Genomic DNA, 144179 nt, shown 5'->3' with positions numbered 1-144179 from the left:
CATGGGGAATCCTGTAGCTAATAAGGATAGTTTATCAACAGAATTACATTGTTTTTTAAATTGTTTTCAGCTATGTTAACTGAATAAAAGGAAGATTTCTAAATAGACCTTTAATATATTTGACTTTGAAAATCGGAGTGGGGAACACATCTTTCCCACTCAAGAGCCATTTTGAAAAACCACATACATTGTCTTCACAGGTCTATGTCATCAAGCATATACTATTGTCTAAGAAGCCCCACTTCAAATGCCTCATTACAATCAATTCTGTACAAGCCAGTATTTGGACTTAAAATGTAGTTATGACCTGAACGTGTGTTTTGAACTTCATTCTGATATCTCAATGTGCACCTGAGTTATTGCATTATAAGCAAACAAGTGTTGCAACCAAATGGAATGCCAAATGAATGAGTTAAACCAAATGCCTCATTCTGCTTGGCCAGTAATGGGAGTTGTTTTTGACAGATTGATGCAACCAAATTTTAAGACAACCCATTATTTGCAGCATAAAAGACAGAAGGAGTATGTCCTTTTTTGTCTTTTGTAATATTTTAGCACTGAGATTACCAGACTGCTTTCTGCTCCTTCCTTTCCTGGTTCCAATCCGCAATGGAGCAGCCCATTTCCCCTTCATGGTCTGTATCTTCCCCCCTTTCTCTTCCTTTATCCCCTCCTTTTTCCTTCTCCTTTGCTCCTGTCCCCTTTTCCTTCTGCTTTCTACTAGGATGGAGAGCAAACACTTCCTGGAAACCTAGTATGGTCCTATTTGCTCCTGATTCCACCAGTGTAGTTGCCTTGCCAGCAGCCCAGTGTAAAGCCCTTCAGCCGACATAGCTCCAGTATAGATTGTACCCTCAGCTGCAAATAACTGTAAATGTTAATAATTTATGGGGGCATCACCTGAATAGCAGCCAACACAGATGAGGCATATGTGTTGTAAAATTCAAGCTCAATGACCAGTTGTGTAATGTTGGTTCACTGTCATGCTATTTTGAGATTCCTTTGTCGCCATCCTATTCATTTATGGGATAGCCAACCTTTCAATTATTAAGAGTTGCCAGTTAGCTCCTGTCTCAGGTATGGAGCACCTGCTTGCTTCAGTTGGCAGGATTTGTTGTTGACTGGGAGGGAGCGGGTGTTTCAGGGGAATGAATTGCGGTAACATCTGACAGAATATGTTTCTGCAGTAGAGCTCTATTAAATCAGCAAGTTCAGCATCTGGGAACCAGAGCGGGGACCTCTTCTTATCATTTTTCATCTTATCTTATCCAAAATTACACAAGATGGATTCTGTTTAATTTTGTCAGGAACAGAGAGTCTGTTTAATTTTTACCCAGAATGACTGGGCATTTCCTAAGCATATGGGACAAATCTGTTGCTAGAAACTGAATCTGTGGAGATCTGTGGAATCTCCATTAAACTGGTACATCCTTCAATTACATCTTTCCTTTAAAATCACACTATTATGATGATGGTTATTGTTGCTATATTTATTATTCATTTTCTGTTAAGCTAATCAGAAAGTCTGTTTGTGTGATTCCAAGTGTTTATGCATTGTGGGGGTATCAAAATGCTACAGCCCACTCTGCTGTTTCTCTATCTCCACCAGTTTAAATGCAGATAAACTCATGAATGAAGACCGTTCAGTGAGTAAAACCATTTGCAAAGTACAAATGCTGTAAAAACAGCTATAGCTTGGACTAGTTCCTTCACCAGTTGGATGAAGAGACAGGCAAAGCCATAATTGCGATGTTCTACTAAACCCCAGCTGTCAGTTTAAAAAGCCGTCCCACTCATCTGACACATATTTACGCAACCTGACTTTGATGCTAGAACAAAGGTGATACAGTGATTCAATTAATAACAAGTGAGAAAATCTTTTTAGTCGTGTAATTTACATTCTATCTGGGTTTCTCTCTCTCCCCCCCCCCCACTATATGCCTTGAAGACCTTGCAACAGTTGGCTCGTGGAAAGCAAGAATGATCCAAATACTGTTTTATTACAAAGTCACGTGTGCGTGCGCATACACACACACACACACACACACATACACAGTCTGTGGCGGTGCCTGAGTCAACACATTCCGGCTGAATGTTCAGACAGAATCCCCCAGGAAAAGCTTCCTATTTAACTGGTTATCAGTAAGGATTTACATTCTCCTCTTGCAATAAAAAATACAGGTGGTGAGTACCACAAGGATTGCAACCAAATTTGAGAAGAGGGAAATATCAGCATTCGTTCTCCATAAACACAGTTATTTTTTAAATTGTGGCAACTGACCCATCCCCACCAAAAGCAGCCCAATAAGGACTGAACATGCTTGGTTAGCATGGAATGTAGAGTGGTAATAAGAAAGGGATAAAATGGCCTACATACTTGGAGAAAATGGCTGGTTTGAACCCTGAGCTAGAGGCCAGGAGAGAACATACACTGCAAAAAATCTGTTGCTGGAAAGCTTCGAGAACAGATTCTGAAAGTGAATGCCACTAGGAAATGCCGCTAGGGGAAATGGCTGTGTGCTAAAAAAAAAATTAAAAGGAAAAGAGCTTGTATGTCCCCTGTGTAACAAACCTTTAATAAAAAGGGTCTAATAATTAACTGGGAAATCGCTACAACTCAAATACTGATTAGGAAACAGTTCAAAGCTCGTGTGTTCCTTAACATCACTGACTTGTTTCTTTAATGGATTTGTAAGTTTCTCTTTCGCGGATGCATCTTGCTTGAAAAAAGGGATTCTAAGCTGGGGTAAATGGGCACCATATTACTTAAGTCAATAAGTACTATTTGCCATTGGCTGAGCATTTGGCTTTGTGAAGTATTTGCTGGGGGGGGGGGAGAGACACAGCGAGAGATAGATGCAGAAACTTAAAGTTACCAGAAGCATTTTCTCTCCAAGCTGGTAGCGCACACTTGATCCTTATGGTATGGGGAAGAGGCATAGTACAAGCATCTCCCCACTTATACAGGGGTTACATTCCCGGGGTTACCGCACATTTACGTGAAATTGCATATAGTGGGGAACACCATCTAAAAGGCCTGTAAACACCTTATAAACCTCATGGGGTTGCAGTTGCAAAGGCTCCTAGGATTGCTGGCTGTTTTCCTGTTGTTTTCCTGTCATTTTTGCAGTTTTCCTGCTGTTTCGAGGCCCTTTTTGCACTTTATAGTTTAAATCAGTTTATTTAATTACTACCCGGCGCTGTGTGTGAGTTAAATGCGTGTAAGTGGGGAGACGCCTGTACAGTAACAGAGCAATGTAAAAGTTTCTGGCATCTCCAGGTAGGGCTGAAATCCTGGAGATGGAGGGTAGCGCTTGGGTTTGCATTGTTTGTAAACAGTGCTGAGCTAGCATTAAGCCAATGGTTTGACTCAGTAGTGCAGTGGCAAATTCAAAAGTGCAGAGTCCCTTTTTGATACCCTGTGCTTGCTATCTAGGTTGGCAGGAGCTGGGACAGAGCAATGGGAGCTCACCCCGTTGCAGGGATTTGAACCACCAACCTTCTGATCGGCAAGCTCAATAGGTTCAGTGGTTTAGACCACCCATATCCCTGCTTCCTAAGGTAAAGGTAAAGGTAAAGTCGTGACCAACTCTGAGGTTGCGGCGCTCATCTCGCTTTATTAGCCGAGGGAGCTGGTGTACAGCTTCTGGGTCATGTGGCCAGCATGACTAAGCCGCTTCTGGCAAACCAGAGCAGTTCACAGAAACACTGTTTACCTTCCCACCAGAGCGGTACCTATTTATCTACTTGCACTTGGACATGCTTTCGAACTGCTAGGTTGGCTAGCTTCCTATATAGCTGCAATTAACACCTCTTTCAGGACTAAGGGGCATAGTTGTGCATGTGTGCATGTTTGTGTTCACATGTGCTGAAGTACACCTGCAGGGCTGAGGCCTCATAGTAGGCATGGGGAATCTGCCTCATCCAGCATGGCTAAGGATCATGGATTACTTGAGTTGTAGTCCAACACCAGGAGGGCAGCAAACTCCCCATACCTGACTTGCAGAAGGCCGTAGCTCAGTGATAGAGCATCAGTCTTGCATGCAGAAGGTCCCAGGTACAATCCCCAGCATCTCCAGGCAGGACTGGGAGAAAACGCTGCCTTGAAGAATCACTGCCCGTCAGTGTAGACAGTACTGAGCTAAAAAGAGCATTGGTCTGCCTCGGTGTAAGGCAGATTCCTATTTTCCTGTGCTTTATAACCTTTGAAGAAGGGGCTGTATGGCTCTTTTCCCAGCAGTGAAGAACATTACGGCACAACAAAAGGATCTGTAGTGAAGGATTTGGTATATCGTGCTAACTATGATTTCTGAAGTCAGAACTGCTCACCCATATTGAAGCACATCTGTGTGGCTTGTTCTAATTATAACACACTTGTGATAAATATCTCCCTAGCCCAGTACTCAAATCATTGCTGGATGCATAAGTCAGCTGATGTATAAGTCATCTTACTCTTTCCCCCTAAATTTCAGAGGGGAATAAGAGAGGAAATTGCCATACAGGATGGCATCATTCGTTATCTTTAAAAGAAATGCATTCAGGACTTGAGAGCCACAGTGTGAGTGCTGCAGAAAAAGGACATCATTGGCAGAAACAAACAGGAATAATAAACCAGATGATTCTAGACTTCATTTATGACTGCATCTTTGTCAGAGAGCCAAATGAAATGATAGACTCTTTCGCTTCAGTACAGTTGACTACTGCTTTAAATTCAGATACTGGCATACTAGCAAAGCTGAATTTCGATGCTTTGCCAGCAGAGCAGCTTCTGGCTGTGGACTACTTTTGTTTAATAGAATCACATTTAAATGTTGCATGTCTGCAAATGTGCCTCTCTCTTTTGGACAGAGAAAAAATCCATTTGCACAAAAAGAAGCATCTTCACCCAAAGTGGCGTCTTCCAGAGACAGGGTGCTTGGATTAATCCATACAAAAAAAAAGCCCGTTTCTAAGATGGAAGGAACTCATGCAATTGTTTTGTATGTGGAATAGAAATACAGTAAGCACTCTTGTCATTGGTGAAGGTTGCACACATATGCAAAACTGGGAAGGCCATGGCATCTGCTCTGCATGCAAAAGCGCCCAGGTTCAATCCCTGGTATCTCTGTGTAGAACTGGGAGAGATCCCTGCCCCAAACCCTGGAGAGCTGATGCCAGTCAAGGTAGATTATAGCAAGGCAGATGGATGTGTTCCAGGGTGGGGAATCTTTGGCTCTCCAGATGTTGCTGGACTACAACTCCCCTCAGTCTATTAGCCACGCTGGCTGGGGCCAAAGTTTCCTCATCCCTCAGCTAGTGGTCTGGCTCAGTGTGGGGCAGCTTCCTATGTTCCTATATAGGTCTCTGTGGTGGCAGGGTTAGCTGGGAGAAGCTCTACATGCGAGAGCTCCATACTTAATTTCTGCAAAGAAACAGCCTTTGTATCAGGGGTGGGAAGCCTGTTGCCCTCCAGATATTGTTGGACTGCAGTTCCCCTCATTTTGGACCATTGGCTGTGCTAGAAGGGGCAATGCAAAGTCCAACAAAACCTGGAGGGCTACAAACAGGCCTTGGCCTGATCCAGTAGAGCCCTGCTTATGTTCCCCATTTAGCTTGGTGATAGTGTCCTGCTCATGGCTGGCTTCACTCTATTGGCCTGCCCACTGATCAGAAGGTTGGCAGTTCGAATCCCCGCGACGTGGTGAGCTCCCGTTGCTTGGTCCCTGCTCTTGCCAACCTAGCTGTTTGAAAGCAAAGTGCAAGTAGATAAATAGGTACTGCTCTGGCGGGAAGGTAAACGGCGTTTCCGTGCGCTGCTCTGGTTCGCCAGAAGCGGCTTAGTCATGCTGGCCACACGACCCAGAAGCCGTACGCAGGCTCCCTCGGCCAGTAAAGCGAGATGAGCACTGCAACCCTGGAGTCGGCCACGACTGGACCTAATGGTCAGGGGTCCCTTTACCTTTACCTCATTGCTCAGGTGGTGGTGAGTATTCAAAATGGGGCCACGTAAAACAATATGGAACTATTCCCATGCTTTATAGAACTCCAAGATGTGCAGGACTCCAAGGTGTGAAGATGGAACTCTACCTTACCACCAAAAAAAGCCCAGACAATTGAAGATTTAGCATGCTCAGCAGCTACACAATGTGGAATGAGAGTTGGAAAAGAAAAATGGAACACTAGAAAGGGAAGAGGAGTGGAATGGAATGTTCCAACAGGAGGGAATGACCAAGTAGACCCTGAATAGGTAGAAGTGCAACATTTTATTGTAGGTTCCACATATAATAAGTGTCATCTGCCTTATGGGGTTGTTCTACAGGTTACTGAGGTGATGCATCTATTTATCTATCTATTTATTTATTTATCACATTTATATCCCACCTTTCTTCCAGGCAGACCAAGGGGGCACATATGGTTCCCTACCTACCTATTTAATCCTCATAACAACCCTGTGAGGTAGGTCACCCTGGATCTTTATATAAAGTACTTTGAATAATCTAAGATACTAAAAAATGGCAATTGGTGGCTCCCCACTTGTGGAATGCTCTCCCCAAGGAAGCTCGCCTGGCGCCTTCGTTGCATATCTTTAGGCGCCAAGCAAAAACATCCCTCTTCTCCTAGGCCTTTGGTTAATTCAACAATCTATGGCCGTTTAAACTGTGTGTGGGAAGGTATTGTTTGTTACTATGGTATGTAATTTGGTGTTTTTATTTTGTAAACCACCCTGTGATTCTTGGATGAAGGGCTGTTTAGAAATTAAATGTGGCTAACTGAGTTGCAGATAATGGGATTTCTTATCATATTTCTTCCCTTTTAAATACTCTGGACAAGTTAATCTTGGGATTTTTATTGACAGCCAAGACATTCTTCTCACATATCTATATCTATATCATCTATATCTATATCTATATCTATATCTATTTGTTGTTGTTTAGTTGTTTAGTCGTGTCCAATTCTTCGTGACCCCATGGACCAGAGCACGCCAGGTACTCCTGTCTTCCACTGCTTCCCACAGTTATATCTATATCTATATCTATATCTATATCTATATCTATATCTATATCTATATCTATATCTATATCTATATCTATATCTATATCTTTGTCTATCTAGCTGTCTATTGGTGTATATATCAACTGTGACAGCATGGGGGTGCCTAAGTTTTCTTCAGTGTAATCCTATGCATGTATAGGATTAGCAGGTAGCACAGTGTTCAGTGCAATTTACTCACAGGTAAATGTGCATAGGATCACAGCCTAAAATCCACAGTTCTTCAAAATGTCAGCCCTGCAAAAAAATGTATTAGGCTGCAATCCAACACAGAAGGGGTTGGGAACCCTTTTCACCCCAAGGGTCATATTCTAGAAACCAGATGCAGGGCCAGAAGCAAAATTGTGTAGAGCAACAAATGTTAATTTACTCACATATTCCTCTCTATTCTCCATCCAGACAATCAAGAAACGTTATCAGAGTTCAAGGGCCCTTTTTAGCCTGGTTATGGGTTGTAATCGTAATCCAGTGCTAGGCTACTCAAAGTAGACACACTGGAATTCATGGACATGACTAACTTCAGTCTGTAAATTTCAGCGGGTCTACTCTGAGTAGAATGTAGGTAGATAACAACCCTAACGTTTTGATACAGTTTGGCACATGATTTCTAAAAGTCACAATGGCTGCATATAATTTACAGCAAAGGGATACTGTTTTGTTATCAGTCTATAGATGGCGCCAAATATCCATTAGAGAAATTACATCCTTTTTTATAATGGTGCTGAAAATATCAAATGGAGTGTGTAGTACGCATTAAGTCCACTGCATTACCGTTCAGATCTAAGGTGCAGTTATATGTATCAGAAATACCACAGTTACCATAAATCTTCTGAAGCCGTATTCCCCTTTGCAGCATGTTGTTTGTTCTACATTATCTACTTAATGTCTCCTTATATACCATTACACTATATAATGTATTTGTGCTGGCATCTTCCCAAATACAAAGTGTTGCTTGCTGTTATTCCCCCACCCACCCACCCAGAACAACTGCTGAGAGGCCAACTAGACTACAAGGTATTTTCTCCCTCTAGTTTCCTCTATGTTCCTTTGAGCTCACCTCCCCCAACCTCGTGGCCTCCTGATGTTTTTGAACAACTACTTCCCTCTTCCCTGACCACCAGTGGCCATACTGGCTGGGACTGGTGGGAGCTGGGGGGGCCACCTTGAGGGCACCAGAGCAGAGAAGGCTGCTTCTGGGCTACTCACTTCCCCAGCCCCTTTTCCTAGGCTGTCCTCCACCCCACCCCGCCTTCGCTTTCTCTAACCATCTCAGTACCCTGCCTCTCTGCCTCCTAAACATTGCTGTCCCCTCTTGGGATCTGAGGCCCCCAGTTTGTGGCAGCCAGAGGCCTACCTGCCTCCTTTTCTCCACTGTGACATTGGTTTAACTCGGCCAATCTGCAATCTGTAGGGGAGAGCTTGCCAGCCTGTGGCCACATTTGCGTACAGGAGAAACTGTTGCAGGCACCACACATGCGCCTCAACCAAGCACATGCCACAACATATTCTATTGGGCATATCTAATTTCGTGAGGGGGAGAATGCATCCTGGAACTCTGATAATGACTCTTGCTTGCCTGGATGCAAGATAGAGAGGGGTGTATGAGTATCTGTAGCAACTAGCCTAAGATACATAGGTAAAAATTATATTTGTGGCTCTTCTACTTTTGACTCTGGCCCCATCCGCCATTGACATGTGGCCCTCAGAAGTTTGCCCAGAAGGAAATGCAGCCCTCAGGAATCAGGATGGTTTCCCAACCCCTTTGTAGAGCTTTCTGCAGTGGTTGTTCTCCCTAGTCCCCATCCCCCCCCCCAAAAAAAAGAACTGCTCATGCTCAAAATGATATCAGAAATAGCAATATTTTCTTTTTTAAAAACCCACTGGAGAATGAGATATCTTTTTGTTTCTCCAGTTAAGCACCCGTGTTCCCTACACGTATGTTTGGTAAAGGAGAGGGGGTTGTGGCTTTTTGTAACCCTCAGAAAATGCCAATGAGTCCCGCCATTAACCTACACACAGTTGGATGGCGCTGCCATGCATTTGCTGTGTCTCGTATTCAGTCTGTCTTCCAGTTTCCCCACAGAGCCATAGCTATTATTCATTACGGTTGTAATGCCAGTCAAACTGAGCCTATATATTCCTGCTCCTTCCTCTGGAGAGACATGGCAGCATTTATCTCATCATCAAGGCTATTGCTTTTGGAAACTCACTAGACAATAGTCATTAATTTGCAGCCCTTATCTAAAACAATTTAACTGGATTTATTGGGATGGATTATTTAAATATCAGAAAAGATCTAAATGGCTGAGTCAATGACAGTTGGGCAGTGCCACTGATATATTTTCCTGGAATAAATTGTCCATTGATGCTTAGGATGGCTGTGCGTATCAGATATCAGAAGCCATTTGATTCTTGTATCATTCAGCGCTCTGGTGGTTTTGTTTGACCTGCAGCTGCACCTTTTTTCAGTTAATCCTTTTCATGTCACATTGATACATTTGCCTCCTAATTGCCAAAAGAAGCAGAAAGGGTGAGGTGGGGTTGCAAACTGGTATTTGACAAACTTTCCATATAATTAATATTACATCCATTGTGCCCTCCTTTTATATATCATTTCTAATACTCAGATTATTTAGTCATAAAAAGCAGCAAGAAACATAGGCCACCATTTGGATCCCTTCCAATCAGGGTTCAGGCTTCACTATGGGACTGAAACTGCCTTGGTCGCACTGGTTGATGATCTCCGGCGAGCTAGGGACAAAGGTGAGAGTTGTTTCCTGGTTCTGCTGGATCTCTCAGTGTCTTTTGATACCATCGACCATAACATCCTTCTGGACCGTCTAGAGGGGTTGGGAGCTGGGGGCACTGTCATACAGTGGTTTCGCTCCTTCCTCCTGGGCCGTGTTCAGAAAGTGGTGGTGGGGGATGAGTGTTCAGACCCCTGGGCCCTCACTTGTGGGGTGCCTCAGGGTTCCGTCCTCTCCCCCATGCTTTTTAACATCTATATGAAGCCACTGGGAGAGATCATCAGGGGGCTTGGACTGGGTGTCCATCAATATGCAGATGATACCCAGCTCTACCTTTCTTTCAAATCAGAACCAGTGAAGGCGGTGAAGGTCCTGTGTGAGTGTCTGGAGGCGGTTGGAGGATGGATGGCAGCTAATGGATTGAAGTTGAATCCTGACAAGACAGTACTGTTTTTGGGGGACAGGGGGCGGGCTGGTGTGGAGGACTCCCTGGTCCTGAATGGGGTAACTGTGCCCGTGAAGGACCAGGTGCGCAGCCTGGGAGTCATTTTGGACTCACAGCTGTCCATGGAGGCGCAGGTCAATTCTGTATCCAGGGCAGCTGTCTACCAACTCCACCTGGTACGCAGGCTGAGACCCTACCTGCCTGCGGACTGTCTGGCCAGAGTGGTGCATGCTCTAGTTATCTCCCGCTTGGACTACTGTAATGCGCTCTACGTGGGGCTACCTTTGAAGGTGACTCGGAAACTACAGCTAATCCAGAATGCGGCAGCTAGACTGGTGACTGGGGGCGGCCGCCGAGACCACATAACACCGGTCTTGAAAGACCTACATTGGCTCCCAGTACGTTTCCGAGCACAATTCAAAGTGCTGGTGTTGACCTTTAAAGCCCTAAACGGCTTCGGCCCAGTATACCTGAAGGAGCGTCTCCACCCCCATCGTTCTGCCCGGACACTGAGGTCCAGCGCCGAGGGCCTTCTGGCGGTTCCCTCATTGCGAGAAGCGAAGCTACAGGGAACCAGGCAGAGGGCCTTTTCGGTGGTGGCGCCCGCCCTGTGGAATGCCCTCCCATCGGATGTCAAGGTGATGGACAACTACCTGACATTCAGAAGACATCTTAAGGCGGCCCTATTCAGGGAAGCTTTTAATGTATGATATTTTAGTGTTTTTTGGTTTTTGTGGAAGCCGCCCAGAGTGGCTGGGGAAACCCAGCCAGATGGGCGGGGTACAAATAATAAATTATTATTATTATTATTATTATTATTATTATTATTATTATTATTTATTATTATTATTATTCACACCATACAATGGACTACAATACCATTTTAAACAGTCGTTTTGTTGTTGTTGTTTAGTCGTGTCCGACTCTTCGGGACCCCATAGACCAGAGCACGCCAGGCACTCCTGTCTTCCACTGCCTCCCGCAGTTTGGTCAAACTCATGCTGGTAGCTTCGAGAACACTATCCAACCATCTCGTCCTTTGTCATCCCCTTCTCCTTGTGCCCTCCATCTTTCCCAACATCAGGGTCTTTTCCAGTGAGTCTTCTCTTCTCTTCTCATGAGGTGGCCAAAGTATTGGAGCTTCAGCTTCAGGATCTGTCCTTCCAGTGAGCACTCAGGGCTGATTTCCTTAAGAATGGAAAAGTTTGATCTTCTTGCTGTCCATGAGACTCTCATGGAGTCTCCTCCAGCACCATAAGTCAAAAGTATCAATTCTTCAGCGATCAGCCTTCTTTATGGTCCAGCTCTCATCTTTCCTTGCCTTTTCTTATTGTTTATTCTACATCAGTCTACATCAGCTGAGTTGTTCTCGTTACCTTGAGGACTTTTCTATTTTTACCTAAGGATTGTGTTATACAGGAACTTACAAGAAGAAAAAAATACAGTTTACAGTTATTATTACTCAGCCTGGTGCGCTTTGTGTATTGTGATTACTGTATTTGCATAGTAAGGTATTGAATTTGTTTTGACATACTACAGCTCCCATCAGCCTTGACCTCTGGTCATGCTGACTAAGGCTGATGGAGAATGGCGCCCAGCATCTGGGCAGCACTACATTGGCTCCCCCTGATGTAAGTCTCACTTAATTCCAAATTTTGCTGGAGTACAATCTACAATCTACAAATTCTTGGTTAATGTGCATCTAGCTAGCCTGCATCTACCCAGCTCTACACTGAGATGACCGTGGTCCTGCTTGGACTTCGATTGAGCTGCCTAGGCACTCGTTGTGCATCTCAATCTGAAACAGGATATTGTGCTTGCACCCAGCAGAATCTGGCAACGTCCCAGGAGGTTTCCTATGGTTTGCATTCTGAAAACATAAGCTCTGCACATGGAAGGTTGCCACTACACACAGAGCCAGATTCAGGTCAATGTACATACTATGTAGAGTCCATAAACTATAGTGACTCCCTCTTTGGCTGTATGAATAATTTTAGTTGCAGAATAGCATTTAAAGGGCTAAACTTTTCCTGCCTGGCAGCAGTCAAGTTGCATGGTTAAAGGCAGAGGCCACTTTGACACCTTCTCCCAATATTCTGGTTGTATATGGTTGTATTGTGTGGGCTTAGGCTTCTTTTCAACAACCCTGCTGACCCCTGTCTTGAGGAGCACTGCAGGCCAAAGGATTCCTTTTTTGTGTCCTATACTGAGCACACTGAAGTAATTCTCCCTGGAGGTTACCAGTGCAAGGATGACAGTGGCCAGGCCATTGTGGTCCAGAAATGGCTGTTGCTTGTTTTACCAGTATTATGATCGTACTGTAATGCATTCACGCCAATTCTTTGAGTGGTGAGAGATTTCAGGAGTTCAGTGTCTAGACTGGGTTGTATTCAGTGCAAGTCCTACTCAGAGCAGACCCATCACAGTGACTAATTTAGTTCCTTTCATTTCAGTGGGTCTACTGTGCTAAGATACTGGATACAACCCTCTAGTTTTGGTTTCCACTGAATGAGCTCACTGGAGGGTTGTTGGTATTTTGTAATATTGGCTTAAACACGCTAAGAAATATCCCCAAAGCTCAGTGCTTCCACAACTCCCTCTGCGTTCTACAGATCCCTAGTCTGTCTTGCTGTCAGTCTGAACTCTGTCTTCATTTTCTTCACACAGACACCTGGACCACAATATTCCTTAGAAGAGAGAAAGACATGCCCCCTTCCCTAACAGTCTCTGGCTATTGTTAAAGGCCCCCAATAACCCTAACAAAAGGAGGATGCTTGGCCATTTGCCAGAATGATAAAGATATTGTCTACTGGTCTTTCTGGTTCTATTAACCACCCCAGCCCCAATATTACAGTCAAGAATCACAAGGCTATTCGAGATCCCAAGAGGACATCTGGTCCAACCCTAACCCCATAACAATGCACACAGTCTCAGTTGCCCAGTTGTTAGAAGATGATGTAATCAGATTGATTAAATGATGGTGCTACATTAACAAAATCTGCACTTGGGTCCTAAAGTACCTGACACTGTCCTTTTAATTAAATTAACATAATTTAAATGTTGTAATCCTGCAGGACGTGGGGTTAGCCCATTTTCAGCGTAAGAAAGCAGTCATGTATAATCTCTCTCTCCCATTAAGGAACCCAGCAGTCTTGAAGACATTATATAATACTAGTGGGAAAAACTAAACATGAACCCAGTGTGTATAATTAATAGTACAATATCCCCAGTACTGAGGATTTATTTTTTTTAGAGGCCTTAATTAAATGGTGACCTACCCTGGATAGAAGTGTTGATTTAAGAGTTCAGGAGGCTTTATGTACAATCTGGTTGAAAACTAGATTGTTGATATGAAAGAACAGGAAGAGACTATGAGTCTGTAGTTAAAGCTTGAGAACCTACACACACAGTTCTAGATTAAGATTACCAGATTTTTTTCAGTGAATCCAGGGACACTTTTCAACTTCAATGGATTTTGTATGGGGACTGATTTGTAAATCCGGGGACTGTCCCCGGGAAACGGGGACATCTGGTAACCTTATTCTAGATAGTATGCTAGTAAATGAAGTGGAGGCTATTTGTGTAGCTTCACTCTTTTGGGGATCCAAACTACTTGGTGTTCCATTACTTTGCCAGAGAATCAAAGATGTGTGTCAGGGAACTGCCATCAGAGGCAAGAGGAGAGCGAAGACGCTCCAATGATGCAGGGGAGGGAACAAGCAAGGAGAGAGAGAGAGCGTCCACTGGGGAAGGAAATCCAGGGGACACCAGGAAGAAAGGGGAGGCTGAGAGTACTGAGGAAGGAAGGCTCCGAGACTCTTCCAGTGAGATCAGCGGAGAGAGCTCAGGACCTCCGCTTGGCACGCCTACGCTGCACAGAAAGCTTCCGCGCAGAGAATCTAGGAGGAGACTTGGAGTCAAGCAACTTTTATGTTGGAAGAAATTTAGGTCACGCCCACTGACGGATTCTGCCAGTGACTGAGACAGTCGCGTTGTAAGGGCTGACAAACCAGGGAAAGGTTTAGCTATACAACCAGCTTGGAGCAGTTTGCAGTTTACGCACAAGCAACCCCAATTCCCATTACAATGTGCCAACTCAGAAAACATAGGTCCATCTAATTCAGCATTGTCTACACTCTACACTGACTAGCAGCTGCTCTCCAGGGTTTTAGGATACACGTCTCTCCAAGCCCTACTTAGAGATGCCAAGGATTGAACCAGGGACTTTTAGCATGCAAATAGATGCCCTACAACTGAGCCACAGCCCTTAGTCCTTTATCTGTCACTGTATAGCTGCCATTGAAGGGCTCCTCTGTTCTTAAAGGGGTAAAGGGGACCCCTGACCATTAGGTCCAGTCGTGACCGACTCTGCGGTTGCGGCGCTCATCTCGCTTTACTGGCCAAGGAAGCCGGCGTACAGCTTCCGGGTCATGTGGCCAGCATGACTAAGCTGCTTCTGGCGAACCAGAGCAGTGCACGGAAACACCGTTTACCTTCCCACCGGAGCCATACCTATTTATCTACTTGCACTTTTATGTGCTTTCAAACTGCTAGGTTGGCAGGAGCAGGGACCGAACAATGGGAGCTCACCCCGTCACGGGGATTTGAACCACTGACCTTTTGATTGACAAGTCCTAGGCTCTGTGGTTTAACCCACAGCGCCACCCGCATCCCTCTGTTCTTAGTTGGACACTAACCAGAATCCCTCCCTTGACAGTAACAATTACAGATTTTCTAGGCATTCACTGATTAAATGGGAAAATATTACCACAAAGCTGTCATTTGGCTATCAGAATCAACTTGTTGCTAAGCATCAGGAAAATTATTCAACTAGGAAATATAGGTATTATTATTTGTTTATTTCTTCCTTATTAATGCATCATTGTTCTCTTGCACAATTAAATATGGATAGAAAAGATCCATTTTGGGAAATGATTTATAATGAGCTAAAAAAGGTGTTTAAGTACACCTTTCCTAAGAAACCAGAGGCCTTCCTTTTGGGCATAGTCGGCCAAAAGGTGTTAAAGAAGGATAGAACATTTTTTATGTATGCAACTACAGCAGCAAGAATCCTTATCGCAAAACATTGGAAGATTCAAGATTTGCCCACACTGGAAGAGTGGCAAACGCAGTTGATGGACTATATGGAATTGGCCGAGATGACTGCCAGGATCCGAGATTTGGGAGAAGAAGCAATGGAGGAGGACTGAAAAAAATTTAAGGACTATTTGCAAAAGTTTTACAAATTATATGAATTATAAGAATTCGCACGACTTGGAAAGATTAGCTCCAGCAATGAGAGTGGAGGACATTGAAACTAAATAACAAATTAATGAAAGGACCAATGTTTAAATGTTTTAAAATGTTATTATATTGGCTTTTCAGAGTAAATTGACAATAAGTAATTTAAACTAAAACGTAAGTTTTAAAGTAGAAAAGAAACGTATGAAACAAGGTTATAATTTGCTGATGTTTTTATTGTAAAGAATGCATTGTGGGGGAGATGTGGGGAAGTCTGATGATAGACTGAAATAAGTTTTGAAATGATCAATTCTTTTTTCTTTTTTCTTTCTTCATAGCTGATGTTTCTCTGTGTAAGTGACTGTATATCTTTATCTGTTAAAAAAAGCAATAGTTTTTTTTTAAAAAAAGGAAAGATCCATTGTGTTTTGTATGAGCTTAATGTATAAACCTAACAATCTGTAAGTGTTATTCCTTTCACCAGAGTACTGTGAGGGGAAATCTTGAATGGGATAATGTATAATGTAATTAAATTGTCATAGGCAAGTAGGGAAGACATTAAGACTATTGCGATTTCTGCTCAAGTTTCTAGAAAGCTGAGCATTTTAACAATGCCTGTGAAACATATATATACAGCATGTAGCTCAACTTGGGCTCGTTGCAATTGCTCTTGGTGAGCTCATGAGAACCAAAGAAGGCTACTTATTTTTGCTCAGCATTCAAAGTGAATATAAAGTAAATCATGCTAAATAATTATATTGGGATGGGAAATATAAATGAGTTGTTCTGCATTTTATATGCACACCAGGTAGCTGGAATCACCAAGTAGAGGTCCTATAACTCTAGACCAAAAGCAAGCGAGAGTCCTGGGGTATTTTAGGAGAAGTTAATGCTTAAAGGGGAGGGGCGCACACAGAAGAGAGACATTTTCATAAATACAAAGGGGGAAACCCAAAGTTGTCCATCCACCAGCGGAATCGATTGCTTCTTTCTCCCTCTGTAGGCCCTCAGCCTCCCAAAATCTGTTTCAGAGGGTTGGGAGACCCTCTGGAACAGATTTTAAGGGGGGGACTGCAAGGGAGAGGAGAGGAGAGGAGAGGAAAGTTTCATCACACAAATAGAAGATGTTGATGTTGCCCAAAGTATTTTGATTTTAAAACTAAATAAGAAAGTTAAGTCCAATCTATCAGTCCATTTATCTGATGAACTATACATATCAGCTTGTCCATGTCTGTTACTTCCAGAACTTTTAGTTCTGGAAGTAACACTTTTTCATTGTAGGAAGAAAATGCTTTTTTCCAATAGCAAGTCAGAGTTATTTTGGTTGCAACAATAAAGTTTACTAGTCACAATTTTGCTAATCTTCTGGGGATATGCTGCCCACAAAAGTTCGATACAATTGTCAAACAGATGACAGGATTGTAAAATATAAAGAGTAGGAAAGGGGTGAACAAAAGCTGGACCAAATGAAAATTCTGATCTTAGACATGTTTCTTCAAAAATAAGCTGTGTTGGCACATACTTCCAAGAAACTATGCTTATGACTGCAGTCAGTGCTGCCTGCCCAGGCAGGACTTAGAAGTGCTTCTGCTCACTCAGACAAAAATCAGAATCCCCAAATGCAGCAGGAATTAGTATCTGCACTTTGAAATAAGTGAAATACCACACAGCCCTCCATAAGACTATTAAGTCCAGAGCCTAAGATTACCCAACTGCACAATTATTTGTACAATAAGATTGCAACTGACTCTGCCTAAATTTAATCAGTTTCAGTGGCTGCAGAATTATAGGCCTAATCCATTGTTTAATGACAGCAAAAGCCACATTGTCTTGAAAATACCTAGTTGAGAAGGGTCGACAGTGGTATGGTGGTGATGATTCTGATGTGTGCTTCTAACCAGTTAGCATATTGATGAAGAACCCCATGATGCCTACCATACCTAATTAACGAAGTGACATATCTTTATCTATTCTCCACCCCCCACTCCCACCCCGCCAAGCAACCATGTTATTCTTGGTCATCAAAATGGCAGCAATATTGGAATGACATACTGATGGAAGTGAGACTCCCCCCCCTTTTTTTTTACAAAATAATAATAATAATTTATTATTTATTTCCTCAGCCACTCTGGGCAGCAACAAAAGATTAAAATACATTAAAACATCAGTCATTAAAAACTTCCCTAAACAGGGCTTCCTTCAGATGTTTTCTAAATGTCATATGGTTGTTTATTTCTTTGACATCTGATGGGAGGGCGTTCCACAGGGTGGGCGCCACTGCCGAGAAGGCCCTCTGCCTGCTTCGCTTCTCACAGTGAGGGGACCGCCAGAAGGCCCTCAGTGCTGGACCTCAGTGTCCAGGTTGAACAATGAGGGTGGAGATGTTCCTTCAGGTATGCTAGGCCGAGGACATTTAGGACTTTAAAGGTCAGCACCGACACTTTGAATTGTGCTTGGAAATGTACTGGGAGCCAGTGTAGGTCTTTCAAGACCAGTGTTATGTGGTCTCGGTGGCCACTCCCAGTCACCAGTCTAGCTGCCACATTCTGGATTAGTTGTAGTTTCTGGGTCACCTTCAAAGGTAGCTCCACGTAGAACGCATTGCAGTAGTCCAGGCAGGAGATAACCAGAGCATGCAGCACTCTGGCGAGACAGTCTGCTGGCAGGTAGGGTCTCAGCCTGCGTACCAGGTGGAGTTGGTAGACAGCTGCACTGGATACAGAATTGACCTGCGCCTCCATGGACAGCTGTGAGTCCAAAATGACTCCCAGGTTGCGCACCTGGTCCTTCAAGGGCACAGTTGCCCCATTCAGGACCAGGAAATCCTCCACACACACACACACCTGTCCCCCCAAAACAGTACTTCTGTCTTGTTAGGATTCAACTTCAATCCATTAGCTGCCATCCATCCTCCAACTGCCTCCAGACACTCACACAGGACCTTCACCGCCTTCACTGGTTCCAATTTGAAAGAGGTAGAAATGAATTATATAAGTTCTCTTGTGCCTTTGTGATAAGCTTCCACATAAACATTTCACTTAAGCATTTTTAATCTCTTCATGGCTTAGAGGGGTGGGGCAGAGGGATAACTCTTTCCAGCCCAAGAGCAGCATACTATTGTGGGCAATTTTCGAGAGCTGTAGTAGGTGGAGTTGGAGGCAAAAGTGAGCATGACAAGTCACAAAAGAGCATGGAGCAAGGGGTGTGACTCTTTGTGGTCCCAGTTGCAGTGTCACCCACACCCTGGCAGTGGTTAAATTAAGGGGTGATGAGATGAACTCAAACAGACAACGATCTGCATTAAAAATGGCCACAACTTTATTGATAACAAACATAGATAGTAATTTGGCTCAGGCATTGGATGTGTATATGTTCCAGCCTCCTGCCAGAGGGCTGAAACCATTTCAGAGTCATGCCAAGGATTATGGCCCCCGAAGATGCTGATCTACAGAGGTGGCTATCCTAAAGCTACCTCTAGAAGCTCTGTGGCTTCTGGACAAAGACTTCCACCAAGACTCTTCTATCAGGGTAGAATCTGCTGATGGTTTGGGACTAGAATTGATGACTAGGATTCTACCCAATACCTTAACAAGTCACAAAAGAGCATGGAGCAATGGATGTGACTCTTTGCACAGCATACTACATTCCAGTTAAGCAAAAAGTTTGTACTCACAACACACATGCGCACCTCCATCCTCCTTTGCCAACGCTGTGGAGTGTGTAGGTCACCTTGGCCCTTTAGTGACCTGCATGCGATGAAACGGGAAAAAGGGTAGGTGGTGCAAATCTGACCGAACATGCATTATTGCACCTATTATGTGGCAATGATAGCAGTGAAGAAAGTGTGCACAGAGCTTTTCCATGTGGTGAATGGACTTTTGTCATCTGGCCCAGACATCAATGCTCTGATTTTCCTGGCAACCTGCCATGACAATTTTGCTGGCTGCTTTAGGGTGTGTGTGTGTGTGTGTGTGTGTGTGTGTGTGTGTGTGTGTATGCTTTATAATTACTGGTCTCCTCTGTGTGTTTCATTTCTTGTCTTGTCTACCCTAGTTAGTTTGTTTTTAATGGTCTGTTATCTACAGTACAGTACTTGTTTTATTGGTTTTTAAATCTGTATATTTTTGATGCATGGAAACTGCCTTAAATTATGTGACCTATTTCCTTGTGAGCTGTGAATTGTGTTATATTACTTGCGGCTTGTACGAGACCGCTGTTTTATTTGATTTGTTTTGTGTGTTGTGCTTTATGATGGGCATAAAGCCGAATAAACATTTTGATTGATTTGATTGATTATGTGACCTATTAGTTCAATTACAAAGATATCATCATCATCATCATCATCATCATCATCATTTATAAGATTCCACCATAGGAAAATACAAAAAGTGCTTTTTTGAATAAAAAATAAGTGCACCAATGCGTTTGAACAGGATACATAGCTGCAATTATATTAACAATTGTAGTGATAAGAGGCAGAACACAGTTTACCAAAATAAGAAGTGCAATCAACACTGCCTGGTTAGAAATGTTTCATAGTCATTGAGTTGGAGGACAATGGAAAGAGAGTTCAGCTGCCATTTTCAGTTGTATTCTGAAAGGTTTGTCTGCAATGAAGGAAGATCCTTGTTTGTTCAGAGTTAAGAGAGAGGTGTTAATTTTTAGTGAGCTGAAGTGGTACTGCTTAAGAGGTGGGAACCTGTTTTGACTCACACTGCCTCTCAAATTGATGCTGCCATCTTAACTCACTTACAGCCAGAGTACATCCCACTGAACTCAGTAGGGCTTCATTTTCTTTTACAAGCATATTTATTCATTAAAAAGACATGCTGAAGGCAGTCTCCAATATTATTATCAACATGTTTGGGTTAGCTATATCTTTGTAATCTTGGAGCTGCCTACTTGGTTTTTTTTTTTTTTTTTTTGGTACTTGATATTATACCGTACTTATAGGCATTTTGTACTGATTTTCTGTGCTTTATTATTATGGGAGATATCCACATTGTACAAGCAGACGTCATTGGCACAGGGAAACTTTTCCTCCCTTTCTTCCCCCTGCAGCCTCCTGCAACCCCCCACCCCCATTTTCTTAAGAGAGTTCACCACCCCAGAGCAGATTTTGGGGGGTATACAGGAAGCTATAAGAGGATGGGGAGCTCCTTGTTGCACATAGCACAAGTATATTGTGCTAGCAGATAGGCATTCTAGATGTTACCCTATGTGTTGGTTTAACTCACATATTAATGTTTGCTGCCTCACGAGAAATTTTCTGGAAGGACAGAAGGTCATTAGACAAATAAAATGAAATAAATGTGAAAAACAATAAATAAATTGACCATAAAAGAGGAAGCCAATAAAACATTTCCAGTTAACAAATCAGGGAGATTAAAATTAACACCTTGACAGGCCAAATGCCTGCTGGAAAATAAATGTCTTTGCACAGGGGCAGAAGGGCCATCTGAGAAGTGACATGGGCCTCCATTGGCTGAGTGTTCCAAGGTGTGGGCATGACCACGGAAGATGTCTTTTCCTGCATCCCAGCCAAACCCATTTCAAATGTTAGTAGGATGTAAGCAAAGAAGATCAGAACTGGCAGGCAGGTTTCCTTACTTGTGACTGGACATTCATGGGCATACGCTGTGACATTCTTACTAAATTCTGCATGTATGGGATTGTAGCATTTCATAATTACATTTTCTAAAATGTAATAAATGTAACATACACATGAGATTTGTTTCAGAGCTAACAAGCCCTTTAAAAAATAGTTTTGCTAATGGAACTACAGTATATAGAACTCATTTTTTCAGTATGAACATTTTCCTTCTGCTTATATAGTAAAATTGGGACGCGGGTGGCGCTGTGGGTTAAACCACAGAGCCTAGGACTTGCCGATCAGAAGGTCAACAGTTCGAATCCCCGCGATGGGGTGAGCTCCTGTTGCTCGGTCCCTGCTCCTGCCAACCTAGCAGTTCAAAAGCACGTCCAAGTACAAGTAGATAAATAGGTACCGCTCCGGCGGGAAGGTAAACGGTGTTTCCGTGCGCTGCTCTGGTTCGCCAGAAGCGGCTTAGTCGTGCTGGCCACATGACCCAGAAGCTGTACACTGACTCCCTCGACCAATAAAGCGAGATGAGCGCCACAACCCCAGAGTCGGTCACAACTGGACCTAATGGTCAGGGGTCCCTTTACCTTTTTTATATAGTAAAATTAGCTTGCTGAGATTTTTTTTTTTAGTAGTAGTGTTTCTTCTAAAAGGATTCATTACTTTCAATTTATAATCCAAAACCCTTCCTCATATCAAAATAGAAAATCAGTATATTTTGATTAAAAAAAAATTTCCTTGTTTACAGTTGGAATAACCACATTGTTTTGTTCATCTGAATGATGTTCACAGTTCCTCAGTACTCAGAAATATGCAGCCCATCATAGGCATATACTCAAAAGTACCTTGTATTAAATTCCAAAAGGTTTTTTTTCTTAAAGAAGTGTTCATAGAACTGCAGTTTAAATACAAAGTCTTACCATTGGATTGAAACACCAAAAATGATAAAAACTACTATTGAGATGATTACTAAATTGGGCTGTTTGAATTGCTTTTCTTAACAGTGTTATTTCTCTTTTTCTTGGCTGGTGGTACTGCTGGTGCAATTAGTAGTGATTGCAGTATTAAACTTTTCAATGTGCAAAAGTATTTTGGAGGACACGTAGCAGTTGCACCCATCAGAGATTATTCCCAGAGAAATTATCTACCTGACCAGCATTCTATATGCAGAGTCACTAGTTGTGAAATGAATCTATGATAACAGTTACATCAGGCCCCATTCCCCATAATTTCAGTAACATTTTATTTCCCAGCGGTGAACTGCTTTATGCAATCACACTAATGTTCAGTTCATGCAGTAATGCTATTTCCTACACAGATGAGCTTTCTTTGTTGGGATTTTGCCATGTTTGTAGCAGCCCCGAGTGTGTCCATATTGCAGCTCATCCTATGCTAAATATTCAGAAGTCCAACTCAACACCTAGCTAATATGTATTGGATGAGTCAACTCAGACTGACTACATCACATTAAAAAAAATAATCCTGTGGACTGGTTCTGTCTTCAAGTTTTCAAGACCGTGGAATCTCCTGTAATAAGAGGTTCTCAACCTCAGAAAGTCATTAGTGATAAAGAGGTGACAAACTAATTACCTTGGGTGTTTTCCTGTCATCCGTAGTGAAGCAGAACAGAATCCTGGCTGTAAAAGTAAGATCTGTAACACACACTGAGCCCTTAACATTGCATATGCAAAATAGAGATATAATTCTGCTTATTGTTTACAAATAGAAGGTCCACAATGCAGCATTGTTCCAGTGATAGCAAGAGCTCTGTTCAAACTTTGTTAACTCAGAGGTAAAAATGAAGAGTGGAATGTTTTCCATCCAGATATTCCCATGTAAAAGTGTCATTAGCACCACCCTGCCAAATCTCACCCTGAGCCATCTGTGAACACCCTTCTTGTTTGGATTAACACACTCAGGTTTGCCCAGATCTCAGTGCTTACTCTTGTGTGTCCATGTTATACGGCATTGTCTCCCAGTGTTGCACTGTGGACAATGAAAACATTTCTCAAGACGGATTCAGTCCAAATGCCTGGTTACTTAAGTGATAAAGCTGCAATTAATATATTAAGCCAAATGTTCAAAAATAGCTCAATTCCAAATTAATCCCCTAAATGTCCAAATTGACAGTCTCCTAAATGTGTGCATATATCTAGTATCTATATCTATCTTTCTTTAGACATTTACGAAACGTGTCTAGAATTGTCAGCATCAATATTCATTTAACTTTAGACATTAACTGCAGCATATGTACACAAAGAGGCGGATAAGCAAAATTTATACTTTTTATATATTTGGCTGTGTGTGTGTGTGTGTGTGTGTGTGTGTGTGTGATCATCAGTATTGGATACGATAGCAAAACTGTTGTAAGTTGTAATACCACAAATAAATATTTTAACACTCATAAAGTACCGTAGATTCCGGCGTATTAGGCGACTGGGCGTATAAGACTTATACACCCAGTCTTATATGTGGCAGCTTTGCTGGGCAGCAGCAGTGGGCAGCGGGCTCCGCGCCGGGAGGCAGCTGCCCAGCGAAACCGGCTTAGCATCGCTGGGCAGCTTCCTCCCGGCGCGGAGCCCGCCGCCCACTGCCACTGCCCAGCGAGCCCATACCCAGTGTATAAGTCGACCCCTGACTTTTTAGAGGATTTTCCGGGGTTAAAAAGTTGTCTTATACGCCGGAATCTATGGTATATAATTCCCAACATTTTGTCAAACTGCAGAGTGGCCTTGGCTTCATCTGCACCAGGCGTTGAAAGCAGTAATATACCACTTTAAATAGTCAACCACAACCCTACATTCACCCCTTTTGTTTCTTCCATATAAGTTTATGGATGCCATTTACTCTTAAGGGAGAAAAGGAAAGTGTTACACCTGGGAATACAGTGGCAGTGAGGTCTTAAATAATCTGCCCTTCAGTTTGATATTGGATAGCCCCAACTCCATTGATTGTTGCAACAATTGCCTATATATATGAATTCATTCTTAGAGATAAAATTTGGGGTGGTCCAAAGTTTACCCCCAGTTCATTATTCATTTATAGAAATATTGTCTTAATATTGGCTGGGGCACACACACCTGTCAGCATCATGTGCACCTACCCTGCATTGGGTCAGACATGATTGTATGGCTTCTCATAGGCAATACTCTCCTCAACATTTGGGTGCATCATTTGAGGTACCACAAAGGTTACTGTGAGCTGCACATCCCCACTTATTTCTTCTACCTTTAAGCACATTTTGTCAGTGTCTTGCACCCAAAGTGTTGGACAGGTCACAATTCACTGTCACCTCGTGGACAACACTCCAAGATATGACTGTATGATCTGTAATGGTACGAAGCTTATTTTGGGATGTCCATCCCTAGTTACTCATCTTACTCATAGTAAATAGATTTAACTATTATTGCATTGGAGGCACATGACCTGCACCTAAACTAAGCACTGTGTTAGATGTGATTCAACATCAACTTCCAGAGGATACTGTCCTGCAGGAGTGGGTATGTCATTTGTAGTGACCCCAAGATTATTTTGGAGTGCACAACTCCACTATCTTATTCTGTTCTATAACTGTTGCCTATTAATGGCTTTAGGGCACAATCCTTGGCAGTGTTTGTGCGTAAACAAAGCACTGGGACAGATGTGATTCAGGGCCATTTCAGGGAGGACACTCTCTGGGAGGTGCATGTATGTCATTTGCGGTAACTCAAGGCTTCTATCCTTCCTTGTTCCACATATTTTGGTTCTTATTGGCAGTATAGCAATGGAATGGAATGGAGTAGAATGGAATGGGCTGGTATTAAAACACCCCCAAACTTGTAGTTTGATGTACTTTTTATGAATGGAGGAGTCATGTTTGATGGGATAAGTGCTGCAAGAGGATGGTTGCAGGCCATTTTGGAGAACGGCTGGAGCAGACGTATGCCAACTGCATCTGCTGTCTACTCAATATCTTTTCACACCAAACTATGCATCTTCTGTGTCATCAAAGTGGAAATTGCTGTCAGTAATGACTTTCCTGTTGGAAATTTGGGTGCAACTCAGCTTAATGAGTGAAGTTTGCATGGGGTTTGCACGGATAGCTTGCTGAACCTCAGGATTCCTAGACTATCCCTCTACCTTTATCTCTATGCTGACTTGTTGCTCAGTTTAGACTGATACATCTTAGGTTGCATCCTGTTTACAACTTGTTCCTCCTCACACTTTTACAGGACCTAAAAATGAAAGGCCATCTTGATCTACCTTCTAAGAACAAAAAGGCAAGTAGAACGTCTTTGTTTCTCCAACTAGCTAGTTAATCGTAAAGGGACCCCTGACTATTAGGTCCAGTTGTGACCGACTCTGGGGTTGCGGCGCTCATCTCGCTTTATTGACTGAGGGAGCCGGCATACAGCTTCCGGGTCATGTGGCCAGCAGCGCACGAAACCAGAGCAGCGCACGGAAACACTGTTTACCTTCCCGCCGGAGCGGTACCTATTTATCTACTTGCACTGTGTGCTTTCGAACTGCTAGGTTGGCAGGAGCAGGGACCGAGCAACGGGAGCTCACTCCGTCATGGGGATTCGAACCGCTGACCTTCTGATCGGCAAGCCCTAGGCTCTGTGGTTTAACCCACAGCGCCACCCGCATCCCTACTAGCTAGTTAGGTATATAAAAAATGTTCTTCCTTTAATAAATATAAACTTTTAATTTTATACCAAGTCTCAGTCTGAATACTTTAAAACCCAACGTGCGCTCCAAGCAATGATTCATTTAACTGAAGTTATGCTGCTGCATGTGCACTCTATGAGTTTGGGGTGTTAAGCTATGTATATGGCAGACCCCTCTAATCGCTGGATCCAGCAAGTGTTAGAATTTAATCAAGGCTTCTAATTCTTGGAATAGCCAGGCTAGCTTCCTGGTGAGGTGATAACCTGGGTGATGAGCCATTAGGGGATTAACGAGCTCAGTGTGAGAAAGCAGATGGGTGGAGCCTCTTCCTCAACAGACAAAGCCGGAATAGAGTTTTTTGCAGCGCTGTGGACCAGAACTAAAGCAGCAAACTGGAAAGAGAGAGTCAGAGCAACATTTGAGAGCAATGTATGATTTCTGTTTGAATCCAAGGCTCTGATGATGGGGGAAGCAAAACCCTCTTGGGGTGTTGATGAACCCTCCAGTGTAGTCTCACATTGTACATATGTATGTAAATAAACCATATATCATAAAGACACCACAGTCTCCACTGTGCTTCATTCCTGAAGGAAACACAAACCCTGGGTAAGCATGCCTGGAAACCCTGGAATTTTGCACCGCTCAGAGATTGGATTAACATGCAACAATGTGGACTACTTAATGGCTCATCACCCAGGTTATCACTTCACCAGGAGGCTAGACTTCCTATGGAAATCTATTACATGGACAAGCCTATCTTGGCAGATGTGTCTCTGTACATTCTGCACATGGAACAGTAACCACACATACAGTAAACTTGCAGAGGGGACACTGTAATATACAAGCCCTTCCTTCACATATGCCCTACCAGTCATAATAATGATCATTTTAAGACCATAAAAAACACTGTGCATTCAGGGACGCGGACTTATAAAAAATATTGGGGGGGCCCGGGAAAGCTCGTGAAATGTAAATAAGCTCATGAATATGCAAATAAGCTCATGAATATGCAAATAAAGTGGCGCCGCCCCCTCGTGAGCGAATAGGGGAGAGCGTGCTGCTGCCTATTAATCAGCTCCGGAACAGCTGATAGGCGGGAAACCTGGGGCTAGAGGCAGGAGCCCCCGCCCCCGGGGATTCCCTAATCTCGCGGGGGACGGCCGGGGCTCTCCGGCTAGGGCGCACGGCTGGCTGGCTGGCTGGCTGGCGAGGGAGCAGGTGGGGAGGAGGCGGGGGACGGCGGCGACGCCCCAGATTATTGGGGGGGCTGAGCCCCCCCCAAAATTTTTTTGAGGGGGCTCAAGCCCCCTCAAGCCCCATGGAGTCGGCGCCTATGTGTGCATTAACTATATGATATTGTTCTACCTTGGCAGGGGGAGAGTTGCTATTTGCTTGGCTTATGACCATACTAATATCTGGTACACAGCTTTTCACTGTGCATTCTTACTTCTTCCCATGACACCTATAGGCATTCTATAGGTGTGCACACATTGTGTGCACCGTTCAGCCTGCTTTAAATAATTGAAGTGACAACTACCACTTCAAATAGTATTACTTTTCTTATGAATAAAATATTCCTAAAGTTCCTCTGCATATTATCATGCAATACCAGTTTCCCAGTCCACTATTCAAACCTTTAACACTCTTTTCCCTCAGTATAGATCACCCCTGCTCTTGCCTTGAGTGGTATTTTGTTTTACTGTGTGCTTAGCTCATAAACCCTCCTGCAGCTAATCAACAGCTCCAATTCAAAGGTAACATAAGCCACCCCCGAACTGATGAAATATTCCTAGTGACCCAATAAATGTGGAAAATTGGAGCCAAATGCATCGTAAACAACACAAACTAGGTCTATGTAATTGGCACCCTGATGGAAAACACTTGACTCCCATGGAATGTGCTTTCAAATCTGTAAGCTTTTGACTCTAGCCTTCTATCGCAACACCACAGACCAGCTTTAGGAGCTAAAGCAACATCCATGATTTTGTAAGTGGCACAAAGCTTGTGGTGCTGGCACATGTACTTCCCATGCAATGTGGCCAGGATCCAAGTGCTCCTTCCTGCAACCATGCGGAGGCCATGTGGGGAGGCCTTCTTTGTGAAAAATAAACATGGAGTGGGCAATTTCTGGAAAACATGTATAAACTAGATAGTGTTCCATTGAAACTTTTGGTCATTTCTTCTATGGTGTTCTATGGATGCCTTTAGGTATTTCAGGTGTTTTGTTTCAGCTCATTGTTCTTGCTGTTGTATTTTAAATTGTTATACATATATTTGTATATAAAATTGTTATATACATACATGTGTCAGTGTGTAGCCAAGGGGGGCAGGAAGGGACAGCTGCCCCCCCCATAAAGTAAAAAAATAGAAATACTTAACTGACAAATTGGTTGGTTCTGCCCCCTAACAAAAGTCCTGCCCCCCCCCACAAAAATCCTGGCTACGCCCATGTGTGTGTGTGTGTGAGAGAGAGAGAGAGAGAGAGACAGAGAGAGAAAATGAAATTTATAATTTGTTTTTATTGTTCAATTCTATTGTTTTTTTCCCTGCGTTCGATCTGATTGTTTCATCATTACAAGTTGTTTTGGACACGATTTCTGGGAAAGGGAGAACTAAATATTCGAATGAACTAAAAATACAGTTGCAGGAATATTCCAACATGGGAAGCGGCATTTCTCCCAGCAAAACTGAGCACACTCGGACACAGATACACACACGCTGGCTTTCTCACGCTGGACACTTCGCAGCCCGAGCCCAAGCGTGGTCTCTCCCCTCTGAAGGACAACACAGCCATGTGTCTGCTCAAGTGCGATTCACACTCCCTCGCCAAACCTCTCCCTGGGCCATTTGGAGCTCGCACGCGTCCACGCTCCTTGTTTACCCTGACGCGCCTTTCACGCGCAGCCTTTTTGTTTACCTCTCCGGCAAATGAGAGAAAGCGGCTGGGACCCTGCGCGGCGAGAGCTATAAAACCCCTCGGGCGGCAGCCGCACCAGAACCCAGGCCAGGCTAAACCCCCGAAGGGGAGACACAACGACAAGGAGAGGAGGAAGAGGAAGCGGTGCGCCAGCGGCGTCTGCGCCACTTGGGCTGCCTCGACTGCTGCCAGCGACGCAGCATGGACAGCTCTCGGCTGCGCCTCTGTGCTTCTCCACCTGGCGCGCACAACGCCCGGATCTGCTGCAGAGGACAAGCGAGGTAACCCGCGCTTTCCTCCAGCTCCAGAAATCATAGGCTTCGAGTGTTTTCCTTTCCTTTCCTCCACCCTCCTTTCCAACAACCGACCGCTTTTTTGTGTCGCCCAGCTAACGCAAAGCTGTATTCCCTTCTATTGATTCTACAGGTCCGGAGGATTCTGGAGACCTTGGATTCCCACCCCCAAAGATGCGGAAAGGCAGCGCAGGCGAAACTACAGGGCGGTGAGTGTGTCCACTCTGATTAAAGCGGCAACAATCCCACGTGGGGTGGCTGGAGTGGGGAGTTGTGTTCTCCTGACTAAGCTGGTCCTTGGATCGTTAACTTTGTGGGTGTGCAGGAGCCAGAATGGGAAAGTCGTCCTTTCCTTTTCAGGCTGTCAGTTAAACACAATTCGGGAAAAGTCATAGATTTGTAGAGTCGGAAGGGATTCTGAGGGTCATCTAGTCCAAACCCCTGCAATGCAGGAATCTCAGCCAACGCAACCATTACAGAGGGCCAGCCAACTTCTGCTCAAAAACCTCCAAGGAAGTCATATTGGGATTTTACATTATTTTTATGTCTTTGTTGCTGCTGCTGCTGCTGCTGCTTCAATTTATATCTCACCCTTCTTCCCAAAGAGCCCAAGTTGGCAATAGTGAGGGCAACGTCATGCTTATTTTGATGGCATGCTTTAATTAATTAATTAGAAATGTTATATATGTTTTTGGCAAAAATAAAAATCCCTAAGCAGGTTACAGACAGGGACGTGGGTGGTGCTGTGGGTTAAACCACAGAGTCTAGGACTTGCCGATCAGAAGGTCGGCGGTTCTAATCCCCGCGACGGGGTGAGCTTCCGTTGCTCGGTCCCTGCTCCTGCCAACCTAGCAGTTCGAAAGCATGTCAAAGTGCAAGTAGATAAATAGGTTGGGAAGGTGGGAAGGTAAACAGTGTTTCCGTGCGCTGCCCTGGTTCGCCAGAAGCGGCTTAGTCATGCTGGCCAGATGACCCGGAAGCTGTACGCTGGCTCCCTTGGCCAATAAAGCGAGATGAGCACCGCAACCCCAGAGTCGGCCACGACTGGACCTAATGGTTAGGGGCTTCTTTACCTTTACTTTAAGCAGGTTACAGAAACTGTAAAATCGAAATACAGCAAATACAACCAAGTAATACAAATAAGAATCCATTATAAAGGCATTATAGAGCTTTGGTCATTTAAAAATGCCAAGTCAATAATTGAATAGGATGACACTCTTCTTTGGTATCTGGAATGTTGCTTTACGTTTCTTTCACAAGTGATACCTGAATATGCATGTCCTATCTGTCATGCAGGGCTGGGGAACCTGTGGTCCTTTCAGATGTTGTTGAATTCCCAACTCTCATCCACCCTCAGCTAGCCTAGCCAATGGTCAGAGATGATGGGAGTTGTAGTTCAGCAGCATCTGGTGGACCACAGATGGCTAAAATGAAATCAGCTTCCTTACATTCCACAAATTTTCCATGCTCAGGAATAGTTTTTATATTACTTTTGAAACTGCCCTTTCTGGATACTGTTAATCATTCTGTTTTTGATCTGTGTCTCCTGTTTATTACTCCTAGTTGTGCAGCTCTTCTGAGACAGACTCAGCAAAACTCACACAGTATATACATCCAGTCAGGTAAGGTGTAAGCATTAATATTATTATTTACAGTTTCTGTTAGGGCCATTTTCACTATTTTTTCCTAGCAGGGAATCATTAACAGCTGCCTAGTGGGAAGAATACCAACAGGTGGAAATGGTTATGGTGCAGAACAGTGGACACTTTTTGTTAATTTCAGGCAGCAGCTACATCATTGCACTGTCCCTCTGACCCACAAGGCTTTATGAGGTTGCTGCCTGTATTGCACACCTGCCTCTCCTGGTGGTCATAGAATAGCACATGGCCCACCTATTGAAGACCGTGATTCCTATTGTGTCTATTACATTTCCACATGAAAGATGTTCTTCTCTCTCCCGACCCTGCAGTCCTGGGTGAGTTCATTCGCTGCACCAGAGAACTGTGGACTACATAGTTTGTGTGGCAGGATGAGACGAGTTTGAAAAACTCTCTACCAGATTGTACATCTCCCCCCCCCCCCCAGTTGTATAACTGTTTCTGGCCTTTTCACCCAGGGGAAAGGGAACATTTACTGTGCAGAGATGTCAGTATCAAGCCATCATGGCAGTTTCCAGTGCAAAGCTAACCTTTCTTGTATGTGTGTATGTCCTACTCACTATATGTGCCCAGGTGCAATTCAGACCTGCATAGTTAAATTTCCCATCAGATGCTATCAAACCATATCTGGTGTTGGAGTTGTCAGAGGTATCTGACCTTGTACAACAATAATTGTATTTGAGGGCTTACATAGCTTCTGTTTTACTAATTATAGAGTTATGCAGAATGTATGTTTAAGTATTCTGGCCAAGGACAAGAAATTTTCACAAGGGTGGGGAACTAGGTTGCAGACTGAAGTGATGGGCCCACTAAGCAGCTGCTGTGGAACCAAAGTTTTGTGTCATCTCTAAGAATGTAGTACATTTAGACCTTTTGCAGTACAAGAGCAGAGCTATTAGCAGTACCAAACCATTCAGAAAGGTTTGCAGCATCATTTAATATTTAATTGTAGGGAAACTTTAGGTGTGAAATGCCCCTAATTTCATTTAGGCATAAGTAGGGCCTGTTTTCTCATTAAACTTCCATTTCCTGCTGGACTTTTGTAGCTCTAGTAAATGGATTATCATAGTGCAGCCACATATTATAGCTCCTAACTCTGGTTTGCATCCAGTGCTACCCACCATGTAAGCTGAAAGAAGTTCCACTTGCTTAAGGTAAAGTATCCAATTTCCACCAATTATCTCTTACGCATGTACTCTAAAACCTAAGGAAGTAATTTTCAGCAAAAGTTATTTCACATTAACCTTAGGTCAACTAAACTGAAGTGAATCCCTTAAATGTTAAATTAACAGAACAGGTTGCCTCTGTGTGTTTTTAGGTTATTCTGGCCCAAATCAAGGTGCTTTGACTACTTGTATCAAGAAGCTGAAGCACTTCTGAAGAACTTTCCTGTCCAAGCCACAATTTCCTTCTATGAAGATTCAGAGAATGAGGAAGATAGTGATGACTCGGAACATAATTCTGGAGCAGAATTGGATTCTTAATTATAATGAATGTTAATATCACTGTTCACATTCATTCCTTAATTTAATATTGATATCAACATGCTATCATAGTATTTTAAGCTAATTTATATGTAAGTTATTTTTCATTAAAATCAAGCATTTTACATTTTTATAGAAACAGTATTGAGTTTTGTTTCATTTTATGCCTGCTACACTCCTCTGTTCCTCTGAAAATAGCAATTCTTTTATGCTGGTAGCACCATAGGGCAGCAGAATCAACTAGAATTACAGCTGCAGAAGTGGTTGGATGCGTTGTGGCAGGGGACAGAAATAAGGAGGGGGTGAGCTTGCATATTGGAATCTGGATATATATCCAGATATATATCCCTTAAAAAGAAACATTTGTAAAAAAAATTATATGCCCTGTACCCTAATTCTGAACATATTCATTCGGAAGAAGCCCTATTGATTTCAATGGAACTGATGTTCATGTAAGAATTTCAGCCTTGCATTGTTTTTCAAGGTTTAAAAAGAGAAGCATACAAACTGGCATGAGGGAGAAATGTGAATTTGTGTTTCCCGTGTTGTCTGTCACACATCATCACATATGAAAATATTGTCATTCTGGAAGCTGCCCCTAGAAAATGAAAGAGGCAGCTCATTCTTAAATTATTACATTCTTAAGTCAACAAAGGATCTAAACCTGCAATCCTACACTAACCTGGAAGTCCTATTGAACTCAGTGAGGCCTACTTCTGAATAGACAAGTGTAGGATTGCACGGTAGGGCTGTAATGATATGTACATTTACTTGGATGGAGCTCCATCACCTTCAATAGTTGTGTAGAATAGAGAATTTCAGGTGTAGCTTGTCAGGCAAGGTACACCCTCTGCTGAAATTTCCTATTCTCCACAACTATTAAAGGTGGGGAAAACCCATCTTCTTTTGCATCTAGTTATCCTACCTGATGTCATGCCTCACTGAATACAATGAGGCTTGCTTTTGAGTAAACATTGCCTTTTTTGATTACTGAAATCTCTATAAAGAGTTAAAGCCAGACTCAACTGGAGTACAAAATGTATCTGACTTGATAAACTGGATTAACTCAATGCTGATTTACACTTCATAAACTCAAACAATGTTCCATGTGTGTGAAACTGGAACCACTCAGAATATACAGTAGTTCATATATAGAAATTGCTCCTACAGGGGAACTAAGTGAGATCCATGTGTAGGACCTTGTACTGTATATGAAAATCCCACAAGCACATATACTGCTTGTGTGTTTGTAGTAAGCTGCATAGAATTTCAGCTTTAGTAATGGAAATCTTTCTCCTTTAAGTGAACTCTGAAGACATTTTTACTCAGGAACACTTCTTATTAGTTTATTTGTGTATCCTGGTGTGTGAAAACAATTTTTTTAGTTAGGCTTTCTTTTTGTATTTTTTCATTTCGTTGTTATGATTGTTTTTATACATTATTGTGAGCTGCCTTGTAAGAAAGTTTCTCTGAAAAGTGGAATATAAATCTACAAAATAAATAGTGTGTTTACAGGCAGTAGTAACATGTTGTTGCATGGTATGATCTCCATACACAGAGACACTTTCCAGATAAGAAAAGTAGGTTTTATTAAAAAGTCCTAAATCACTGGTGCACATAGATTTTCTAAATATGTACTGAATTCTGAGGACTTTTCTACAGCATAGATTGCTTACTCGTCCACAACTACTTGACATTCAGAAGACATCTTAAGGCAGCCCTGTTCAGGGAAGTTTTTAATATGTAACGCTGTACTGTTTTTAACACTTGATTGGGAGCCGCTCAGAGTGGCTGGGGAAACTCAGCCAGATGGGCGGGGTATAAATAAATAAATAAACAAACAAACAAATAAATAATAATAATTACTGAAGTAACTCCATTGGCTTCGAAGGGACTGCCATGGGTTAAATGGTTCAGAACTGTACTCTATCAATAGTGAGATCAACATGGGCATAGCAAACTGAGGTTCTGCACACACACACACACCCAAATCCCGGCTACGGCTCATGGAGATCCACAATAACTGTATTCAGGCGTTATGCCTTTATAGGCAATGCAAACGTGAGTAGGGTTGCTATACACGTGTAGAAGCCCTCATAAGACCTTCCTGCTTAATGCAGGAATGGGGGTGGGACAGGTGAGGTGGTGTAAGTGGTTCTTTCCATTTCAACCTCACAACAACCCTGTGAGGGAGGTTAGGCTGGGAGATTAGGCAGGCAACCTTTACTGCGCTGAATACTTTTTTGTTGAGGCAGGAATACCCAGGCATGCAAAACTGACGTCTATTTTAATGCTTCGCATTACTATTATTAGTAATAATCATAGCTGTCAACTTTTCCCTTTTCTTGTGAGGAATCCTATTCGGAATAAGGGAATTTCCCTTTAAACAAGGGAAAAGTTGACAGCTATGGTAATAATAATAATACTTCGAATTATTGTTGTTATTATTATTGATGTTATGGTTGTACGATCCTCTGCCGCCACCTGGAGCAAGCGCCACTCGAAAAGCAGGATGCGAGCATTTTAAAGGAACAAATCCCTGCGCAGCGAGCGCGCGAAACAAAACACAGGCAAGCGGTTAAGCGGCCAGCTAGGAGCGTCTGTGGACCACGTGGGCGGAAGATCCCGCCCCCGCCGTGGGTTTTTGCTGTGCCGCCGTCAGTCAACTCAGGTGGGTGGGGCCTAGGCACGCGCCCTCGTCGGTGGAGAGAGCTACAACCACCGCCCCGCCCCGGTTCAACCTCACGCCTGCGCAGTACGGCCTTTTAAGTCTCCGCCTGCCTTTCAGCTGAGCTACTGGCTGCTTCGGCGCCGGGCCGGACCCGGAAGCGGCTCTTTCCGTCTGCTTGCAGTTTCTGAAGAAGAAGAGGCGGCGGCGGCAGCGGCTGTCCTGCGGCCGGCAGGATGCTCAACGTCCCCTCTCAAGCTTTCCCTGCCCCAGGCTCCCAGCAGCGGGTGGCCGCGGGAGGGCGCAGCAAGGTGCGGCGGGAACTGGGGCCGGGGGGGTGTCTTTGGTACTCCTTGCCACTGGGTCCCAGGGCAAGCTGGCGGTGTGAGAGGGGTCGCCTTGCGCATTGGCACCTGCAGAGGCGGAATGGGGGTTAACGCTTCATTTGCTCGTTGAGGGTAGAGATCTGGAAGCCAGATGGGTGTTACAGGCGGAAACTCGGCAGGTGAAGCCTTTCCTGGCCCGGAGATTTAGGAAGTGAGAAAAGCTGTTTGGTTTCTGTCTGTTACGCAGTTCTGCCCGGCGAGAGGATGGTGTCAGTTCTTGAGGGAATGGGGTTCAGGGGTGCTTTTAAGGTTAAGAACAGTCCGTGCTGCCTTTTCTTGGTATCTGAAGAAGTGTGCATGCACACGAAAGCTCATACCAAGAACTAACTTAGTTGGTCTTTAAGGTGCTGCTGGAAGGAATTTTTTTATTTTGCCTTTTCTTGTGTTGTTTTTTTTTGTGTGTGTGTGTTTTGCAGGCAACACAGATGCATCTGGCTGTTTCCTCTTTTCTGAGGACCGTTGTGTAATTATGGGGCACGTAGTTTCTAAAAGAGAAGGGAGCTCCAGGGTTCAAGCTTGCTTTCAGAATATGCTTATTATCCTGGAAGCCCTAATAGCTGACGGACAGTATCTGACTTTTTTGTTCTTTAGGGCTGTGGATAGATTATAGATGCTTCTGTGCATCCTATTCCTTTCATGTGTTTGGGACTCAACTTAAGTCCAGTGTGGTGGTTGGTTAAAACTATAATAGTGGCAGGGTATGAGGAACATTTGCATAAAGGAAGACTGGTTTCGAAGTGTCTTCAAGCTGATTGCTGTGATTATGAAACTAGTGGGCTATCATGTGGTAGTATAAGGCTGAAGCCATGTGGCAACAGTGTTGGTATGTCAGCTGATTCCTGTTGAGTAATGTGATGGGCTGTGGAAATTGTGGAGTCCTCAACAAGTAGAGTCAATGAATTTTTCATGGTACAGCTCTTTTGCAGACAGTGCTGTTTGAGCTTTAGAGAAGAATGTGCACTTTAAAAACCATGCAGCTGTTAAGTGTGTCACAAATAACAGTAGTAATTGGAGTGAAGTTCTGCCCATATTGAAGATCTAAGGAGAAGTTTAATAGAAATTTAGAGTGACTAAAGATGCAGGAAAAGCAGGAACTGATGCAATGTTGTGTTCCTCATGCATACACAAGTTGCATGTTTTCCAGCATAAGTATCTCCCTATTGTAGGGAGATAGAAATTCTGTTGGGGAAACAATAGCCTTCCTCAAAATCCCCCATGTTACATGTTCTCAATTGCATTTAAAGCATAGTCTCTTTGACCAAGAGATTTGCTGTATGCTTGTCTTTCTAGTTTGTATATCTTCTCTCTCTCCTCCCACAGCCGGGCCCAATGTTGTCTCTGATTTAATTTCATATAGAAGTAAAGACCAAGCCTAAATTGTGCACTTAGAGCACTTAAATGCACAATGACTGCATTTATGTTATAAAATATTGGCTTATTAAGTAGTTACCGTATTTTTCGCCCTATAGGATGCACTTTCCCCCCTCCAAAAATGAAGGGGAAATGTGTGTGCGTCCTATGGGGCGAATGCAGGCTTTCCCTGAAGCCTGGAGAGCGAGAGGGGTCGGTGCGCACCGACCCCTCTCCTCTCCAGGCTTCAGCAGATCCCCACCGCCAGCCCCACAAGCTCAGGGGACAGCGGGAGGCGCAGCGTGCCTTTCCCCCTGTCCTCTGACTTGGCTAGAAGGCTGGCGGGGGGGGGGGGAGAAGCCTGCTCCTCCCCGTCGCCAGCCCCGCAAACTCGGTTAGACTTGGTTAGAAGGCTGGCGGAGGGCTTCCCCCTCCTCCAGCCCTGCAAGCTCCCAGAGCGATGCTAAAGCTGCACGCAGCTTCGGCATCGCTCTGGGTCCCGTTCTGGGGGCTGGGGGAGGGGGAAGCTCAGGATTCCCCTGCCCCAGCCCCGCGCCTGGGGGAGAAAAATAAATTTCCCCCCTTTATTCCCCCCCCCAAATCTAGGTGCGTCCTATGGACCGGTGCGTCCTATAGGGCGAAAAATACGCTCTCATCCTTTCCCATGAGCAGTGAACTATGGCACAAAGCCACAGTTAACCATAACTTCCCACTACATCAGAACCAGGAAACTATAGTTACTGGCTTACAGACAAGCCAGGATATGAAATTGTGATAAAAAAATTAATTCAAGAGCCTAGACCATTAGCTATAATGATGTTCATAGGGTTTGGTTACATACATTTATTTTTATGCCACATTTCCATAGTTCAAATCATGTTCAAGGCAGCCAACAACATGAAAAAATCCCTAATTGTGAACATAACAAAAATAGCCAAAATAATAACAAAAATATCAAAAGTACACAATCAAGTTAAACAATTTCCACATAAATTATAAAATCTAAAATAAAGATACAGAAAGTGAATATTAATAACAGTAACACACACAGCCTGAAAAAACTTTAAACTATACCCCGTTCCAAGAATCTGTTCAGGGAAATGTGTTTGGATAGGAGAACTTGGCTGGAATAAATTGAACTTCCCTCCCCCAATTCTTCTGATTATTAGATTATATATTCGTATTTACCTCAGAAGTAGTCCTGCATGCTAACTTTCCTCACCATTGTCTGCTATGGCTCTGTTTGAAGGTTATTTTCTTCTGCTTTCTATAGCTTTGGCTTTGTGTGCCAGAATTAAATGAGGATTTTTGCTGCGCACCATAAAGGATGGCAAGAAACCAATCTACTTCTGCTTTTTGTTGCTAATTATTTAATAAACTTATCTTTCTCCACAAACTTATCTTTCTTTCTAGGTACCTTTGAAACCAGGCCGAAGTCTTATGGACTGGATTAGATTAACTAAAAGTGGGAAAGATCTAACTGGTCTAAAAGGAAGATTAATAGAGGTGACTGAAGAAGAACTTGCTAAGCATAATAAGAGGACTGACTGTTGGATATGCATAAGAGGTAGGCTGCTCTGTTGACATTTCTTATGAATGTGCTATTGCTACTTATTTCCCCCCAAAGCTTTTTTATAATAATAATAATTAATAATAATTTATTTATACCCTGCCCATCTGGCTGGGTTTCCCCAGCCACTCTTATATAGAGGAAAGAAATATAACAAAATAAATATGCATAAGTGGTTTAAAAGTTTTATTAGAGCTTAGGTAATGAGATTAGTTAATAACAATGCTATTTAGCATTTAGATAGCAGCAAGTGAACACCTGTAACTATATTGTCCAAAATTTTGCTTTGAGCATATTCTTTTTTCTCTCACTCACCTTCCAAAGAGTTATCCTTGCCTTTCATTTACTGGAAATATACTGCAAATGTTTAACCTCTGTCATAAGCAAAGTAGAAACAGATTTGTGGAGTTCTCAATGGGGGTGCGGAGAGTGCTTTTGAAACTTCATGCCCACTAGAGGATGTGGGGGGTGGATGCCCCTTTAGTAAAGACAAGAGACCAGAGGTTGTTGGACTGCAATTCCCTTTCTGCCAAAGCACCCGAGGTGGTTTACTATTTTAGAGCATTAAAACAAATACGTTATTTAAAATGAATAGTCACAAAGTCATTTCAGGCCAACTGTGAGCTGATGGTATGTGTTCTTCCTTTCCTGGGCTCCCTCAGGGATGTCCAAGGGAAGGTGGGGCAGGATCTGCCCCAGCAGTTTTCTCAGACCATTGATCAGTCAGGAGCAGATGGTATCCGTGCTCCAGGGCCTAGGACTAGTTCTCTTTCTCCTATAACAGCACACAACCCAAGGACTGCATGTGGCCCTCGGGGCCTCTTTTGGTGACCATGGCAACATTTGATTACACCTCCACAGCCCTCATACTGCCTTCTCAAAGCCAGGAGAGGAGGTGCTGGCCTTTGGGAAGGGGGCATGGGGGCTCTGACCGGATTCTAGAGTCCTCCTGCCTCCTTCCCAAAGCCCAGTGAGCATTTTCCCAGCTGTGTGAGGGGCTCTAGGACCCTTCCAGAGCCTTGTGCCTCTTTTCCAAAGTCCAGCACCTCACTTAGCTGGCTTCAGGAAGAGAGCATGAAGGCTGGGGTGTGTGAAATTTTGGGCTTGCTCCCCCACGCAACAAGACAGTGTGCAGCCCTTAGGCTCCGTCTCAAAGTATTCTTGTGACCCTTTTGGTATGAAAAGCTGGACTGTCTGCCTTGTCTTATAAGAATCCTGAGATCAGCAATCAAATTCTGTTCAGATTCAGGAAAAAAAGTTTTGGTTCAGGTTTGAGTCCTTGTTTTTTTTTATGCTAGAAATAGAGACAAACAGGATATGAACCACCAAACACCTGTTTTTCCTCAAATGGAAGAATAATATTTGGAGAGGGCCCATAGCTCAATGGAAGAGCATTTGCTTTGCCTGCAGAACGTCCCAAGTTCATTTCCCCAGCATCTCCAGGTAGATCTGGGAGAGAACCCTGTCTGAAAACCTTGAGAGTCATGGCCAATCAGTGTACAGTCTGTAGATGATGCTGATCTAGATGGACCCAGTGGACTGACTTGGTATGAGGCAGCTTCCTGTATTTCTCTGTAACATCATTTGACTCCCTGGATTCTTCTTTTCATTCCGGGTTGCTTCCTGACCAGTACACTAATAGGCTGAGAGCCAAATGACACACAGACTGTGCTTACAGAATGCTTTTGCAAGGTTTGTGGGACAAATTAATTGCCTTGCTGGAGACAACCAAGGGCCAGCATTCTGCTTCTAGTAGAGACAGGCTTGATGCTTCTGAAAGTAGAACTTTTGTACATGTTGACTCTACATATTTGTCGTCATAGTGAATTGCTGTTGATAGAGCTATGGTTCATGAATTCAAGGTAATACACTGTTAGATTTCCCTGGAAGACTTAATACCACATGCGTTCCCTTCTACTAACTTCTACTTTTCTTCCAGTGTATTTTTTCCCCTGTTGGCCTTGGACTTGACAAACAGAGTCTGGCAAACATTGTAAACATCTTTGTTCCATTTTCACTGTTTATTTTTGTGCTCTTGGATGCTGCTTTTCATTTTAAAAAATACCTCCAGGTGGAGTATATTGCTGGCAGCTTGGAACTCATTCCTCTCTCAGCTGTAGTTTTAATGCTCCGGAAAATATGAAACATTTATCTATAGTAGATAGTATTTTGCCAAGCTGCACAGATGCAATGCATGGTAATAGCTATAATTGCTTTGTGCTTTAGGAAAGCACTAAATGCAAAGGCAAAATTGCTTGTTGTAGGTCTTGGTTGGTAGATGAATAAGGAATCTAATATACCCAAATAATCACTGAGTTGCCTGACTATGAAGAGTACCATTAATTGAAGTAATATATGTATTTACACACACCCATTAAATGCCACTGTACAACTGACATGCCCCCCCAAGTCTTAAAATCTTGTCAAAGCAAAAAAAAAATTAAAAAAATTCCTTCCTGTAGCACCTTAGAGACCAACTAAGTTAGTTATTGTTATGAGCTTATACCAATAACTAACTTAGTTGGTCTCTAAGGTGCTACTGGAAGGAATTTTTATTATTTTGTTTTGTTTTGTTGCAACTACGGCAGACCAACACGGCTACCTACCTGTAATTAAAATCTTGTGCAAGTGATAGTGGGAAGCACACCTTATATAAATTTGTATGTATTGACTTTCTGGCATCACCTACATTTTCTGTGGGTCACATGATTTGAGAAAAAAAAGCATTTCCATACATTATGAACAAATTAGGATCCTTTCTATGACATCAGCTACACTGTGATAGCCTTAAAATGGCACTCACTCCATTCTGAGTGGTGAAATACCCGCTTCTGATTTTTTATCAGTGATGTTATAAATTCACCTGTCTGCCCAGGACACTCTGCAAAGATAGCTATGAACAAAAAGGTGTCTGAATCCGCTTTCAGAGTTAACATACCTTTTCTGATATGCAGTGCTCAGCACTTTACACTAGATGGCATTCTGAGTGCATATTGGATGAAAGGCTTTGTTATGTGACATCTGTGTTGAGCTAAGATATTTGGACAAGTGGTTCGTGAATCCCTAAAGCATTATTCTCTGTATCTTGTGCTACTGCTAAATAGACAGTGTTATACACAAACTTGGGACATTTTTGAAACCTAGTAGATTTGTTGTAGCTTTCTAGCTTTGCAAGTCTGTAATGAGAGAGAACCCCACAGTTCTGATTAACCCATTTATCAGCAAATACTTTTCTTAGAGTGGATCCCTTGTCTATGCTGTAAACAAAAACAGTTCCCTTTCCTTTATGGGGTCCACAAGAGCCCTTATAGAGTCCTTTGTAGGTTCTCCATCAGTAGGAGAAAATAACAGAGGCCAACCAGAGAATATTGAGAAACAAAGCAGCTAGTAAGCCTGATCTTTATTAAAGCTGTTGCAACAGGGTGCTCCCTCACACACAGGAGAGAGGAGGAGGACCTAGGACAAAGCTGTGCAAGCCCTGCTATAGACTTTTGAACTTTCCACCCTGTAGCTCAAGACCACCACTCCATACATCATGCATGCATCACAGAAAGGGTGTAGCCCAAGACCACTACCCCAAATACATCATACATACATCAGAGAAGGGGCGGACTACAACAGAAATCTGAGTGAGTTGTTTTTATCCTGTCTTCCAGGTTACCTGATTGGATTACCTGGGCATCCTGGCAACTCTTTTGTTATAATAACTACTCAATCCCTGAATCCAGGTCACAGGTCACAGGCTCACCCCCTTCATATATTAAATGTGCCCTTGAGACAGGATTTGTAAGCAAAGAGACAATGGGGAGGCTCCCCTTTTCCTTTCACCTTGCAGAGAAATATTTGAGGTCGTTTGGGAGAGACAAAATGGTTTCAGGGCTTTGTTCTGTGGGGTTTCTGTGGGGTTTTAGACATGTGGTTTATACATTATATATATATATATATATATGACCTTAAAATTCTTATAACATCTACAACCGTAGAACAGTTTACAGCACTGGATATAATATTTTACCTGTGATCATTCCGATTCAGTAGTTGGTTGCAAAAGTAAATATATGTATTTTCCTGGTTCCTTGCATGTTGCAGTGCATGCACAGAGCTCTTCCCAATGTGACTACATCTCCATTGATTAGGGGAAAGGGTAACCATGCACATAGGAAGGGATGTATGCTTGGATCTACCACTTCCACTGAAGCAAGGATTGATGTGACTCTGGATTCTGGACTCTCAGATGCCTAGTCATCAGAACATAAGCTATCATATGTGCTTTAATATTGTGCCTTAGGTTTACCTAGCATGGCATATTCCTATCTTTTTCTGAATATAACTGCTTTCATTGTACAATTTCCTGTTTCAGTGTTGCTAAAATAATAAAGGAGCAATGCAGATAGATAGATCGATAGATATATTTTTAATACTTTTTTTCATAGAGGGCATGCTGCATGTTTTAATTGGATTTTTAAAAATTCTTTTTACAAAAATTGTAGGTCTCGTGTATAATATCACACCGTATATGGAATATCATCCTGGTGGTGAAGATGAGTTGATGAAAGCAGCAGGAGCTGATGGCACAGAGCTATTTGATCAGGTAAAAAGAGTACAGGTCATATTCATTTCATCAAAACTTAATCTGAAAGCTGCACACTATAAAGTATTCTGCTGCTTGAAAAAGAAGACACTATTCTGTCATTTACAATATTTTAAAATTAATTGTGTATAATGTATGTATTGTGATAAACAACAACTTTTTGATGTTTTGAGTTGTAAGATGTGTTGTTTTGAAGTAAAAGCTTCCATTGTGTTCCTCCTGGCCAGGTGAGAGGAAAGGAAAGAGAGGAGTTCATGAGTCCACTCCAAAAAGAAACTGAAAATTCATTTATATCATGCACTTGTTGAGGAATTGGGTACAACCTCAGCAAGGTGCCCTCTTAAATAGCTAAATCAGAAGCTTAAGTGCTACTCCGTGTGTTAGTTGCATTGTTCCTATTTTGAGTTTACATTTCTTAAAAATTAAAAGCATATTACGTTACCTTAGTACCTCTGTCCCCATGGTGGATCAGGATCTACCTCTGCTTGTGTTTGTTTTCATTCAGAAGTTCTATGTAACAAGTTTTCATTATTATTTTTTTACTATACCTTTACAGTTGCTTAGAAGCAAGTGTTATTATAAGTGCCCGAATCCTCTAAAATAGTCCTGGTTTCTTCCACATGCAGGTTCATCGCTGGGTTAATTATGAATCGATGCTGAAAGAGTGTATGGTTGGAAGAATGGCACTCAAACCTTTTGCTGCTTTGAAAGGTATACTTACTCTCTCTCTCTCTCTCTCTCTCTCTGTGTGTGTGTGTGTGTGTAATAATAATTTGTTTAATTTTTTTTTTTAAACTAAGTGCAATCCTAATCCCATTTATGTTGGAGTAAGGTTCATTGACACATTCCATACCAAAATCAATTTCCCTTGCTAGTGTAACTTGACAGAGAGACGTAGCCAGTTCTGGCTTCCTCTGTGATACCTGAATTTTCAAACACATTGCTGCATTACATTTTATAGTGCATGTGCACACTAAGTTGTCTTTTGTTGAGGCCCTTAGCATTGTCCAGTTAAGCACCTGAGTTTGGATGCAATGATAATCCAAAGGCAAATTAGTCCGCTCTTGATCTGCCTGTTATTAAAGACCCATTCATTTAACTGAGGCTTACTTATGATAAACAGTGTTTGCTAGATTGAATTCTTCGATGTGCAAAACTAGTTCATTGTGTTACCTCTGCAGAGCCATGGTTCCCTTCCCTTAATACATACTCCTGAGTAGCACAGTTTTGTTAAAATTTATTTTTAATGCTTGCCAAGTGTTGGTTCAGCTTTAAAAGGCAATATTCTAGCTTCTTGTTTTAATTTGCTTGCCGTGTCGACACAACAGAGAGCTCAGGAGACTGGGTTTTATTGTTGCTATGTAGCTGACACTGTGAGTTATACTAGGATGCTGCTGTGTATAAACATAACCAAGAGTAGTTTTCTAGTTGAGCAGAATTTGTAGAATCCAGATTGGCTAAGGCATCTTTTAAGCATAAGAACAGGGTTTGAAAACAAATGGTCTTGGTGCAGGTTTATAACTTTTATGTGATTAAAATAGCATTAAAGAATTGGGCATCCTAAGCAATTTTTAGGTTGTGAATGATCGTTATCTCCCTCCTCCCCGTCTCCCATAAGCTCTGCAGCTTTTGCTCTACGTCTTCTGTTCGCTCCAGGGTAGTAGCTTCTTCATGACTTCTTGCTGACTTGTGTGATGCTGTAAGCTTGTTTTCTTCCTCTAATTTCTGTTGCACACTCTATAATGATATTGAACTCCTGGATTCAGTGAGGAAATGGAGGCTCTTTAGAATGTCTTATAAAGGAGAGCTACGAAAATTTCCTTTTCAGTGTAATAGACATAGATCAATATCCTTTCATTTTATTTGGCACTTTTAAATGATACTGAGTATCGCCTCCTTTCAAAAGCCAGCTTCATATACAAAGCTAAATTAATAGTTACAGTATTTCTTCTACTTAAGATAGTTCATTGTACCGTAATTCAGCTGTTTGTCTTTCCTAGCTCTGAGAACAAACACTAATGATGACAGACAGGGAGCAATAATCTTAAGGGGGAAATTTTGGATACAATCTCCAGAGGTCCTTCATTAGGCAATCTCTGGGGCTTACATATGCATCCCATGGGACTTGTGGTGCTTCTTGAAAAAATGAGCTCCTGCCACTCACCACTGCTTTTGAAACCCATTAAAAATATTAAAAAGCAGAGGTGGTCTTTATGTGGCAGAGATGATCGCAATTTGGAAAAAAAAAACCACACCAAAAAACCAACAAGTCTAAAGCACAGTTAGAGACTCGAGCAATCTGGTTTGTGGCCATAGTTTGCTGTTTGTTGGCATTTTTGGTACACTTACATTTAGAGTGAAGACTATCTGAATGATTTGAGGACAAAGTAGCAGTTAAACAGTTAATTTATCCCCAGTTGTTGGTACCTGATACTATATTTGAAAGGTATCTATTTTTTTTCTTTATAAAAAATAACATGTAAATGAATGTGCTGTAACCAAGGTTTAAAGAGTAGGACAAAGTATCCCAAGCTTTCAGTATTCCATATGGAGATCATTCCATTCCTAAAAATGTCTGCAGATAGGACATCAGCTCTATACAAAGTACTATACATTTTCAAAGGCCCGACTTAGGAATGACAACATTAAAATGCACTGTTAGTTACAGAAATGGTTGTAAACTTTAGTTTAGTGTTTCCTGCAGTTTGCTCGCAGGTGAAAGGGGCAAAGATGAATTGTCCAGAGTACTGCCACTGAGAGGGTTATAATGCATTCCATTTGAAGCAGCACTGGTGCAGCAAGTCCTAGGGCTGGTGCACATGAATGGGCGCTAAATGGAATGCGCTTTAAGCTGCTTCTTGCAGCAAGTGCTGCCATGTGGCAAACAGTGGCTTGCCATAGTAGCTGGGTGGCTTTTATTCACACTACCACAAACATTGCACAGTGGCATGCGGGGGGGGGGGGAATCATTCTAGTCTCTACACATAGATGATATAGCACAATGAGGCAGTTCCATGTGGTTTTCATAGTGATTGTTTCATTATCCAAAAATATAGCAGATAGTTGTGTCATTAGCAGTACATGTTGGGAGCATAATGCTGAACATGGTTTGCAGCATTTCTAAGAAATCCAGTTTTCGATTTGCCACTTTTATATGTTATGCAGTGAATGTATCCAGATTGGGGAAACCGTGGCTTTAAATATATAATTCCTAAGGTTGTACTAACTTTTTCATCATATATGCCAGTAGCCCATCAAATAATTACATTTATTTACAATTGGATATATTCTTCTCTTCAGTTTACTGCTTTTTATTCTTTTGCATGCTTTATTTTTCTTCTCTTCAGCTTTGATGAGCCTTCTTTATTTTTCCTCAGTTTTTTTGTTTTGTGTTGTTTTGCCCAGAATGATTGCATATTGTAGCGTAACTTGTGGGAGTTTTTTGCTCTCATGATCACAGCATTCTTCTTGCATACTTGCAGAATCTTGCCCCATTGTATCTGAAGAAAACAGAATCTTAAATGGTAAGTATTTGTGCAAACAGTATCGCATGCATTTTAAAAACAACAACACAGAGATATACAAATCAGAGACATGCAGATCACTAGTGGAACTTCATATAGATATCTTTTTCTGACTAAACAAAGGACCATCCACTCCAACAACTCTCTATCTAAGTTGCCTGTACTGTCATGTGCTACTGTCAGAAATAAGATGGCACAGCAGAAAATGAAGTAGAGAAGATAGAGCATTGGGCTACTTGAGAAAGACAGCTGTAGGGGAAGAAAAATGCTCCTCGGATCTGTTGCCAATAATAGTTCAGGAGTTTTTGTTGTTGGAAAACTTGCAGGAGCTTGATGAAATCTCTGTTCCTGTGTGCCCTTATTAACAGCACAGGTCTTGAGTTCCCTTCTTGCTTTCTGCTTTCATATTATTGTATTATATTGAAGCCTGCTCAAAGATGGTGGCAGGAGTTTCGGGAAGAACAAGTTGGAGCAAATTGCTATGCATATATGTGGTGCTTAGACATTGGGTCAAATTTTTCATAGTGGATTGTTGAAGAAATTGTGATTGCAGAAGTCTTTTGGCTGAGTTGAGATGTTATATGAAACCATAGTGCTCAAGCATTGGGCTAATGCATTTGCTCTTCCAGCGTCATGAGGTGTGTATTAGAAGCTTTAATTTTCAGTTTTCAACTAACTGCAGTGTGTTATGTCTGAATTCAAAATGTCGTTAGTCTTTCCTATGGCTTAGACAAGGCATCCCCAAACTCGGCCCCCCAGGTGTTTTGGGACTACAACTCCCATCACCCCTGACCACTGGTTCTGTTACCTAGGGATCATGGGAGTTGTAGTCCCAAAAAACATCTGGAGGGCCAAGTTTGGGGATACCTAGCTTAGACTAGCAAATTGGGATTACAAACCACAGTTTGAAGTTAGTTTAAACTAGGCATAGGCCAACTCAGCCCCCCAGATGTTTTGGGACTACAACTCCCATCATCCCTGACCACTGGTCCTGTTAGCTAGGGATGATGGGAGTTGTAGTCCTAAAACACCCGGAGGGCCAAGTTTGCCTATGCCTGGTTTAAACCATACTTAAGACTAATCACTGTTTCTCAGAGAATGGACATAGCAACAGACTGCTGTTAATTGGAAACAGAAACACAAGCTTCTAATCTCCTTGTGGCTGCACCAGAGGAAGAGCGGCGAGAGGAAACACACAACACCTACCCATTGCTTCTTGCTACAGTTGATTGATCTAGATTTGACACATGCCAAACAATTTAAAAGATGATTCTGAAGAGATCATGAAAAACTTTCTGTGTTTCTGTTGCTTATGTCCTAATCAGAAGTCAGCTACTTAACTGAGCAGTGAGTTTGTTAACTGAAACTAGAATTTAGATTTATTTATTCTTTAAGTCTGTTTTTAGGTTTGCTTCCTGCAGGGTTGACTGCTGCTAACAAAAGGATGTCTGCAGTTTTGATCAAAATACATTTCAGAAGCAAAATTAGAGATGAAGTTTTCCCACTCTCCCACCCCAGTGAGGCTCTACAGTGCTAGCCCTGCCACAATTCATGTCACTTCTTGTTGTTAAGAGTAAAATGCTTCTTCCAAAATACGGATTCTAGTTTTTAAGAGTATTGTGGAGAAGAATTAAAAAGGCAGTAAACTGGTTCTTCTCTCCCTCTCTTTTTCCCCACCCCTTCCTGTATCAGCATAACGCTGATCATATAAAGCGATCCACTGAGCTATAGTAAGGAATAACAGTTTATTGTATCTGCTGAGAATAAGGAGGAAAGGCTGTTAAATTGTTGCTTTGGAGAAATACCTGTAGAACATATGGACCGGCAATTATATTTGGCTAAAAAATAATACCATATTATCAGTAGCTGTCATGGAGTAACACATTTGTTTTTTGTTTGAAAGGGTTAATGGGTGACTGAGCTGAATAAGTCACCATCAAAGTCTGCTTCAATAATATGCTTCATTAGCCGATAAATATATCTGAACAATACCAGTCACTGTACTGGGCATGTAAAAATGGACTGAATCAGAAATTCATTGCAAATAAGCGTGGGCAGATATGAAGAGCAGCAAAACAACACTGAGTCATCTACCTTGTGTAAATAACCCTCTGACTCAACTCCCCCTCATCTGTCTTTCTTTATAAAGATAATCTACCATGCCTTCACCTAAAAAGCAAGTATATTCTCTGCTTGTAATTTATGAATAGAACAGGAACAAAACTATAATTAAAAAGCCTGCCATGAAACCAATTTTCTGTTGCCACCGTTCGTTGAGTTCATTAACATAGTGGCAGAACCAGAGAAGAATTGGTATGCAGAGAAATCCACAAGGGCCAAATCTTTCCCTGTATATTGCATTAGACTTAGAACCGTTTTTTATTATGGGACTTTGGGAAAATCAGTTTTCCCAAGGCTGTGCTCTCCATCTGTGAAAGCGAAATGCTGAGAATTTGCCTTGTGAGGGTGGATGTAAGAAATAATCTAATATTGCAACACTAAAGGGCAGTGTAAGTTTATGATGAAACTGGGGGGAAAGCTTTATTGTAATAGGAAGCTTATCGAGCATAATATTCTGTTTTGTATATACTGTACAGTGGTACCTCTGGTTATGAACTTAATTCGTTCCGGAGGTCCGTTCTTAACCTGAAACCGTTCTTAACCTGAGGTACCACTTTAGCTAATGGCGTGATTTCTGTTCTCATCCTGAGGTAGAGTTCTTAACCAAAGGTACTCCTTCCAGGTTAGCAGAGTCTGTAACCCGAAGTGTTTGTAACCCAAAGTGTTCGAGGTACCACTGTACTGAGATGTAAATGTAGAGAGCCAAGGCAGTTGTGCCAATGGGGTCTGAATATGTGAAAATGTCATGGACTGGCTGGAGGCAGAGGCATGGTGGGAGGCACTAGCTGGGGAACCCTCCAGGGAACCCCCAGGGGAAGAAGGCTGAGAGCCAGGGGGTTGGTGGTGGGGTGACGATTAGTGGTCAGAGGAAGAAGGAGGAGCAGTCGGAGGCAAAAGAGGTAACAGGGTTTAGTGAGCAGGAAGAGGCTGTGTCAGAGAGCAGTTCAAACTCTGTGGGAGAAGTGGAGGCTGGAAAAGACGGGGACCATAAAGCAGTGATGAGGCAGGCTGGTGAAAATCCAAGGAGTAGTATCCCCCTCCTTCTGCGACCAGCTGCCCTCTCTCTTGGTCTCTTAGAGCCCATTTCTCCTAGAGAAATGGAAAAGGAAGAGCAGAAAGTGGTTGTATGCAGATGCAGATGCAGTCTGCGACTGCTTCGGAAAGACGATGGAGAGGAGCAACAGAACTTTCTCCCTTGTCCCCCTGCACATGCCCTATGCCCTCCCCAAATCTGCTCTGGTGGGTGGGATGTTCTGCTGCACTATAGAAAATCCTTGCGCCGACAGGACATGTTAGTTGGATGCCACCTATTCTCTTCTTTTTCCAGATAAGAGGGAAAAGGCTGGGGCAAAATGCTTGATCGTACCTTAAGCGGAAATATTATCTTTCAAATGCAATTAGAATGTGGTCACACAGTACTTTCCCCCCTGTGCTATAGCAGACAGTTGATATTTTCACTGAGTTTTCTATTGTGTCCCATGTTTCCTGTGTTGAATCTAGTTTAGACTCTAATATAAAGGTCACTTGCAGCATTTAGGAAGCTGGGAAATAAATTATCAAGACTTGAAAATTCAGTCTTGCTGCATTAAACTGGATTGTTGTTGTTGTTGTTGTTAACTTTAAAATAGTCTGTGAATTTCCAGTAGTGACAGTTTCAGTATATGTGGTTCCCGTAAGCAATATGATATTCCTGAACTCTTAGAACACTGTAACATGTAAATATAGGAGAAAAAATGAATGAAGGAATTACAGTGGTGCCCCGCAAGACGAATGCCTCGCAAGACGGAAAACCCGCTAGACGAAAGGGTTTTCCGTTTTTGAGCTGCTTCGCAAGATGATTTTCCCTATGGGCTTGCTTTGCAAGACGAAAACGTCTTGCAAGTGTTCTGATTTTTCCCCCTTCCCCCCTTTTTCTAAGCCGCTAATAGCCTTTTAGCCGCTCAGCCGCTAATCCGCTAAGCCTTTAATAGCCGCTCAGCCTTTAATAGCGCTAATCCGCTAAGCCGCTAATAGGGTTGCTTCGCAAGACGAAAAAAACCGCTAGACGAAGAGACTCGCAGAATGGATTAATTTTGTCTTGTGAGGCACCACTATACTAAAAATCTACAGCAACCCTGTAACATAGTTATAGTATAATAGTATAATTCTAAATATATTTTCTGTAGACAAGCAGGAAGAGATCAATTTTAATCAATAAAAGAAATGATAAGCATTGTTTACAGAGAGTATCTAAAGGGCATTCTAAAAATCCCTTCCCCTGGGAAGTCTTCATAGTGTATTATTGACAATTCATTAAGAGGGCAGATTTTGTTCTTCTGTTGTGTTTCTATAGGTATAGCAAACTTTGATTCTACTTATTTTGGGTCATAGGTCTTGAATAATACCGAGTTTCCTCATCCTGAAGAGATAGTTAATGGAAAATATTCCAGTTTTAACCATTTAATATTTTATTATAGTTATTGGTAAGGTTTAGAAACTGCTACCACATAGTGGAACTTTCACTGTTCGAAATCAGCAGTGTTCCAGTCCTTCCTTCCTTCCTTCCTTCCTTCCTTCCTTCCTTCCTTTCTTTCTTTCTTTCTTTCTTTCTTTCTTTCTTTCTTTCTTTCTTTCTGGTATTGGCTTTGCTTGACTCATTTTCTCTTCAGACTTGTATTAGACACCTGGGAACCTTAAGGTCTGCATTCTTGAATGACATTTCCATTACCAAGTGAAGGACATCTTTTCAAATAACAAGAGCTATATTTAGATGGTAGAATTTAGACAGAATGCCTAGTGGTATTGGGGTGTGCGGATTTTCATCTGGCTACCTGGATCCTTTATCCTCACCTTTTAACGGTATTTGACTTAAATCCTACATGTCCATTCTGTTCACAGAAGCGTATTCCATCTAGTGGCAGCTTCCACTAGCAGATTCTCATCAATTTCCCCTCCTCCCTGAAATACCCCATGTCTCCCCAACTCTCACACACTTTTTGAGAGTTTCCCAACCTTTTGGAAAACATTTCCTTGGGAAATCTGAGAAAACCCATGAAAAGCAACAGGACATTGACATAAATTTATGTCTATGGACTTTGTGTGACTTTCTTTGGATTTGAGTTACTAGTTGTCTCTGTTCTTTTGTTGGTTCTCATAACATTACAAAACTCTTATGGCTGGAAATATTACTGTCTCTTGCACCATATACTATGTGCAGTGGATCCAGAATTCATTTTGATCCTTTACACTGGGAGTGGTGAACCCTACAGCCTATGAGTTGGATCTGACTTGCCTAGCCTTTAAATGTGGCCCACTTCCCCTCATGTTGCTGGCTTCCACCAAGAGTAGAAGACTGCTGTGCTTTGGATGGAAATAGTCCTTTCTCTGAGCTGGAAATCTCTCTCATCATTCTGGGCTAAGAGGAGAGGTTATCCTAGTGCTGGGATGGGGAAGTTGCAGTTTGTGGATGATGCATGTCTGGATTAACAATTTATATGTGTGTGTTTTGAAACAAGAGTTTGTGGTGAGTAAAGTGCATGCATGCAACAGTAGTTGCACATTCAGATACCACTTTGGCCATAGTCAGGCATGTGTCCCTCATGGTTTTCCATTTTTGAATTGCAGTCATTGGACTGGGGTGGGGGGGCGGGGAAGTTATCCACCCCCTACTTCCAAATAAAGTTTAATTAAAGTACGGATTACTCCAGTTTTATGCATAGTCTTCCGCTGCAGTGTCTTGTGTGGATGAAGGGGAAAGTAGTGCTCTCCTAACTGGCGACTGGGGCAGGCCCAAAGGCAGCAGGTATTCTGGAAGTGAGGTGAGATGCTTGTAACAACAAGCTGCTGGCTATGGGGTGAAGCTGAGTGCTTTGCATGACACTCCCCCCCCCCCACCACCAAAAAACAGACTTAAAGGTTGTTTTCACAGTATTCTGAATTGTACTTAGTTGAGAGCTGTCTAGATTCGTTTTGCTTTCACATGCAGCAGACTCAAGGCAGGGCCCTTGTGTGATCAGATGGATAATGGCTCTAATTATGTGGTATAATCAGCGCTGCATACCTCTTTAGATACTTTAAAATATGAAGCAGTATATAAATATTCTTAAACAAATGAATTTGAAGCAAACAGCAGAAACACATCCAAATGCTGTTCTGCAGAATTTGACGTTGCGAAAGTTGCTCTTGAGCAATGTCATGTTCAGGCTATGTTCAATGGTGTGTGCAGCTGCTAGCAGCTGTGGAACTCTTCCACAGTCTTATATGGTAGCTGGTTTCTTTGTGTTTTTGATATGAGTAGTGTGTGTGTGTGTGTGCGTGTGCGCTGTATTTACTAAATTTTAAAATTTCACCACTCTAGCATGTTAGGCATCCTGACAGAAACCTTATTTGAGCTCAAAACAAATGAATTAAAACCAGGGGACCATCTGTTACGCTTTGCTCTTTGACAAGTGATACGTGGTTGCCTTTCCCCCCTCCCTTCTCTTGGATTGGGGTGTTTCTGTGCCTCAGACAATTTAAACTTGTGGAGGCATGAACCATGTATCCTGAACTTGAGTGCTTCCAGGTACCTAAGGACAATCAACTCTGAACTGAACGTTCTGAACTAATTTCAGCAAGTGCCTGATATGTCGCAGGTAGACAGTGTTCTTTATTTGAAAAAGTTATTATTACTATGTTTTTCTATTGCCCTTTGTCCAAGAAGCTCAGATCAAAATGCATGTTCTCCTCATATATTATTGTAACCTACTGAGAGGTAGGTTGGGCTGATACATGACTCATGCTAATAAAATGGAATGAAACTAAGGTTATATCTGCATACTTGGGGGTGGATGCAGGTTATGCCTTCTATAAACTCCTTCCACTTTCTAAAGGGACCGACCAGTGAAGGCTGCCACTGTAGAAGGAGGAAGGGAAGCAGTTATTGTCTGCTCTCCCCAAGCCACCCCCCCATCACTTCCTCCGGCTTTGCAGGAGTCAGTGAAAATATCCTTTGCCATTCCTCCACAGGAGCAGACCATAAGTGGAGTTCTGCCCATGGTAACCATGGATCTAAGTCGATTGGTTTACCTAATGAATAACATTTGCTTTTTAGGTCCCTATATGTATGTCATTTCTCTCTCTCTCTCTTTTTCTTTTTTGCAGGTCTGTTTTCTAAAAAGAAAGTCCCGGATAATTATTCCAAAGAAGCAGTTCCCAGGTACTATTCCAAGGCACCATTATCATTTTTATAAAATCTTTGTAAAGCTCTATTTTACATAAGCTTCAGTAACAACTAGCAGCTCTTAGGTGACTCCCCTAGACAGTTCCATGAAATAGCTGCAGTACGGTGACCATTGTTACACTATTTAATGGCATGAATAACAATTCAGTAATTTCTAGGGGGCTGGGATTCTTGGTACATTTCCCACTCCACCACTTGGTGGAGTGGGAAATGGGCAGCTAAATTCTACTAATTTCAAATTATAAACAAAACAAAGTAACTCAACATTTGTTCTATGTGATGGTGCCTTTCAGATTAAAGTAAACAAAGGTAATATCAATCTTTTGGTGCGACTGCCAGAATTTTGCTCACAAGCTTTGTTAGATAGTGGAATGTTTTCAAGTGCTTTTAGGCATATTTCTTCAGCAAACAAATGAAGACAGGTTTGTACGGAGGCAGATATATACATGCATTGTTTCAAAAAGATTAATAGGTTTTTTTCCTAATATTTCAGTTATGATTGGTTCCAGACAGATGGTTCCATCACCGTGGTCATATACACTAAACAAAAGGTAGAGAATTGCTTTTTATATTAAATAATTTTGAAAACTGTATGCTTGTTTTTCCAATATATCATTTAGTAGCTCCATTTGTATCCAAGCTTTGTCCCAAAGAGCTCAAAGCAACATACTTGTTCTCCCCCCACATTTCATCCTCATAACAACCCTGTGAGGGAGGATAGACTGAGAAATAGTGACTAGATCAAGGCCACCCTGTAAGTTTCATGGCTAGCTGGTAATTTGAACTCAGGTCACCTTGGCCTTTGCTCCTCCAGCTCCCTCACTAACAGCTGTCCAGAGTGGTTTCTTGCTTCTCCATATGCTTGAAACTGTGCCTCCAAGGACACCTGTGTGGTGTCACTTGCCAGTGCGGTGTAGTGGTTAAGAGCGGTAGTCCCATAATCTGGGGAACCGGGTTCGTGTCTCCGCTCCTCCACATGCAGCTGCTGGGTGACCTTGGGCCAGTCACACTTCTTTGAAGTCTCTCAGCCCCACTCACCTCACAGAGTGTTTGTTGTGGGGGAGGAAGGGAAAGAAGAATGTAAGCCGCTTTGAGACTACTTCGGGTAGTGATAAAGCGGGATATCAAATCCAAACTCCTCCTCCTCCTCCTCCTCCTCCTTCTTTCTCCCTCTGTCCTCCTTCTGTACCAAAACCAAGCTTAAGTATGTGGAAATGAAGTGCCTTCTTCATCCATTTACCCTCACCACCTCCTTCCTGTCTTCTTTCTTCGCTCCTCTTGATAGGTTCAGATTGAAAACTCTCCACTGTAGGGAACTCTTGTTACTTTGTAAAGTGCTGTGCGCATTGATGGTGCACTATTATAATAAAAAACCCTTCAGTTTTAACAACCACTTTGAAAAGCCTTCATTTTCCTTCCTCTGTAAGGATATGAACAGTGAATTGGTAATAGCTGATCTTCAAGAACGTAAACTGAGAGGAGAGCTGATTGTGAAAGACTACTCGTATCTTTTACATCTCGGTAAGGACTTTACTGGCAAATTCTTCATTGCAGAGGTGTGCATATAATTATAAACATGTAATGGATGCACATATACACTCATATATAAATGCAGCTCAGCTGCATTAAAATCCCGCAGTGATAAGAGTGGAATGTGTATAGTACTCAAGCCATGGTACCCCATGAATGTTTTGTACTTGGTAGGCATAGCTGGAGGTCAGGGTTGATGGGAGTTGTAGTCCAACAATGCCTAGAGAGCACAGGGTTGGGAAAGGTTGGTATCTCTATGTTAAGGCTAGACTCCAAAGATGTGAAATATGTTGAGGGAGAGACTTGTGCATTCAGTTGGAGTTTTATTCCTGTATGCAGTTGTTCTGTTCCTTAAGAGTAGCTAGTGTTCATTTTTAAAAGCATCTTTCCTCTCCAGCAGAAAGTGAAGAGAAAATTCAAGTGATAGACTTTGGGCACCATTAAAGGGCACCATTAAATTGTCAGATATTGAACTTAGTAAAACAGAGCAACTGAGTGCAAGTGTAGGATGCTCCATCTAGCTCAGAATCGTCTCTACTGAGTGATAGAGGCTTTCCAAGCTTTCCAACAGGAGCTTTCCCCAGCCTCTACTGGAAATGTTGGAGACACTGTGCGTGTAATGCACACTTTCTAAAATTGAGCTTTGACCTTTCCTCTTAATAGAATGAAGCTCCAGCTGTGTGCGCACACCAGATACGTGGATCCTTGATTTATGACTAGTTTTATCACGAGTCTTCATTTGTAAAAGTTTTAGTTTTGTTTTAAATGTATCTGTTGTTTTTCTGTTTTTAATTTATGTGTAAATCACCCTGAGACAGTGGTTTATAAGGTGAGTAGTAGATTGGTTGCATTATGAGGCTCAATTGAAGTATAACAGCAAGCAATAATTTGGCAGTACATGAAAACAGCCTTTAATTCGAACGCACAATTCTTCCTTCCCTCTGGTGCTGCAGTTTCTTCTCTCACTTCCTGTTTGCCACCAAACCAAAATATGCTATTGCGTATTTCCAATTCTGGTTTCAAAGCAAAATATGCTTAGTGTAAAGGGAGGGAATTTCCGCCTGGCAAGGAAAGGGGGAGAAGGGAGCATGCACATCCAAGACTTGAATATGTACTGCCAAGCCGTGCCTATATATTAATTGAATGGAACTTTGTGGTATAGCTAATTATTTGGGTTTTCCATTGTAGAGAACCTCATAACTTTATTTAAATGATGAAATCCAAAGCTCTAAAGCTTTGCATTTTCCTGACACCCGTACATTTAATGTTTATTGCTACTCATAATAATCGATGTAGACACTTGGTTTTTATTAAATTAATATATATATATACTTCTGTTTTAGAACTAAGTTATGCAGTTCATGAGGATATGATAGGTAAGCAAGTACATCCTCTTACAGTCAAAACATTTGTGCTTTTTTTGCTCTGACTTGTTAGTATATTCAGTATCTGATCACTTTTTTCAGTAATATTACTACTAGTGCGGTTTCCGAAATCTTGCATCGTGCAAGAAATGTAACATATTTCTTGTATTTCTGTGTATTTATTGTGCTGTATATTAAGTACAGGTAACTCGCAACTTGCGTACATTTAACTTACGCACATTCAGCTTTTTGCTCATGGCCAAAAAGTTAAAAAGAGGGGGCAAAAAGGGGGTGGGCATCTGGAATCCCACCTGCTGTTGAACCCAGGGTGTTTTGACTATATGCAATTTTTGACTTTAAGTGCCATCCGCAGAAGCGTAAATTGAGAGTTGCCCGTACCTTCCAGATGACTGTTTGAGAAACTTAAATAAGGCTAATCTATAATAGAGTGCCCCCATGTGAAACACTTTCCCTGTTCTAACATCATGTTAACTCTTGTGCTAATCAAGACTGCAGAGCATTAGCAAGTATTTGTTGGCATAGCAATTCATATGATTGGACTATAATCTTAGTCTGTTTGCATGGTTCACCACACATTGATGCATGCCTATATAAAAACAATGTTAGATGCACATGGTGCACCATTGAAGTTAAACTGGTTTAGCTTACTGTAGCAGCATGTTAACTTAAGAACTGAGAGTATCATCTTGCATCAGCTTCTTTGCAAAGCTTACATTTTATGTTAGTTATCTTATTCATTGTAATGCATTTCATAGCTGTCAAGATTCTTGAATCACTATCTTAATGTCTTTTGAGTCTTTTGAGTCTCTTCTTTACTGATAAACAGTTTGAGAGAAATGCTTTTCTGCTCATGGAAGTGTTTTCTATTGATTTTTTTTAAAAAAACCCTTTAATGCCGTGTTAAAGACTCCTGTGCCATATTGCAAACTACTTTTGAAATTTACTTGACTTTAGAAACAGCCTGTCATTCTGCATGAGGGCTGCTGTTAAAAAGGAACCAGCCAAAAGCTTCCTTATATTGCTGTTCTTTTTGATTCAGGCTACACTATGTTGGGTCCCGTAACAATGATCTGTTGTCCTTTGAATATAATTTGTCCCTTCCTTCCTTCCTTATTTATTTATTTGCCATACGTAAAACTGTCTTGTTGAGCATTCGTCTGCTCTCATTCAAATAAAAACTGCCAAGTGTGGTATTTAATCAAATGCTTTTCACATTCTGACTATTACTGCTTACATTTCTGTTCCATCTCTCTGTATCAAGCAGGCCATGGCAATATTGGTACATAAGGAGTTCAGGCACTGACTAGACCAAATCTGTTTAATTTCAGCAAAGTAGCTGTGTTTCGTTCTTTCAGCTGCTGCCCTGCAATTTTATTGTCTCTGGAGAATATCCAACTACCATACGCGGAGAAGATTCATTGAAACGAATGGCCATTTCTTTCAGTGGGTCTCCCGAGGGCTTTACTCCCTCTCTCTCTCTCTTTAATAAATTGAACAGAGGCAGGTTGTGAACGCTGTAATTACATTTTTTGTACAAAATGGCATGTATGTATTAGTATAGAACAACACTCTGTGTATTTTTAGTACAGGTCTCTGAAAAAGTGGGAAAGGTGGAATTTGTCCTGAAGAAGAAAGAAATTATGTCTTGGAAAAAACTTGGACAGCCATTGGAACGTCATAACTCCTTTGTCAAACGCACAGAGAGAGGTAATTAGTTTTGCTGCCATACTCATGACTGATTTTCAGCACACCCGAACTTTAGGAGACAAAATAAGATTGCTGTTCAAGGTCTGCAGCATAGTCAGAATGACTATGTTTAAGGATGTATTATAGTCTTAGCAAAAGCATTGTGTATAGCTGTGTATAATATGATGGCTTTGTGTTTTCATTGTACCTGCAAAATGTACTGTCCATGATAATAAAACCTCTCTATATCCCCTCTTCTCCTCAGCTGCCTAAAAATTTTATGCAGAGTGCAAAGTATCTCAGTTATGTTTCAGATTCTTATATAATGCATTTGGAAACCAAAAATGCAATTATTCAAAAATGCCATAACCTTTACATGGGACCAGATATGATAGCTGAAATTTTCATATTAGCAGGAATCTGTTGTTGCTGTATTAATAACTAATTTTAATACCACTAATGGTTGAAGCATAAGTTGTTGACTTTTCAAGTGATAAAGGCATGAGTAGATATTTTGCCTGACTTTGGTTTGAGGATCTGAGGATTTTGTTCCAGTCATGGAAGAAGAGTTATTCACACAGAAGTATCTCTTTAGATTCATGGAATGTGAACATTTGAGCGGCCTGGATTGAATTAATTACAGTTTCTGTATTTTTAAGGTCTGTATTACAGAAAATGCAGATTGCTGTCAAAGACAAATGTCAGTCATGACACCCAACTCTTCTGTTTAGCATTACCACTGGGAACTCATCTCCTGGTCCCTGTTGGGCACCATGTTTACCTCAGACAAACTATTACAGGTAATGTAATGAAAGATCCTTTGTTATTTCCTAGAATATATTCTAATTCTGTTGTGGTGGTGTTGTTTTAAAAAGGAAAGGCACACAAATGATCACACAAGTTTATCACTTACCTTCTTAAATGAAAAACATGTTCCACCCTAATTAAATAGGTAATGCTCAGATGTCTCAAATGTTGAAAGGGAACCATATACTGTGGAATTAAAACTCTATTTTATAAAGGTTCATTTAGCAGTGTTTTGTGTATGAAGATGTCCACTACTTTACACCTCACCAGAAAGAATTTGCAATGTCCAGCCAGTTAATCTTGCATAAAATAGGATAATACCCAGTTGTGTTCCTCTGCTCATAGAGGGCTTTATTATGCAGAAGAGGGAAAGAAGCCATTTTTGCAAATCCCTTATTTCTCCTACAGACATCCCCCCCATGCCACCTACTACACTATTTGAGAGGGTCCCCCAACCTCCAGAATGCATTGAGGGTGTTCAGGAGGGATTGCTGTGGGAAGGGGGAATCAACAAAAATAGCTCCCCCAATTCTGTTATGTGGCTCCCGTTGGATTGAAGTGTACGAGTGGAGAAGCTACAAGGAGAAAATGGCAAGCAGTTCTGAACGGGAAGAAAGGTGATATTCTATTTTCGTTTAGTGTTGTGCCTTTTCACAGTCTAAAAAAATAGGTTTTAGCAACTAGACAAAGATAATAGCCAACCTTAAAAGCTGCATTTGTTACAAGTACCAGGATAAAATACATCTGTGCTGAAACTCAGCCCATCAGCTCGTAATTATTAAGTCAGCTGACAGCATGACTTCTTTTCATAAACACCAGTAAGCTGCTTTTTCTTTTTAAAAAGTCGCTCAGATGGTATTCAAAACTTCTTTGTTTAGCCCATTTATACACACGTGGTCAGGTATGTTGAACATTCAGTTTATCTAGAAAAGGGGTTAGGGCTTCTGGTCCATATGACTTCCACATTTAGCAGGAAGTAATTGCATTATTTGTAAGAATATGTGATTTGACATTGACGGTTGACTCTACTAAAAGGGATTGTTTCTGTGAATACTAAATGTTGAATTTTCTTCTTCTTTTCCTCAGGCACAGAGATAGTGAAGCCATATACACCAGTGCCATCTTTCTTGGTGTCTACATTCAAAAACCCCTGTCATGATGATCAGTTGCATATATTTTTCATAATCAAAATTTACCCAAGTGGACTATTCACACCAGTACTTGATGCCCTACAAATAGGTAAGTGTTTGCTTTCTTTCTTTTTCTCGTGCTCTTTCGGGATATTGTTGCTATAAATCTTTTTGTTGCTATAAAGTTTCCATTTTAATTTTTTTTTAATGATATGAAAATACATTTAATAGAAAATGGAAAAAGGGGGGAAAGCTGTTAAGCATCGTACGGTGGTCTATCGAAAAATCTGGTTGCAAACCGTTCATTTCAAAAATATATATATATGCTACATGAAAATACTCGGATCCGTGTTAGATGCGACCGTTATGGGAACTTATCAAAGGAAATCCAAAGTTCCCATGGTGTCAAGCAAGGCTGTGTTCTTGCCCCTATTCTTTTTAACTTCTATATAAACTCCTTAGTCGGGAAGATGGAGGAAGCAAGTACTCATTCCCCAAATTTAAATAATACACCAATCCCGGTCCTTTTGTACGCGGATGATGCGGCACTTATTTCCTTCTCTTGTGTGGGCCTAAGAAAACTTTTACGAGCTCTTACAGAGTATTGCGAAGCTGAACACCTAATAATAAACTACACCAAATCAAAAATTATGGTGTTCTCCAAGAGAAAACTCCGACATAAATGGAAAATTAATAACCAACCTATTGAGCAAGTAACATCTTTTAGATATCTTGGAATAATTTTTGATGAGAAGGGATCTTGGTGCCATCAGATTAAGAATTCCATTGTAAATGCGCAAAGATCTTCCAGAGCTACCATAAGATTATTTTACAGAAAAGGAGGTCAATATGTTCCTGCTGCCTCCCAGGTCTTTGTTGCAAAAATACTTCCACAATTGACGTATGGCACCCAGATATTTAATTGTCAAAAACTCAAGTCCCTGGAATCTGTACAAACTAAATTTTATCGTTCCCTACTAGGGTTACCTACCTGTGTCTCCAACACTGCCATTAGGCTGGAGGTTGGCCAACTCCCTATTAATGCCAGGATATGGATCCTGAAGATTCACTTCTGGCTAAAACTCATATTTTTCCCAGTGGGAGTGGCTCCATTGACTCTACTAGACCCGTTCCAGTCTAAATGGAGATTGTCGCTTTATGAAAAATTGAGGGGCCTGGGGCTTTCCTCACAAGAACTTATAGCCTCAGGCTTTGAAAAGGCTAAAATGATGGTGAGCCAGCGAATAGGAGATGTAGAGCTTCAGGACCATATGAGCAAGATAGATAAATATCCAGCTATCCAAGATTATGGAAAAGGGTTTAATCTAACCCCATATTTGCTGGACCTACAAATCGCAAAATATAGGCGGGCGTTTACCCTTACTAGATTTGATGTATTGCCATCTGCCTTACTAAAGGGCAGATACGAGGGCACACCCTATGCTGAACGAGTTTGCCCATGTGGTCTGAAGGAGGTGGAAACGGCTTCACATGTGCTGTTACACTGCGACCTTTACGGGGATATCAGGTTGCTGTTTATCTCCCCTATCGTTCAGAAATTTCCAGGTCGATCTGAATCTCAGCGGCTGAAAATCCTACTAGGAGACAAAAACCCAGAAGTAACACTGAAAGTGGCCAAGTTTTCTGCGGCCGCGATCAAGCGGAGGGCATTAGCTGTAAAAAAGTAAAAGATCTGACCCCTGGATAAGCCCCCCCCCTTTTTCAAGCCCATACATATACTGTAGTGCATATATGAGTATGTATATGTGTGTGTGTGTGGGTGTGTGAGTATATGTGTATTGTTTTTATGTATAATTTTACAACTTTTAACTGACACCATCATTCCCTTGTAAATTATTGCTGCCTTTTATGTTTTTTTTTCCTTTCTTCTGGTCTATGACCGTAATAAATTCATTCATTCATTCATGTAAAAAAATATAGTTTGTTTTCTTGAAAAATTAATAAAATATAATTTATTTATTTTTAAGTGTTTTGTTTCTCAATCTTTTCCTGATGAATGATTGTTTTATACTAGAAGGAATTCAATGCCTCACTAAGGCAACCCTTCCATCAGGGCAAGCATTTTGGCTTACCAAACAAAACAATCTCCTCTTTCCTCTCCTACCCCCAAAGGTGCTGTTACAGAGATTCTCCCAACTGCCCTGAGTCAAACCCTATTGTGCAAACAGAGGTCTTTGTGTAGGGCTTCCATGGACAGGACTCATAAGTTGAATCCCGCCCACTGTTTTTATAGTTGTATAAAATGTGAGCTAATGCACCCTTAGGTTTCTTTTAATGGGTGGATGTTGAGAGTGCCCTTATTTCATTCTCTCCAAGATTCACTGCACTGTATGTTTTTTCTTCTTCTTCTTCTTCTACAGGGGAGTATATTTCTGTGAGTAATCCTGAAGGTAACTTCATGAAATCGCAAATGGAAGATGTAGAGGATCTGTTTTTATTGGCAGGAGGCACAGGATTCACCCCAATGGTTAAGCTGCTCAGCTATGCTCTGACCAGTAGCAACAGCCTCAGGTATCTTCTCTGCTTATGACTAGGTGCAAGCATTATAAATGACAACAAAAGTCATTTTAAGTAGTTCTTGCTCTGGTTATGTGTTTAGCAGCAAGATTGTTTCAAAACACTGCACAGGTATTTGATGATAGAAACAAAACTGTCTTTTGCTGAGAAGGAAGGTTTTGACAAAACAATACAAATTGCTCATAATGTTTGTGTTGCAGTATTTCTTACTACCTTGTTTTAGCAATATCTGCAGGTACAGTTTTACACCCACTGTCCCTGGAGTAATCCGTATTGAAATCAGACTTAATTTTGAGTAGGCATGTATAGGAGTGTACTGTAAGGCTTCTGCTAATGTTACTTGGCAAGAGTGGTGGCTTCCCTGGTTGTGGTTGTAAAGTTTCTCAAATCACATGTGCACAGTTTCCTACAAGCAAGTTTTAATGTGGGGTCAGGGTTCATGAAGTTTGATTTCTTCATGGTAATTAAACTGCCAGAGGTCTAGCTGATTCCATTTCTACCATGGATTTCCTGTGACTACCAGTATGTCATTGAAATGGGAGACCCTCATAGAATGTAGTAGTTTCTGTATAATCAAGGGGTCCCAATTTTTCCACCACCCTTCTAGACGGGACCTCTTCTTTAATTTGTGTATTGAGGATCAGTGATTTCTGCACTAACGCGATTTATCCACTAAGACAATGGAGAAAAAGAGATACTGGGCAATTTCAAAATGATAGGTAGCCCTAGGGTAGGCCTGCTTTACAACACCAACTAAAAATGTGCATTTTTTTGGTCACACCCCTTGTATATAACAGGGACATCCAACTCCCAAGAAACTGCGATCTACTCCCGGGGGGGGGGGGAAATGGTAGTGATCTACCCATTTCGGGGGTGGGGGAGCTCAAAGTTGTTGAGTTTTTTTTTTAGGGGAGGCACAGAATTTGCACTCCTTAATTCGGGAATGCCAAAGTACGTGCACCAAAAACGGAGCTGGGCGGCGATAACTCCATCTTCCGTTTTAGCGATCCTGCACAAATGCACAACATAGCAAGGGGGCGGGGCCAGAAATGAGCAAGCGATCTACCACAATCGACCAGTATCACCCAGGGATCGACCTATCGATCGTAGTCGACCAGTTGGACACCCATGGTATATAATATGCCTGGACCACATAATGTAGTTAACTGATGCTTTTTAAGTGATTATAATATTTGATTGTTGTATTTCTTGTTCTAACCCATCCAGACAAAGGGCAGATATGTTATGCCCAAAGGTGAGCAGTGATCTTAGTACAGCTATGGCGTGCTTGGAGTGAGTTTGATAAGGAGGGCAAAGCAAATTAGGGCTACAGAGGGGCCAGAATCATCTCTTCCAACCCCACTATATATAAGTAAACTTACATGAGTCTTTCACTGCTATTAAATTACACAAAGTGGCATTGTTAAAAGCTGTTGGGAGTTCTTACTGAGGAATACTTGTTGCATTATTCAGTGTCTTCTGCATGGGTACAATATTTCTAACAGCTGTGATTTTAAATATTGAAGCCCTAATTTCTTTTTAAGGGCAGTGAAATTTATGTTCTTCAACAAGACGGAAGATGACATACTTTGGAGAAATCAGCTGGAGCAACTAGCCCTGAATGATGCAAGGTACCTGGGGAGACCCTGGAACTGGATATTGGGGGAAAGATGGTAACTTGATTGTTCTTGAGGAGGATGGAGACTTCTCCCCACTTCCCTTGCAGTAGGTGCCTGCTCAGTTCTAGCAATGCAGAGAAGTATGTTATTCCTGCAAGCACAAAATACATAGAAATGCACCTTTATTGGGCAGTACAGGTTAGCTTTGAACAATATACCGTATTTTTCGCACTATAGGACGCACTTTTTCCCCTCCAAAAATGAAGGGGAAATGTGTGTGCGTCCTATGGTGCGAATGCAGGCTTTTGCTGAAGCCCGGAGAGCGAGAGGGGTCCGTGCGCACCGACCCCTCTCGCTCTCCAGGCTTCAGGAAGCTATCCCAAGTCTTGCAAGCCCGGCGGGATGTCCCGCGGGCTCGCAAGGCTTGCGGGCAGCAGCCTGCACCCAAAAGCTGGGGACAGCGGGGAGGCGCAGAGCCGCCACCCCGCTATTCCCCGACCTGATCTGGAGGCTGGCGGGGGGAGAAGCAAGCCTGCTTCTCCCCCCCACCATCCCCACAACCTCCAGATCAGGTCGGGGAAAAGCGGGATGGCGGCGCTCCGCCATCCCGCTATTCCCCGACCTGATCTGGAGGCTGGGGGAGGGAGAAGCAAGCCTGCTTCTCCCCCCCACCATCCCCACAACCTCCAGATCAGGTCGGGGAAAAGCGGGATGGCGGCGCTCCGCCATCCCGCTATTCCCCGACCTGATCTGGAGGCTGGGGGAGGGAGAAGCAAGCCTGCTTCTCCCCCCCACCATCCCCACAACCTCCAGATCATGTCGGGGAAAAGCGGGATGGCGGCGCTCCGCCATCCCGCTATTCCCCGACCTGATCTGGAGGCTGGGGGGGGGGGAGAAGCAAGCCTGCTTCTCCCCCCCACCATCCCCACAACCTCCAGATCAGGTCGGGGAAAAGCGGGATGGCGGCGCTCCGCCATCCCGCTATTCCCCAACCTGATCTGGAGGCTGGGGGGGGGAGCCTCCAGGCTTCAGGAGAGCCCCACCGCCAGCCCCACAAGCTCGGGGGACAACGGGAGAGGCGCAGCGCGCCCTTCCCACTGTCCCCCGACTTGTCCAGAAGGCTGGCGGGGGGAGAAGCCTGCTCCTCCCCGTCGCCAGCCCCGCAAACTCGGGGGACAGCGGGAGAGGCGCAGCGCGCCTTTGCCGCTGTACCCCGACTTGTCTAGAAGGCTGGCGGGGGAAGAAGCCTGCTCCTCCCCGTCGCCAGCCCTGCAAACTCGGGGGACAGCGGGAGAGGCGCAGCGCGCCATCCCGCTGTCTCCCGACATGGTTTGGAGGCTGGCGGAAGGCTTCCTCCTCCCCCAGCCCCGCAAGTTCCCAGAGCGATGCCAAAGCTGCGCGCAGCTTCGGCATGGCTCTGGGTCCCGTTCTGGGGGAGGGGGAAGCTCGGGCTTCCCCGCCCCAGCCCCGCCCCAGCCCCGCGCCTGGCGGGGGGGGGGGGATAAATTTTTTTTGCCTTTATTTCCCCCCCCCCAAATCTAGGTGCGTCCTATGGACCGGTGCGTCCAATAGTCCGAAAAATACGGTATATCCTATGTAGGGATAGGTGCACAGAAAGGAATTTAATGCGGTGATGATCATATTGTCTAAAGTTCACAAACCTCCTGTTACTCATCTCCCCTGTTTGCATCATTCATTGCTTGCACCCCTTGTCTTGCATTTAAGCTTGGTTTGAATTTGCAGTAGTGTAGCGTACAAGGCATTCATTTGTTAGTCATCCAAATTACTTTTTGAAATATTAATGAAGTGCTTTGGGTGGTGGGTGTGGTTGTGTTGAATAATTATTCATCTTGCTTAAAGCAAAGTGCCTCATCTCTGCAGGACCAACATCAGGTCACTGCTTGATATCCAAACCATTCACTATTTTTGTTACAGAAAGGGCTATGTAAAAAGCTTTTATTCAGTTGTTTATCTGCCGCGTTAGTTACACACTGCAGGGGGAACCGGCTTCCTTTATTATTTTAATGGGAAAAAATCACAGGGAAATTGTTTTTCACATTGATTTTGACAGAAAATATAGAAATCTTGTTTCTGCCTATAGTGGTGATTTCCCAACATCTCAATATGCCTTTCATTGTTCAGAGCTGCTGCTGTAGTTCATAATATTTTTGTCCCCTAAATTCCAGAACAGTATCATCATTCTTATCATTATTGCATGCCACTTATGCCAAAATGGTTTCCAAATGGCTATGAAATCAATGATAAAATACATACACAATTAAAATACACAATAACAATTTGATCAGAACATTAAAGCATTGTTAATGAATATGCAATAAAAGAGGCCAGTTAGAAAGGAGAACTGTTAAAACAAGAGTAGGAGAAATCCTGAACTCACTGTAATTTTCATACTTCCCAAATGCAATGAAGACCAGAAGGGAACGGATTTTAGCCTTAGCTCTAGATCAAACTCCGTGTTGCAAAACCATACAAGACCTGATATGCTGACATACAAATAATATCCAATTTTATTTATTTTTTGCTCGTTCCAGTTTGTTCTATGGCTGAATAAATTGTGCATGCTCTGTGACTTAATCATTCTGTCTTTCAGATTTGAGGTTCAGTTTGTCCTCTCGGAGCCAAAGAAAGGCTGGAAAGGCAAAGAAGGAAAAATTTCTTCCTCTCTTCTTTCCCAATTTGTGAAAAGAAGTAAATGTGATTCTAAGGTGCTCATATGTATCTGTGGTCCACCACCTTTCATGGAGCAAGGAATACAGTAAGTAAAAGAGGAAATATTGATCTGTTACATGTTGTATACTTCATATGCTCTCCTCGCCCTTAATTTTTATAATTGATATTTTATTTAAAAATTTCCAAATATAAAGCAGTAAAGAATTTACATATGTGGGAAACTTGGTGAGAGCCACCTAGGGTAGAATAATCCATTGTTTTCAGTGGATCTGCCCGGACTAAAATTGGATACCACTTGTTAGTTTTAATACTGCTTTTCTGTGGGCTAATTTTAAGGGTGGGTTGGTGTGACTGAAAAGTTTGTTTTGCTGGGCAGGTTGGGTCCCCAAGTGTTCTCTTTTTCTTTTCCCCTGCCAGCAAACGGTAAACGGATGGCAGCCTCTGATTGGCCAGGGTTCCAGGAGAGTGAGTTGAAAAGGAGAGGATTTTGAGAGACAGTTTGTAGGTTGGGAGAATAGGGTGGGAGGTAGGGAGTGAGAGGATAGAGAGAGTTGGTTCTGGGTAGAAACGTCCACTTTAAGGAATATATCACAAGCTAGAGAAAGGAGACTCTGAGCTTAGTGTGAAGGACAGTGTGTGGTGTCCTGTAAGAGTAATAAGCCAGGAATTAACTGGGAGGCTGAGGCTGAGCCAGGAGATGTAGAAGCTGTGAGGATACAGTCTACTTAGGTCTCATTCCAGTCAGGAGGGGAGAGATTCTTCAACCAAAAGAGAAGTCTCCCATCCAGTTAAGAGGGGTGTGGTGATCCCTTGGGTCTGTTACTTGGATACCTCAGGAGTAGGGTTGTCTAAGGAGGGTGTAACTGACAGGAAGCACCACCTTGTTTAAGAACCAAAGTATTAAGCAGCAACAGCTGTGCAACAACTGAGAAAGAACTGAAGTGAAATAGCATTATAATCTGAAGTATCCTATGTTTTACCCACTTTGTGTCATAAACTTCCTTTGTTTAATAAAATCTTTCTTGTTTATTGGATCAAATCCTGCCTGAGACTCCAAATTATTAAGTTTTCCCTCACACAAGTACCCTACAAGATAATCTGGGGTAGTTTGTAGGAATTGTTGGAACTGGTGTTCTGTGAGGTGGGTGCACTATATTTAAGTGAGGGCGGGCCCAACAGCTCCAGGGCGAAAAGTTGGTCATAGGTTTTATAGCATCAACAAATAGATCCCAGTTTTATAATAGGAATACTCTACATTTTTCAAAAAAAAGTACTGCTGCTTTAATATTCTTGTTTTCCCTCTGTACATTATTTTGTATATATGTGTTTGTTTCATTCCAGGTTTCTGCAAGATCTTGGGTACTCCTCTAAAGAAATACACTGTTTTACAGCTTAAATATGCAGCATTAAGACCCTAGGTTGTGCACTTCAAAAACATTGGTTTTTAAAAAAAAATCCAAGAAAATATTATGCATGAATATCTTGTTCTTTTTAATGTGATTACTTGAACTCTTATCATATTTAGGTGAGAGTGGGTTCTTTTATATTCTGCTGTTTTGAAATTGTATTTATTTTTGTTACTATATCAAACTTAACCAGAATATTTTAAGGGGTAAGTAAACTAGCACGTGTATGTATTGCACAGATATGAACTTTGTCCTCCATCAAGTACGATTTAGTAGCATCCCTTTGCACTGGTTACTATGTCTGTATAGGCACTAGAGACCTTATTTTAAATTATAACTTCACCACTTTCCAAAGTCTCGGCAATATAGTATGAAGTTATATGTTATACAGTTAACTCAGGAAAACAATCTTACAGGTGTCATAACACTGTAGTATTGTAAATAACGAGTGTTCTTATAATTTATACGCAAAATATTGGTTTTATATACTAAATCACTTTTTGTATCATGTTAATAAAAACAAGATGGTTGCGTTTAAATACATCAACTTGTTCATTATTATTTTTAATATAATTTTATTGCATTTCAGAACAACCACAAAAATGTACAGAACTCAAAAACACCAGCCTCCTCCCCACCAGCATCCACTGACCCTCCACCCACCTGTTCCCCAGGTAGTTTAATGTCATCAGCACATAGTTCAAGTGGCTATCTATGCTCATAACTACTATTAACCTAGAAGCATAATTGCAGAGTTGGAAGCGGCCCTGTGGTCCCAACCCCCTGCAATGCAGGTATCTCAGCTAAAGCATCCGTGACAGATGGCCATCCAACCTCTGCCTAAAAGTCTCCAATGAGGGAGAGTCCACCACCTCTTGAAGAAGTCCGTTCCACTGTCAAAGAGCTCTTAGCACCAGAAAGTTCTTCCTGCTGTTTAGTTGGAATCTCCTTTCTTGTCACTTGAAGCCATTGGTTCAGATCCTACCCTCCGGAGCAGGGGAAACCAAGCTTGCTCCATCTTTCATGTGACAGCTCTTTAGATATTTGAAGATGGCTATTGTATCTCCTCGCAACATCCTCTTATCCAGGGTAAGCATCCAACTCCCTTAACTGTTCCCCACCTTGATCATCTTGGTCAGTCACCTCTGCACACATCTCAGCTTGTCAATATCCTCCATAAACTGTGGTGCCCACAATTGGACACAGTACTCCATGTGTGGTCTGACCAAGGCAGAATTGAGCAGTACTATTATTTCCCTTGATCTGGCCATTATACTTCTGTTGATGCAGCCTATAATAGCATTAGCTTTTTTTGCTGCTGCGTCACACTGCTGCCTCAACCTGTATTAATACAATATGCAATTTTCAACATAGGTCTGCAAGATTAACTTCTTTCTGCTTTTCAGACCAGCAACAGTCACTTAAAGACACTACCTTGAAAATCACCAAGGTAAATGCCTTCATTGGAATTTTAAGTGATGGCATCTGGCTTTAGAGCTGAAGAAATTGCACCCTAAATATGGAGACACATCATAGCACATATAATAGAAAATCAAAAGGATGGTTAGCTCACTTTTGTCTTTTAAAGGTGTGTGTGTTTGTGTACATAGTGATGATTTACAGTGGTGCCCCGCAAGACGAAAAACTCGCTAGACGAAAGGGTTTTGCGGTTTTTGAGCTGCTTCGCAAGACGAATTTCCCTATGGGCTTGCTTCGCAAGACGAAAACGTCTTGCAAGTTTGTTTCCTTTTTCTTAACACCATTAATAAGTTGCGACTTGACTTCGAGGAGCAACTCATAGAACGCGGTGTGGTAGCCTTTTTTGAGGTTTTTGGTGATTTTTGAAGCTTTTCCAAAACTTTTCCGACACCGTGCTTCGCAAGACGAAAAATTCGCTAGACGGAAAAACTCGCGGAACGAATTAATTTCGTCTTGCGAGGCACCACTGTACCGTATTTTTTGCTCTATAAGACTCACTTTTCCCCTCCTAAAAAGTAAGGGGAAATGTGTGTGCGTCTTATGGAGTGAATGCAGGCTGCGCAGCTATCACAGAAGCCAGAGGGCAAGAGGGATTGCTGCTTTCACTGTGCAGCGATCCCTCTTGCTGTTCTGGCTTCTGAGATTCAGAATATTTTTTTTCTTGTTTTCCTCCTCCAAAAACTAGGTACGTCTTGTGGTCTGGTGCGTCTTATAGAGTGAAAAATACGGTACCTCTGGTGGAAGGTATGTTAGCCTATAAGAGACTTGCTTGATTAAGCATGCACATATAATCTCAGATCACTTGGAACGAAGCTCTGCTTATGTAAAGAGAATAAATGACCACTGCTTTCTCTTTTGGTAAACTACATAAGCGGATTAGCTGTAGTGATACGAAAAGCCATCACAGACAAAAAGTCATCACAGATATTTATTCAATTCTGATAATAATACCTGGATGGGAGTAAATGCAGAGGGAAAAATATTTCTTGCTTGGATTGTATGATGTTCAGAAGTGGCAGCCCTATCGGCCCGAAGGAGGAGTACATACCATTACTTTCCGCACCAGGGATTTTGCTTAATTATGCTAACAATCATGGTGTAGGCAGAAGGAGCTATTTAGGGCCCAGCTTCCTAATCATTAGAAATCTTGCTAAACTGTTTCCACTCATCTGTGACACTTCATCAGACATTACCTACATGCTTTCCATCTTGTCATAAAGGGAATAAACTTGGTTTTGTTTGTTTTTGAAGTGAAAGCTTGGATTCTCAGCCTTACTATGCCTAATATCAATTTCTGTATATAATGTTGGAATTGTAGAAAGTACGTGACCTTCTTTCAGCTTTTCCTTTCTGAGCTCAATGCTTAAGATGGGTTTATCTTTGCCTCTGTAATGAACCTGTGAAGTTTGCTGCTGTACAGTAGGGGGAGAACACTGATTTAAACGTCTTCAACAGGGCATTAGGTAAATTAATGGGAAATAGGTTATTAGCAAGGGCTGTCAGCAATGAATAGCTAAGGGAAACCTTCAGGGTGAGAGGCAGTCTACCATTGAATAGCAAGTGCTAAGGAGCAAACAGACAGAGGATTAAGAAGAGCCTGCTTGCTTTCCTTGTGGGATTGCTGAAGACATCTCCCTGGCCACTGAATGGGTCTTTTGTCTGATCCAGTAGATCTCTTCTTACCATCCTCGATGTCTTGACAGTCCCAAATCCTGAATCATGCTCTCTTTGTGTGTATGTGTGTGTGTAATTACTACAAGCAAAACATCTAGCTGTGGCGTCCCCTGTTAAGAGTGTTGCCATAGTAACATGGGCACACTTAAACCAAGGGAAAGCAAACCGCTGGAAAATTATCATGTTCCGTTCTGTTCTTTTGTTCTGCACTTGGAAAGCAAGGTTGATCAGAACTTCCTCTTCATGGGAACAGGCAAAACCAGATAACGGCACTGAATGAAGCAACATCAGGTTGATCTTCACGTGAGAGCATCGCTTAGAACAGAATCAGAATAGACTTGTTCACAGTGCCGTGTCAGAAACAGGCAATATGCTAAAACATTTATTTTTTAGATGCCAGCAGCTTCCAAGATGATATTTGTGCCCCCCCCCCCGCTTGAATAATTGAGAGAGCATTTTAAAGGGGTTTTCTGTTCCTGCAAGAGGGAATTTGAGGGCCTTTTAAAATTGCATGATATGCAATCAACAGACCGGAAAATGTTAGTAGAAAGTTCATAATTTATTTACTGGTTTAGAAGTTTCCCCTGGTGAAACCTTCCTAAAGTATTAGAAGTGTGAACACAAGAAACATTTCTTTATTTTTTAAATAAAATTGGGAGAGAAAGGTTGGAGAAAATCGGCAGAGAGTACTCTGGTAAAGAGATTGCCCCATTACAGAAGGCAACAAATGGAAAATTATTTTCTTCAAGAACTACTGTTTAAAAACAAAGAAAACCAGCCTGTCTTTCATTAGTTACCAGTAGAAGGTGCAAGGGCGTTGCAATTGTCTCATCTGGTTTCTCTTGCCTTCCTCCCTCTCCAGACTTTCATCCTCCTGTCTGTTGGGCAACCAGTGAAACTTAGGATAAAGCCTTACTTGTTTCACCCGACTTTTAAAAAACCCACCCCAAATCTTAGGCAACCTTAGCATTTCAAGTTGCATCACCCCAAACTCCTGTTCACGGAAACGGTCATCTGCTCAGGCACCTCAGCATAACTCTGGCTTGAGTTTTCAAATTAGATGGAAGCCGATTTGAGAGAAAGGAATATTTCTCAAGGAACTGCAGGATCCCTATGGATTGTGGTTGACGTCATGTGTACACAGCTTTGAACATCAGTGGTGGGAGCAAATGGTAATGTCGACACAGCCTTACTCTGCGCACTAGTGCTACACCACCCTTTAAAAAGCAACCACAAATGATGCTCTCTCAGAAAAGCCCATGTGCCAAGACATGGGGAAAGTTGATGAGTCCCTGAGAAGCCATGGGAGGGTGGAGGAATGAAGACTGGGAGAAATCAGCCCACTCCCCAGTGCAGCTCTACAAATGTTGTCCTAGTGGACCATCTGAGCTCCCTCCGAATGCCAGCTCTAAGTTAAGCAACCTGCACAGATCCTACTCTGCTCCTGTAAGAAGAAATATGCTTGGTTGTTTTTTTTAAATAATATTTATTAACGTTTCAAAGGTTACAGGAAAAAAAGCAAAAAACACATTTTTAAACAGAAACAATACAACACATCACAGTAAAGAAAAAACAAGAATAAGAAAAGAAAAAACAAGAAAAAATAAAATCCATTAAAAAAGCGAAAAAGAAAAATACAACACATCTTCCCATAACTTGTCTTTCATTAGCTTATTTCCTTGACCTCCTCACACCTCCCTTTTTTGTATTCTAGTTCGATTATCTGTTTCAGCAAATCCTTTCCATCTTTTCAAATTTTTGTCCTGTAATTTATCTTAATATAATGTAACTTTACTTTCCCTCCTTTCACCAATTAGCAGTCAGTTTTTCCCAAATTCTTTATAACATTTCTGCTAAAGCCACATAACATCATTCCAACATCCTTCTAACATTCATTAATTTTGCAATGTTTCTGTAAATAGTCTTTAGATTTCTTCCAATCTTCCTCTACCAACTCTTCTCCCTGGTCTTGGATTCTGCCAGTCATTTCTGCCAGTTCCATGTAGTCCATCACCTTCATCTGCCATTCTTTCCGGGTGGGTAAATCTTGTGTCTTCCAAGAAATATGCTTGGTTCTGGCATCCAGGACAGAACAGGTCCTCTCCCCACCCCCCAGGCTCTAATGCCCAGGGCAACATGCTTCAAGCAAATGATTATTAATTGTAGGGACCAAACCACATGCAATTTTGCAGGGCTGCGCTAGCTTTAATAAAACCCGAACAAAGGCAGCTCCTATTTCTGTTGCAGTCTGGAAGCAAGTGATCTCAACAGCATAATAAATGCTGTGGGAAGGTTAGCGAAATGGCATTTGTAATTTGTGATGATGTACACAAGCTGTAAACCTTCCTCCGCAGTTCACTAGAGTCGGTCTTCATTCTCTCCCCCCTATGATTTTTTTTCTTTATGCTTTAAAAGGCTGAGGATGAATGCTTGCAAAATAATAAAAAAATGGAAGGACATGTAGAGCTAGGTTAGGGCATAATATCATTTTCTGTTGTCTTTTAATAGCTGTATGCCTGCTTAGCTAGCTAAAGCGGAGCCCAATCCTACAAGTAAGAAAGCCCCTCTGTGTTCAGTGCACTGATTTGTTTATTAGTGGCTGGGAGCGCATGTCCTTTTTACCAAGATAGTTCAGCCTTAGAGCATAATCTACTTGGTTTCCAAATGTGTCTCTTATCTACAAATGTAAAAAACCTTAAAGCATGTATGAAGGAAAGGCCATTGTTGTTTTCCACTCATATACAGTTACCCTCTACAATAAGTGTTCCTCTTTCAGCTGGAAACAGGAGCGTTCTGCCTTTATTAGAATCAACTAATAAAGCATCGAGGACGAGATGGTTGGATAGTGTCTTCGAAGCTACAAACATGAGTCTGACCAAACTGCGGGAGGCAGTGGAAGACAGAAGTGCCTGGCGTGCTCTGGTCCATGGAGTCACGAAGAGTCGGACACGACTAAACGACTAAACAACAACAAATAAAGCATCAGAACGCAATGTCCAAGCTTCTAAGAAAATCAGAACTCGTGATCATACTGGATATTACGCAAAACAAACAGGTGACGGATCATGAAAAAAAGCCCTATTGCAGCAGGTGATAAGAGTCTTGTGATGGAGTGGAGAAGGAGTTGTGTAGAATTAAATTGGATTGTGTCTGGTGCAAAGAGTTGTTGGGCTCTTTTGGGGAAAATGTAGCAGTTTATGGATTTGGTTTTAATGGACTAAGACAATTTCCCTTTTGAAATGGTTACTGGTGTGTTTTAATATTCAGGAACTTTTCTGCTTGCGTAAGCAGCTGAGTTCTGCTCGTGAATAATTCCTGCACAGTGTGAAATGGTGCAGATGCCTAGGCATGGACAAAGACTTCAGAGAGCCGGAGTAGAATTTATTTGCTTCATAGGCCCAATAATAAAATTCTAGGTGCGTAGGAAGGCACTGACTGGCTTTTCAGAAGAATCAGCTTTGAACTATTGTCATTCATGTGGGGATGGGGGGGGGCTACCTCAAAATCACTTGGGAGGATGAATGTGCCTAGCAAGCTTTAATGTGCTGTACCTGAACAGAAATCCATAGAGGCAGCCTCCAATACCTTACTTTATTTAATGCATATATTTAACAGGATCCCAGCAGCAGCATTACTGGGAGGATGAGGGGCGGGGAGGTCAGGACTGGGTGGGCCCACTGGTGATAATGCCAGAGTTTCTTTACCAGTGAGGTAAAAGAGTTCAGACCTTGCCATCATCTTTCCCACTCCCTTCACTCTCATCTCAAGCAGCACTGAGGCAGCTGCCAGGAGGCTATTCCTGTAGCTTCCGGCAACCCATTCCTGTTTTTCAAGTGGTTTGTAATGGCTATCAGGGTTCCAGGTTGGAGTTCACGCCTGGCCTACCTGGAGATGCCGGGGTTCGAAGTTGGGGGATGTTCTACATGCAAAATGTATTCTACAGCCCTACCCTGTTTTTATTTCCCTTCTTCAGTCACAAAGGGTTATCAGAGCATCTAACAACTGAAAGTAATAGCCTAAAAACAGTCAACCCATAATAAAATATTAAAAACAGCAGAAGATAACGGGTAGATTTAGAATTGTGTAAGACTAGAAACAAACAGCAGGAATAATAATAAATTAATTAATTTCTAGTACCCCGCTCATCTGATTGGGTTGTTCCAGACACACTGGGTGGCTTATAAAGAACACACAATACATTAGACATTAAAAAGAAAAGACCCAGAGCCAGAGAGAAGGAACATGTGTCTCTCCAAATACTGAACTGCAACTCAAGTCAGCCCTAGCCAGAATGGCCTATTATGCTAAAGGACTATGGGAGCTGTAGTTTAGCAATATCTCAAGGGCCACAGGTTCTCCATCCCATCGCTGGAAAAATGCAGATATCTTTACTGAGTGCTGAAAATATGAAGTCAACATCAAAGCAAATATCTCTGTGGCGTGCATTCTAGAAACATGGTCCTACTACTATGAAATCTCTGCTTTGGCTTTTCTCATCTCAACCACAGAGCTGCTGAAGGCTGCCCACAGGCAATCCAAGAAGCTGAAGCGGAGTCAATGGCGCTTTAAGGTATTTGGTCTTGACCTACTCAGGGCTGGGAGGCGGTGGGGACAGCACTTCAAACTGTGTTTAGAAGTGGACTGGTTGCCAATGGACTTACTTCAAAACTGACAAGAATTTGATTTAAAATGTCGAGCCCAGTCTAGTGGCAGCATTTTATACTAGCTGAAACACACGTGAAGTCTTCAAAGAAATCCCATAGTGAACAATGCACTAATCCAAAATGTACACACAGCTTCCATGAAGCTGGGTTTTCTGCCTTTGTACATCTTTAGGCCTCAGCAACCAATGGGCTCCAGGTAGCTAGGTTCGGGTGTCAGAAGCAGGTGCTACATAATCCAAAAGAGCCAGGGAAGCACTTCAGGCAGGACATAGTCACTTAAGCAGCCAGCACTTTCTCGCCAGCCAACACCAAGGCTTTATAGGGCCTGGTGGCAAAGATCCCCCTCAGGGCTGTCTACATCCACCCACTCCATTTTGCACTTTTGACCGAACGCTTCACTGAAGCAGCATGTAATAATAACCCATTAAGTGTTCTTTAACACAGGTAACATCCAGCACAAACAGGGACTTTTTTTCTGATGATGTTATCTTGTATGATTTGTTTCTGAGTTTTTGGTTCCAGAGAGACAAAAAAGAAAGAGAACAAATTGGTTTGACGTCTGGCTGAGGATTGATTCCAGCAAATGAGAAATGATAGCTAGACGTGTTCCATTTTAGGTTATTTCTAATGGTTTTTCTTATAACTGGATCCGAGACACTTGGGAGCTTTGGAGTGTCAATCTCACTTTAATACTGCTGGTCTAGTGATCTGACGGTAATTGACAAAAGAGAGTTCCAACAATGGAGAAATTAAGTCTTACGTGATTACACAGGGTAATTGTGTTAAACAAGATAGCTCTTCCAAAGCTTTTGTTCTCCTCACAAAGAGGGCCTAGCCACATACATGGAAAGGCTTTGAAATCTCGGCAAGCCATGTCTAATCACTTCATGTGGCTTGGTATAAAGCTTAGATTTGGGGGGAAATGGGCGGAAGAGACCCCCATACATAGCTGTCAACGTTTCCCTTTTTTTAAGGGAAATTCCCTTATTCCAAATAGGATTCCTCACAAGAAAAGGGAAAAGCTGACAGCTATGCCCCCATAGCCTGTTTTCTTGCAGTTTGAGTCTTGTGTTGTAATACTGCTTGCCAGCTAAGAAATGTATTGCTTTGTAATTATTATTATATATTCATTATACACTTACATTTAGAAAAACGACGACGACAACGACTAGTTGGATTTTGAGCAACTACATTCTGGACTGAGCTCTGTGGAGAATCTTATGGCTGCTAACAAATAATTCCAAACCCAAACCGTCATTGATGGGCCTATCTATGAATCCCTCTTTAATAGAACATAATTTGTGTTTGTTTACTGTGTGCATAAGCGTATGCTTGTGTATTTTTCAATATACCTTTTATCATCTCTTTAGAACACTTTTGTAATGTCTTAAAACTTCTTCTGTATTCTTTTTTAGTTTGGTATCTTTAGCAATGCGAATAGTTTTGATAATATGAAAAACCACAACCTCATAATTTTTGCTGCCACACGTTAGTTTTAAAATGTCCCTTTGGAATGTTTTGTATTCTACTGAGGTTGGTTGATCTATGGTTTGGTGGCTTCCTTTTTCTCCATTGTTCCTCCTCCTCCTCCTCCTCCTCCTCCTTGCCAACAGCTTGCTTGCCTGCCTTTTTCCTCTGGCCAAGAGGAGGCAAAGGATGGCAGACACTTTCAGCTAGATCACCTACCCACCAGTAGCCTCCCTTCCTAGCAAGCAATCAGGTAATGGTAGCGAGGAAACCCAATAGCCCCACTGTACTTAAGGGCCCTCCAAAAACTGCTGCTGGGAATTGAAAGGGAACTTTGGCATCGAGTTTCGAAAAGAAATAAGGACATCATGGTTTAGTTGATCCCAAAGGATAACTGAACTTTTATCCAATGATCTTTAATCTGCCTCTTTTGCACACAACACACACTGCAGAGCACAGGCCCAGGACACTCCAACCTAAATGTGAATTGAGCATTCATGGAGCACCAACAATCATTAAAGGGGCTCAGCTTCTCTTCTCAAATTCTTGCTTCCAGGTAAAACCATGGAGACAGACCCATTCACATTAATCAGTGCACAACAGGTACATCCAGACCCCTTGCAACTGGTTGCTATGGAATCTTGTGGGATCTTAAAGGGCGACACATTTATTATAGCATAAGGTTCTGGGGACTGGGATCTACTTCATCAGATGCATTGTAAGTTGAGCTATGCTTTTTAATAAACATTGGCACAGAGAAAACAATTGTTTCAGAAGCACATGATATTTCAGCCTCCAGGCAGTGCGTGAGACAAGATTGGCTCAAAGAAGGCCAATTGAAATTTCTTTAACCTTCTGGAAACCCAGAAGTGCAATCACATGCAGCTCTACGAGGAAGGAGTTCCAAAGGCATGGAGCTACCACAGAAAAGGTCCTGTCTCTCAAAGGTCTAGGAGCTGGACACCCAGCAAAACTCTTAGACCGAGATCCCAGTGCGTGGGCATCATAGTATGTGTGCAAGTGGCTCATCTAATAGCTCAGGCCTGATTAGGGCTTTGAAAATTAACACCAGCACTTTGAATTGGGCCTGAAAATACCCTGGAAGCCAGGGCAGCTGATAGAACGCAGATGCTATTTTTATTTATGAGATTGCATGTGTTAATTTCAGTTTGTACCAACTCTGGATCCTTCCAGGTGAAGGGCAGGCAAAAAGTGGTCTGCATATGAATAAAATAAACAAGAACAAATGAGAGGTATTAAACCTTATCTCCCTGATACGCTAGCTTTCTAGAGGCAGGTTTGATTAAAATAAGAAATAGTTTGCAATATAATCGCCACCCACAGTTTGCAGAGGTAAAATCCAATAGGCTACCAGCCGCTCTGCTTCTCCTCCAATGGCCCCTGTCCTTTTCGGAATTCGATGCCACGTGACCAGAGCCTTCTTTTTTTCCCGACGTGGGAGGAGCTTGAGAGGATTCATTCACGAGGCTGGCTGAGAGGGAGGAGCTTTCCTGCCTTTGCTTCACTGCGGCGCGCTTCTTCTTATGAATGAAAGCGGCTTGCCCGCTCGCCTGGAGCGGAGGAAGGAGCCCCGGACAGGTAAAGGGATTTATGAAGTGGGGGGGGGGGGGGGCGGGACACGACGAGCTTCGGGCGTTTCTCCCGCGGCTTCCTCTCCTAGCAAACTCAAGGGAGTGTATGTTTTGATGGGATGGCTGCAGGTGGGCTCAGAAGACTGTTTAATTCGGAGGGGACCCTCTGCTCTCCTTCCTCTTTAGCCGCACCGTAACCACGTTTTTACTCCGAAGCAAGCCCTGTTGGCGGATCGATTCCACCGCTGCGCGCGTGTCTCAGCCGCCAATCGTTGAATCGCTCCGTCCCCTTATTGTAAAGGGACCGTGTGGAATTGACCAGTGGCTCCGTATCTCCGTAGAAAGACGCGGCAGGGGTGGAGATGCCGTCTGGAATCGGAACCGTACTAGAATCGTAGAGTTAGGAGGGACCACAAGCGTCATCTAGTCCATCCTCTGCAATGCAGGAATCTTTTTGCCAACGCGGGGCTCGAACCCACGACTGTGAGATGAAGAGTCCGGTTTGCCTGGAAGCGGGAGTGCAGCTGTGACTGGGAGAATCAATACTCAGCTGGGAACGTGTAAATGGAGGAGGGGAGGGGGTTCTTTTTTCTCTCTGCCTCCCTCCCCGCTCTGGTATCGCCGCCGCGATTGCTTTGCAGCCACAGACTTTTGCTGATGACCCGCTGTGGCTGCTGATCACCAATTTCTCTAGTCGAGGCAGCTGGTAGAAAGGATATTTATTTAGCTATAGAACCTTTCGCAGACTGCTTTTCAGTCCCTAAAAAGAGAGTGAAACATGATAAAAATAAAAACAGATAGGAAGAACAGCAGCTTTTTTACTAAAATAGGAAGGGGAACAAAAGATAAGAGTTTTTTTTAATGCTTTTTAAAAACTCAAGTAAATAAAAAAGTCTCCAGGCGCCAGAAAGACATCAGAGTTGGCACAAGGTGAGCTTCCTTAGGGAGAACATCACTGATACCATCTACCTGTGAAGGAAGGGAGGGAAACCGGGACATGGAGCTTGGAGGAAGATCTTAATACATGGACAGGTTTGTGCAGATAACTGGGTCTTCTAGTCATTTAGGTTACAGAATGGAAGCCAATGCAGTTGCTTTAAGATTGGTGAGGAATCGTACACACACACACACACACACACACACACACACACACACTGCACCAATTGAAGTTTCAAGGGCAGCCCCATGTATCTTGTATTATAGTTGTGCAGATAGGAAGTTATCAGAGCACGGCTAGCTGCCATCTGGCTAGCTCTGTCCAGGACCAGCCATAGCTGGTGGAAAATGTGTTGTGTCCCAGGTGTAATTTGAGCACCCAACAATATGGCTGGATCAAATAGCTCCCCTCAAAATAAAAGCTAGATTATGTAGGCAGGGTGCAATCTGGCCCACTAGTCTTGTCTGGACTCTGCTTTAGTTTGTTGTTCCTCATCCAGTTTACTGCTAATTCCAGAATTGGCTGCAAAACATATTGTTGGATCTTTGTGTGTGTTATTTCACTCTTGGGATTTTTGTAGTACAGAAAGTCACCATTGGGACTGCTTTTAGCATTTTCGTTGCTGATTGAACTGTTGAAGGTAAGGTGTTCATTGAAACAAATGTCAAGAATATGAAATGTTAAGCAAAAACAACTGGAAAATAACCAGAGGCTCTGTAGAAGATGTGCTGTATTTTTATGAAGTGGCCTGATCTATGTCTTGTTCTGCTTGATTCAGTTATTTCTGAGATTTCTATCTTGCTTCAAACCTCGTATGATATTGTGCCTTTTGTGTACACCAGCGCTTTTTCAGTGACATTTTCCTTTTGCAGCTCTTTCTTGAGAGAGCAGCTCCGGCTCCCCCACTTACGTTCTGTCAGACAGAAAAAGTTGTACAAGCAAAATGGCATTTAAAAACGAGCTGGGGCTGTTTTCTTTTTTCTTCTTGTTGTAAATGCTCTGGATTTTTTCCTTTTATTTTTCCTGTGGATTGATGCTGCTGATTTTATGGAAAGTTTCACACAGTATATTTAAAGCGCAAGCAACACACATTTATAGCCATGACTTTCCCCAAAGAATTTTAGGAAGTGCAGTTTGTTGAAGGTACTGGGAAATATAGCTCTATGAATGGGGATATCACATCTCTCAGGATTCTTTGGGGAAAGTTAAGTGCTTTAAATCAGCGTTCAAAATGCCCCAGGTGTTAGGACCTGTGCAAGGAGCAAAACATGCCTATCATGACTCAGTAGAGATTTCTGGGCACTAGGCTGGCAACCGCAGTTAGTCCATAGTTAATACCATTTCCATTTCCACTGTGTGTGTTTCTCCTTCTTCCATACTAGGACATGTGAATTGATGTTGGAGCAAGCTATGGTCAAGCAATGTAGTTGAGATTGTAGAATCCTAGTGTTGGACGGGAACCCCCCAGGGTCATCCAGTCCAACCCCCTGGTGAATAGACATTCTGTTGTGGCGACCGTAACCCAGGTTTAAGGTGCCATTTGTTGCCTGGCTTTCTAACACTGCTTTAAATGTACAATATGGACCTGCCCTGTATCTGTGAGAAGCTACGAATGTTCTGTTAAGCTGATGGCTAGCAATTGTGCTCCAAAGGGAGGTAGAGAGATGGAAATCATCTTGTATTTGCTTTTCTCTATCTGTTTTATCTGTCCATTATATTCTCTCTGGGGATGTGGGGTATGGGCAGTACTCTTCACTCCAACCCAGATGTTTCATCTCCTTCTCTTCTTGTAGCCCATCCCCATGACCACATTTCAGAATTAAGATTTATATGTGAGCTATTTTGTGTGAAGCTGTTAGAAAAAAAGTGAAGTTGGTTGGAGGCTCTGCCAATCATATGTAGAAACTGTGTTACAGTGAGAAACAGTACAATGCATTACGAATGTGGGCGAGGACAAATGATCAATTACTGTCATGCTTTCATGAAGAACTTAAACAATTTTTAATCAGTGAGTGAATAATAGCTTTGAGTTGTCTACTCTGGCAGAACCACAGAGTGAGATTTATCCCCCCCCCCATTGTTGAACTGCTTCAACAGACATTAGAATGGAAACATAATTGAAATGGTTCTGAAAACATGCTGAAGCTGGATTGGGAAGGACAGAAACAATGTATGGCGTGCAATTCCACCTAAATTTCTGTGGTTGCGGCACAACTGTGGACCTTGGCAGCTGAACAATAGAACCACAGAATTGTGGAGTTGTAAGGGACCACAAGGACCATCTACTCCAGGGGTCTGCAAACTTTTTCAACAGGCGGTTGGTCCACTATCCCTCAGACCTTGTGGTGGGGCGGACTATATTTTGAAGGGGGAAAAATGAACAAATTCCTATGCCCCACAAATAACCCAGAGATGCATTTGAAATAAAAGGACACATTCTACTCATGTAAAAACACGCTGATTCCCGGACCGTCCATGGGCCGGATTTAGAAGGTGATTGGGCCGGATCCGGCCCCCGGGCCTTAGTTTGCCTACCCATGATCTAGACCTACCCCTGCAATGCAGGAATCTCAGTCATACATGGCAGATGGCCGTCCATCTGTGACAGCCCCCAAAGTTAGGCCTGCTACCTTTCCCAGTCTGGAGCTGTCACAGTTAATTATTTTCCCTCTTGGTTTCAGTTGTGGGGGAAGGAAATTAAAAGGCAACGATCCACTAGGTGACAAGAATGGAAAGCAGTCCTCTACCTGCAATCCTGGCCAGCGTGAGCTGGCAAGGGTTTGGAAGTGACAGATGATCTGCCCATCATTCCTACTCCCTCATCCTACAGAGGATTGCTCTCCCCATCATTAGGCGGCAGAGACTACAAGACGCTTCCATACAGATCCCTTCATTCCTATTTAGACTATATAGTTCCAGGCTTTGTTAAATTGTAAAGGCATTTTAGTGTGGGGGCATTCTAGTCTGAAATATGCGAGACAAATTCCGTAACTGGGTCCCTTCCAACTCCATAATTCTATGAATAACTTGGGTAGAACTTCGTTCAGGAGTTGTTATCAAATGATACTTGGTAATGTAAGCAAACCCTGTGGTCTTCTTTTTAAAGACAGTCTCATGCTGTGCGGTTTAGGGCCTCTTTGGGTAACCACCCAAAAATGATGTGATTGGAGACAACTGGAAAATAACATGTTATATTTGGGGTTGTTTCTTCCTCCTTAATTGTCTGCACCACTCCCATCTCCCAAAGAATATCTGGACATTATGAGAATACTGTAGATCAGGCATCCTCAACCTGCAGCCCTCCAGATGTTTCAGCCTACAACTCCCGTGATCCCTAGCTAACAGGACCAGTGGTCAGGGATGATGAGATTTGTAGTCCAAAACATCTGGAAGGCCAAAGGTTAGGGATGCCTGCTGTAAATTAACTGAACTGTACTGTGGAACAAAAATAGCTGATTGTGAAGACGCTTCCGCGAGCACACTTCCAAAAGCTAAATATGCCCATCTTCTTTGCTGTTTGTTTTTCAACCAGTTCTGTGGGGAAATGGTGGCTAAAATATGAATCAGTACTGCACAGCAAATGGTCTTGAAAAAGTGGCTGGGATCACAGTAGGGTTTACTCTGATATGTCATTGATGGTGGTGAATAGAAGTGAATTGGCGGAATTTATTCTGAAGTTAATCCAGATCCCAGAATGAAACACTCACAGAGGGGGAAGGGAGGGAGGGAGAATATGCCTAGAGCAGAGTTGTTATGGCAGGATTCATTGTGAGGGTGATAATTGTGGTCTGAATTTAAAATTGGTTTGCAGAGAGAAAAGACGGATCAAGTCTGTGAGAACAGTATGTTCCTTGATAGACGCGAATTTGGCTGAACTGAGTCAGTGCTGCAGGAGATGGAAAGCTTTTGGGAAAGCTTGCAAGAGAAGCATTTGTTGCAGTTCCCTGTTTTTCTGGCTGTTGGGATTATAGCAGTTCTGTATTGCAGAAGAGAACATCATACCAGGCCGATTGATGCTTCCAGTCTCCCCTGGTCAAATTCTGACACTTTACTATTTAAAAGAAAGCCTCTCTCCAGACTTCTGATCCTGTCAGCCAGAGGAATGGACATAGGTGATGAACGACAGAAGGTTACCACTGGTTCCTGCAACTTTCTGTGATAATTTCACTGAAAATTTACTAGAGTTGACCATGTTCCTATCCCTTCCTTCAACCAATGTGTTCAGGGCTGGCAGTCAAGGGTTTATATTAATACGTTCTCCCTACAGCTCTGAGAGGTAGGCTGTCGAGACTTACACTGTAATCTTTGTAGTTATTTGAACCCAGGTCTCCCTACTCTCAAATCACCACTCTGTTTATTTTCTTGAGACTTTCAGCATGAGAGGGGGGCGGGCAAGGGCTAAATAATTACCGTATTTTTTGCACCATAACACTTACTTTTTTCCTCCTAAAAAGTAAGGGGAAATGTCTGTGCGTGTTATGGAGGGAATGCCTACGGGTGGCATGCCTACGGATTTTCCTCCTCTAAAAACTACGTGCGTGTTATGGTCAGGTGCGTGTTATAGAGTGAAAAATACGGTACTAGACAAAGGAACTAAAAAATATGAGGAGGAAAAAGGGGGTTGAAGCTTCAGGGTTGCTGAAGAGTCTGTTGGAATATGAGGACAGAAGCAAAAGACTACATATTGCTGACTTACCATCTATTCCAGGCATGTCCAACAGGTAGATCATGATCTACCAGTAGGTCACTGGACGTCTGTGGTAGATCACTGGCTCCCCCTAAAGAAGCTCAACAAGTTTGGCTTCCCTAAAAGCTCAACAACTTTGACCTGAACCCCCCAAAAGGGGGTAGATCACTGCCAGTTTTTAACTCTGTGACTAGATTGCAGTCTCTTGGGAGTTGGCCACCCCCGATCTATTCAGACTACAACCTTTGGTATCACCTATTCCTGCAACACTTTCCGAATATAAGGTAAAAGGTAAGGAACCCCTGGACGGTTAAGTCCAGTAAAAGGCAACTCTGGCGTTGCGGCGCTCATCTCACTTTCAGGCTGAGGGAGCCGGTGTTTGTCCACAGACAGTTTTCTGGGTCATGTGGCCAGTATGACTTCTGGTGTACCTTCTGGTGTACAGAGGACCGTGACGAGTGCCAGAGCACACGGAAACGCCATTTGTGTGGCAAGGCCCCCAAACCATTCCCTCGTTAGAATAAAATTCACACTGACACAGAATTTTGGTTTAAGGTTATTGGGTAAAATTTTAGGCCACAACTTTATTTATTACAGAAATGTGAGCGGTATTGGCTTAGGCATTGGCAAAGGACTATATCAAACTCCTGCCCCCTTTGCAGGAAGTCAGTAAGGGTAAACCACCCAAAGAGGAAGCCACATTGGAGGAATCCGCCTGTAGCTCTTCTCGGTGTCCCTAGAGGCCTGGCATGGCTCTAGCCCCTCAAGTGGACTTCGGACAGGATCCAGTCCCTGGATTCCTTTAACGGAATACCCTTGGTCAATGGAGGCGATGGCTGACCTCCCCTCCCCCACAAATCAGTGAGCCAATGCCTAACCGCCAAACCTTACAAAGTTGTGATGATTGCTAAGAGGTAGGCGATAACCAAGTGGCCAGTGCCAATCTGCCAAATGGAAAAATTCCTACCTGGCCCCCGTCCCAAGACAGGTGACCAACCGAAGTCCAAAGCAAGACCAGAGGACATCTAAAATAAAGGGTGGGCGGCCGGGTGTTTGGCAGCGTGAAGCAGGTGCCTGACACGTGTCACACTGCCACTTTTATATCACCCCACGATCACCCCACACAAAAGCGATTGGCCAAGAAGCCAGGGTGATCGTGGTACCACCCTGGCATGATGGCATTACTCCACCCACATCAGGGGAGGAGGAACCGGCCTGGGGGCCTGCCCGCAATCAAGACCATCCTTAAAGATGATCCCACTTACCTTCCTGCCACAGCGGTACCTATTTATCTACTTGCACTAGCGTGCTTTCGAACTGCTAGGTTGGCAGGAGCTGGGACAGAGCAACAGGAGCTCACCCCGTCGCGGGGCTTCAAACCGTCGACCTTCTGATTGGCAAGCCCAAGAGGCTCAGTGGTTTAGACCACAGTGCCATGCACGTGCCTCTTTCCAAATATATGGTACTGCTCACAGCCATAAGGCAAAGATGATTTATTGATAGTTCCTAGCTAGCAGATCATATTATGTCCCCAAGCATGAATAACTTGACTGAGTCATCTCCAGTGAGAGTTTTAGTAAAGACAAGTAGATTTGAAGGCTTACCTGCAAGATCTGTTGTTGTCAATTTATCTCTGCCATAGCTAGCTTTGGAACGCGCTTAGAAACCCTATCGTCCTGCCCATATTTGCCAAATAGGTTGGACAGAGGGAGACATTTGCCTGAACCTTTGTGCTGCCCAGTGGGAGAAACAAAGATGGGGATAGCAAAGCAAAGGGTGGCCGAAGCCTGAAAGAAGATGAGCAGTCGACTTTATGTCAGATCTCAATCTTACGCTTCTATAATGAGGTTTGCTGGGGGAGGTGGAGTTGTGAGCAGGGGGTCCGGTCAGTGAAAGGGCAGACATGTAAGAGCTGCAGTAATTGGGCTAATGTAATAGTTCAGCCAATACATACTTGTTCCACCGTAACTTGAATGGGTGGAATTAAACTGTCTACCATCTGGGAAACTGAAATGAAGTCTAACCAAAAAGTCCAAAAGGAATGGGAAATTTACAGAGATTATTTAAAAAACAACAACCAGTGTCCCCAAGTCAAAACCTGGATTTGCTTTGATTAATTTTCGCAAAACACAACATGGATTACAAGTATAGTATGCAGGAAACAGTAGAAATGAAGAAAGGATAAAAGGAAGTTTTAAAAATAGGCAAAATAGACCTGCGTTGAGGAGGATGGAAGCCTATTTAAGAAGAAAAGGAATTGGGATTAAAGAATATAGTGACATAAGTCCGTATGTAAGAACTTATGGATTTATGGTTGTATGTATGCTTTTTGTAAGTTTTTTTCCTCCCCCCTTTTTGTTTTTGTTATTTTACTATTTTGGTTATTTTATTGTCTGTGTTTGTTCATCAAGCAAGAAAACTAATAAAAAGCAAATTTTAAAAAAAGAAACTGAAAGAAAAAATAGCTGTGGGTCTAGGCTGAAGCTTAAAAGCAAGCTGGATTTATTAAATTGCTTTGAGTTTCTCTAACGTTGAGGAAGGGGCCGACTTATGATGTGGAAAATATGATTGGGACATTGCTAAAATGCTTCTCCTCCAGTGTTAAACAAAACAAAAACCGCATTTTTTTCTCTTTAACAGAAGTCATTTTCTTCCTCGTGGCATTGGCCAAGGCTAATAGTGGAGCAGCCATTTAGTAACTGCGCAGAACTGTTTATGGAGGAAATAAACGTGGTTGTTTTTGTTTCTGCGATAAAGTACACCTTCAGTTGCTTCTCTGTTACGGCCTCAGACAGCAGGGGTTACTTCAACACTTGCTCTCTCTTGTCCTTCAACTTAGAGCATGGCAAAATGGCTTTCCAGTTTGTGAAACTGGGTATCTCAAGAGATGAGAGGGTGGGTTCGATTTTGGGAAGTAGATCCAAGAGAAACATAGCTTCCTCCTCCCTCCCCCCCTTCAGCTAGACTTTTAATAAGAATATAAAGTGTCCAAAATGATTACGATGATGATTTGTTAAATTTATATAGTGCCTTTCATCAAGAGGCCACAGAGTGGTTTACACAAAACAGAATAATGCAATAATAGTAACAGGAAAATACAATACTCCCCACACATCTACAACCCACCTACTGGAAATCTAGCCTAGTGTTGCCACCCAGTGCTGGGAGCCACTTCCTGTCTTTCTAGCAAGAAATTATCCACCTGTTTTGCACAATCACACTTAAACCTTGAGCTCTACACCCGTAACAGGTTTGCATAGCTGTTTGTGCTAAAAAATCAACACTGGAGTAGTTTGGGTCACTGAAGCAAAGCTTCTCCAGCCCTTTGTGACTCGGTACCAAGAGGATCACGGATCTTTGTATAAAATATTTTTATAAGATAAAAAAGGTATGTAAGCTGTACAGCTGGAGCCTTGGTTGTAATTTGACGTAGCTCTTTCGGAAGGTCATTTTTATTTTCTTTCTCCCTTCTAACCCTCTTTTGTGTTGTTACAGTAATTGCTACAGTCAAGCAACCCAATTATTTCCTTTTGTAGCTTCCTAGCTATAATGTACTGTATTCTTTGCAGGAGAAGCGAATGCTACATCATGGGTAGCCAAACTAAGACCTGGGAGCTGGAGCCGGCCCGTGGACGGTCCAGGAATCGGCATGTTTTTACATGAGTAGAATGTGTCCTTTTATTTCAAATGCATCTCTGGGTTATTTGTGGGGCACAGGAATTCGTTCTTTTTTTTTCTTTCCAAAATATAGTCCGGCCCCCCCACAAGGTCTGAGGGACAGTGGATTGGACCCACCCACTGCTGAAAAAGTTTGCTGACCTCTGCTCTGCATATCTGTGTTACCTTTGGAAAACACCATGGTTTAATAAACGGTGTGAATTTTAATGCAGTTGCAGACAGCGAGTTGTTATAATGTACAGAGAAGTGGATAATTTGTTCATCCGTCGGGGGAGTGTGTGTATTTGAATATCTTGTTTGATCTTAATAAGCCACATAAATTTTAAATGATAAATTTAAGCAGGCCACCTGTGTAAGACCTTGCACTGCTGTTCTGGAGAAGTGGGGTAGTAACTTCCAATGTTCACAGTTTTGAGGTGGGAATTTCTTGAACAAGGCACTGTTTGTTAAAGGCAACTTGATTGTGTGTTGCTTCCAGTGCTGTCTGCGTGAATGCAGTGGAGTTCTGCATGGACAACAGGAGGGGGAGGGGACCTTCTGGTTCTGGAGCAGATATTTATGGGGCTGGGGGGTGCAAAAAGTTGCAGGGAGAAGAGTTGAATGTGAAGTTCCATGGTGTGAGTGGTCATTCACTTGTGCAACTTTGAATTCAGCCTTGTATTTCTGTGGGAAGAAGTCATGGGCAACGCCAAAATGCCTGCATGTGGCACATCCCTGACATGTCACACTATTTAGGAGAACAAGACAGATAGAAGTGAACAGAGCATTTGTGTTGAATCGTGAAAGCATCAGAAAACCTTGGTTTAGTCTAAACAATGTATTTAGGTGTTCTTTTTAATCCTGAAACAGGTGCCTTTTGATTATTGTAAACCTCTGTTTGTTTCTTTTGAAATTTCTTAAGAAGCGAAGATTTTCGTTTCACAATAGGAGGGAGCTGTTATCACTCATGTGGTTCATTCAGGTGGGGCCAGGGAGATGATGGCAGTGTGTTTCTAATGAAGCAATTCCTACCCTTGATAGACAAGAAGAGCCCTACTGAATCAGACAAAAGGCCTGTATAGTCCAGGATTCTGTTTTCCTGTATTGGATAAATAGTAAATTATATCTCTGTTGATGATGATGATAATAATAATAATAAATATATTATGTATACCCCCCCCCAGCTGACTAGGTTTCCCCATCCACTCTGGGCAGCTCCGAACAGAATATTAAAAACACGATAAGACATTAAAAACTTCCCTAAACAGGGCTGCCTTTAAATGTCTTCTAAAAGTCAGATAGTTATTTATTTCCTTGACATCTGATGGGAGGGTGTTCCACAGGGTGGGCACCACCACTGAGAAGGCCCTTTGCCTGGTAAAGCCCTTCACACTGGTCACTGAAGGTAGAAAGGACTACTTCATCTTATATTGCATTCCTTTCTTAGTTGTGCTAATATTAGACGTTGACTCTTTCAGTTGTTTTTTTACCATTGTTTTGTTCCATGTTTCTAAAGTGCCAAGACTCTAATGATAAAGTATACACACTATACTTAAATATTTCTATGTGAGCTTGCTTTTAAAAGACAAGTGTTGCCTTGCAATGGATAGATGTGTCTACAGAGACACTCCTTTTTCTTTATTCTCCTTCCTTAATACGTTCCCTCTTCCATTTCTCTTTCTGCCACTATCATTTTCTTCTTCTCCTCTGGCATATTTCTGCTTTCCTGCCAGGCTCCTCTTCTTCTGCCTTAGGTGTTATTGGCCATTTATAATAAGATAGAAAGCTTCACATAGCCTTGACAGAGTCATGTCAATCCTTACTCATCATCAAACCTTTTATTGGCATCACATACAAACATCCAAAACAAATCAATACAGAATAACCACTTCCCCAGTGGCACAAAACAGTTGCTAAAAGAAAGGAGGCAGAGATCGAGTAATTAATCTGGCTGGTCTGCGACTCACTAAGCTGTCCACCACCAGGGCCCTGACGTGGCTCAATGGGCTAACCAATTGGGAAGGCTCTGGGAATCCTTACTGATGCTTGGCTCCTGGGGCCAAAGGGAATCTGTTTGACTGGTCCCCCATGCAACAAAGGAAAGTAGAGCACAGGGACTGAGGACCAGGAGAACACAAGAAGGACCCTGTGGGGTGAGGCCAAAGTCCCATCGAGTCCTGTGTGGCTGAGCAGATGCCTGCAGGAAGCCCGCAAGCCAGGACCTGAGCACAACACCACTCTCGAAACTTGCGATAACCTGCAACTGGTACTCAGATGCATACCAACAGGAGAGGCAGTATGAACCTTGGACCAGCCCCTCCTTGCTCTATGGGAAGCAGTGAGAGTGAAAAGAGGGGAGATGGAGATGGAGGAGGGAATCGATAGGGGGCCACCTCCTCTGTAACTAATTGTAGTTCTGTGCTAAGATCCTTAAACGCTATCTAAGCTTTATTTTCTGCTTTACAGCCCCAACCGTTGTTAATGAGCGTTTATCAAAGCTACTTTGCTTTCTGGGTTGCTGCATTAGCTGTCTTGGAGCTCATTAATGTAGATGAGTAATCTCCATGGCTCTTCCTAAATTTCCTTACTTTGCTTTTTGGTGATGCCTCATTTCACCAGCCTGATTTATCAGCTGCAGGAACCCATGGAAGATGGCTTCATGGGCATAAAATCTCTCAGATTGACTTGTTTCCTTGTGGAGTATTGCGCTAATCTTTTAAAGCCTGGAACTCTGTATGCACACGGTGCATTTTTATGTGTGTGTACTTAATTCGTGCCAGAGGTACGTTCTTAACCTGAAACTGTTCTTAACCTGAAGCACCACTTTAGCTAATGGGGCCTCCTGCTGCCACCGTGCCGCCGTAGCACAATTTCTGTTCTCATACTGAGGTAAATTTCTTAACCTGAGGTACCACTTTAGCTAATGGGACCTCCTGCTGCTGCTGCGCCGCCGGAGCACGATTTCTGTTCTTATCCTGAAGCAAAGTTCTTAACCTGAGGCACTATTTCTGGGTTAGCGGAGTCTTTAACCTGAAGCGTATGTAACCTAAAGCGTATGTACCACTGTATTCTCTCTCTCTCTCTCTCTCTCTGATTGCCATGACAGGAGGCATCATCTTGATGGTTTCAGGGTATGTGTATACACCCACAAGTGTGAGCATGCAGGAGCAAGGCACTTTGTGGGTGCCATTAAATGTAGCAGAATAGAATGGGGAGAGACATGATCTATTGAGCACAATCCACCAGGAAGTTCTCTGTGCAAAGCTCCCTGTAATCGGCAGGAGCAGCAGAAGAGCTCAGTGTACACTGAGCTAAGGCCATAAACTCATTAAGCATTCCTGTTTATGTCAATGTGGCTTGAGCAGGGGAACTTTCCACTGGAATGTGCCACTGCCACACTGCTTGGTGAGCAGACTGCCATTTTAGATGTTCTACCTCAAGCGCCATTATGTCTCTGGCCCATCCTGGGTGGGGTGGTGGTGGTAGAAAAGCATCTTGGGATATCCTCTGAAGTTCAGGAGCCAGTGCTGAACATGTGCTTCCACAGGTATGAGCCGTGCCATCTGACAGCCTGTTGTTGTTTATAAATGGTTGCTGATGTATATAGGATTTTGCTGTAAATCTGCAAAGGATTTTGCCACAATGTGGCAGGTTTGTCATCCGGGGCTTTCATGTTATAGATTTAGTACAGTATTATTATTTTTAAAAGAGAGAAATTTGTCTTCTAATTTGTAGAAGCCATCAGAGGACTGCTTGGATGACCTATGATGTACACTTTGTTGCCAGATTTATTTGAGGTATAAGGGAATACGTAAACAATCTGCTGAATCATCAATTTCTACTAGAAACCTGTTGTTATCATCACTTCACCCACTACCATTATTTGCAAATGCAATTTTCCAACAGCTTTCCTGGCCTGTCAGTTCTCTGACTAAACATTTGCCTGGAGCTCTCAAATTTAAATTGATGTCATGCAGAGGCTCACTATGGTGAGAATTGAAGATGCTGCTGGTGGTTTAATGATACCTTTTGCTTGAGGCAGGTAGAGAATGTGGGTTCTGCCTTTTGATTTTTTTTTTTAAAGATACAGTTTGATGCTGTGTCTATTGCCTTCCAAACTCCCCCTGGCAAAATACAAAATCATATACCTCTACACTGCGTAATTAAAGGGAGAAAACAGACTCCGCTAACCCAGAAATAGTACCTCAGGTTAAGAACTTTGCTTCAGGATGAGAACAGAAATTGTGTGGTGGCAGGGGCGCCGACTTATAAAAAATATTGGGGGAGCCCGCGAAAGCTCATGAATAATAAATAAGCTCATGAATATGCAGATAAAGTGGTGCTGCCTCCTCATGAGCGAATAGGGGAGAGCATGCTGCGCCTATTAATCAGCTCCGAAGGAAATTGGGTGGAGCTTTTGCTCGGGAGGGAGGGCAGGAGGCATGCATCCCGACCCTGTGCATTTTGGGCTGGGGGAGGGGCGGCGGTGGCGCTCTGCTGGAGGGGCGCCCGACATTATTGGGGGGCGGAGCCCCCCAAACGAATTTTTGAGGGGGCTCGGGCCCCCTCAGGCCCCATGGAGTCGGCGCCTATGTGTGGTGGTGATGCAGCGGCAGCGGGAGGCCCCATTAGCTAAAGTGGTACCTCAGCTTAAAGCAGTGTTTCCCAACCTTTTTTGGGCAACGGCACACCTGTTTAAGGAAAAAAATCTCGCGGCACACCACCATTACAGCCCCGTGACGTCAGCGCGCAGCGTCACGCCGGGAGGGACGCACGAAAGTGAAAGTTTTTTCCCTCCCCCTTGCCGGGGAACCTCCAAGCTTTGGGGGTGGGAGGAGGCAGCAGAGCGAGGGACTGAGGGACGGCGGCAACTGAGGCGGCGGTGGCTGTTGTGGTGGTGGCGGCGATAGCGGGCGGAGGAGGGGGCGGCGGCGGGGCTTGAGGAGCCGTCGCCGGGAGTTGCTGCTGCTGTTGTTGCTGCTGCTGCCCGGACATGCCGGCCTCCTCCTCCTCCGCTGTCTCGCGCTCCTCCCTTTTGCACGCGCTGCCCCGCCGCTCGGCACCACCACCGCGGAGCCGCCCCCGGCTCGACGCGGATCCTCGCCGCCGCCGCCTCTCACCGCCCGACTCGCCCGCCTCCCTCCCACGGCACACCAGCCAATGTCTCACGGCACAGTAGTGTGCCGCGGAACACCGGTTGGGAAACACTGGCTTAAAGAACAGTTTCAGATTAAGAACGGACCTCCAGAACGAATTAAGTTCTTAACCTGAGGTACCACTGTACAAAGACGCCTCTTTCCCCTGCCTGCAATATAGAACACTTTAGGGAAATTTATCCTTGGGGTTATAAGTACAGTTTCAATAAAAGTCTCTTCAAGTGGATCTTTTGCTTTTTCTTGTTAAATGCTAAATATCTCATAAGCACAGATATAGATGGGAAGACCTGGGGAAAACCCCCGGAAAAATTGAAAAAAAGTGTGTGGAATATTCAAACTATGTCAAACTGTTTTGTTTGTTGTTGTTTTTTTTCCATTTCCCCCCCAAAAAGGGGCTTTGGAAAAAAGCCTGCTCCCCCCCCCAGTTTTCCTGGGTCTCCCCCCCCCCGGGCCTTCCCATCTCTGAGCACAGAATAGCCATCACTGGTGGGCCATATTTTTATTAAAAAAAATCATCCAAGGATTGGACAGTCCTTCCACACTTGTTGCAAAGGGATCCAGGCATTTGAAGTCTCTCTGGCTGGTGTACCCATTTCTTATGTTTAGGTTCATGCTAATAAAAGCATCAGCTGCTGATTTCTGAATATCAGATTGTTGTTAAGGAGCCAGAAAGGGTGAGGGATCCACTCCCTTTTCCTGGTCAGGTCATATTATGATTATGTATTCTGTGTTTTGATATTGTGATTTTATTTTGTGAACCGCCCTGAGACCTGTGGGTATAGGGTGGTATACAAATTTAAGAAATGAATGAAGTACTGATCTAGCCCTTGGGGGGTCAAATGACTGTATCAGTACCATTGCCAGATCATGGATCTGTTCCTTTCTTAAAAGATTCTTAAAGATGTTAAAAGCTGTACTTCACCGCAGTGACTGCAAGGTATCCGGGCTGATGTGTCAGGGGTGGAGTGGAGGGACTGGAGCAACATTTGACCTCAAGCTCAAAGGGGGGAATTTGAAGTGGTTGTGTGAGCCAGAAATGTGGCTCCTCCTGCTGCTGCTGTGGAGGGAAGCTGCCTTCAGCCCATGGCAGCAGAAGGAGCAGGCAGAGGAACCCCGGCCGTGGAAGCTGAGCTGCCGCACGGTGCCTGGACGTTGCATGTGATGCCGTCTCGCCAGGCCCGGTGCCCAATGTCGCGACATTGCAATGCCATGATGGTGTGCACAATGTAAGCCCCCACAATATCTTTCCAGAGTCGGAGCACCTGTTAGCTAGTCGTTCATCTCTTATTAAATACTATGTTAGCACTTCCGTTGGTAGCATACATTGTTTCTGAAAGCTGACAAGCTTAAATAAGAGCAGGGAGCATGAGAGGGAAAGTGGTGGGGCAGGAAGGAGGAGACAAATGATCAAATATGAATGATTAAAAAAAATAAATCTCCCTCCCCCTTGCCCCAGTTTCCCTGCATCACTCAGGTGTACAGGACAGAATGTTGGGTTTGATCCCATGAAGTGCATTGATTGGGTATGCTAGCAATCCTATGTTTTGTCTGCTTTGTGAAGTTGGCATGATAAATGTGGTAAATGACTAATGCTTTCATTACAGTGAATAAATGTTTGTATGCACCCACTGAGCAGACAACTGGAAAACGACATCATGCCCCAGAGTTGTTTGTTATGAGACATGAGGTGATGATTAGATACTGAGAGTCGGTTGGACAGTGGCTATACTTAAAAGTGAAAGGGCCCTGGCAAGAAACCGAGTGTGGAGCACATGCTTTCATCTGAAGAACGGAAAGAAATGAATGGCTATCACATTTTCTTTTTTTCAATGCTAGTAGTTAGTTTTAGAATTAACAGATTACCTCCTGAGGCTGACTAGAGTGTACACTTTTTTCAAAACTGTGCAGAATTTATTATGAACTGCCTATCAAAATTAAGAGCCCAGCTATTTTTAAAACACTAAGCCTGCAGAGGGTTTTCAAAAATCCCTCTGTGACAGGTACGCTTGGATAGCGAGAGAATACTAAATAGCCTGTACGTCACAGAACAGTCTTAATATATGTGCACACATTTTTCAGAGTTCTCTTTCCTCTAAAGTGGAAATGGTTGTGAGCCTTCAACTATTAATGTCCTTTAAACTACACTGAAGGCGCCTGATTGTGGCATTGTGCTACACATATAAGCATACATTTGTAAACTATGCAAACGTAAAATGAGGGTTTGTAATAATTGCAAGCTGCCTCTGAATGGATGCTAGCACAGCATTATGTTCCTTTTATGTGTCTACAGCTGGTCCACAGCACCTCACTTTTAGCATAAAATCTATGAGCCCCAGAGAGTCCAGGTGGCATAATAATAATAATAATAATAATAATAATAATAATAATAATAATTTATACCCCGCCCATCTGGCTGGGTTTTCCCAGCCACTCTGGGCGGCTTCCACAAAGACCAAAAATACACTAAGATGTCACACATTAAAAACTTCCCTGAACAGGGTGCCTTAAGACGTCTTCTGAATTTCAGGTAGTTGTTTATCTATTTGACATCTGATGGGAGGGCGTTCCACAGGGTGGGCGCCACTACCGAAAAGGCCCTCTGCCTGGTTCCCTGTAGCTTTGCTTCTCGCAATGAGGGAAGCGCCAGAAGGCCCTCGGCGCTGGACCTCAGCGTCTGGGCAGAACGATGGGGGTGGAGACGCTCCTTCAGGTTTAGAAGAGGTAGAGGTTAGAGTTTTGGACTGGGGCCTGGAGGGCAGAGTTCAAATTCACACTTAGCCATGAAGCTCACTGGGTGACCTTGTTTCTTTCACTGTCTCTCAGTGTCACCTACATCACAGGAATGTTGTCAGGGAGAGAACCCTTGTATGCCAGCTTGCGCTCCATGGAAGAAAGGCTATATGTAGCCTAACATCAGTCCTGGAATCACCTTGTGTTCAGCTGCTTCAATGCTGATTTTAGCTATCCATCAACAGACTGTAAAAGGTGGAGGTGAAGGCTGGCATTTGTAAGAGAAGAGAACTGCTGCTGATTGGAATGAGGAGTCGTGGGTAGAAAGCTGAGAGGTTTGGGGTGGGGACTTGGTTCAGACGGGTTTTTTTCTGCTAAAGCTTGTCTTTGCATTTCTGTATTGATGCAGGTTGGAGATGGCTGGACCCAGATTTATTTCCAACAGAACATCCCACCACTCTTTGCTATCGAATTCTGATTATACTTGGGAATATGAATATTATGAATACGGGCCTGTTTCCTTTGAAGGCCTCAAGGCTCATAAGTGTAAGTCTTAATCTGGAAGCTCTATGTTTTGGTTGTTTCAATTACTAAAGCTCTTCATTCTCAACTCGAATGTCAAGAAAATGCATTTTTGAAATTGCGCGCGTGCGCGCGCGTGTACATACACACACACGCACACACTCTTAGTCAATTTGATAGCACCGTTGACTTACCCCTTGTAATTTTCTTAAATATTTGTGCCCGTAGTTTGAGAACATGGGCTTTACAGATAGGGAAGGGGGCAACCCTTACTTCTGAGCCAGGAATTTCTTTTCTTTTATGAGCACCAGTCATTTCAGGATCACTCCATGCCACAGGGGTAGATGGCGAGCTTCTTTTTAGATTGCCTCTGCTCATCCTATGTTTCATGGCCTTGGTAATAATCACATAGCCTCAATTTGTTCCTATGATCTGAGCTGTTCTTTGCCAAGACTGTTGTGATGAGCACTACATAGTCCTTTATGAAAGGAGGCTTATCTTTCCAAATGGAATTTGCCAGAGTTGTATGCAGAACGTCAAATGTGAGCAGAGCATAAAGAAGCTGCAATCAGCCTTAATTATAAGCTGCTTTACTCTGCCACGCTGTAATCATTCCTTTTATTGTTTGAAAATTATATAGCTAAGAAAAAAATAGCTTTTAGTATCTTACTTTTGTGTTCTTGCTGTCATTTGAGTTCGCCGCCTTTGCTGGTTTTAAATTCAACCACCTGGACTATTGGGAAGGAAATGCCACAATGTGTGTGTTTGTGTAGGTGTTTGTGTGTATGCGCACAGACCTAGCGGGTTGTTTCCCATGCTATACATGTGCTAGAGGAATCTTTGCAAAGCAGCAGCAGGGGAGAAAGCCGTTTGGGCGCTTGGGGCGGCACGTGTGCCCTATGCCCAGGGCCGTGCCCTGCAGCCATGGATGGGGCCAGCCACCTGCGGGGCGGGGCCAGCAAGGTTAGGACGCTCCACAGGGCCTTTGAGGAGTCTGCCTGTCTCCTCCCACTCAGCTGCCCTACAGCTGAGGGGGAGGCAACGGGCGGACTGTTTGGGGCAGCACAGAGTCTGTGGGCACTCAAGCCACTGTGTCACTCCCAGGAGAGACGTGTGGGTTGGGTGTGCTGCAGGCCTCGTGGTGAGTGCTGCCTGGCATTTTGTCACCTCTCTCAGTTGTGACACCCCCTTCCTCCGCCCCTGCAAAGCAGCACAGTTTTTCTTTGCCTGATTTCACTGACAGTGTATATTAACAATACAAGACTCTGGCCCCAATCCAGAGTTCTTTACATGACTGGCAGTGCAGTCATCACTGATCACCTGCCGCAAATTAGAGAGAAAGGTAGGGAGGGGCATTTAGGCACCCCAGCCTGCTCACAAGTGACCCACACTGTGAACAGCTGACACAGACAGTGATATATGTGGATTGTACATATAGCTGGGGGCAGTAGCACGCACAAATACATTTCTGTGCAGAGATGAACCTCACCAAATCAGGGCTTGACAAAATGTACACAAAGCATAATCAGCCAAGGATTGGGCAACAGCTGGTTCATTTTTCATTATGGCATTAATAGAAATCTATTGCACCCACGCCAGCCGATTAATCTCCCTCCTCCTCTGCTTCTCTTACAGATTCGATTGTGATTGGATTTTGGGTTGGCCTTGTTGTCTTCGTCATTTTTATGTTCTTTGTACTGACCTTGTTGACCAAGGCGGGAGCACCACACCAAGAGTAAGTACCACCAAACAGATGTCTAAGGCCCAGGACCAAGGAGGCAGCACCACCTCTGTTGCCATAGCTCTTTGGAATTCGCTCAGAAATAGAGTAGACCCAACACAGCTTATGTTTTAGCCACTGGACAATTCTATGTAACTTGTCCGTTCTGAAAAGACGATGTCCCCTTGATCTTGTCAATGAAAGGGTGCCAGTTACTTCAATGAAGAAAAGGACACACGATGCTGGTTTACAGCAGGTCATCAGCCAAGGCTTGGAAGCTAGGGGAAAGATGGAAAGGGCAGAGCCCCCATCAGCCTTCTTTCCCCCGCACCCCCAAACCAGGATGTCTGGAAATAAATCAGATAGCCTAATGAATATTCGAGATGAGGGATAGAGAACTGGCCCTCTGGATGGAGCTGGACTCCCAATTCCCATCAGCCTCAGCTGGCATTGCCAATGGTTGGGAGTAATGGGAAGTGTAAACCATCGACACCTGGTGAGCCACGGGTTCCCCATCCCAGTTCATAACTGTTGGGAATACAGAATGTCCAGCTGTAGCATTTAGCTGGCTTGCAGGAGGCAGAGCCCATCTATCGCAAACCTTTTCTGGCAGATGGATTCCGTCACAATTTTATCCATTCTCTGAGTGTAAGGGTGCTCCCCTGAAAAGAAGTTTAATGATTTTATTTAAATCTGGATGGCTTAGGTTTTGTTTATAACTGGGTTTTTTAAATGAAAATTACAATTATGTGGAAAACATTCAAAACTCCTGGGGTTGTTGGTTTTTTTTTAAACCGTTGAAAACACAAAATTAGAACTGCATGTCTCGCTCCCCCTTTTAAGAAGAATAGCTGGAGAGGACAAGTATTTCCATTCAGTTGCTTTGTTAAGTTTGTGTTTTCACAGGTGTTTGACTTTATTGTTATCAGAAATGTATGGTTTGTCGTGGGGCAGGGAGGACAGTCCTTCCAATGAACTCTACAGAATTTGCAGCACTTAGGGTTGGTTCAGATAGGCATGTAATCAGCTGATTACTGTAGGACAAGGGCAAGCCATTGACTCAAGAATGGGGAGGACACATTTTTTGCCATCCTGTCTCAGCCCAGTCTGTTTCCAGAGAGTTTTTTGGCACCTGATCTTTTATACTTTGTTCCTAAACGAAATTGTGCCCAATTTTTCACCCACCGCTCCTCTCTCCTTGCTTCCTAGCACTGCGGACTCTTCTGAGAAAAGGCTCTGCATGAACAACTTTGTGGCAGACTTTGGAAGGCCTCTCGATTCTGATAGGATCATTTCTCAGCAGGCTGCTGAGGAATCCAGGCTGCTTTTTCACTGCTACATCAATGAGTATGAGAACATGGACCAGGCAAAGCAATGCCAGAGAGTGCCAGTTATGGACAGTAACATCCATTTTCAGGAAGTAATTCAAAGCAGCGAGGGACTGGAGGAGGAGCTGAATAGCCATGAAAAATTCAACATCCCCAACTTTGTGAACACTGACCAGAATTCTTCCCTGGGTGAAGACGACCTGCTGATTTCAGAGCCACCTATCATTTTAGAGAGCAAACACTGAGTCCAGCCTCCCACCAGGTTATTGACTGAAGAATACTGAGCAAGGTATTCCTTACATTAAAACAGAACACATTTCTCCTTTACTTTCTATCCTCTCTTTCATTGGTGAATACAGGACTACAGTTGAATATGCTCTGGTAACCAGCATGGGATAGTTCTATGTGGTCTTAAGTGTTTGATGAAGCCAGAGCTTTTTACACTGCTTATCGTTTTATTTCATTTTATTTCTAGAAGTACAGCACAGCTGTTTAATAAGGAAGTTATCCATGCTGGAATATGATGGGATGTGAGAGTTGTTGTTGGATTGTGTACATGTGAAGCCCCCAAGTGTGTTTGAAAGTCACAAAACTCTTAAGCCTTGCATTTAAGCAAGCTAAGAACACAACCCTCCAAAAACTCAATTCAGAGGAAGTCAATTGTACCTAAGTGTTGAAATAAATGGGATTGCCACAATTTATCTAAGTCCTGTTGAGATCAAAGGACTTAAGCACTAGTAGTGAACTCTGCACTGAGGTCAATGGCTTTACAGTGAGACATAGTTCTATGTCATTTAGAAGTAGTTGGACATTCTGTGGCGAAAGCCTTATGCCATATGCTGTGTTGCAGGAATGAGTGGGTATACATCTATGCTGTATGTGTGCTTTATAATCCTCGTAATGTGCAAGAACTATTCTTGTGTGTTCAATCATATGTATACCATATATACTTACTGGGACCAATTGTCTAGCATGCTTCTTGCATGTGTACAAAAAGCCCTGTAGGTATACAAGTACCTTCTATTTCCTTATGTTCTCACAGTTGTGTTTTTCCTATAGAAAAAGTAAACGGAGATGCTCTTAATTGGTTTTAGTGTGAATAGCATGTTTTGTTTTGTTTTGCTTTTCTTTATGCTTGATCCAGGAGTGTAACTTCTTGATATACATTATTTCTCCAGTACTATTGTTTGAAATAAACTGGGTTGTTGATTTTTATATTAAAAAATAAAGCCTGCCACCTTCTGTGAACTGCCATACCATTACTGTGCCATGCAATATCTAGTCTTAAGTGAGCTTCTGAGTTGCATTGCACATAGTATTTTGGAAACAAACTTACAAACAGAGCCATGGATTGAAGCCAGTGTCAGTTTTTGCCTGTAGGCAGATGGATGGGCCACTGATGGGATCCTTGTTGACGTCAACCAGCAGAAAGCCCCCAAATGGCCCCATTGCTGTCATTGGACCAAATTGATATGCCTGCCCCACCTTCTGCCACTGCAGATAGTGAAAGTGGATAGTGAAAAGCTTAGGCATTGCTAATTGTGATGGATCAGGCCTCAGGAGTGTCATTAAATCGCCTGGTGCTCATAAATTAGTAATTTACATGACTCAATATTATAGCATTTTGGTGTCACTGTATCAATACTAGAGTGGATAGTATTTCCATGGCCAAATAGAGTGGCACATCATTTATGGGAAAGGATACCATTAATGTTCTCACTTTGGGGAATCTCAAAGCAGAGTAGAAACAAATCAGCCCCTTTGTTTCAGAGGAAACAGACTCTAGGGCAGATGGTGCGACTTTCACACTGACTTGAGGCCCAGTGCTTTTCATGTAGCTGACTAATTTTTAGCTGGCTTTGATGTCTGAAAGTGGCCTTAAGGCCAATGGTCCTGTTTTTGCTCAAGATCGCCAATTATGATTGGTGGCCTTGCCAATGAAATCTTTCCATCCTAGGATATCTAAACTAGCACTTTTCCAGCATTAACTGACATGGAAAAGGATGAGAATGGATGCCATTTGCAAATGTTCATTCTGTCCTTTCCAAGGAATTAAAAATCTGTTAATCTGATAACGGTTTAACAGTTGCCTCTAATGCCTAAAAACCACCTGTATGCCTTTATTTTGTCATGTTGCAACAGCTGTAGGAGACTGAAATCTGCTGCCATTTTATTGATGCACCTATGTCACCTTGTCAATGCTACAGTCACAATTTATGTGGTATTAGAGCATTCATTTTATAAATACTTTATAAAATTATATATAGACTGCCCTAGCAGGGAAGGTGCAGCAATAAAACATAAAATATCATTTGAAATGATGTGCATTTTCCTAATTTGATTTTTAGAAAAGCACCTGGAAAATTGTGTTACCTGTTTTTTTTTAGCAGAGATATACACCTTTCCTTTCAAGAGCCTTTATTCATACCTTTTCAAGAGATGGAAATCCATACTTTAAAGCTTTGCTGAAGTAGTTGCTTCCAGAGTGGAAAGAAGCTCCTTTATTTAAACAGGTTTAGGAGCAGGAATGAAAATGGAAGTTTGCTGACACCCTTGCACCCCAAAGGAGAAAGGCCTGGTGAAAGTTGATATCATATGCTGCTTATGGATATTCCTGCTTGGTCACCAACTGCTTTTTATAATCCAAGCAGTAGGAACAGGAGCATAGTTTACTTTGGTAGACAAATCTTCTAACGCATCCAATAAACTGCAGAGATTCTTTTTTGTGAAGGGGAAAAAAGTTCAGCACTTCAAATTTGCAATTAGTATTATTTAATATAAGGACTAAAAACAAGTCAGCAAGGATCAGGATAAATGTATACAGGAAAAACCTGGGCACAACTATAAAGTTAAAAACTAATCACCTTTTGTGGCAAGGCTTCATCTTCTCTCTCTATTGAAGCTGTTCCACTGATTAAATGAGGAGCTTTCTAGTCTTCCAGTCATTTTCCGGCATGCTTGGGCCACCTGGTGGAATAATAACACCCTGTTTCTGCAGCTGCCGTAGAACGTCCAAAATCGAATCCAGTTCAATGCGAAATTTCTCAAGCTCTTGGTTCTTCAACAGTGCCAGCTTCCGCCATTTCTCAGTTTCCTGGATTTGTTCAACTTCCGCAATATGCTGTGTTTGCTGTATTACCTGGGTAGTAAGCAAATTCATTGATGAGAGATGGCAGCATAATTTCTAAGCCCGACTGTTTCATTATCAGAGCATTTAGAAAACCTTTCATTTATATTTGTTTTAAAAATTCTTTGGAAGGGGCTCTACAAATCAACACATCTAAATACTGACTAAATCAGGTTACAGGTCTATCAGACTTTTTAGATGTGGCTTGAGACTCGATATAATTTAAGTACTTGTTACATTAAGCATTCTGAAGGGCATTTGAACTCAAACATTTGAAACATTGACTTTTTAAAGCGAAGAATTCCCTGTTTTATTTACCTGCTGAAGTTCTTGTTCTCTTTGTTCATATCTGGCCTCCAAGTGTTTGATCTTCCTTTCTAGACACACAAACCGTTTCATCTCTGGGGTCTGGCTCTCTCTAGCCTCTCCAAGTTCTTCTAAGAGTTTTGCCATCTAAAATTTGAGAACATGAAATTACCTGTTTTGTTTTTCTGTGTATGCTCAACGGCATTAGCAGCAACAGATGCTCCTACACCCACTCAAAACATTTCTGGGGATAGGAGTTTCCCCAGAAGGAATTCAGTAAGCACACCATCCCCATTGATTCAGTATGGGATGCAGCACACTGAAATCTAATAAGGGCACTTGTTTATTAAAATGTCCCTAATATTTATTATATAAAGAGGATAGAAGTCATATGGATTGCACTAGCTTAGCAGCAAGGCTAGAATCCCAAGTACACTTGCTAGAGAGAGCTCCTGCAGCTGCAGCCAATCGGAAGCTGCAGAAGCCCTGTTGGACTTTCGGCTTCCAAAAGAACGTTCAAGAACCGGAACAGCCACTTCTGGGTTTCGATCGTTCGGGAGCCAAAACGTTCGAGAACTAGGCTGTTCGAAAACCAAAGTATATATGTATTTTTTTGTGTGTGTGTGTGTGTATGCACACATTCAGTCACATGTAAAAATTAGCTTTAATTTTTGGTTTTATATCTCAGTCTGCAGTACAATACTGTACCCCTGTTTCCCATTTAAAATGCAATGGAAAACTCTGGCTTAAAGTCTCAAAGAACGAAGCACCAAAGCCAATATAGTGGTACCTCTGGTTACCTACTTAATTTGTTCCGGAGGTCCGTTCTTAACCTGAAACTGTTCTTAACCTGAAGCACCACTTTAGCTAATGGGGCCTCCTGCTGCTGCTGCACCGCCGGAGCACGATTTTTGTTCTCATCCTGAAGCAAAGTTCTTAACCCGAGGTAATATTTCGGGGTTAGCGGAGTCTGTAACCTGAAGCGTATGTAACCCGAGGTACCACTATACATAAATTGCAGAAAGGGGGAAGAGGGCAGAGTCTGGGCACCACATTGTTGTTCCTGCTCAAACTGTCGTTTTAAATAATCAAATTTCTAATACTCTGAATTACCTCTTTCTGAAGAATTTCCTCTCGCTTTTGTGAAACCGCAAGCGCTTCTTGATCTCTTTGCAACTCACGAACCTGTTGCTGAAGATGTTTAATAAAGACCTATGGAAAGATTCTCAATTATTAGAAATTTTCAACAAAGTATCTCTTGAATCCTATTACAAGTAGGTAAGTGGAGCTTTGGTTTAACAACTTGAACTTTAGTTGAGTAAAGCTGTATTAAGATCACTTGAATTTAATTCTGACTAAGCATGTAAGATCAGCTATGACTAGGAACACAAAAAGACACTGGAATGGAGGAGAATTGTGAACTTCACCTTAAATGAATACAAAAATATAACCATAGTATATTTCAGAGGCAAGATTACAGTACAAAACATTGAGAAACAGGAAACACTGGCAGTTTTTTGAAGCAGTGAGACAGACGACTGGTCTTCCTCACCTCCTGTGCTGAAATTTTGCTATTTAACTCAGCTGCCTTGGAAGTTGAATGCTCCATAGCATACTGACAAAGAATCTTCTCCAGCTCCTTTTGATGTGATGCTTTAAGTGCTGTAATGTATTCTTCCAAATCTTCCTTTGCCCTGTAAATGTAGCAAAATAAAATAAAATAGCATGTAGAAGTTTGTTGAAAACTTCAGAAAATAACACAGCATTTTCATGAAAAACAACAAATTTTAGATTTATATGTGCATTTATGCTTGTGATGTTCCTGTAGCAGTATCCTTTTCTGCCTAGAATCCTTCCTGTACAATATATCTTGGCTCATGTACAAAAGGAGGGCAAGGGATAAGAATGCTAAAAAAACGCTGGCTTTGCCCCCAAATGAACCTGGCATTAACCTTGGTCTGCATGCCCTTTAAAAACACAAATATCTGGCATGTGGTCTTCCCAGCAGGATAGGTACTGTGACATGGGAAAGGGGCTTGAAGCCGTGGTCCCAACTGGAAATGCCATCCCTACCACCCAGTGCTAACCATGGGAGAAAATGGTGCCAACTGAAGTTTTTATCCAATTGCAAATAGTAGGCATCAGGGGAAAGCGAATCAGGTATGCAGTTGGAGAAAGGAGTTTAAAGCTCCTCTTGTCATGGCCCCAATCTTATGCATATCCTCCTGCGCCTACTACATTTTGAAAATACAAGCACAAGGTTAAAGATATGAAGAAGGTCATGCCTAGCTTGGCCCTTAGTCACTGATGGGGACAGCTGCCTTAGAACCAAACTGTGCATTATATTCAACACATATCACATTAAATGTAGGGTGTGGTGCTATGCGGGGGCTTGATTTTTAAAGCTCCTCTTGTACACTGGAGTATCAGTGAAATTATTTGGGGTGACATTTACACGTCCAGATTTACAGGTAGGCTGAGCTCCCATGAAGACGGAATACATAAATAAAAATGTACATGTCACAAAGATGGTCAAACACATTCTTTCTCCTCCTGCTTCTTCAAGCCACCACTGCCCCAAGTGGAATGGCAGCCTTTTGCAGCTGCATTACAATTAAAATAAGGATGGCGGGGAGAGGACGTCACTGCTTTCCAGCTTGATAAGGTTTCCATTGTTCAGTGACTCTTCCCATGTTGGAAGCACAATACACTACAAAAAAAATCTCTATATTGGCTTAATTTACACAATTTATAGAAATGGCAGGGTATGGTTTTTCTGTGCCCAGAGTTGGTGGTGGGGTTATTAGAACAGTGTACCTACAAGCAGGAATAGGAAACCTGTAGCCATGCAGATGCTGGTGGATTCCAACTCCATCAGCCCCATTAATGGCTAGAGAAGACACGAGTTGTAGTCAAAAACATCTGGATGCCGCCAGGTTTCCCACTCCTGCCCCAAGCCAAGGAGTGACCTTGAACATCACATTTTAAAAACTGCCCAGTGTTAAGTGAATTACCTTCTTACAAGACTTTCAGAATTTGCCATGGCTGCTTGAGCTTTTATCCTTTCCTGGCTTAGTTCTAGAGTCAACTTTTCTACATCACCTTTCAGACGGCTGTTTTCTTGCAGGACTTCTGAAATATGACAATCGGCAAAAGTGTGGGGCTGATATATTTTCTCATCGAGAGTGCCGGGGAAGAACTCTTCATTTCTGGGGTTCAGCTGACTAGGTTTGACAATATCCTTTTTCAGGATTCCTGAAGGCTTTTCTTTAGCATCTGCTTTGCCAGATGAGAGCATAATCCTCCTCTCTTTCTGAAGCCTTTCTATAGTTTTTGTGAGGTCTTGTATCTCTCTGTTTTTGGCAATCATTTCCTGATTTAGTCTTACCAGCTTCGCTTTAGAGTGAGCCTGCTCCACCTGGTATTCTAGCGACTGGAGGTCCGCATCATCTTTTGCTTTCTTCTGCAGCTCTAGCTGAGCTAACTGGTTTCTGAGAGTGTTTATTTCAGTCTGAAGGTTTTGCACTGTGATCTGGTGGGCTTCATTTACACTACAAAGTTCTCTTTCATGAGCTGCAAGAGTGGCGGCCTTGTCCGGAAGCTTCTGCGGCTCGTTCAGCAGCTTATATTCCAGCAGCTGCTCAAGCTCCCCAATCCTCTTCTCATACTGAATCTGCAAAGACAAGACCCCATAAAGTGAAGCTTCCTAGGTAAATTAGATTTGCATCATACACACAGCTGGGATAGCCCAGTTGGTTAGAGCACAGTGTTGATAACGCCAAGGTTGCAGGTTCGATATGGAACATTGCAGGGGTTTGGACCAGATAATCTGCAGGGTCCTTTCGCAATGGGCTGTATTCAGACTAACTGTGAATGCAGTTCTGCTCATGGGATGCTTCCATGGGTGCAAAGGGAAGAGGCAGGTTTTGTGACTCCCTTAAACCCCCTGTGCAGCTTAAGGAAAGGATAAAAGGGCTCAGATAAAGGAGCACCCTAATTCAGCAAGTTCTGCATATGGAAGCAGATAGGCACCTAGACCCACATCCCCACTGGGATGCTCCTCTGAGCCTAAGTGAACTTGCTGTAGGCATTTTTTGTTAGGACTATGCATCTGAATCTGCACAGGAGCGAGCAGACTTATTGTCCATGAATATGCCTGCATTGGAGCATGTCTATAATATTAAAGGTGTTGAAATTTCTGGTGCTAGAATACAAAGAGTTTTTAAAGAATATATAAAAGGTAACTATGATCTAATTCCCACTCCTTGGTTCATTACTGTAGGATTCAGTTAACACTTGGGAGAACCTAGGAGCAGCTCAAGCTACTCGTCAGGAGAAACAAAAACTACGCAGCCACACCAAAACAATATTGCTGTTTAAAAGCACAGTGGAGTCTAAATCACCTTTATCTTTTGAAACTGCTGCTCCATGGCACGGAGACTTTTCTTCGCTTCATCATCTTTACCCTCAAGTTCGGCTTCCAGCTTCTTAACTCTTCTCTCAAGAAAATCCACTGTATTCGTTTTTGCTGATGGATTGCCTTCCCCTTCAGAAGCAGTGGCTGTGGCAGCAGCATATATCAAAGCTGGCAAAGAATTTGGGTGCCTTCGTTTCAGTATTCCTTCCATTTCTTTAACCTTTCAAAAATTAGCACAACAACTATTAGTTACTGTGTTTTAACTAGGCTGAAATCACATGAGCTGCATTTTCCCAATGACAGAGAATATACTGCCAGTAATTAAGATCATGGATGTAATCCTGCCTACGCACTTTGCACTGCAAATGTTTAGAAATAGTGCTTCCAAATTTAAAATTCTATAATTAGTGAGACATGGCTGGGATCTAAAAAAAGTCACACAGCAAGTTGTGCCTAAGAGTTTGGGCACACAGAGAGGCTTTTACAATTTTTTCTTTTTTAAAAAAACTGAACAGCAGACCCAGTGCCTTATCATAATACTCTTCTCTTGCAAAAATGGTTTGCTAGATGCTAAGAAGATGAACACTGGTGTCGACTGAGAACAGAGAAGGGACCATAGCTCACTCATAGAGATTTGCATGCAGATGATAACAGCATCAATCCTGGGCACTACCACTTAAATAAATTAGGTAGCAGGTGATGAAAAAGACCCTTGGCAGAGACCCTGGAGAATCACTGCCTGTTACTGTATATGATCCTAGGATGATAACACCCAAAGTTCCCTTGAGGATCTGAAACTAGTTGTATGATTCTTTCCCATATGCCATAAACATATACATACAGGAAATGAGAGTATAAGGAAGTAATAGCTTTAAAAGGCATCACCAAATTACATGAATCAACTATTAAAACCACAAAATTATCTCTGACATCAATAGCTATAGACCATATAATTTTTTAAAAATATTTTTTTTTCATAAACATGTAGCAAAAACTTCATTACCTATTACTTATCCCATATCTGAAGTCTGGATTACAGTTTCTTCTCTGACACTCGATGCTCCTCACCCACCTGGAATTTGGTGCCCTACCTTTGGATACAATGCTATTTGAAACATTGCAATTTATAGTTCAGATATATGGGAAGCAGTGTTTCGTTGTGCTGACAATTGGCCATTATTCTTCTCTCCTAAAGCATAAATGGGGAAAGCGGTAGCCCTCCAGATGTTGCTGGGACAACAACTCCATTCTTGACCACTAGTCATGCTGGCCAAGGCCAAGCAAAGGCAGCCGGAGTCCACAAACATCTGAAAGGCCACAGTGTCCCCATCTCTGTCCTACAGCACTCCCATTTACCTAATTTTAGCAGCCGAATCAACTCTGGCGATCAGTGGGGTGACATGTCACACCGAGATCACCCCTTTGCCAGTTGTGCAACATCAGAACTGGTACAATCTAAACAAATTAAGATCAGCCCTACAAGTGCCTAAACACGTCTCCGATGCTACCATACATCTCGAAAATGGATTCGTAAGAATAGAGGCCAGAGTGTGGCTCGCCACACTAAATTACCGGCAGAGACTATCCTTCCTCCCTTGCTCCCTTGACTGTTAAGGGGAATTGTTGTACTACGTGCCTGCCGCTCAAGGTCTTGTATTCGTTTGGCATCTGCCGCTCTGTCCTTCAACCGTTTCTTTTGTTGTGCAGACTGATTCCCAGCTTCACTTTTAAGCTGATCCACCTACACAGTACACAGAAAGGCACACAGAAGAGTGGTGTAAGCAATCCATTCATTTTATCATTAGCACGACCTCTTCTTTAAAACCGTTAAAGACTTGCATGTGTACGAACAAGAACGATAAACACAGAAATTGGTAACCACGGTGCATAGGAAATGATCCCCTCAATCTTATTTACAAAACTTGTAATTTAAGCAGCAGGGGGAAATCAGTACCAGCATGGTAAATGAATGGGTCGTTTTATCCTAGTTTAGTTAGTGCCAAATCTCATGCGCAGAATGTTCTAACTACATATTCTGGAGTGGAAACTGAATTACAGCCTAGATTCAGACAAACCCTGACCTACCGTGAAACCAAAGAAAGGGAGACCATAGGCTGAGACGGGGAAGCTTGCTTGGCAGTCTGTGACTGAAAGTCATGTCTTTGGGAACTTCATGACAGATAAATCTATAATCATAAATGTGCAAGCAGAACTGCTTGAGCCCCAGACAGCTGGAAACCTGAAGGACATTAGATGGGATTCAGCCCAAGTGTCACTACTCAGCTCTGGCCAAAAGGGAATTGCAGCAACATTCCCAAAGTAAAATTCCCGAAGTTCAGGCTGCATGGTACCCTAGCCTTTTCTCTTATCTCTATGTGAAAAAGTAAGATTTTGCTGGCTGGTCTCAGATGGCCTTTGCCTTGCTACTGCCTTGAATGGTACTGGAGGGAAGTCTGACAATGCAATCACCTCATGCTGCAGTTTATCAATTTCTTCTTTAGCTCCTCGAAGGCGAGCTGCATCTCTATCCAAGAGTTCCTGATTTTCTGCATACCACTGGAGTCTTTTCTGCAAGCGACCAATTTCGTCTTTGTATGATTCTTCTACAATCTTCATCTCATATGATTTTTCAGCTAGGAAGAAAATGTTCCAATTAAAAAAGTGTGACAAAGCATATCTGACTCAAGACTAAGCTTATCTTGGGCATTGGGGGGGGGGAATAGAGGCAAATTAATTTTAAATATCTTAAGGCTTTCTACAAAAGCCATAAGATATTTAGATTTTCTCTTTGTGGTGAAAACGACTCTTGTAAAAAAAAAAAAAGCTATAAATCATTGTTTTAAAGTCTGATGATCTGTGGTGGTGGCAGAGAGCTTTTTCAAGAGCTGCTATTCCTTCCTTTCCATTCTAATAATACACAATAGAAAGATCAGATTACTACTGATATGCAAAGAACCAGTGGCCTGGAACCAACATTCCCGCCCCCCCCCCCCAATAATTCCATCCCACATTGACATCAAAAGGAATTTAGGAAAATTTCTCCTACTGCCCCCAGTCTTTGATGCATACTTTCTCTCTTGGAACTGCTCTTGTTGCCTGTCCCCAACTCATACGTGAGCAGTTTCCTTTGCATGCAAAGGGTCCTGGGTTCAATCTCTAGCATCTCCAGAAAGGAGCAAGATCAGGTGACGGAGAAGACCCGACACTTTGAAGAGGACCTTGCATTAGGCAGCTTCCTATGCTTGTATGATGATAAATTGTTTCGTTTGTGAGATTTCCATCACACAGGCCCACCCCCTGGTAGACAACTCACAGAAGCAAGTGTTGTGCCGTACCCTGCTCAGGTGTTTCTGGAGGGGTAGCTGCCAATGTACATATAATCCACCTACTGCCCCTCCATCTCTCTTGATTATCTCACTCTTCCCTGGTGTGTTAATGCAAGACAACAGTATCACAAAAGCTTAATACAGTATTAATGGAAACACAGATTTTATAGTCAGTGAAGTAAAAGATCTTATTATTAAACGGAGGATTAACCTGTTCAAAAGCAGTGCTTTACCTGAAGTGGAAGTGATTTGGGCTCTTGCTAAATCTCGTTCCTTCTTCACTTGCATCAAATCTACTTCAAGGGCTTGCTTGTCTTGCTTTAGACGCTTTCTCTCTTCGAGCAAATTGCTTTCGGTAGTCTTCATTCCCCGCCACCCCAGGAAAACAAAAGAGAGATACAGAAAACATGCCATGAGGATAACACCTCTTGTAACCATTGAAGTGAACTGAACTGATCATCATCACAGATGCCTGGATAAAGTGAGAGATTTCCAGGCATAGATCTGCTATACTGGGGCCACAGCATGGGAAAACAGAGCCTGACCTGCACAGCAGAGGGGAGCAGATTTGTTATTTCCCCTTGTGCCAGCAGAGTCAATGTAATGCAAATTATAGTGTCTTGTTTAGAGGTCTCCATGCAGCTTGGCCACAGCAAATTACCGTAAATAGCCCGTTTGTTTCATTATTTGAAATATAAATAAATAATAGTAATAGCAACTTGTTGGCAAAATGTATAATGTTTTAAGTGGTGACTATTTCAGCAAACTAGTCTAAAGAAAAAGCATAAGTACTTGCCTTGGCAGCCCGAAGTTCTAAAATCAGGTCAGTGAAACTCTGATTCCCAGCTGATTCAGCATTCTGCACTCCACATGATAAAAGGTTATTTTTATCCTGTTGCTCTCTAGTTTAATTTTGAAAAAAGAGAGGATTATTAATTTTATACAGCTCATGGTTTGTTGAAGTAGTTCTATCGAAACACTATTCCTGCAATTAAATCAGAGTAATTCTTTAAATATCCAGTCCTTGTTAACTCATGCTGGCCTGATTCACATGTCACGTCAAGGTATAGTTTGGTGCCGATTGTTGGAAGACTGTTTTACTCTCTCTGGTGAGAAATACTGCTGAATGTTTATTTTCCCTAGTACTGTCAGAGTGAGAAGCTGTGAATCTAGTGGGAGTCAGGACCCATAGGTAAGAAGTAGGGGTGGGTGAATGTTAAAGTACCCCAGGTGAGCTTTGGGATAGGCCGCCTGAGACTTTCTCTCTTGTGATTTATTGTGTCTTCTGCCTACCCTTCCCCCTTCCTTCCCTGCTGCATGGGTATTCTCTATGTGTTGGTGAGTTGGTTGGATGAGCACTGTATTGTTGACTGCTATGATGCATTAAGGGTTGATGTGAAAAGGTAATCTGCATGCAGCATGTATTTGCAGGGAGTTACACAGAGCCAGGGCACAGGGGACCATGCAACTTGGTGACAGAAGGAAAAAACAGGCACAGCTAGTGGTGGCAATGGAACAAAAGATGCTCACATCTGATGCCTATATCTGCCTCCCCACAGCCCCAGAATACTGTTGGATGCTCTTCCACTGTGCCCAACAGCTTGGTGGTGCTATTGCTAAATGCCAGGTCTGTACAGAATAAGACAGTGCTCATTCATGGATGAGAGTGCCCAATGGCATGTATTACTGAAACATGGGTGAGAAAGATGGGGGTGGAGGATTGCACCCTTGGTCTTATTTACTGGTAGGTGTATTCTGTCACTGAAAAATGTGCAATTTATATGATTCTCTTCAATCTATTTAACACACAGCAACTACTTTTTCTATCAATGTTAGTGAGGGTCCTCTCCCCCTTTTGTCGAATGGAATGTTAATGTGTTGTATGATAACCCTTTTCTTTGGTATAATGTATTCATGCATATATATTTTTCACTGTAAGTTCCTTGAAGACCCTTTAGATGACAAGCGACTAAATTTAATAAAATAAACAATCATTGTTACACTACTTCTTGGAAAGTTAAAGAAATGGAAGGGACACTGAAAAGAAGACACCCAAACTCTTTGCCAGCTTTGATACATGACTGCTGCTAAAGTCAAATGGTATATATTTTTCTAAAATAAATAAATAAGATGATATCTGTGATCCTAAGCATGATTAAGCTGATTTCAATGGAAGAATTAAGTTTAACTCCCTTCCACACAAAAAATGGGACATGCACTTCAATCCTATGTACGCTTACTTGGAAAAGAGACCTATAGTGTTCATTGGGGCTTAATCGCAAGTATGTGGGCAGCTTCCTCTTTACATTCACATTAAGACCTGCTTAAAGTCATCTACATTTTTCATTAGAGCCTCAGATAACCTCACCGTAAAGACACCAACTCAGCCATCAAACGTTGGTTCTCTTTAAACATGTTTTCTTCATTTTTCTTGTTATTTAGCTGCAGCTCTTTCACTTGCTTATATAATCTTTCATTTTCCTTCATTAAAATATCAAGGATTAATTCACTTAGTTATTATGTATTCATGTGAGAGACACTTCTTAGAAATTACTCTTTACAAATTCCAGAAGGGTAGCCTTTTCTTCCGTCTCCATATAAATAAGTACCTCATTGAACTAATCAATGCACAATGTCCCTTGCTTATGAGTGGACTAACATTTTCATGCATGTCCCAGCAATTGTCCAGCTGCTCTACCTTCATTATCAGTCTTTTATCTACCAATTTCAGATACCAATGTCTTTTCATAAACGATATATGCTATCTTTATTGTCATTGTCTGATACAGAACAATGAAATTGGAAATCTACATAAAATATTCAAAACCCCCTAAAAACTCTGAAACCCCATTTTAAAATACAATATACTAAAGAGACTCCTTATGCTGCATTTAGAACCAGAATTGCATTTGCGTAGAAACTGTTTCTCGGGTGGCTAGTCCTGGTCTTTATAACCCTATACCTTCTTCCAGAAGGCAGAAGCTGAAAAAGATAATTTCCAGGGTGTGTACTATCCTGCGCTATCTCTGCAGCTTTCTTATGGCACCTGACACCATAGATTTGATCTAAGGTGAGAAGAGTGCACCCTATTATTCTCTCTGCAGTCTTTACAACCCTGGAGAGCATTGTTTTTTCACTGGGCGTGCAGCTCCCAAACCACACACACAGACCATAAGTTAATACACTCTCCACAGTACAATGGTAAAATGCCATCAACAGGTCCTTTGAGAGATTGTTTTTCTGGAAGATTCTCAGAAAATATAATCTCTGCTCTGCTCTCTTCATCAGGTCATTGCTGTTTTCTCCCCAGGTTAGGTCATCTCTCAACACCATTCCCAGAAATCGAAACACTGAGACCTGTTCCACGCACTTCCCCTCAATAATAAGTGGTGTGAGGGCCATTGCCTTTGACCTTCAACAATCTGGTCAATTCAATATCAAGCTCCCCACCTCTCCTTTTATTTTTATACAATGCACCATAGTTCTCAACCTGGATACAGCTTTAAAAACAGACTGTGTAAATACTTTGTAAGTTTTACTCAGTGAAGCCACAGTATTAAGTATATCTACCTGTTGATACCCTTGAAGGAGAGTCTCTTGATTTTGGACTTCTTTTTGGATTTCTTTCAGCATTTCTCCATTGTCAGGAATTCTTTCCAAAGCATTTGACAACTTTGTTCCTTTGTTCAGGTCTTCTCTATTATTTAGCTGAGAAAACATGAACTATGAATAATGTATGCTTCATAAAATCACTAGGAAGAAAAAGCCCTTATTAACAGATTCCTGTACATTTAACAGACTGTTCTCTTTAATCGTCATTATTTGTATCCTATGCCTGTCTCCTTGCAATATAGCAAAACATATTAAGGGGGTGGGGAGCAGCTTGCTTGGCTACCAGCTGAAATAGCCTTCTCCTAAAAGCAAAAGGTCACTTCCTGCAAGGTGTTTTAGCTAGCTATGAGAGACAACATTTTATCCATGGCTTGCCATGATTCCCAATTTGATTTTATCAGAACTAAAATGAAATATATAGTAAATGCTGTTTTTAGTGAAACTGTATTAAAAGTGTGTGTTTTTTTAAAAAAAAATTGAACAGGGAAAGGATATAACTAGGTACAGTACCTGTGTTTGAAGAATGTAATTTTCTTGGTTTAGCTGAAAAAGGTCTTTATCTTGTTGCGCTTTCATTTCTAGGATCCTAGTCTCCATTTCCTTCTCCTTTTGCAAAGATGCGGCTTTTAGATTCTGAATCAAATCATGGGCTTCGGCCAATTTTTCCTCTGCTTCCTGAACTCTTTGCAGTAAATAAAGCTCCCTCCCACTATTTTGTGATGGAGAATATGAGGCAACCTGCTGGGGGAGGGGGAGTATACTATTCTGACAGCTCATCACACAACCAAGATTTATGGATCATTTTCTTTAAGTTCTGTAGTACAAATTGGAAGTTTCAATTTTCAAAGACTGAATTTTATGAGAACCCTTTAGCATTTTAAATTGAGAGAGGAAAAACAACAACAATGCAAGTAAGTTTTCCATGAAACAAGATGTCAGCTTCAAGGTCAGCTCGTTTCGAGTGTGAGGTAGCTTTGGCATTGCAGAAAAAACTTCATTCATTAAAAATTCAGTCAGTTGTTTGGGAGCACCCTGTACTGTAGCATAGATATGGATGTTATCAAATTAATAGATGGAGAACCATTGGAGATGAAGTGAAATAAATATCATTTACTATGGTTTGGGTCTAATTTAGTATTTCCACAAATGGAAAATCAAAAGGTCTCCTTATGCCAGGCGTAGGCAAACTCGGCCCTCCAGATGTTTTTGGGACTACAATTCCCATCATCCCTGACCACTGGTCCTGTTAGCTAGAGATGATGGGAGTTGTAGTCCCAAAATATCTGGAGGGCCGAGTTTGCCTATCCCTGCCTTATGCTTACAGAAGAGGCTATGATTCAGTGAAGGCTTACATGAATGAGCAGGGGTAGAAGTTGCCTCTTCCTACACTCTCATTTATGGACCTCTGCATCCAACCCAATGCAATTTTTAATGACAGCTGTCCTGCCTCCAGTGGACACTTACTCTATTAAATTCAAAGAGAAGGCAACACACTTTTGTAACCTGAACAGGATCTCTAATGCAGCACACACTTTTTGTGCAATGATTTGGAATTACATTATAAGTGCAGCGTAAATCAGGCCACAGATCAGAACAGATAAAAGTGCATCAAATTACATATGTATTCTCTTCTCACATTTGTGAGGGTAGACAACCTGGGTGATACTGAGACACTCCAGGACAGCAGGGATTCCTAGGACTCTACAAAAAGTTTATATCTGCTGCAGTACTGTTATTCCCTTGCAAGTCCCCTTTAAAAAAATCAATTTAGGAGCAATGACTTACATTGTGTGTCTGTAGGCAAGAGTCACTTTCTTTAGTTGGCTGTTGAAGACTGCTTGCAGATGATTGTCCAGGTGTAGCACAGTAATTTCTCTTTGTAGAAACTGGATTGTTTGCTGTCTGTATTGTCACAGTTCCAGAAAATGTTTCTTTGATGAGAAAAAAAAATATAGTGGGCGCTGTAATCTTAATAGCCCTAGCTATTTATATGGAGACATAATATTTCTTTGAACAGATCATGAGGAAAAGCGAATACTACTACTGGGCGAAATTCCATGATGCCTGTTCACTAGTAGAATAGACTTCTGCTTCCATAAAATAACTTCCCCTTCCTTTCCTCCTCTCTGCTGTGTTGGGGGAACTTCCAGAGGAGGTGGAGGGCACTCATGTGACATTAAATGCTGCCCACTGCTGTTGTCTTCCTGCTTTAAAATTACAGAACCAAATACTGCTGCCATACTTCCAAACCACTTTCCACAGTTCACAATTATTCTTTATAGTATATCCCATTACCCCCTAAGTATTTAAAATAACATATAATCTTCTCTTACAATTCTTGGGGGGGGGGATCCACTTTAAACAAGGATTAATCCTGTAGGGAACATGCATGTTAAAACAAGGCACTTGTGTCTGACAAGTCATTTTACAACTTCACCCCCTCACCTTATTTCTGTGCTTTTATATTGTAAACATATCACCATCTAAAATATTTCCTTCCTAGCAACCTTACCTACTCAAAGGTCTCCTGTTCTAAACAAATACCACTGCTACTTTTTATATCTAGAATTCTTTCCAAGTCACTGACATGGTGGGTAGAACATCAAATATTTCTCTAAAACACATATTTTGCACAAATTCTTTCACTTAATATTGTGCAGCCAAATCCTATACAGATTCAGCACATGGTAAGTGTGCACAGGAATGCATTTACAACTTGTTATCCCAGCCTCAGCCTCCCTTCACTTTGTCAACTCCTCCTCCTCATCATCTAGATTTGGATTGTAAACAAATTAGGAGAAAGTTCTATATTTTTCAGAGTATCCTAAACAGAGCACCATGTTCACCAAACCGAAGGACACTAACAAATACATCCTCAATTTTTTGTTTTGAATTCTGACTTGCTTCCCTGAATCATCAAACTTGATAATCTATCCCATCTTCAAAAAGCAGTTTAGTGAAGATGCACAGGAGCTCTTTGTAATGAGAAGCTGAGGAAAAAGAGCACACACAGGGTGATGTTTTCCCTTTGGGACTCCTTCATGGCCAACTCTTTATCTGCTGCCTTACAAATAGTCTCAGGCCACAGTGGTTTTGCCTCGGGAACTCGAGGTCAAAGATACTCTGCAGTCTCAAACAGTTTGCTGAATATAGTTGACAAACTGGAAGTGCAGTTAACTAACTACACCTTGCTTTAAAGAAGTTGAAATGTCTTGTGCAAATCACGTTGCTATGTTGAGCACTGGTAAATCTGCCGACAAAAACATTTAGGTCAAAACCTATGTTTGAATGTATCTAAATGTTTCACATTTTTCAACAGTATTATTATCTTGCAAGAAGCAGTATGCAGTAACATTTAATCTTGAGGAATCCTACACTTGACATTTCCCCTACATTAAACCAAACATATCTGCATTAAAGACACACTAAAAATCCATTACCTTTTTGTCTTGGAGGAGATTTTGTTTTTAAAACTGGCTTTTTGACGTTTTCCTTTAATGTCTTCTTCTCATTAATTGTGGAAAAGTGCTTTAATGGAGAACTGGATCTTCCATATCCAGAACTCCTAACAGAGCTATGGGGTCCACTTAGAGATTTCTTTCTATGTACAGCAGCTGTATTTTTGGTGTTTCTGAATGTTACTTGTTTGTTCATCACCAAATTTAGACCTTCTTTAGTCCAAGTGTTGGACAGACGAGTCTGGAGACAACATTATATATTATTAAATCAACCAGCTTGGCTTTGAATGTAAAATCAAGTGTTTACAATGAGCTTAACACAACAAGTCTTATACAGGGTGCTCCCCTGTCAATCATCAGGCATCAGGTGACACAACTTCAAGGAAAGAATCTGCTTGAATTCAAGCCAGAATGCAAAGGAAGAATTGGGAGCACACTTCTTCCTGTTAGCTAGTTAGAACTTTCCCTGGTCATCAGGCCAGGCAAAGTAGGGCATAGTGTGCCCAAAACAACCTGGTGAGCAAACCTCAGAGGCTTGGCAGGTGTAATGAGACTCAAGGGAATAGAGGTTCCACACCAATGATATATACCAGATTACATTTCAATGTGTTGTGCTATTCAGCTCATGTGTAAAATTTCCTATTAGCTCCCAAAGTCTGGAAAATGAGAATAACCAGGAAACAAATTTGTGTGCCCATGGGGAGGTACCAGCTTCTGTGGCAGGGGAGAGCAGCCTTCCTAGCACTGCCATCACTGCAGCTTACCTGGATGGGGCTGGGGTCAGAGCTCTGTTGGCCAATCCAGCACTACTGCTGGTGCACCTAAGCAGCCCTGACCTTCCATTGCCCTGCTCTATCCAGGTAGTGCAGCGACACAGCTGTCAGAAGAGTGGCTCTGCCTCACCACTACTGATGGGCTATACTGAGAGAGGTGAAGGCTGCATTCTTAAAACAATTTGCCTGGAAGTAAGTCCCACTGAAATTGATCTCGCTTACCCGAGTAAACATGGGTAAGAGTGGGATGGAAAGAAGTCTGTTGATAATATTTTAAAGGTCTACTAAGACTTCTTTGATATTCAGCTGCCTAGCCCTCAGCTGCTTCAGACACAGAAGACAAGGCAGCTTCTGTCTTCAAAGCTGCATAATCAGAGAAGATTAGCCAAGAGTGTCAAGACAGGTGAGGCAGGAAGAGGTCAAGGAGGAAACTGCAACAGTGAAAAAGTTAGAGCAAGGGTCAGCAACCTTTTTCAGCCGTGGGCAGGCCCACCGTCCCTCAGACCATGTGGTGGGCCGGACTATATTTTGAAAAAAAAATAATGAACAAATTCCTATGCCCCACAAATAACCCAGAGATGCATTTTAAATAAAAGCACACATTCTACTCATGTAAAAACAAGTTGATTCCCGAACCGTCCGCGGGCCAGATTGAGAAGGTGATTGGGCCGCATCCGGCCCACAGGCCTTAGGTTGCCTACCCCTGGGTTAGAGGGAAAAAATGGGGAACAATAGCAGGGATTCAACAACAGAGATCTTTATTGGCTGACCCCAGTGTCTTGGACTTCTTTCTAGGGAGGCTAATGTAGTTAACCATCTTTGGTGCTTGGTGAAGGAAAGTGAGATAAAAATATTAAGGAAAAAATAATCAATCAATTAATCCTTGTAGCACCCAAGGGCCTAACTAGTGAATATTATGTACAATCTGTTTATTAAACAGACAAACAAACAAACAAACAAACATATTATGTGCATAGCTGATCTTTATACTTGCATAAATCTCTTTAAGACACTGAGATGCTGTTTACCTGGTTAGTCTTTTTGTCTTGATGCAATACTGAAGAACTTGGGAGACTATTTTGCCTCAACACATCATGTTTAAGTTTATCAATCCGTTTGTCCTTGCCAGTCCTTTGATGAGGAATCAGTTCACTATCTTCCTTTGCAACAGCTTGAACAAAAACATTCTCTTGTCCACTATGCTGCTCCAATGAACAGCCAATGTTTTGCTTTTCCTGAGCAGTAGCATTCTGCTGCTCTTCCAGTATTAAATGGCTCATTAATTCATCAGTGCCGTTGTGTGTTGCTTTCACAGGGCTACAGAAAAAAAGTGAAGAAAGCACAATCCAAAGATTATATGCATTAGGTTTTAGTTTACACATTATTGTTACGTGACTGTTAACGGGATACATTAAGACATATGGCCTGATCCTGCAGGACGGGCTTTAAGCAGTCATGGAAGAAACCGTGGGTGCTGCAGGAGCTAAAAAGCAGCACCTTATATGAGGCTGAGTGGAAAAGACACAGCTTGATATTCCCAGTTTTCTTTAACAGCATTTGCAGGCAGGGCTGGGAATGTACCTGCCTGAAACCCTTGACAGAGGCAGCCAATGTAGACAATACTGAGGTAGATTGACCAATGGCCTGACTTAATATAAAGCAGCTTTCTATGTTAGAAAAGACTAGGGTTGGCTCCTACAGCTGGTGCAAAGAGAAGAGCTGTTCACTTATGCTGGAAACTGTGCCCAGTCACAGAACCTGTTCTCTTAGTTTAGCATTCTGCAGGACTGGACCATTAGAATCTATTTCAGGTGCACAACAGCATGCCAGCTTCAAAGTTAAGCCAATAACTGTATTAAGTGAGTACTGGCAGTATGGGACTTAATCTCAGGATTAGGTTTTAAGGACTGATCTGTCTCAACTGCAAAGCACAAACCGCAAGCTAAGACAAACTCCCAAATCCTTTGGACAGAGGTTGAAGAAGGAGGAGGGGGCAAAGAACAAGACAGAAAGAAAGGACATTAATTGGCATAAACTGTGTATTTTCTAGAATGAATACCTTGCAGGGTCCCTGGTAAAATCTGAATCTGCTCTGATAGGTTTCATCAGTTCTTCTATGGTGGGGAGATCTAAGTAGATGAAACGACAACATTCTAGATCAACAAACAGTAATGAAATACTTTCAAATGAAACTCACCCACTGATTCTGTGTTCATGTACATGCATGAGCACATCCAGTATGTCCTTGGCTATAGGTAGTCTCCTGTTATATGTAGTGTGATCTCTCCTGTCTATGGCATAACATTCCTTTCTGTAACAGTAGCAATCCTTTTGAGATATAATTCATAACCTCCCCAGACTATTTACAAACCAATTAATCTTCACTTTTATGTATGTGTTTAGTAACGGTCTTACATTTTGGTCAGGTCTCCTGTATATGCAATCTTTTTTAGTGAATGAACAGTTTGTGTGACTCCTGGGTCAACTTTCACATTACTAAATGAACACACTCAAACAGTATCTGATTAAGGACCTACCACTCTAAAAATGAGCAACTAAATTGTCAGTGCTTCAGAATTTACTTCCATGCTGTGCTAGTATCTCAGCAGGTAGCAAAGACACAGATGAATAATAATTCACTGGGTGGCAGCTTCCACAGCAAGCTGTTGAGGGTCAATGGGGCTAACAGTCACTTATGAAGACTGTATGTGGAAAATGCTCCTCTTTATCTTGGCCTTTGAGACCATTAAGATATTGTTTTATGTTGCGCACTTCTTTTGCTGAATTTGTTCCATTTGGAACATTTTTATGTGCTTTTATGACTGTAATGGATTTACTTGTTTTTATAACTGTATATTATCTTGCTACAACCTGCTCTGGGACCTTATGTTGAAGGGTAGGTCATAAATATTATCAATAAATAAAGGGAAAGAAGCTATTGTGAACAAAAGAATGAGCCATGAAGGATCTCCTTGGAAACCAAAACACTATCCTCAATGCTGAGGAAGACCTCATCAACATCTAGGCAAGTGCGGGTTCTGATGCAGCAGACAGAAGGATGAGTCATCATGGAATTAAAAGGAAGATTTTTTAAAAAAAGGACTTTGCCCCTCAGTCTGGCTCAGAAAGTGCTTTTGAAGCCATGAGTACACTAGAATACAGACTGCATTAACAATTATGCTTACCTTTGCAACAGTGTGTAGCCAATCTTTTAACTAAACTGTGGTTTGGTGCTAGTGCAACTGCAGCCTACTAAACAGAAGGATTGAGTGCTGGAGATGGGAAAATAGTGTCTCGAGAGGAAAGGTAAAATAACATGATTCCAAGAGAATTAAGGACTCCATCCCCAAGCCACCAGTGTTGGTATAAGCTTGTGCTGGAAGCAATAATAAATCAGGAATCTTTTATGTGCATATGCCTAAATAAAGTTGTATTGGGAATTTTCAATATTTACCAGAATCAGTAGTGGAGGTATTTTTGGGAAAGCCTTCTGTGTTTGGTGAAACATCTTTAGCCAAGTTGTCTTCTATTTTACCACCATGAATTCTTTGCTCATCAGAATCTCCTAAAGACTGCTCAATATGGCAGTAGGCCTGATGCAAAGCTTCAATGTCACTATTCGTTTGTGCACCAGAAATACCTGAGGAGGGAGAGGTAAAAAAGTCAGCCAAGATGAAGTGAGCTGAAATGTCAATAAAGCAATAGCAACGATTACCTAAGATACTAACAGTACAATCGTGTCCACTGAGAAACACGTTCTACTGAGCTCAGTGAGGCTTATTCCCTAGTAATGGATAAGGGATTGCAGCATTAGGTTACAATCCTATGCACACGTCCCCAAGAATTCAGTAGGACCGACTTCCAAGGAAACAAGTTCAGGATTGCAGTGTTAGGCTGAAATTCACAATAATTAAATACTGGTTGCCACCAGTGACAAAAATATAAATTACATCCTTAGCCATTAAGCTCAGTAACTAGTAAGAAAAAAACAAAGCAAATCACTCCTAAATGTTTATTTCTCTTTCTCTTCTTCAATTCAGAACTAGATTTCCAAAACTTAGGAATTGCCTACATACTCTTTTACCTTGAGAAAACATTAAGCAATGAAGACATAGTTATAGTTATGCACTTCTAAGTCTCTTCAGTTTGAAATGCTTGATTCCTTCCTGTTGAAATCAATATGACTTCAAAGAGCTTAGCTTTGGCTGAATAAGGCTCTAAATGTTTACATAATCAAAGGGTAATTGTGAAGCAGAGAGAGCTAGAACTGACCAAGACAGACTGCTCTTGCCTTACTTCTGTTTTAAGCATGGCGAACAGATGTGGAAAGAAGTAGTCAATAATAAAGAGGGTTTACCTGTTCCATTCATTTCATCGGCAGCGGTTCCTTGAGGTAGAAGGTGTTCTGTCACAGCTGCATCCTGCTGCTCACCGATCTTTTGCATCTCCAGGGTCGAGTCTTGGGAATCGAGAAGGACAACTAAAGAGAAAACAGAGAACACTGACGTGCAACACAATTGTATCTACCATACCAGACAATATGAGGGTTACAGACTCTAACCTTTGCTCTTCTGCCATTTCAGTACAACTTTTTAAAGTAGCCACCCCAGCAATCTCAGATGTCCCTAGCAGCTTCTAAAAAGCACATGGCTGGGAGCAACAGGGCTTGCCAGAGTGGCTTGGCCGCATCCAAAGCTCTGTCCCTTGTGCTAGCTCAGGCAAAAGATGGGTGGGGGAGCCTCTTTGTTGTGCCACCAAGACCCAGCATATCCCCTCCATCCCTTCCTTATCCCTGAAACACCTCATTTTGGTGGATTTCTGAGGGCTGCTACCAATGGTAGCTTCTGCCCACCTGCTATTTGGGTGGGTGCATTGGGCTGCAGGTGGGGCTCCCCTGCCAGTGGAGGCTTGGCAGCCAGGCTGGGTGGAGGGACACCTCCGTCCCCTTCCCACATGGTGCACTGGGGGCTTGGATCGCTTTGCTTGATGAATAAGTGAGGCTAGGGCCCCAGGCCAGAAGATGTTTCAAAAGTGGAGAAGGCATTCGTGATAAACAGGGTGGAAGGGGGAAATGGATAACACAGTTTTTAATAGTAAACAATTCACTATAAAGGATTTTTGAAGTACATACTCCAACTATGGCTCTTCACCACTGGGCAATTGCTTCAAGCCCTTACCAGATTTAGCTTGTTTCCCCCAAAGCATGGGATAAATTTCATAGCTAAAGGTGCAATTAGGCACCCTTTTTTGGAAGAAAGTCACAATGAACTCGGTGGGAATTGCTTCTGTGTAAAAATGTATGCAGTTGGGTGCCACATTTCTCATAGTAAGACAGGTCAGAAAGATAGCAGTGCAAGGAAGTTTACCTGACCATGAACTGCAATAAAATATAAATATATACAACTTAATACAAATATATATTAATTATTTTACTGGGATTGTTTGGCTTATAAAATTATTGTTAAAGCCAACTTGGCACCCTCCTGTTATTCTGGATCACTCCTGACCATTGACCATACTAGCTGGAGCTGACAGGAGCTAAGGTCCAATAAATAGTACAGGAGGCATCACGTTGCAGAAGGCTGGTTTAGATTATCCAGCATAAACACAATTTACACATCTGAACTACTTCTCAAAATGATTCTCAAAACTCAAGAACAACGCTCTATGCTGGTTTCAGTTACTAGTAATTAGATTTCTGACCTTGATCATGTCCTCTCAGATAAAAATGGGGATTAATAGCAATAAATACTGATGACTCCACTGTTACTACATTAAGGGAGGAGATGATTTTTGTTTATTCCTCCTTGCCCGTGTGTTTACTTTAGTTTATCTAACAATAAATGACTGTAAGAAAAACTCTAAGCGGCAGAACCCTATACTCCCTTAAAAGGTCCTCCAGAGATTTGGATGAGCCTCTAGAATAATGGGAGAGGGAGATTGGTGAACATTTGACTTCTCCCTCCTTCTACTGGATCTCAGTCCCTTTTACAAATGGAAGGAGATACTCAGTTCTAGAGCTAACCCTGATTCCAAAAGGAAGCCAATAGTAGGCATCAATTTGGAATAAAAGGAATATCATTTACTTCTACAGATATCTGCAAAGCATCTCTAAAGCAAATGTCGCCAGCACAAAGGTCCATTTAAAAAGTATGGATAATTTCTAACTCTTTTCACCCAAAATTGGGTACAGCAAAGCCAATCAAACATTCAAGCCATGTGCCGTATTTTAAGTTTCCACATCTTGTAAATTTTTTGTACCTTCAGCCAGCATGCCAGTCTTTTCTTCCTAAAAAGTTAGAGAATATATATGAATATGCATGATGTGAAATATACATATTTTTATTATCTTGAATGCTTTAGATGGTGAGCATATCACTGCTATACAACTACAGTGCAGGGACACTCATCCTGCCTTTATTAAAATAATAATAAGGCACATATGTACAAATGGATTTCCATCTCTCTTCCTATCACATCCATATCCTGCAATTCACAAACCTTTTTCTTTTCTATTTTGTGACTGAGAGTGATGCCTGGGCACTGTTAATGTCTTTTTGGTAACATGCCTTTTATCTCCTAATCCTTTTCTGCATCAGTACTGCTACTTATCCAGCCCCCCCCCCCCCAAGTCTGCTGCAGTTTTCAGATTACATTGATCTTTGTCACATTGATTATTGTCCTTTGTTTTATTCCTGGACTGTAAAAGCACGCTGAGAGTTACAAATGGGACTGAATGGCCAGATATTAAATATTACAGAGTCCACCCCTACCCTAAATAGCAAGCCTATCAACTAAATAGTATCCATTACGTCCGGACTGGATGCATCATCATCAGCAGCAACATCATCATCAGCATCATCTGCTACCCTACTACCAAAGAACCTAATGGGCCTTTAGTGTGTCTGAATAGGATCGCACTGTAGATGTCTGGTAAGTTCTTCGTTGGGTATAAGCGACACTAAAATCACAGGGCTGACTTATAAGTAATGTTCAAAACATGAAATGGTTCTGGCTTTTCCAAAATGCTTACTTTAGCTTCTGTCACAAGAAGTTGCTCAGCTTTATTCTCTTCATTAGATTCTGAACCTTCTTCAAAATCTTCACTATAATCACCTGGAATGTGTATGACACAAGGCATACTGTTAATTCCTTGTAAGAAAATAGGACAAGCCATCCCCCTACATCTCTATATAGCTCTTCCTTGGATCAGATCAAACAGCCAGGAAGAGATGGATACAAGAAACAGACTGGAACCCTTTTATTAGCAGATTTATTCATGAGTAAGCAGCTCAGCTCCCTCCTTCAGCAGACTGTGAACTGCACAAATTCAAGTATTAGACAAAGGTTCTGGGGGTAGGGATAATCTCTTGACCCTCCTTCTAGCAGAAAGAACCTGGATGGCATGAAAAAACCCAATACTTAAACCCTCATCATTTGGAATAGAGTCCCTTCCAAAGTGCACACTGTGCTCTGCAAAAAAAACAAACCCTGATATTCTGCATTAAGCATTGAAAAATGTTCTTCAGCATCCACCAGTTCTGTAATATTTCCCACATGTACTGCTAGATCATAAGAACAACCTTCTTTGATCAGACTAAAACTTTCATCTTGGGTTGGAAGAGAGAGACCTTCTAGGTCCTTCTGACTAGACCTTGGATTTTTTTTCTGTAGGCCATGCCCCTCTCCAGGCCACACCCTGTTCTTCCCAGACCCCACCCCTCACCAGTTCTGCTCCATCCTCTCCTTGAATGCTTTTGCATGACTGGAGTGTATCCTTGGACTGTGATAATGCCTTTTGCTTATCTGGATTAAGAGAGGTGTGTGTATAGAACTTCTGAGTCACAGGAATGTATCCTATGGCTCAAGGGTAAGAGTCATGTACAGTGGTGCCCCGCAAGACGAACGCCTCGCAAGACGGAAAACCCGCTAGACGAAAGGGTTTTCCGTTTTGGAGACGCTTCGCAAAACGAATTTCCCTATGGGCTTCCTTCGCAAGACGAAAGCCCATAGGGAAATCTCCGGGACAGCTGGGAAGCGCAGCACGTCTTCCCCACTGTCCTCGGACCTCCTCCGAAGCCTGTGGGGGGGGGGCGGAGAGACCTCCTCCCGCCGCCAGGCTTTGGAAGGCTGCTCCGAAGCCTGGGGGGGGGGCGGAGAGGTTTTTTTAAAACCCCGGGACAGCGGAGGACTTCTCCGCTGTCTGGGGCGATTTTAAAATGCTGGCGGGCGGCAGCGCTGCCGCCCGCCAGCATTTTAAAATCGCCCCGGACAGCAGAGAAGTCCCCCGCTGTCCCGAGGTTTTTAAAAATGCTGGCATCTTCCCCGCTGTCCCCGGACATCTTTTGAAGCAAGGGGCGGCAACGCGGAGGAGCGATCTTCTCCCCTCCGCCCCTTGCTTCAAAAGAGGGGACAGAGGGGAAAGCACGCGCGTCTTCCCCTTTCTCCCCGGACCCCTTTTGAAGCAAGGGGCAGCAACGGGGAGAAGCGATCTTCTCCCCTCCGCCCCTTGCTTCAAAAGAGGGGACAGAGGGGAAAGCACGCGCGTCTTCCCCTTTCTCCCCGGACCCCTTTTGAAGCAAGGGGCAGCAACGGGGAGAAGCGATCTTCTCCCCTCCGCCCCTTGCTTCAAAAGAGGGGACAGAGGGGAAAGCACGCGCGTCTTCCCCTTTCTCCCCGGACCCCTTTTGAAGCAAGGGGCAGCAACGGGGAGAAGCGGTCTTCTCCCCTCCGCCCCTTGCTTCAAAAGAGGGGACAGAGGGGAAAGCACGCGCGTCTTCCCCTTTCTCCCCGGACCCCTTTTGAAGCAAGGGGCAGCAACGGGGAGAAGCGATCTTCTCCCCTCCGCCCCTTGCTTCAAAAGAGGGGACAGAGGGGAAAGCACGCGCGTCTTCCCCTTTCTCCCCGGACCCCTTTTGAAGCAAGGGGCAGCAACGGGGAGAAGCGATCTTCTCCCCTCCGCCCCTTGCTTCAAAAGAGGGGACAGAGGGGAAGGCGCGCGGGCCTGCCCCTCTCTCCCCGGACCCCTTTTGAACCAAGGGGCAGCAACGGGGAGAAGCGATCTTCTCCCCTTCGCCCCTTGCTTCAAAAGAGGGGACAGAGGGGAAGGCGCGCGGGCCTGCCCCTCTCTCCCCGGACCCCTTTTGAACCAAGGGGCAGCAACGGGGAGAAGCGATCTTCTCCCCTTCGCCCCTTGCTTCAAAAGAGGGGACAGAGGGGAAGGCGCGCCTTCCCCTCTGTCCCCGGAGATTGCGGGGGAGGCAACGGGGAGAAGCAATCTTCTCCCCGCTGCCCCTTGCTTTAAAACAGGTCCGGGGACAGAGGAGAAGGCGCGAGGCGCTTCCCCTCTGTCCCCGACGGTCTCCTTAGGAACGCATTGATTGATTTTCAATGCATTCCTATGGGAAACTGTGCTTTGCAAGACGAAAAACTCGCAAGACGACAAAACTTGCGGAACGAATTAATTTCGTCTTGCGAGGCACCACTGTATGTTGCTCCACTCACTTTTGTCTCTGGCTCCACCCATGAGGCCCCTAGAAAGTTGTTTATGAGACAATGCGGCCCTCAGGCTGAGAAAGTCCCCCCCACCCCGATATATCTGTTTCAGCACTCTGTTACCCATGGTGAACAGCAATGTGCTTTCATTTGTCTCTGGTAACTACAGCTTTATTGGCTCTGAATATGGGTGCTCCACTTTAGGCTATCGTGACCTGACCTGCATGAATTTATTAGAATTACTCAGTTTTAAACAACATGGATCATTCACTTCATAAGTCAAATTATTTTCCATAAAATTCTGTCTATAAAGCAAATGATAATAAAACACTGAATTACAGTTACCAGATTTTTCATGGTTCCTTTGTTCATCTTCATTGCCTTGTTCTACCTGTTTGGCTTCAGAGTGATTTCTGCAAAATATGACAGTATTACTTCTAGAAAAAGGTCTCTCACTCAGCAGTATTAGACAGAACAAATTTGTTTTCATGCTCATAGTTCAGACTGCTCTGCTGCTCTGGTAGTTAATAGCATATCGGTCTAAAAATTAAAAAAAATCTAAACTATGCAAAATAGACAACTTTGCAAGTAGTACAGAACTCTCGACACTAAGTCATGGTCTGTTTTAAACATTGGCTTAATAGCAAATGTGCCTTCCAGCCTTCCTGCTTCAATGTGCAGCACAAACAGGCTATAGTATTATTATTATTATTATTGACTTACTGCTTGTTTGAAACAAAAAAAAAAAACATTATCTGGGTCCACGTGACATTACAAGCCATCCCCTGTGTGCAGAATCTACGGGGGGAGTCATAAGAGAAGGCGAGGAATACACTCACAATTAAGTCACGTTTAAAAACAGGGATGAGGAACCTGTGGTCCTTCAGATGTTGTTGTACTACAACTCCCATCAACCCCAAGTACTGGCCACATTGACTGGGGCAGATGGGAGCTGGAGTCCAGCAACAGCTGGAGGCTTACAGGTTAGCCACAAATTCAATCAGAATCTTGAATACAGTGAGCCATAAGATGAAGATTTAATTTGTACAGTTCAAAGCAGAGAATTGAGGTTTCATCATTAGAAAAACTGGATATTATTATGCCCTGCTTAAGAAACTCTTACTGAAAATATCACAGGAATGTTTAGAGTTCTGAATATTACTAGAACTATTCATTTTTATTTTAACTTTACCGTAGAAATGCTCTTAATCCTTCAGAATCATTGGAATCCAGCTCCTTATTCAATCTAGAATAGTCTATCGTAGATGATGCTCCTTTCTCAAGCTCAGCAAAGAACTTCTCTTTTTCCTCTTGTTCTTCTAAAGTATCCAATCCGGCTCCCAAAAAGATCTCATGAGGCCCTGAAGCCACAACTGAATCTAAATTTAAAAGCACCGGAATATAAGTAAGTACAGTAAATTAATATCAATTTTTGTAAGAAGGTCATTGCAGGGGGAAATTGTCTAGTAATGTTCAGGCGCTGCCTTAAGTGAGAAATCAAGAAAATGCAAAGACAATGCCCCAAAATGCGTGACTTGATCTTAAACAAGCCTATTCTAAAAATACCAGAGTTTCATGAGCATTATACATTTATTGAGTGTTTATGAAACTGGCACTGAGTGCTCACAAAACTCTGGTGTAGTTGTGTATAACCTCATGGAAACCAATAGAGAAGATGTTCTGAGTAGGAGAGCTGCACATGTGCACCAGAGCTCCTATGGCTGGAACAGACTGAGGGACTGAAGTAATTTGTAATGAGAGCAATTCAGAGAACACTAAAGGACTGAACAGCACTATACAACAGCAATTGATTGCAGCATCTCCCAAGTTTTAGTGCCAGTGTAAAAATAAGTATCATATTTTAAGGGAGTCAGTTCATATTCAACATATCTACCTGTTTAAAAACACACAACACCACACATATAATTTAAGTTATTTAATCAGCCAAATAAAGATGAGCGGAGAGGGAAGTTTGAGGTCTGAAGGAGTTTTACCGTTAGTTTCCAGGCTATCTTTGCTTAAAGAAACCGAAACCCCACTAGGCTGCTGGAGCCGACTGCTTCCCGCATGATCTTCGTCTACTTCCAGGATAGCATGAGAAAGCCTTCGCGACTTCAGAAAACTACTACTTGTGCTGCGTATTCCTTAAAACAAAAGGAGGAGGGGGGAAGAAAAGTCTGACATAAAAATCCATGCTGGAACACAGTTTTATTTTTGGAATTTATATAGGTTGTCCCACAACACCGATCTTTGGATGCCTTGCAAACATAAAATAGATACAATAAAAAACAAATTATAGCTTTAAAAACAACACGTCAGCAGGGATAGAGATAAAACCGGTTTCACTGTAAGGCTAAACAATGCACAACATGTAAACAGTGGTTTACAATTGTGAAAAATCACACATTTTTTTCAGGTCTGAAAAAAATCAAAAAGGTGTTATCAGGCACAGAAATAATCAAAAACAAAGTGCAAGGCGAGTCTCACCAGGGAGGTGGTCACATAGCTGCAGCTCAACTACTGAAAAGTCCCCTCCCTAGTAAGCAGCGTCTCTGAAGAGGATCTCAAGATTTGGGGAGGTGCATGTGGGAGAAAGCAATCTTTATTTTGGAGGAGAAATAAAAGTGCACTGTATTACTAAGGTGTCAAAAATCCCTTCATTGGTCCGTACAGTTTACGGACTGTCTAAAAGCTTCTTGAGGGCTGCAACTGGAAGAGATAATCAATACGTCCCCAAGGCCCACATGGAAGCCCATTCTGCCAGTGCACAGGGCTCTCTCGATTCCAACTATGGATTTTTGCTTTCACAACTCTATTTCACAAAGCGCAACTTCATTTTCTAGATTATTTCTAAAAATAATGGACATTCACTCACGTTAACTCCTACACCACTGGCTCCTACGTTATAGCTGATAACTAGGTTCAAAGTTCTATTAATAAATCATTGAAAGATTTTTTATAAAAAAACCCTAGGATATTTCATAAGTTGCAAAATGAGTAACTAAATTCAAACATAGGCCAGGAAACAGAGCCCTGCTTACTTAATGAAGCCCATTCAGTGGTATATTGATTGATTAATAAAAAATATTTATATTCTGCTCTACTTTAAAAAGAAAAACATCAAAGCAGCTTACATTAATAATACATAAAACATGCAATAAAAGTCATATAAAAAAGTTAAAAACAGACAACAATTTATAGCTGTAAAAAAGAACAGACTACATTCAGTGAAAAGGCTGTATGTGTGAATAGTTCTTTTAAACAATAATTTTAAAAATCATACTGAAAAACCAGTTTAGGCTTGTTACCCTTAGTATGGTCATGGTGGTTGTTAGCAGAGATTTCTTCTTTGTTAGAACACACACTTTTCTTTGCCTTAAGGGATTTTTCCAGTGTTTTGTACTTAGCCAATGCCTTGCTGTGGGATGCACTTGAAAAGGGTTTAGGAGCAACTACTTTAACTACACACAAACAGTCACAAGTGTACAGGTAATGGGTTAGAGACCAAAAAAGAAGGGTAAATTTTGTTACCAAGCTGAAAAAAAATGACTCAATATCTAGCTATTTTCACACTGCAGCTAGAAGTGCACCACAATTAGACAACTCCTCTAAAACAACACTACGCAGTTCTTTGGCTAAATTACGCTTCCTTGAAGTATACACCAAACTATCTATTTAATGCTTTACAAGAAATATTGCACGTGTTCATGGAGTCAGAATGCTCAGTGTAAAAAACAAAACTAGTTTGCTCAAGCACTGTTTGCAATGAAACTTAACAGTAAAAATGAATAAAGGATGTGATTATAATAACTGGTCTAATATTCAGATTGAATTTGTGCAATCCTAATCCCTGGCTGAGCACTGCACCATGCATCATCTCTACACATAGCTCACGATTACACAGTTCATACCATATTTACATACTTTTGTATGCTGCCTAAAAAAGCATGAGGTTTTTTACCCAAGTCAAAGTTGCGTTCACCAAATATTGTTGGTGATAGCACACATAATTAAAGCCAATATTTGTTTGATCAGAACTGGTATCAAACAAAGGAAAACCATTATTTCTGGGAAATAATTGATTTTGGCTTGCAATATAGCACAACTATTGCAAAGCTGATCTCTAAAAAGGGGTAACTAAATCTAGTACCAGACTGGTTATTTGAAAGTGGTGATTTGTTTTCACTATCTTCAATCATTTCATCTTTTGCCCCAATGAGTTTCTTCTCATTTTCTTGTTTGATAAATCTGTTTGTCTTAGAAACTTGGGAAATGAGAGAAAAACAACATGTGTAGAAAGCCAAGGAAGACATCATGCCAATTTTTTTTTGGGGGGTGGTGGGGGTGGGGAGGTTATCAAAAAGCAAACAAGCAAGTTAAGTCCGAAAAAGGATTTAATAAACGGCAGGGGCAAGCACCTTTGAGACAGCATCAATGTCTTAGCATGCCAAGTATAGAAGTCCATGACTGGAAACAGCCACCGCTAGCCAATGCAACCTTGGCTGAAGACCAAAGGAATCAAAGTACACTATCTCAATCAGCTGCCATACATTCCTGACTGCACTCTCCATGCAACACTTTTGTCTTCGGGTGACCTTGCAAATCCTTCACCAAATATGAGGCCCAAAAGAATGTGAATTCACTCCTCAGGCACTACTACACTTGAGTAAGTATAAGGGAGAAACTGATTCACAACTAAATATGAGCCAGCCTATTTTGTGCTTCTGGAACCAGTATGTGACCTGGAAAGAAGCGCTCAATATGCAGAACAGTCGTTTTCTTAAAACAAGATGTTTGTACAAGAACTTTGCATAAGTAAAATCAAACAGTATTCAGAGAAACTGTTTTGCCTGCAGAGGCTGCAACGCTCACCTACTTTGATACACAGGTTCCACAATGGCTTGCTTGAGTAGTCTGTATTTTAAGAACAGCATCTTTAAAACTGAAAATTACTTTATCTAACACAGGAACCTCAATAATTCTATTTGTAAAAAAATAATCATAAAAACTATGATCACAAAAGGCCTTGATTGCCATCTTGTGGTCACAAGTAATAAAAACATTACACAGAATCCAGACAGAATTCATTACCATTATCGGAATCATCCTCGGATATCCACCACGGCACAGGATTCTTCTTCAGTTCTTTATTTGTGGCCTGCCCAACAGTGTCATGAATGCTGGATTTTTTCTTTGGCTCATTTCCAAGTGAATCATCTGAAAGGGACTGAATCAGAAACAAGAATCACTTGTGCTGTTACGGTTTATTTTCTTGGGTCTCCATAAAATAGGACATGAGACCTGTTCAAAGTTAAGCTTTTTTGAGACCCACTGATCTCAAAGAGAGTTGAGCATATGGCAGCAATTCAGTGGGTCTTAACTAATATTGATGATCAATTCCATGGTAATTTACCGGAGGATCAGAGTACTGATATTCTATGGTAAAGTGTGATATTTGTGCGGTTTCTTTCTAGCCTCTCTTTTTCTGTTTTAGCTGACAAATTAATCTCTGACTACTCCCCAGTATTTCTCATCACTGTCATTCCTGGGAAGGGAAAGTAAGACGCTTATGTACTTGTAGCAGAACCTGCAGACATATGCCAAGGACTTTCTGTACAACCATGTGCAGAACACAACAATTACCCAAAGGATTGCTTGCAGACTTCTAAGATCACTTAGATGATGTGGGGAAATTTTTTACTTGTGGCACTGCACACTACAGAATATCATAGGGTGGTGACAAAAAAAATCATCATTTTCCAAGGTTTTCCCTACACTTTAGAATGTCTTTTCTTCTGCTGTATGTGACACAACATTAATTATTTGCTTCAGAAGTCTTGTAAAGATGTATCTGTTTGTGCAGGCTTTCCCTGATCCATAAGATTGAACACTGAACTACAGGTCTTCTGTTTTATCTTTTATTTATTATGAGATTGTTTCACTGCTTTTATGTTGATCTGTACTGCTTGTGAGCTGCTTACAATTTTTTTAAAGTATCATGTAGTTTAGAAATGATTTTAATTAAATACATTTTAAAGGTGTATTTTTTAATAAAGTCTAAGCACAAACCATTGTTTGGTCTTACATCTGAATCAACCCACAGTAATGTACATAGTACAGACTTTTTCCAGATATTTCAAGTAGTGAAACATAGCATAGGAAGCAGTCCTTAAGTGGCAAAGACAAAATAACAGCATTTATTTCTACTTTTCCAAGCTATTAAACTATCCAGAGAAAACAGATTTATGTTTTTAATATAATTTTAATGCACAGCATATAAATAACAAAGTCAAAGTTAAGTTCTGTTTTTAAGGCAGAGCACAAGTTCAAATGCAACACTGAAGCCACAAAACAACTGCATTGGGAGCTACTGACAGGTGCTTGATGCAAGTTCTGTTATCACTTGCTATTTCTTTTGCGACTAACTGCATCCTCTGCTCAGCAAGTGGAACTAGGATGATGCCGATACTCCTCAGAGCATTGTAACTGAAGAAACTGAAATGTCCCCAGATGTTTCAACAGAGATCTGGAAACCTTCTATGTCTAGCCATCTTGTCAACTTCAAAAACAGTAGAGTAACAGCTGGGAAAGAAAACATTTACAGAAAAAAAATGGCATTACGGGTCCCTGATATATAAATTGCATGAACATGACCATAATGAGAAAGACTGAAAAAAGAAAGGAATTATCCAGGCCTTTTTAGCTGTACCGTCCAAGCCCCGGTTTGATAGACAAAAAAACCCCCTCTGTATGTCCGTGCAAAATCATGAACTATACAAAGCAGTTAGATAGCGGTGAGATTTGGATCTAAATAACAATGGTTCTTATTGGAAAGCCAAATGTAGCATGATAGTAGCATTGAAAAACTAGCATACAGTGTAATTAAATCAGGTTGCCTCATTAATGGCATGCACCACGAAGCATTTTGCAAAAGATAAGAGTTGCATCCAACTAAGTAATAGAGTAGACACACTGAAATTAATGGACATGACTAACTTTATTTCAGTGGGTCTATCGTGAGTTGGATACAACCCTGAGTGTCCACACAATGTGTGGGTTACAAGTGTGTGGTTACACTTACACACACACACACACACACACACACACACACAATGTGCTTGTAGACATGCCATATAGGACTATGCTTAATAGCAGCATGGGAGGCAGTACTAAAATACAGATAAACACATTCCTCAAGATTCCAGAGAATGTACAAAATGCAGTTGAGATATGCACAGTGTCCAAGGCCTGTTGTAGTCAACCAAGTCCTACTTAGAGCAGACCCACTAAAAATTAATGAACTTAAGTTAGTCGTGTCCATTAACTTCAATAGGTCTACTCTGAGTAGGACTAGCATTGACTACTGCCCTACATATAAAAGGAGGAGTTCAACATCATGCTGTTACAAACATTCCAACTGTGAAAGCATTTCTGCTTGTCTGATGAAACAATTTCTCCTCTCCTCCTGCTGTGCACTGTTCTGGAGTTCTCTGCAGAGCTGATTTGGGGGCTGGGCAGGGAAGTTCCATTACACTAGCGCAAGTCCTTTATCAGGCTTTCACTAGCAGGACGAGTTAGTTGAATCCATTCCATTGTTCAATCCAGAGTGCAAAACACTGAACAAATTATGTGCACATTCTCAATGAGGCCTGGTGAATGTGCAAAATGGCTGGTTGCTATGTGCATTAACTGCTGAACTTACATTACCCTAACATATATATGGCAATGGTTATGATGTGCACATTGTAGTTGCTTCTCCTGTCATTACAAAGGAAGCAACAGGATCCCTGCTATGGCATCCAATAAAGAATGATAACCAAGAGAAAGAGTCTCACTGATGGATCATCCACTGTCACTGATCTCACAGTGAATAGCTACAGAACCTTTCATTTATAGGAAATACTTAACAGTCAAACGCACTAATAAAGAACATGATCTGTTTGTTTACACCAAGCTCTGTAAAAATTAGGAACAAGCTAAAGAGAGATGTATATTTTGCCATTTCTCATAAAAGAAAATGAAAGCTCTGTCTTCCAAAAGTTAATTCCATAAATTCCATAAATCGGAATTCATCTCCTGTAAGCCAATCATAGATGTTAATAAGTTTAGCTAAACTGCAGGTATGTCTCTGAAAGAATACAGTAAAGAAAAAAAAAGTATAGCAATACCTCTTTCAAAAACTGTTCAAACTGTTCATCTAGGTCTTCTTTTGAAAACCGGTAAGCCATAATCAGCAACTGTGTTTAAACTTGCAAATCCCTGAAATTACTAAGTAGAAAAGAAAAGAAAAGAAAAGGCATGAACAACAAAAACAGAATAAAGCACAAATTAAATTATTGCTGCCAAGTATTTGAATTTAATGTACAACCCTCCAATCTGCTCTTAGCATACGTGTTTGACAATCTTTAACAAACCATTCATGCTGGAGTAGATAGGCCCTTGGTCTGACCCAACAAAACTCTAATGCTCTTTAAAGTCATGCTCCGAAAGTCATGTACTTCTACACTCTTATGTAAATACCAGAGTCTTAAAATGAAATCTCTTCTTACATAAGGTTCTATCCGTGGAAGATTGTAAGCTTGCTGGAATTTTGTCATTTCTCACAAGAGAGACTGAAAGCCATGTGTTCCATGAGTTAATTCCAGATCCTCCAAGTGTCCCTATTTACCAGGATATCCCTGACTTAGAGAAGCCGTCCCAGTTTTTGATTTGATCCTGGAATGTCCCGCTTTTTCTTAGGATGTCTCTATTTTCACTGGAGAAATGGTGGAGGGTAAGGAATTATCTGACCCCCCCCCCCCCGCAATCTGAAGGCAATCCTGTATAGGGAAGTTTTTTTAAAAAAAATGCTTAATGTTTTATTATGTTTTTATGTATGTTGGAAGCTGCCCAGAGTGGCTGGGGCAACCCAGTAAGATGTGTGTGGTATAAATAGTAAAATTATTGTTATCTCTCTGTGGTAGCTTATCTTAAAGTTTTAAGTGTCTATACTATACACTTATTGCATTTATAAATTTTAAATTTATTGTTGTACATTGTTTTAAATGTTTGTTTTCCTTCTGGGATTGTACCCCACAAGTGTGTTTTATAAGCTGGTCTCCAACCGTAATAAATTATCTATCTAGTAAAATTATCATTATGGAATGGGACGTTCATTGGAGAAATGTTCATTGGAGAAATGTTGGAGGGTATGTAATTCTATTAAAATGAATTCTTATCTTGTAAGTCAAAACCCGTATTTTGTTACATTACTCTATAAAACACATTGAATGCTGATGGCTCCATATAAATAAGTAAGCAAACAAAACAATTATTTCCAATAAGCCACTCACTCCATTCAACTAACACAAGAGAAAGATCCTGAGATTGAAATAGTTAGATGTACCAAGTTTTGCTATGTTGTGCAACTTGGATATCTCCTTAGCTATGTTCTAGTCAAAGATCTCAAATATTTTTGTTCAGATAACTAAATATTAGAAACACTTCCCAAAATGTAAATAAAGCAATTGTCACTATGAATACAAGCAAACTTACCTCTAAAAGAAAATCCCTTCCTGAGCCAATATGGGTGAACAACAGGCCTTTAAACCTTCCTCAAGTAATTCATGATCCAGGAATATGTACTATATATATATAAAGTAAACGAGAAGTGTCTTGATTGGTCTCTAATAGGACATTTTAAAGCTCTCCAGATGTATCAAGTGCTGACACAAAATATCAAAAACAAATCCCAATTTGGGAAGTTTATCACAAAGCACATTTCCCACATCTTGCTCATTGTTCTTCTGAAACCTACATGGTAGTACAATATAAAACAGGAATGACTGCAGAGAATTCAGTTAAATAAGGTATTGTTATGTAAGCACATGGAAAAAGTCTCAGAAAACACGGTAAGAAGATTACAAATGCCACCTCTCATGACACATAATCTAATCTGCTTTTTTTAAATAAAAAAGGCACAAGAAATAATATTGTATTGCTTTACAACTACGGTAAGTACGGAAAGAAATAAAATATTTCAGTCTTTTGAAAAAACTAAAAATCCTATTCCTTCACCTGCAGTGCCTAAATTTATCTGCATTTATCATCAAATAAATTTAACAGAGTGTCTAAGGAAAGTTTACATTATAATCCTATACCTGTTTTAACTCAGCCCTTTGAGTGCAATGGTGCTTACTCCCAGGAAAGCATGCATGGGACTGCCACCTTATCCTGAGCTGCCAGCCTGAACCCACCTGTCGTACTGAACGTAATTAGCCCTAGTGAAAATCAGAGAGATCAGTTTCAACTGCGTGGCCCAACTTTACGCAGACTTGCGTATACCTATAGATGGATCTGGGCCGCTTGAGGTATGAGCGATATGGATTCGCGTTGCTTGATGAGGCAGAGGACAATTTTAAGTGCCCAGCATGTTGTTTCCAACGCTGGCAAGCGAGGGAGCGCGCTTAGAAGTAGGGAATGCGGGGGCGGGGGGGGGAGGGCTTTACACCTGATTCACAGGGAGACAAAGGCTCCTCGCATCCGCCACACCTGTTGACAGCTCTAACCTTTTTGCATCTGCTTGTTCCCTCTTCAAGCTCCCAGCAGCGACCATGGACCTGCCCCCTCCCCGCTCCGGCAGGGCTGAGAGGCCTCGTCATAGGTGGTCCGTTTCTTTCTCACCCCCCCCCCTCCCCAGCCCGAGAAGGCGACGGCTGGCTTCTAAATCCCCTCGCGGGACTTCACCTGCCGAAGCGGAACTCTCCATGGGACGACGAGGGTCCGTAGAGCGTCTCGGCCCTATCCGCGCCAGGCGTCAACCGCCGTTTCCTAGGAAACGAGCGGAACTCGCCGGGCCACCGTAGAACTACGCGATGGTCACGTGAGGCAGCGCAGATTGGGGAGGGAAATCTACATGAGGGGGAAGGGGAAGAGAAGCCTCTCGCGGTCACGTGGTACAAGCGGTTCCTTTCCTCTCGCTGCCCGCGCGCGAATTAAAAAAAACAAAAACCCGAACCCGTTTTATCTCAGCGCGTGATCCCACTTGCTGGAGGGGATAGCGAAGCGCTGCACTTTCAAATGTTTAAAACCTAAATAAATAAATACCGTTTTGCACACCCAGGTAGTAAAGCTTGATTTCTGCTGCCGCCTTTTGCTTGAGGCAGGGCGCGCTGGTGCTCAGTCGCAGCCATCATGGTAACAAATCGGAATTTCTGCATTGATTTCTATGGGCAGCTCTTCGCGGGAGAGGGGAAAAGGAAGTCGTCGCCTGAAGCCAGGAACCGGCCCTGTGTCTTAAGTCGAGCCATAATCCAGGAAAGAAACACAGCGCTTTGGAGGGACGGGGGCTGAATGGAAGCATCGCCAATGCAGTGCTTAGGGAAGCCAGGAGCCGCCTAACGGAGGGAAGGAGAAAAATGCACGGGGATAACTGGGTGTGGGGCGGCGGCCGGAGATAGACATAGGTGATCAAAAGGAAACTTCGAGAGTTTCAACTTCTTAAGACAGCTTGCTACTGGCCGTGTCGATAACATCAGCACCGTAAAAGCATTCTGCAGACATCATTGACTCTCCCTGTGTCACATTTTCTTGAGAATTCTGTTTTTGCTTTTGCTATCATCGAAGCGTTTAGCATTGAAGATGATCGTGCCTAGCAAACATAGCCAGTGGCCAAGGATGTTGGAGATGCAGCTCAGCAACATCTGGAGGGCGAAAGGCTCCCCCCACGACACATACCAGGAATGCATCCCCCTCAGGCTTCCAGAGGGGGTTCAGTGAAAAACACACCGCTGCAAAGGAAGTACTGGAAGGCTAAATAAAAATAGTTGTGGTGATTGTAACAGAGACAATAACCATTCACAGCCTGCTTGTGAAATGCCAGATCCAGGATTAAATTTGGGAGCAATTTTCCTTTGAACTAAGTGGGGCTTCCTTTTAAGGAAGTGTGCATGGGCTTTGGTGTAAATCTTATGATAAAATCTTACGATTAAAAAGACCTTCCAGTTTAACATCAGAGTACAGAGTTAATGCTATCTAGCGTTGGCTCAATCTTCACAAAGCTGGGAAACTAAGGACAATGCCATAACAAATGCGTCTTGTAATCAACATGCATGTTGTGCAACTCACAAACTGCTTGCTTATAACTTGCCATTCATGCACCCACACTTCATTAGATTAACATGTGGGGCAGGGTGTGGGGTGTTCAGTGGGGGGAAGGTACGGGTGGGTCTTCAGTGTGAGGTGTGTGCGTGGGAAGTTTCTGTGTGGAGTGTTTCAGTGTGAGATGGTGTATGTGTGCAGCATTTCAGTGTTGAAGTCCATGAGAGAGGTTGTGTGTACATCAATAGATAAAAAACTGAATGTGTATAGATTAGAGGGGGGCCTGTCATCATGATCCTGCCCCCTGCTTGCATGTTCACTCACCTCTACACTGCTCTGCATGAAGAGAGATTTGCTTTCTAGCAACCATACTCTGAAACTGGAGGCAAACGATTAATGGAAAGAAAGTAAAAGTCAGAGGAAGATACAGAGATGTTTTCCTCAAGCAGCAAAGCAGCAAGTGGGGATAGCCAGACTATCCTATGTATTCATACATGGAAGTAAGTCCTCTTATGTTCAATAGGACTTGTTCCCCAGTAGTGTTCAGGATCACAGCCCAGGCCTCTTGGGTACAGCTGCACACACTTTACAACAAGTGGGGAATCTGTGGCCCTCCAGATATTATTGAACTCCAACTCCCATCCTCCCTAATCATTGGCTGCACAGACCAGAGCGAATAGGAGTTGGAGTCCAACAACAGCAGGATGGCCACAGGTTCCCTCTTCTCTGCTTTACAATCTAAGACACTCTATGGTGAAGCTAAGATGCTAGAGTGGTTTACCAAAACTGAAGTAATCTTAAATAAGGGTATTACATTGGCAACAGCATGAAAAAAGCAGAGTTCGCAACATTTCAGAATTGTAAAACAATGTGTTGTTTTGGAATGGATTTTCAGTGTCACTGCTCAACATGGCCCCATCTGTCTCTGCTTTGTTCAGTAGAGACTGGGCTGGTGGTCTTCTGACAAATTTGTGGCTAGGTTAACTTCAAGCCTAATGCTACAATTGCCTAAGGCAGCAGGAGTGAAAATTCAAAACTTGGGCTTTGTTGTTCAGTTCACAGTAGGCTGCACTTCAAAGTATAGAAAACAGAGGTCTTTCTATTTGCTCATCCCAATAAAGAATTATTCCAAAATTGCTATACATTCCATAGATTCAGATATCTGTAGCTAATGTTGCAACAAAACCAGGTAAATATGTGGAGAGGCTTTATTGAGAACTAATTTGACTCACCCTTTTCTTCTTATATGTGATAATTGCATGCGGCATTGAAGTCTCAGTTGTCTCCCGGTTTTCACCTCTCCTCTGTATTCTAATTTTATTTTTCTACTTTTTACATTCATTATTCTTGCTGTATTTTCTATGTGCTTATGTCAATTAATGACCATTCTGTATGAGAAATGACCATCATAATAATAAAGTTTTTTTTTAAAGAAAAAAAGGAGGAAAGTACCCCAAAGCGAGATCACTCTTGGGTATTTTCTTCAGAATTTGTTAAACAATATGTTTTATGATAGAACACTGCAGCAGTAATGTAGTGTGTGTCTTTGTGTGTGTAAACACGCACATTGTATGTTTTATTTCCAAAACAGAAATATGCTCAAGTGGTGATGAAGCTTTAAAAAAGAGAAATTGGGGGAAGCTGCTGAGCTTGCCTGAGGCATCTGATTAGATAGTATTTCAGGACTGAACTTGAAAGTATGTGAAATCAGATATTATGATAATAAATCTTAGGCCATTTTCAAAGCCATGTGTTGTTGTTTTTTTAAAAAAAGGTTAGAAGTTTCATACGAGATGAAAAGCAAACAAACAGCAGTGAATGGAGAATTTTCCTTAAACTGTGCTCTCTGTTTGTGGCCACTGCTGCTACTTCCTTACATGACTATGCAATAAAAATAACACACAGCATCTGCAACCAAAAATAACAAAAGGGCTTACCGCACACATACAAGCCACATAGCACTCAGAATTACCATTAGCTTCCTGGGAGGCATTCATTTTTGTAAAAATGAAAAATAACCTGTAAATTCAATAGTTGTTATTCGCACATCATAACACTGGCTCTCATGGCACTCCCTGGGACATGTTTGTGTGAATTGATTCTTCTCTCCTCAATATATGAAGCAAGCAATAAAAGTAGTAGACTGCTTCACCCAGAATAAGTCCTATCAGGGACAGTGTCTGCCTGATGTAATGGCTGCTTCTGGTTATATTTCCAAACTTGTTATTTTGAAACTATAAGGAAAGCAGCCAGAGAATAGCCATAAGCACTCAAATACAATAGTATGTGACTATGAGATGTCTGGAGTGGAGTGAGGTTCTTGAGTTCGGAAAAAAGATTTCAACATCATTTGCTCATCATTCCAGAATTACAAATGATGTGTGACTTTGACCATTTCTGATTTCTGGAAAATTGTGACTGCATTAAAAAAAATACGGGACAAAAAATAAATCTGATATTCAGATTGGAAGGCTATGAGCAAGACCACCTGTTTATATTTATTTTTGAGCAAAGCTTAGTTGTAGCTGCTAAACAATATTTATTATTATTATTAATGATTGCTTCCAAATATGCTTCAAAAAGGGTTTCAGTCTACAGGCAGTAAATTATACAATAGTCTCTCGTGTTGGAATCCAGATACCCTTATGTGCAAGTGGAAAATGCTTCCATAGGCATGTGATGGGAACGGGTGAGATCAGAGGTGGAGTTAGGGGAGCATGACGAGTTTGCCTTCACTGGGCACCAAGCTGAGAGGGCATTGCAGGGGCCGCCACAACAATGACAAACAACAGAAGGCAAGGGGGTGCCACTGAAATATTAAAGCCCAAAGAATGTAACTGGTGAGATTTCCTTCTGACAGTAGCTGCCCCATACCTCATGGAGCACCCCTACCTTGTGAAACTTAAGGAATGCAAAGAGAGCTGAAGCCCTATAGCATGTGCAGAACACTTCAGATCCCAGTCCGTAAAACCCAATCCATCTATTTCAAGACAGTTTCCAGCTGATTGCACTGCTCCTGCCAACCTAGCAGTTCGAAAGAATGTCAAAGTGCAAGTAGATAAATAGGTACCGCTCCAGCGGGAAGGTAAACGGTGTTTCCGTGCACTGCTCTGGTTCACCAGAAGCGGCTTAGTCATGCTGGCCACATGACCTAGAGACTGTACGCGGCTCCCTCAGCCAATAAAGCGAGATGAGCACCGCAACCCCAGAGTCAGTCACGACTGGACCTAATGGTCAGGGGTCCCTTTACCTTTTACAGAAGCATGGTATAGCTTCATTTTCTCTCTCTCACACACACTGCAGAAAATCAAAGGCTTGGGTTTTTGTTTTGTTATTTACATCTCCAAGTAGGCATGGACAGATGTGTCAATTTCTGTTCTCAGTTTCTAATTTTTACAATCTTGAGTTCTCCATATTTCTGCAGCAGTTTGTGAACTGTATGCAGCTGTGACTGAAGTACATATTTTCCAAACCATCATCTCTAATATACAGTGGTGCCTCGCAAGACGAAAAGAATTCGTTCCGCGAGTCTTTTCATCTTGCGATGTTTTTCGTCTTGCAAAGCACGGTCCGTCACAACTGCGCCTCTTCAAGCGGCTTTTAAAAAAAAGCGCAAGACGTTTTCGTCTTGCGAAGCAAGCCCATAGGGAAATTTGTCTAGCGAAGCAACACAAAACTGAAAAACCCTTTCGTCTAGCGAGTTTTT

General features: G+C 42.3%; 4 protein-coding genes and 1 long non-coding RNA gene across 6 annotated transcripts in view; 4 read left to right on the top strand and 1 right to left on the bottom strand.

Moving 5' to 3' along the window:
- The window catches only part of LOC309529169, a 15513-nt gene extending 2544 nt beyond the window's left edge, over window positions 1-12969 (top strand). The window contains exons 2-3 of the long non-coding RNA XR_014218106.1: window positions 6372-6435; window positions 12889-12969. This is a non-coding gene — a long non-coding RNA (uncharacterized lncRNA). The remainder of the gene's footprint in view (window positions 1-6371; window positions 6436-12888) is intronic.
- Window positions 12970-28433: 15464 nt separating this feature from the next.
- RIPPLY2 (ripply transcriptional repressor 2) lies at window positions 28434-32205 on the top strand. The gene is made up of 4 exons (XM_082216965.1): window positions 28434-28912; window positions 29058-29133; window positions 30488-30546; window positions 31901-32205. The coding sequence occupies exons 1-4, from the start codon at window positions 28833-28835 to the stop codon at window positions 32064-32066; spliced, it is 381 nt and encodes a 126-aa protein (XP_082073091.1). The 5' UTR covers window positions 28434-28832; the 3' UTR covers window positions 32067-32205.
- Window positions 32206-34840: 2635 nt separating this feature from the next.
- On the top strand, window positions 34841-68809 carry LOC309529152 (cytochrome b5 reductase 4-like). 2 transcript variants are annotated; one of them, XM_082216948.1, is made up of 16 exons: window positions 34841-35045; window positions 37884-38037; window positions 42531-42631; window positions 43258-43342; window positions 46114-46155; window positions 53398-53452; window positions 53970-54027; window positions 54904-54997; window positions 56350-56382; window positions 57976-58098; window positions 58737-58877; window positions 59971-60123; window positions 62396-62546; window positions 64097-64183; window positions 66783-66947; window positions 68204-68809. In XM_082216948.1, exons 1-16 carry the CDS (start codon window positions 34971-34973, stop codon window positions 68256-68258), a joined length of 1572 nt encoding a protein of 523 aa, XP_082073074.1. In that variant the 5' UTR covers window positions 34841-34970; the 3' UTR covers window positions 68259-68809. The 2 variants fall into 2 exon arrangements, with proteins under 2 accessions (XP_082073074.1, XP_082073075.1); XM_082216949.1 differs by lacking the exon at window positions 46114-46155.
- Window positions 68810-85447: 16638 nt separating this feature from the next.
- Window positions 85448-101129, top strand: MRAP2 (melanocortin 2 receptor accessory protein 2). Its single transcript, XM_082216961.1, is given in 5 exon segments — window positions 85448-85682; window positions 96721-96857; window positions 98469-98568; window positions 99763-100118; window positions 100121-101129. Coding segments are annotated over 5 exon segments (642 nt in total). The 5' UTR covers window positions 85448-85668; the 3' UTR covers window positions 100156-101129.
- Window positions 101130-102636: 1507 nt separating this feature from the next.
- CEP162 (centrosomal protein 162) lies at window positions 102637-139255 on the bottom strand. Its single transcript, XM_082216967.1, has 28 exons — window positions 139121-139255; window positions 137930-138018; window positions 136564-136663; window positions 133487-133622; window positions 130390-130539; window positions 129588-129774; window positions 128741-128808; window positions 125934-126016; window positions 125162-125189; window positions 123258-123380; window positions 122355-122540; window positions 120960-121029; window positions 119929-120217; window positions 118110-118368; window positions 116455-116600; window positions 115180-115407; window positions 114628-114765; window positions 113426-113538; window positions 111854-111959; window positions 111291-111417; window positions 110201-110364; window positions 109368-109472; window positions 107718-107951; window positions 106329-106987; window positions 104867-105008; window positions 104428-104526; window positions 103327-103461; window positions 102637-103020 (listed from the first exon to the last, which is right to left on the bottom strand). Exons 3-28 carry the CDS (start codon window positions 136621-136623, stop codon window positions 102796-102798), a joined length of 4260 nt encoding a protein of 1419 aa, XP_082073093.1. The 5' UTR covers window positions 136624-136663; window positions 137930-138018; window positions 139121-139255; the 3' UTR covers window positions 102637-102795.
- Window positions 139256-144179: the final 4924 nt, after the last annotated feature.

The sequence above is a fragment of the Podarcis vaucheri genome, assembly GCF_965113315.1.
Source record: "Podarcis vaucheri genome assembly, chromosome: 3".
Lineage (NCBI taxonomy): Eukaryota > Metazoa > Chordata > Lepidosauria > Squamata > Lacertidae > Podarcis > Podarcis vaucheri.
Note: the sequence above shows the minus strand (reverse complement) of the source record. Positions and strands in the feature narration are given on the sequence as shown.

Bases quoted from the DNA above. Each gene is read 5' to 3' on its own strand.
- RIPPLY2 (XM_082216965.1), top strand. From the start codon at position 28,833: ATGGACAGCTCTCGGCTGCGCCTCTGTGCTTCTCCACCTGGCGCGCAC. The intron at 28,913-29,057 runs GTAACCCGCGCT...TTGATTCTACAG, and splicing joins TGCTGCAGAGGACAAGCGAG to GTCCGGAGGATTCTGGAGAC. The intron at 30,547-31,900 runs GTAAGGTGTAAG...GTGTGTTTTTAG, and splicing joins CAGTATATACATCCAGTCAG to GTTATTCTGGCCCAAATCAA.
- LOC309529152 (XM_082216948.1), top strand. From the start codon at position 34,971: ATGCTCAACGTCCCCTCTCAAGCTTTCCCTGCCCCAGGCTCCCAGCAG. The intron at 38,038-42,530 runs GTAGGCTGCTCT...CAAAAATTGTAG, and splicing joins CTGTTGGATATGCATAAGAG to GTCTCGTGTATAATATCACA. The intron at 66,948-68,203 runs GTAAGTAAAAGA...GTTTCATTCCAG, and splicing joins TTCATGGAGCAAGGAATACA to GTTTCTGCAAGATCTTGGGT.
- CEP162 (XM_082216967.1), bottom strand. From the start codon at position 136,623: ATGGCTTACCGGTTTTCAAAAGAAGACCTAGATGAACAGTTTGAACAG. The intron at 109,473-110,200 runs GTGATTGCATTG...TGTACTGTGTAG, and splicing joins TTGATAAACTGCAGCATGAG to GTGGATCAGCTTAAAAGTGA. The intron at 103,462-104,427 runs GTAATTCAGAGT...CTCAAATTTTAG, and splicing joins AGGAAATTCTTCAGAAAGAG to ATGGCAAAACTCTTAGAAGA.